General features: G+C 32.6%; 3 protein-coding genes across 3 annotated transcripts; 1 reads left to right on the top strand and 2 right to left on the bottom strand.

Annotated features, from left to right (window-relative positions):
• Positions 1–48,662: 48,662 nt before the first annotated feature.
• On the bottom strand, positions 48,663–49,670 carry LOC135950684 (putative uncharacterized protein DDB_G0283431). The gene is made up of 2 exons (XM_065500216.1): positions 49,530–49,670; positions 48,663–48,998 (listed from the first exon to the last, which is right to left on the bottom strand). The coding sequence occupies exons 1-2, from the start codon at positions 49,668–49,670 to the stop codon at positions 48,663–48,665; spliced, it is 477 nt and encodes a 158-aa protein (XP_065356288.1).
• Positions 49,671–78,660: 28,990 nt separating this feature from the next.
• Caper (RNA-binding protein 39-like protein Caper) lies at positions 78,661–134,061 on the top strand. The gene is made up of 6 exons (XM_065499401.1): positions 78,661–78,798; positions 78,859–78,921; positions 125,561–125,688; positions 125,749–126,141; positions 132,575–133,127; positions 133,195–134,061. Exons 2-6 carry the CDS (start codon positions 78,868–78,870, stop codon positions 133,828–133,830), a joined length of 1,764 nt encoding a protein of 587 aa, XP_065355473.1. The 5' UTR covers positions 78,661–78,798; positions 78,859–78,867; the 3' UTR covers positions 133,831–134,061.
• Positions 87,747–89,582, bottom strand: LOC135951492 (uncharacterized). The gene is made up of 2 exons (XM_065501149.1): positions 88,021–89,582; positions 87,747–87,956 (listed from the first exon to the last, which is right to left on the bottom strand). The coding sequence occupies exon 1, from the start codon at positions 89,550–89,552 to the stop codon at positions 88,161–88,163; it is 1,392 nt and encodes a 463-aa protein (XP_065357221.1). The 5' UTR covers positions 89,553–89,582; the 3' UTR covers positions 87,747–87,956; positions 88,021–88,160.
• Positions 134,062–144,179: the final 10,118 nt, after the last annotated feature.

Raw genomic sequence — 144,179 nt, 5'->3', positions numbered from 1 at the left:
TGCAAAGATCTCTGCTCGCTTTTTGCTGTAGTTTTCTAAACGCTGCTCGTATGAAAGATTCGGATTAATCCCTCCTTTTTAATGATTTTTAAGATCTACCTTGTCTTTTTCAAATTCCTTATCCACTATGACAGTTACCACGTTGTTGTTTCTGTTAGCTGTCTCACTTTTATTGATTCTATCATTTTCGAAATTGACTTTGTTTAAATTAGGTCGGAATAATTGTTGTTTTACTGGGTGAGGTTCTGGCCTGAACATGCTGCCCCTAGGACATGTAGTAACGTCCTCGAACCCACACCTATAACAAAATATACTGCGTTGAACCACTGGACATTCGATAAATGAATGACATGGAGTCCTGCAGTTCCAACAAATTAGCTGATTGGCAGGGAATTTTTCTTTTTGTAGAGCTTTTACCTGGTTAGATTGCTCATTCTCTTCATTTGCCTCTAGTTCATAGATCTTTCTATGGTTTGGCAGGGGCATTCGGTGAGAGGATCTCTTGGCTATATTTCTCTCAGCCCTCTTGCATTCTTCTAACAGATTATCTAAATTTTCTATCCTGATTGGGAAAAGTAGTAGGTACAGGCCATCTTTTAAGTTGTCTTTGACTATCTTGACTCACTTTCATCCATATGGACACGCATTTGGTTTTTGAGTCTTACTATGTCCGATATGAAAGAATCTGCCGACTCGTTTGGAGCTTGCCTACGCTCCATTATTTTCCTCGGAATTTCAAAGTCACTCTCAAAATTGCGGAACTTTTTGAGGATGTGGTATTTAAATGTGTGCCAGTCACACGTGGGATGTTTCATACGAAACGACCAGAACCACGTGCTGGCTGTTCCGGTCACTAAATAGTGAAAACCTTTCATCAAAATGTCCCTTGGACAGATGTAATCGTTCCGACGTGCTTCTATTCTAAAGACAAAGTCTTCAACCGTCAACGATTTGCTTGTACCGTCAAACTTTATGCGCCATTTTTCCAACTGATTTGGGGTTATGGGTTTATAATGGTACTGTTGAGGTTGATGGTCAAATTCTGGGTTGGACAAGTTCTGTGAGTCGTTATTAAATAGCTGTTGCGGAACAAAACGTGGCTGTTGTTGTGCCATCTGAGGATATTGAGGTTGTTGTTGCCCTCTATTATTAAAATTAAATGGAGTCTGCTGGGAGTTGTTTGGAAAATAAGACCTATTTTGGTTATCGAAAGAATTACCGCGTTCCGAACGTAATGACTCCATAATTACCCGAGGTAACATCAACTGCATATTTTGCATCTCACGCATGATAGCTGCTTGAGCAGACTCTATTGAGGCACTCCCATATTACCTAACCTATTCGTTAACGTTTGGGTTAACTTCCACATTAACTGTGGGTAAATTCCGATTTGTTTGATTCATGTTATCTGAGTTACGTCTTACTGTACTACGCCCTTGACCACTTATTTCCCTGGCTGTTAAACTACTATATGTAGGGGTAGTAATGGTACTCTCACTCTCCGGTGATGAATGAGTTCGCGGTCCAGTTCCTTGCGAAAAACCTAACAAATTAAAATACTGTTCGTTGATACCTGCGCGGGTACTGTGTTTTGAGTTCTAGACGATGTTGTCGGTGTTGTCGTAGTTTCCCAAATGTTAATATTTCTATTTACCGGATTTTTACCTGACCTAAGTTGCCTTTGACTCATAATCGAAGCAAAATCACACAATATTATAAGGAACCTGAACTAGTTGAGATTGCTACGGTTATGAGTCTGGATACGTTATATGTTTTTTTTCAGTTTCTTTTTTCTTTATTGAATCTTTCTTATTATAAATTTACAAATAAGTATTGAAATCTTAACCTAAACTAAAACTAAAGTTGTTATTGCCGCTGCAATATCCAACATGAGTGCTCGTTAAATGATTATCTGGCCAGATCCAGTGTTTCCAATCGCCTCAGTCGTCTATGACCCTCAAATGACAGGAACTCCCTGGCGAGGGGGTTTGGATGATCCATTAGTTTTGAAATGTATTTTAGACTGGAGAGTTTGATCTCCTCGCGTATTATGGGGACATTGAGATCCCTATGGATATTACTATTGCGAATGTACCATGGGGCACCTGTTATTGTCCTTAACAGTGCTGACTGCTTTCTTTGCAATTTTTCAACGTTAGATGAGGAGGCTGTTACCCATAGCTGAATGCCGTATAGCCATATCGGTTTTATAATTGTTTTGTACAAAAGCACTTTGTATTCCAAGTCTAGAGCAGACCGTGGGCCAATTAACCAGTACAGTTGGACTGACTTTAATTTTATTTGCGTAACCTTGGCTTCAATATGGTGGGACCATGTTAAACGGCGATCAAGATGGATACCGAGATATCGCACATGGCTCTGTTCTGGGATTTTGATATTATTTATCTGTATGGAAGGGCAACTTTCTCGTCTTAAAGTAAATGTAACGTGAATACATTTTGTTGCATTGACCTTAATTTTCCATTTGTCCAGCCATTTTTCCAAATCGCCGATGTGAGACTGGAGTTGTTCAGAAGCTATTACGGGGTGTTCATGTGTACTTAAAAAAGCGGTATCATCCGCAAATGTAGATGTGTGAGTCAGTGCGCTCGTGGGCATATCTGCAGTATATAAAATATATAGGAACGGCCCTAGAATACTTCCCTGTGGTACACCAGCGGATATTTTTCGACGTGTTGAGATCACATCTTTTGATCTGATTTGGAAAGATCTTTCTTGTATGTAATTTTTAAGCAGTTTATGTACGTTCGCAGGTAGTAATCTTGTAATTTTGAGTATTAGTCCATCGTGCCAGACTTTATCGAAGGCTTGAATATGTCAATAAATAATGCGGAACAATACTGCTTGCTCTCGAAGGTTTTCCGAATAAGTATAGTTATCCGATGTACCTGTTCGATAGTACTATGTTTCCTTCTGAAACCAAATTGATGGTCAGGAATAATGCAATTTTCGTCAAGGTGCACTATATCTCTCAAGTAACAACTTTTCAAAAAGTTTTGAGAATATTGACAATAGGCTAATGGGACGGTATGATGCCACTTGAGTGACATCTTTTCCCGGCTTCGGTATCATAACTATATCAGATATTTTCCATGAGGATGGGAAATATCCAATACGTAGTATTGAGTTAAATATGAACAAAATAATTCTCAGTGCTGAGTTGGGCAGATTACTTATCATCGTGGTAGTAATTTTATCTATACCAGGTGATTCTCCAGCCTTAAGACCTTTGACCGTCGTCCTCACGGCTGAGAACCGGAATTTTAGTGGGGCTGGCACCACATTATTTATGGCATTATCTCTAATATATGAATTTGTATCATTTGGGGTAAATACATTCTCCAAGTGATTGGCAAATGCTTCGATTTTTTCTGAAGTATTTTTTGCCCATTCTCCGTTCTGAAGGCGTATGGGCGACTCATATACAATAGGGCATTGCATATTATTCACAGCTTTCCAGAGACTATATTCTGTGTTCTTAGTAGGGTCTAAGTTTCTAAGATAATTTCTCAGGTTAGATTCTTTATTAATCTTTAAGGCGACGTGAAGTCTTCTTTGGCACTGATTAAGTTTAGCCTTTACGTTCGGAGATCGCGATTGTTGCCATTGACGTCTGAGTGTTCTCTTTTCTTTGATAAGAGACTCAATGTTTTTAGGACATTTTGAATGTCTGTAATTCCCCAGGGTGACTGGGGGCGTGGACACTTTAACGGCGTTTGTTAAAATGTCTGTAAATATATCGACAGCGGATTGTATCTCATACTCATTTTTCAATGAGATGTTTTGTGGCAAGTGTGAGCTAACATACATTTTATACTTTAACCAGTTCGTTTTCTTGTCAGGGAAACAAGAGTAAGAGTTTTCCAATTTACTTGGAACTGCTAATAACGTTAAAACTGTAGGCGAGTGGTCTGACGAGAGGTCCAGCGAAGGGATCACTGAAATAAATTCTCGTTTTATATTCTTGATTACAGCGAAGTCAATTAGATCGGGAATCTTATTGAGGTCTGTAGGCCAATAAGTAGGTTGGCCACTAGATATGGCATCTAGTCTGTTAGACGATATTGCTTCTAACAGTTGCCTCCCTCTAGGAGTAATAAGGCCCCAAAATGTATGTTTTGCATTGTAATCACCAGCTGCTATAAATCTTGGACCTAGAGTCCTAAAATATTCGAGAAACTGCTCTCGATTAATATTATACCTAGGAGGACAGTATATTGAAGATATTGTAACTCTACCATCAGGTATATTTATAGATGTGGCCTGGATGTGATCCGTTTTATATTCTGGCATTGGGAAATGCCTAATATCCTTTCTCACTAATATAGCTGTTCCACCACAAGCTCTACCACTTGGATGTTTTGTATCATAAGTATAGTATCCGTTAATTCTGAAACAGTTCTTTATGGTAAAGTGTGTTTCAGAAACGAGTAGTACTTCAATTTCCTGAAGGTGGAGAAATTGTTGTACTTCATTCTTATGTTGGCTAAGGCCGTTAGCATTCCAAAAACAAATTCTTAGAGAATTCATTTTTTATTTAACAGGATCTGCATGAGCATGCTTTGATTCTGCATAAATTTTTGAAAACTATTTTGCATGTTCGTCATGAAACTGTTCATGGTTTGAATTAGATACTCAATAGAGCTTTGAGAGTTAGTGTCGGGTACTGGTACACCCTCTTTTAATGCATGTGCATATGAAAATAATGGGGTATTATTTCCATTGCTTCTTTTCATTTGGGTAACTGAACCTCATTTGTCGTATTGGCATACGATTTGTTTTGATAATTATCATTTATGATGCCTCTATATTGAGCACTAGAAGCACCAGTGTTTGTTTTCATTTGGGTAACTGAACCCTCATTTGTCGTATGGGCATACGATTTGTTTTGATTATTGTTTTTTATGATACTTCTATATTGAGCACTAGAAGCATCAGGAAGGCTTGGAAAGTTAGAAGCCGTATATTGAGCATATAAAGGTCTTCTTGCCTTCGTTGATTCCTGTATGCGTAGGAATACTGGGCATCCACGGTAGTTTGCGGTGTGATTTTGACGACAGTTACTACATTTTCATATATTATCTGTTTTTGAGTGGGGGCATTCTTGACTTTTATGAATATCTCCACATCTTACACATACAGAAGGTAATTTGCAGAATGTTCGGGTGTGACCGAACTCTTGGCAATTAAAGCACTGAGGTGGACCTTTGCGCTTAATTGGTTCTTCAACAATTATTTTACGATTAAGAAGATATCTTAAACCGTATATTTGATGAGTGTCACCCTTTTTCTTTAATTGAGAAGAGTTGAAAGTGATTTCAACTCTAAAAATTGGTTGAGGAATTTTATTCTTATTTATTATGTTGTGAATGGACTTCACTTCAAAGCCTTCAGACTCTAGCGCCCTTTTAATATCATCAGTTGGCTCAGAACTATCTATACCTTTGATGACTACTGTCAAACCTTTTGCACTTTTCAGTTGATATGTATAATAGTTTCTTTTCTCGGAATCGAAATTATCAACAATCATTCTGAAATTGTTTTCTTGAATATTTCCATTACGTAGAGAGACCACGTGGAAATTCTCCTTACCTACAAGTTGGGACAATTTGTTTACCAAAACATTTGTAGTAGGTTCGCGCAAATACAGAGGAGGTGGCTTATAGTCTTTTACAGGCTTTGCGGGTTTTTCCTTACTTTCTTGATTGTCAAGAATTGGAAAACGATTTTGACTTACCGGATTTTTCTTCGCCTGTTTTGGATTTGGTTCCAATTTTGATGTAACGGTCCATTCCTGTTAGGATTTTTCCCGTATTTTTCACTATACTTCGAGTATTTTTTGGTATGGCACCAGTATGTTTTAATGTAAAACTCGATTGATTTTGCTTATCATTACCGGTTTTTATAAAGTTAATAATTTCATTACTACTATTTGTGACATTAATCACAGTAGCATTACTATTTTCAGCAACCATTTGAGTTGTTGTTTGTTTTTCTATAATTTCTTTTATGTTGTCTTCTACACAATTGTTTTGTTTTGGCGCACTAGAGAGTGGAGATCTCTCGTTTGTTGTTGTTCTTACACTTAAATAATTTTTGTGATCTTTTGGATCATATGTATTATTATTGTTGTATGGAGAGCTCACAACAATGTATGCATTATTTCCATTGCTGCTGAGCCTCCTTTCACTTGTTGGAGAGTAAGAGAAACTCATACACAAACACACAAACACTACACTCTTTATTTAGGGTTTTATTTATGTTGTTGTTTTTTTTTATTACTTTTGCTTTGTTTTTTTTCTGATTGTTATTTATATATATTTGCATTAACAAACTGTTTTTTTATTTTTTTTGGCTGTTTAAATCAATATTTAAATATATTTATAAGTATTTAATAAGCGTCCATTCGCTGTTACTTATCTTTGTATATATTTTTTTTTTGTATTTATCTTCACAATTATTTTATTTATTTGTGAGAGCGATGTAAAACACGTCTATCCACTGTAAACGGCAGAAAAATTTGTTGCCTTGATAAATTTAAATTTATGGACCTAATATACAAAAAAAGAGCAACTAAATGCGAGAATGTCTCATAAAAAACTAGTATTCCTATTTTTATATTATATGTATATTAAACTGCAATAACTCTATATCTATGTTTCAAAAATTATGTAATTCTGAAAAAAAATATAAATATTGTAAACAGTATTTATGCATATACTTACGCACTATCTTTTTTCGAAAAAAACAAAAACTAAACGAAAGACTTAGAACACAATCGTGAAATAATTGTTCTACAGACAAGAACAATTTGAATAAAAATTATTCTTTAATGTATTATGAAAGTATATTTTAATTATTAAATTATTTTTTTAATGGGAAAATGTAAATAAAACGGTAATTGAAATAATAAATATTTTCTAGAAAAACAAAATACAAAAACATATAGATCTCATATTTTATATAGGAAATTTTATGAAGAAATTTAGTAAGAAGTTTTTTTTAACTTTTTTATTAATAAATTTCAACAATTTCAAACCTAAATTGTCAACAATTATTTTCTAATTTCTACAGAACACTTCGTATAACAATATATTAGTTAGTTTTACTTTTTTACTTTTTTTGGTTTTATTAGTTTTTTGTTTTGTTATTATAAATAATATTAAATAAAGTTAATTGTTAATATTTATAGTTTTTGCTAATTTTTTTTTCGATTTCAGATATGGCTGGTTGATCATTGAATTTGATTATGTGTCAGTTTGTACATGGTGACTCTAAATCCTATTCTTTGATGTTTGGCAGTTATAAATATTATAATTTCAAAGTAATTTACAATTAAATTTCTTACCTTTTATTGAATATTAATTAATTGAGTTCGGATTATATGATAATAATATTATTTCTAACTTATCAATACAGTTGTATTGTACTTTAAGTTTTTTATAACACCAACCAATTTAAACAGATTATAGAAAAATGTCTTAATGATTTGAATGATCATTAACAACCACGCACTTTACTAGTTAATCGGACAATGATTAACATGATCTTAAACATGCATGTTGAGGTTAATTTGAACAATCGTGCCCATCAACACCCCTCGGGTTTTTTTCACAATTTTTTGCATTTACAAGAGCACTGTAAGGTCATTCTATATTTTGTTTACAGTGTTCTTTATTGTGAATGAGCCTTTTACTATGAGAACGTCATTACCAACAGCACGTTATTATAATAAAACGTCATTATCTTAATACCCATATGACGGTACTCAGAAAAAAAATGTAAACAAACAATAAAAGAACGCAAGCAAGATGGGCAAACATTTTAATTTTAAAAATAATTTAATTAAATAAAGTAGTGCATTTAACTAAGAGTAATGAGTAACCTAGTGAAGATGATGCTGTCGTAAGTACGTATGTGTACTCTTCCGTAACATTGGGTTCCTGACTGAATGTTTTTCGTCATGAAAATTTAGGCGATTTGTTGTGGGCTGTTGCTAACAATAACGTACCCGTCACAAGTATTTAAATATTCTTTCAAAAAATTTAAGAAGCTTTTCTTCGCTTAATAAATTTAATCAGTTCTAGTTCAGTTCGGACGTGTTTATTTTTACTCCGAGTTAACTCGTTATTTTAATGTATCTATCGGGAAATAAATATAAATATCACCTGTTTATTATTTACGCGAAAGGACGCTTTTATTTTAATAATATTATTAAATAAAAAAATCAAAACAACAACTAAAAGACAAATAAGTAAAAAAATTCTTTATATTTTTTTCTTTTTTTGAACCTTTTTTGTGCATTGACTATTAAATAAAGATCAAGCAAGAGTGTTAACGAAAGTAATTACAAATACTCTTAAATGAGTCTCTTCAACGAAAACAGTGAGCGAAGGTTAAGTGTAAACGGCAGAAATGCATACGTTACAGTTAATGTAGACGAAAAAAATATAAACAAAACAAACAGAAGAATAGATGAAAACTTGTTTTTAATCGCCAAACCTGTTAACCGCGCTCGTTCTTGTTCCCCCGCATTGACAACAACTAATGATTGTCAAACAAAAGAAAATTCAATCAGAAAATAAAAATATTTTATCTATGCCTGAAAGTATGCTAGCTATATCAGCTTCAGATACGAAATCCACCACACTAACTACAAATAAAATTAACCCATTAACGCGCGCTATACCCAAGATTAGTCAACCATTAAATAATGATAATAAATCCCAAATACAGGTTGGAATGGACCGGTATATTACAGGATTAAAACGGGCACGAAGTCCCAAGTCCTCGAAAGCGGCACCCTTGGCCAAATTATATAAGGATAGTGAACCTCATAGACTAAACAATAAAAATCGTTTTTCTATTCTGGAATGTGAAACTAATGAACCAGTAAATAAAATCCATTCTACAAAACCACCCCCCATTTACTTGAGAGAAAATAATTCGAATGCACTGGTTCAGAGCCTGATCTCATTAATAGGAGAGACCTCTTTTTACGTAATCCCAATCAAGAAAGGCACGATTCATGAAACTAAAATACAGGTCAATAGTGAAAACGATTATAGAAAGGTTGTAACATATTTTGAAACTCAAAAGAAAAGTTTTTACACTTATCAGCTGAAAGGAAGCAAGGGTCTACAATATTGACTGTAATGTTGAACCACTCGAAATAAAGCAAAGCTTAGAAGACAAAAAATGTGATAAATATTAGAAATCGCGAAAAAAAAAATACCCCAACCACTCTTCCGTGTTGAACTTGAACCCGGTGACATAAACCTGAAAAAAATGAAACAAACAACCAAACTCAGCCGCAAGTCCGTCAACTCCAAAACGAAAATATGAACCCAGAGGTAAGAGAGCAAACGCCAATTTTCAATTTTACCCGACTTGAATCTACAATAGAAACTCTTGTGCAATCGGTAAATAACTTTACAAACTCAATGAGTAACATGATGCAAGAAATGCTTAAGATGCAATCAATGTTATTGCAGGCTGTGCTTAACAGACCATGAACTGCCTAAGAATATGTTTTTGGAATGCAAATGGCATACGCCAACACAAAAACGAACTCGAATATTTTTTAAGAAACCAACAAATTGATGTAATGCTGGTTTCTGAAACTCATTTGACGTCCAGAAGTTCCTTTCGAATAAATGGATATGTAATATATGACACCAAAGATCCCAGAGGTAGAGCATGCGGAGGCTCGGCAATTTTAATAAAAGCTCGAATAAAACACTACTTAATGTGTGATTTTTGCGAAGATTATCTTCAAGCTACTACAATCTGTCTTGAAGATTTTCATCGAAACTTAGTGATTTCATCGATATACTCACCCCCAAGATTCTCAATTACAGAAAGTCAATATAATAAATTTTTTAAATCACTAGGCCCCCGTTTCCTGGCTGCTGGCGATTATAATGCTAAGCACACATTCTGGGGATCACGACTGATTACCCCTAAAGGTCGTGTTTTGTTCGACTCAATTTCTAAAATGGGTTTGCATGTGCTTTCGAGCGGCCAACCTATTTACTGGCCTACTGACCCACGAAAAATACCGGATGTTATTGATTTTAGCGTGATGAAAAATATCGAATCCTCGCTGGAACTATCTTCAGATCACTCACCCACTATTATTACTTTATTTAGCCCCCTAGAAATTGTATACCCGACTGGTAATTTAGCGATGGCAGGCACAAGAATAAATTGGCTCAAATATAAAAAATACCTCAGTACACATTGCTCGGAAAACATACCGCTAAGAACACCAGAAAACATCGATCACTCTCTTATCAATTTCGATAAAAATCTCAAACTGGCTGCTGAACATGCTACCCAAACCCCCCGACAATTCAGATATAATAGAATTAATTCTGCAGATGTCGAAAATAAGATTTCGAAGATAGTGGCAATTGCACAGATCCCCCCAACTAAAATCGAAGCTTAAAGATTGTATAAAAAGACTTAAAAAGCTCTTGGAATTTCGAAAAATGCAATCATTGAATAAATATATATAAACATTATGGCGAGCAACAAAAAATCTTAAAAGACCCGTTATATGTAAGTCCCCCTGCGAAATTCAAGTGGTGGTTGGGCAAGAAATGATACTGAAAAAGGGAATCTGTTTGTTAATCATTTAAAAAAAGTATTTACACCGAACACACCAAACGAAGCAATTGAGTTGCCACCTGTTGCACCCTATTTTGGAGTAGCCGTACCCCTACGTTTTGAGATTCGAGAGATCGAAAATGCTATTGCTGATTTAAATCCCAAGAAAGCATCTGGTATGGACAAGATCAGCAACAAGATGCTTATGGAGCTACCCCGGATAGCAATAAAAATTATTCTTTTTATTTTTAATGCTATATTACGACTTGAATATTATCCTCCAGAATGGAAGGTTTCACTGGTTACCATGATACCCAAGCCGGGAAAAGATCACACAAAAGTAGAATCATACAGACCCATCAGCCATCAAAGCTATTTGAGAAGATACTTATGAACAAGTTGTACCCGATGTTAACTGAAAACAATTGTATTCCGAATCATCAATTTGGATTTAGACTTGTAAATATGGTGAGAAAAGCGTTTGAAGAAATGAAATACTGTTCTGCACTCTTCATCGACATCTCTCAAGCGTTTGATAAGGTATGGCATGCTGGATTAATATACAAATTGAGTCAAAATTTACCGGCAAACACACATAAGCTGTTGGAAACCTATTTAACTGGTCGAACATTTAAGGTTAAAGAGGGAAACTTTTTAAGTACTGCACAACCCATTGAAGCTGGAGTCCCCCAAGGCAGTATCCTGGGACCTTTTTTATATTTGATGTATTCGTCTGATATGCCAACTAACAATCGCACTCATACATCAACATTTGCTGATGATACTGCTATTCTAAGCATTCATAAAAACCCTCAAGAAGCGTCTCGTTACTTACAAAACCACATATTTGAATTAGAAAAATGGTTAAAACAATGAAAAATTAAAGTCAACGAGTAAAAATGTACACACATTACATTTACATTGCGTAGAGAATCATGCCCCCCTATTCATATCAATAACCAAACAATAATTCAACAATCGGAAGTGAAATACCTCGGAATACATCTCGATCGTCGCCTTACATGGAAAAGTCATATAGATGCAAAGTTGACTCAAATGAAATTGAAATCAATTAGTTTAGATTGTAAACTTCTACTTTATAACATGAAGATAAAACCATACAGTTATGGGGCACGGCCTCAGCGTCAAATGTAGAAAAGATCCAAAGACGCCAAAACAAGTTTCTAAGAATGATCACAGTTGCCCCCTGGTCGATTTTTTATATAAAAACTCAAAATATCAAAATTCTAATAACTTGGCCAATAATACATGTATTCTGTTGTTGCAAGACTTAGGTTTTTGACAACAAACTTAGGTTGTTTGTCTCTCCGTAGCGCTTCTATGTATATTTTATTCTATGCCCTATATGAATAAAAATTATCATTCAATAATACGTTTTTTTTTTCCTTTTTAACTATTTTTACCCTTTTCAAACCGTTTTCTCACAAATTCACAAATCGAACACAAGCATTTTTTTAACTTGGACAGGACAACGTCTGTAGGGTCAGCTAGTAAATTAATAAAATTTGTTAATAATCAGTCAATTGTGGTGGGGGACTCAAATATTGATCTAATTGAATTTGTACCATCAGAAGATATTATGAATTTATTTCATTGTTTTAGTTTACAAAATTGCCATACACTGTTACAAGGCCACAAAGCGGAACTTGCATTGATCATGTTTTTAGTAATCTAGCTAATCAAATTAATATTGACTCTGTTGAATGTAGTCTAACTGATCATAATCTTGTTTGTTGTAAATTAAGGTTAGAAATTGAAGAACAGAATTATGTTGAGAGCTTAAAGATTGTTTGTGATTATGATAAAGTAAAAAAGTACATAGAACAAAATCTTTTAAGCACTAACAACTCCCAACACGCATCAGATGCGACTGTATGCTTACTGAATGTGGTGAATGATGCTATTTTGATTAACACAAGTGAATCTATAGATAAAAAATCTATAAAACGAGATATTTCCCCATGGATTAATAAAAACTTATGGTCTCTGATTGAAATAAAAAAAAATCTGTTGAAAAAGAGGAGAAATAATTTGAATGATATAGTTATTAATGAAAGTCATAAGAGAATAAGCAACGTTATTAGAAAAGCAACGAGAGTTTCAATGAATAATTATTACGAGTATAATATTTTGTATTGTGGTGGCGATTTGAAGAAATGTTGGACATTTTTAAATGAAGTAGCCGGTCGCAAGCAGAATAAAACTATATATATTGCGGATGCAAACGGAATAAGTGTTGTAGATAATGAAATAAAATCTACACTCTTAAATAATTACTTTATTGATGCTGTAGACTCGTTAAGAGGAAGTATTGAAAAATATCCCAACGATAGTTGTAACTCATTGAGATAAAAGCTGTCACATCAAGTGAAGTAGAAAACATTATAATGAATTTAAAGAAATCTAATAGTTCTGGTAATGATAACATTTCTTCAAAACTGCTAATATACTGTTGTATAGTATTATCCCCACAATTAGCTAGAATTTTCAATGTCATGATTAGTACATCTGTTTATCCAGAAGTTCTTAAATTACATAAAGTCATTCCTATTCCGAAAGATTCACATGCAAATACGGTGGATAAATACCGTCCTATTGCGTTACTTTCTAGTATTGATAAAGTATTTGAAAAAACAATTCACTCTCAGTTGAAGGATTTTCTTGATAAGGAATCATTATTATACAAAAATCAATTTTGATTTGTACAGGGTAGTGGTATTGACGAGGCAGTGATAAGTGTTGTCAACGGTACCGTGAAATAGCTCCCAAATGAAATAAATCCCAATGAAATAATTCCAAAACTTGAAAAATGAAATAACTGCCAAAGGGTGAAATGAAATTATTCCCAATAATCGGCGGTTTCATAATTTTAAAAATATTAGTCCCAAAAAAGCGAAATAACTCCCAATGAAATAAATCCCAATAGAAATGAAATAATTCCCAATCTGAATCAATTTATTAGTGTAATCTAACTCCCAGTGAAATAAAGAACTACAAAAGTGAAATTATTCTTCGCTTACCAAACATTTTTTGCATAGCGTGCCTATGGCGTAGCGCAAAGTTTTCCTCCTCTGGGGTGTGTCAAAAACTGGCTTCGCATAGAAATTTTTTTGGCATTGCCGGCCTTTGGCCGGGCGCTAAGGTTTTCTCCTCTGGGTGTATCAAAAACTGGCTTCGCTCAGAAAAGATTTCTTTCATTGACAAAGGCCGACAATGTAAAAAGAATCTTTTCTGCAAGTTTTTGATACACCCCAGAGGAGGAACCCTTAGCGCCTGACCAAATGCTTTTGCAAAGTAGAACCTAACAAAAATGAAATAACTCCCTATACAGTGAAATAATTCCTAATTCTCATAATAAAATGAAATAAAACCCAACAAAAATTTCATTGGGAGTTGTTTCATTGGCAGTATTGCATTATGAAATAACTCCCAGCTAAAAATTATGAAATAACTCCCTATGCGTTAGGAGTTGTTTCATAATGAAATAATTCCCAAGTTGTATGAAAAATTTGTTGGGTGTTATTTCATTTTTTCGTGGGGACTTATTTCATTTGGGAGTTATTTCACGGTACCGTTGTCAACACTATATGTGAAGGTCTGGATAAAGGCTATAGTGGAGTTGCTGGTATATTTTACGATTTCAGTAAAGCGTTTGACCTGTTAGATCACAACATTTTAATCGAAAAACTTCATTATTTCGGTATTGTTGGTAATGAACTTAAATTAATTAAAAGTTTTTTTAACAAACAGAAAACAATATATTCATGTCTTAGGACAGAAAAGTTCTATTGCTTCTGTGAAGTGCGGAGTGTCACAGGGTAGTGTCTTAGGACCTCTTCTTTTTATGTTATATCTTAATGGTATCAATAATATTGGCCGTTTTGGTAAAATTGTTATATTTGCAGATGATGTTTCTATTTTTTATCCTTATAAATTTGACTTGGTACTCAAACACAAATGGAACGAGATTCATCATTATTATTTGAATTTGCAAGACTAAATCGGCTTGTACTTAATGCTCATTTTACAAAACGAAACGACAAACGTTAAACACATTTTGGGTCTAATTTTATAAAACGAAACGACAAACGTTAAACAAATTTTGTATGAAAAATATTCAAGTTTCAAACCCTTTTCCCAGTATTCTTCATACAAATTGCTTACGTTTCGGAACGTTTCGTTTTACAAAATGAGGCTCTAAAATTCTATGAAAAATATTCAACACTTTTCCCAGTAGTCTTCATACAAATTGCTTACGCTTCCAAACGTTTCGTTTTATAAAATGAGGCCCTTTGTATGGAAAATATTCAAGTTTCAAACCCTTTTACCAGTATTCTTCATACAAATTGCTTACGTTTACAAACGTTTCGTTTTATAAAATGAGGCTCTAAATTGTTACGTTTTTGACCTCACTCACAAGTTTTGAATAATAATTTTTGTATCTACGAAATGAAATATTTAGGTGTTATTTTGAAAAGCAGTTTGTCATGGGATACTTATATAGGATATTTGAAGTCTAAAATAGCTTCAGCTTCTGGAATGCTTTTTAAATTAAATACCATTCAATGTGTGATATTTGTGAAGATTATCTTCAAGCTACGACAATCTGTTTGGATGATTGCTACAGAAACCTATTAATTTCGTCATATATTCACCTCCAAGGTTTTCGATTACTGAAAACAAATATGAACATTTTTACGAATCACTAGGACCCCGATTCTAAGCATACTCACTGGGGATCAACGGAGCTTAGAAAATGTCGCAAACGCCTCAGTATGCTTCTTCACAAACGCAAAACTGACTCAATTAATAAATATCTGGAGAACTTAGATGCCACCCAGTACTCAAATTACTCTCTATGGCGAACTAGCTACAAAAAAATTAAAAAGGCCTGTTATGAGCAGACCTCCTCTACGTAATTCTAGTGGAGGCTGGGCGAGAAACGATACTGAAAAAGGAAACCTGTTTGTTAGTCATCTAAAGAATGTATTTTCCCCAAACGAATCAAACGACATAATACTTTACCCCATATTACTGCAGCTGAACCACTTCGTTTTGAGATTTCAGAGATTGTCAAGGCTATTGTTGATTTAAACTCCAAAAAAATCACCTGGTATTGATAAATTCAGTTACAAGATGCTCCTCGAGCTACCCCAAATTACATTAAGGATAATCCTATTTATTTTTAATGCTATATTACGCCTTGAATATTATCCACCAGAATGGAAGGTTTCTTTAGTTACAATGATACCTAAGCCGGGAAAAGATCACAGTAAAGTAGAATCATATAGACCCATTAGACCTAATAGCCTATTGTCAAATATATCATAGCTATTCGAAAAACTGTTAATGCACAAGTTAAAGCCGATAGTGAATCATTTTGATTGTATTCCAACTCATCAATTCGAATTTCGAGAAAAACATAACACCATAGAACAAACTCACAGGTTGGTAGAAATTATATCCAAGACATTTGAAGAAAAAAAATATAGTTCTGCACTCTTCATCGACGTTTCGCAAGCCTTCGACAAAGTATGGCATGAAGGATTATCGATAAAAATAAAACAATATTTACCAGGCACACAAGCTTCTAGAAAGTTATTTAAGTCATCGAAAGTTCGTTCTTAAAGAGGGAGACTTCATAAGTTCACCACAGCCTATTGAAGCAGGCGTACCCCAAGGAAGTATACTGGGTCCCTTCCTATATTTGCTATATACTTGTAATATGCCTACAAACAGTCGAACCCACATATCAACATTTGCTGATGACACAGCTATACTAGCCATTCATGAAAACCCCCAAGAAGAATCTGTACTTTTACAAGACCATATACTCGACATAGAAAGGTGGTTAAAACAATGGAGAATAAAAGTAAACGAGCACAAATGTATACATCTTACATTCACATTGCGTAGAGAATCGTGCCCTCCAATCCTAATAAATAATCATATAATACCTCAACAAACTGAAGTTAAATATCTAGGTCTGCATCTAGACCGACGTCTTACCTGGAAAACGCATATAGATATGAAATTGAATCAAATAAAGTTAAAATTACTACAAATTTACTGGCTAATTGGTAAAAACTCGAGATTGAGTTTAGATTGCAAATAATGGGGCACGGCCTCAGCTTCTAATATTGAAAAAATTCAAAGATTCCAAAATAAAATATTAGAATGATAACAGCAGCGCCTTGGTATGTGAGAAATATTAACATTCGTAAGGACCTAGCTGTCTCCCTGGTGAAAAATTAAATAAAAAAACAAGCGGAGTCATATTTGAAAAAGTTAGAAGTTCACCCAAACCCACTTCCACGAACATTAATGAGAAGTAATGGCTACATCCGACTAAGAAGAAGGAATCCAACATACCTGCGCTGATGATAGGATCTATAAATTAAACATAATCGTCCAACTGTGGTGGGACGTAAATAAAAAATAATATTTAGATTTAAGATTTGAACAAATTATTGATAGTTCACATTATTTTGTGAAGATAGAATAGTTGTTCACTAATTTTGTTCACTTTGTTCACTTATTCTTTTAAGTCAAATGACATTTGCCTAAATGATTTTAATAATGTTGCCAATTGAACAGTTGTTTTTTATAGTTGCCATTTACAATTCAGTTTTTAAGTATTAAAACCAGAATTGCCAATTTTTTTTTTTAATATAAAAATTTAGCATACAAATAAATAATTTTTTATTTAAGGGCCTCATTTTATAAAACGAAACGACAAACATTAAACAAATTTTGTATGGAAAATATTCAAGTTTCAAAACCTTTTCCCAGTATTCTTCATACAAATTGCTTACGTTTCTGAACGCTTCGTTTTACAAAATGAGGCCCTAAATATTCAAATTTAATAAGACCTAACTAATTAAATTATTACATATATAATAATAAATAATTTTTTATATCTACTAACATGCATTTAATATATTGGTAGCACATTTTTAATATTTGGCGGCACACTTTTCACCATTGTAAGGCGAAAAATCTTATTGTAATTTTTATACGTTATTTAAAGGCGAAAAATCTTATTGTGATTTTTAACGTTTTTTAAATTTTTCGCCGAATCATATTTTTTTTAAATTTTCACAAGCGAACAAATTTTAATTGTGTAAAAGTAAAGTGCTCACGTTTTAAAAAGGACATGTCATCAAAAAGAAAACATAGTTCTATATGGACACATTTTACAGAAGAAGAGGGCCAACGGGCAAAATACAAATATTGCAAAAACTCACTGAGTATGACAGGCAGTGATGGGATTTGAACATTTATATTTAGTGCCAAATTGATGTAAAAATTGTGCCAAAATGGGTTCAATATTGCCAATAAACAATTTGTTAAAAAGTAATGGTAATTCAATCGAAACATACTACGTCATTTGCTATTAGGCTCTTTGAATTCGTATTTGCAAATGGAATAATGTGATTATGATGGCCTCAGGCAGGGTTATGACTAGAAGATTGGAGATTAAATTAAGTTTAATCTTCGGATGTTTTGGGTTCCTCAAGATAAATATTATAATTTTGATCAAAATGTATCTGGTCGGATTGATACATTTTCGGAGCCTTTCATTCAATTAGTTTAAGTTAACTTTAGCAAATTTACTATGAATAAATTACGAAACGTTCTTAAGAAGAAATTTATAACCGGTTATGGGCAATAAGGCTAGGTTGTTGAAAAAAAATAAAAAAACGTGTGGTGAAAAAAGCCCCCAAGAGAAATCCAAATTCTTCATCACCACCACAGATATCGTCTTCGGACAATGAAAGAAATTGGCCCATAATCATAGGTAAACAAAGTATATTTTAAGAGAATTAACCTTCGCTTTACCAATACCAAGACCACTTCGTTTTTATTGGTTTAATTTTGTTTCGATTTAAATGAAATTTAAGGCAGAATTACCCAACCGCAACGTACTGTAACCGTAAGAAAACGTGTCAGCTGATCGTTTTTGATTAAGGGAAAACAATACAAATGGTTACCGAAATTAAATGTAACGTAGCTGTAACGTCCCAACCTGTATAAAATAGAATTTCTTTACGTTCTTACGTGACATTTTTATTTGTTTTTTTATTTATTAATTGTTGATTTCTGGATTTTAAAAATTATAATTTATAATTTATTTTAAAATATTGGCAATTGTTCTAAAAATTCTAATAAATATTGAAAATGGACGATGAAAAATTAATATTATTAGTGCAGGCAAATGAATGTCTCTACAATAAATATTCCCCAGGCTACAAACTTTGTGAAAAAAAGAAAAATGTTTGGAATCAAATTTCCAAGGAGATGCAGATTCCAGGTAAGTTTGATACTTGTGTTATCATGTATATACATATCTTTATAAACATAATTATTTTATTTGGGCAGATGAAATGTGTATTAAAAGATGGGCTTGTCTGCGATACCGATATGCCCACTCATGCATACGATGGATTTTATAGCACCTCATATAATTCCTAGAGCGTATGTAAAAAAAAATAGTTGCTAAACTTTTGCATTTACAAATTTTATTGTTTCAGAACGCGTTGTCCAAAATCTTTGTTGATGAAATTGAGTATCTCAACACAGAGAACATATCTTTCCATCAGTATACAGTGTCTCCAGTTCAAATTTCATCTCCATTTCTTGATGAATCTCAATCCTCAACATCACAATCATCAACATCACAATCATCAACATCTCAATCGTCTGCATCTCAGTTTTCTCCAATTACTCCAACAGTTCCGAAACGGAAGCGAAATAATCCGGGAACAGACGATGAAATCAGTTTTACCGGAGACATTGAGTTTTTTAAAAAACTTTGTGAAAAAAAAAAATAGTAGAAAAAGTTATGTAATCTTTGTTTATGTGCTGAACACCCCATTTTCTAACGCGGCTTTTTTTGCATCTTCTTTTTTTGCACATTTGAATTAGTTTTAAATAGTTTAAACTAATAAAAAGATCTTCTAACTCCATTTTGCAACAATTCATTTTATTGTAATGAAATAAATTATTTGACAATTTCAAAATTTGAAGTTTATATTAAAAATACATGATACATTTTTAAATGTTCTATAACTGCACGGACGTGCTAACATTACGGTACGTTACAGTACGTTTGTTGTTTACCTTTTTTAATGTTTGACTATGATTATGGGAAATAAAATTGGAAATATTCTTAATCATTTCTACATTATTTTGTTTATATATATAAGTTTTCCATTTTAAATAAATTCCACTCAAATCGTCTTAAAATTGATTAGTAAATAACAACAATCTTTAACAAAAATATGAATTCAAAGAACCTACAACCTCTTCGTAAATTTTGTGACAATCATACATTTTTACTGAAAATCTAACATGTCTAACTAATTCTGATAAATCGGCAAGAAACCAACCAATTGTAGTAAGGAAATGTAAGAAAAGATAAAAAGTGTGTTCGCGTACTTTCCAGTAAAAATTATCCAGTAACATTTACTCTCAATCTAAAAAAATATCCAAAAAAGTACGCGAACAACTATTTGTAAAAATAAGTTGTATTTTATTATAAATCAATTTCAAGTTTTTTGTTTTGTTTACATTTGCAACATATGTTTAAAGATATTTTTTATGTTGATATTTTTTACTGGACAAAAAATGTCCACAAAACAAACGTTCTCTATCTACGAACTGACACCTTTAACACTCTCTTGCTCTCTCGTTACAAGTTTTTAAAAGTAAACGAACGGAATCCCGTAACTTCCAGTGATAATTTGTACAAATTATTACAAATTATCAAGTACGCGAACACAACTAAAATCACGGTTTATTGTTGGTGTTTTGTCTAAGCTTTGATATTTTTACAAATAAAGCTTGAGTGTCTGTAATACTCAAACACTCTATAGTTTTATTTGTATAATATCTTCAGTTTTTCTAAAGCCTTTTGGGAAAAGATTTCCTGATGATCTGGCCTAAGCAACCAGTGAAATGCGCATAGGAACTAGCTTATCCCCCAACAATAAATTTCAGTGAATTTATCAAATTAAAAATTGGGAATTTAGCATAAAACAATTTTACTAAAATCTGATACATTTTAGTTTTTCAGGCAAATATTTAATAATAATCGTACTTCAGTACAGATTTTTAATTTAATGACTCAATTTGAAGAAGAAATTCTATTTTGTATTGCAAAAAATGCAGGTATCGGTCAAAGCTTCGTTATTTTTAAAATAATAAAATAAAACTTGAAATCTATTTCCGAAATTAATTCAAAAAAACTATTTTTATTTTAGTTTATTTTGAAAAGTATAGAAAGTGCCAAAATAGTATCGAGTGTGCCATTGTGCCACTCAAAACGTAATAGTGCCAAAAATAGCACAATTGTCCCACAAATCCCATCACTGATGACAGGTGGCTCTCAAAGCAATTTAACTCGTCATTTAAAAAGCAAGCACCATTGAAAGGCAAGAACCAGCAACTGTTACTACGTTTATACGCACGACTTATTCGCAAATAAAAATATTGCAATTAGAAAAAAATGCCGCATAAACAGTGAATTATTTTTTTATTTGCGAATAGCTAACTCACGAAAACAATTCCTGATTAACGACACTATATGCAAATAAGATTTTAAGCATTACCATATGTTTTAACGCTTTTGGTTTATTAAGACGTTTTTTAAATATTTCATTGCGTTTTTGAATTATTTGGATAGCAAGACGGACAAGAATTTTGGATTCTATAATTTTTACATTTAAAAAAATAAAAAATGTATCATATTTTATTCAATAAAAGAGCTACCAAATAATTAAATTTTACCATTCCGGTAAATGGGATTTTTTTTGTTTTTTTGGCTGTAATATCCATAATAGGGGCGGGGTTATCGGAACCCTTTACAAGATAATTAAGAACTTATTGGGCCATCTAAAATAGGTTACTATATTTTGATATCGAGTATGCTATTTGAGAATTTTTGCCCTAAAGTTGAATTTTACATAAAAAATAGGCATTTTTTGAATGGACGTGATTCCGTCGGTATCAAAAATTATAAATGTTTTTTTTTCATTTAAAATATTTGGCGTAAAGTTAGCTTTTCAAAAAGTACTAATTCATTATACCTGTGGTCACAAGCAATAACCGCCTAATTCAAAAAACATGTTTTTGAGAAAAAGCAATTTATAGTTATAAAAGCGTTTCTGCGAAAAATAAAAGAATGCATTAGAAAAAATAGAATGCAGAATCAAAGCTTCTTACCCTTACAATGCTAAAATGAAAAAATATAACAAAAGCTTTATTTATTAGAGAAATATTTAATAAAAACAAATATCATCGCTTAATGCAACTCAGAAATACTAAATTGAAAGTGCTAATGTCTGATTAGGCGTTTGTTGAAAACAAGTGTTTTGATTGTTGCTTGGCATATGTTGAGTTAAGCTCAAGGCGAATTTATACAAGGTGGAGTCAGTCAAACAGCTGATAATTTTTTTTTTCGCTTTTTGGTTTTAACAGTTGTCAAAGTTTGTTTTTATATTTAAATATCTACATATTCTAATCGTATTAACAAAATATTTATTTTTTACATAAATAAGTAAAGCCCTCACTATACAATTATCTACACTACATTAAGTTTTAATACATATTTGTTTATTTTTTAATTTTTGTTTTTTGACATTTGTTAAGACCAATTGTTGTATTTGTAGAACTGATAGCACCTTGTATAAATTCACCTTGGTTAAGCTATTGTTACATATTTAAATATTGACATGTCAAGTAATTAAGCCAATTTGCAATAATCGCTTATCTTTAGTTTGGCTATTATAATAGCACTTTTATTTATGAAAATTTATTTTGTGAAAAATAACAATAACAACTAAAGTCTTTATAAGCTATTTAAACAAAATAAAATATAATTGAATGTTTTCTTAAGTATATTTTGGCGTTTATTGTAAATGCAATAGTCTTCCTTAGGACTTAAGCCAATATGTTTCTAATTAATAACTTTTTAAATAACAAAGTTAGGAAGGTAGGGATTTCACGTATACATACAGTTCTATGAACAGTATAATGTAGCATATATAACTCAAATCTTTCTTAAGTCGACTTAGGTGGTTATTGCTTATGACCACAGATACATCCTCTTAGAAAATTTTTAGATAACTTAAAAAGAATAAAAGTACTTTTTTCCCAAAAAAAATTGCGAAAAATCGCATTTTTTAATTTTTTTATATTCAAATGCATGTAACTTTGGACTCAGTCATGATTTTTGAACACTTCTTTCTTTATTTGATATATAGATCTATTTTTAATCCTGTAAAAGGAAAATGGATAAAATCGGAGAATATTTGGAACCGCGGTCACCAAAAAAACTTGTGTAGGGTGGGTAAAAATGTTGAAAATTAAATTTTCAAATGCGAATATCTCCTAAGCTATAAGAGATAATTGATAGCTACAACGAGGAGATTCTGTATGTGTAATTTTTTTTAAATCGGAACACAAACGAAGAAATAGGATCATTTTAAAAATTGAACATACCCGAGGTGTCCTACTTTGGGAACCCCTGGTCCCGCTCCAAATTCAAAACTTCCTCTTTGCGCCGATTTGAATGAATGTGAAATTTCATTCAAATCGGCGTTAGGGTTTAGAAGTTACAAATTTATTTCGCTCTTTTTTATTCTCATACCACTGTGCGCTGTACAAATTTTAAGAACTAAAATTTATAATGTTAGAATACCAAATACCGATGAAATTATCGAAGGAATATCATCTGAACAGAGTTCCACCACCAAATAAATGTCTACCATATGGAACGAATATGACCTAGATTTCAATAAAACCGTAAGACCTGATAACGTATGTATTAGGGAATTGGATAAATACTTACATGAGCAGTACTTGGACAGAAAAAAGGATCCACTTGAATGTTGGAAAGAAAGAAAATCCTTGTACCCTCGTGTGTATTTATACGCAATGAAACGTCATTGCATATTAGCCATGTCGGTTCCCTGTGAAAGAATTTTTTAAAATTAATCATCATAAATATGATTGTCGCAAACATATACTTGTTTACTGTATCCATATATATGGTTGATACAATCATGTGAATCAAAAATTAACCACATTATGGTTACCACAATCATGTAAATAGTTACTGTGACTATAATATTGTTAAAAATCTTGTAACACTATTTAAATGGTTACAGTAAACATGCCCAATTATATTTTTTCTATCGTGTACATCCATATTTATTATTTTTAAGTTCCTATTAGTTTTTAACTCGAAGTCTGAATTGTTTACCTTTTTTTCTATACATAAATACATATGTATGTACATATGTTTATTATTTCATAATGTTCTGTATTTTTAATTTTTTTATTAATTTATTTATTTCAAAACATGTACATAATATTATTTACTTTAAAAATATATTTTCAATTTCTAATAACTAAATTTTGTTTAACTAAATGTTGTATTGTCTCATGTTCATAAACAATAGTCAGATGTTCCTTTTTTGTATATTGTTCATTGACTGTATAGCAAAAACAGTCTCACGACTTAATCGTTCAGTCTGACAGCTCAGAATTAAAATGAACAACTGAACAAAAAGAACGAACTTGTTCTTTTATTTGTTCTGAACAAAAATGAACAATCACTCAAATGAACGATTATGTCCAACTCTAGTTTGTACGTAAAACAACTTTTGTATTGCGTATACAAATCTATCAACAACATTGGTCATCGTTCAGTTAAACTTACTATTAATCAAAATCAATTTAACACAAGAAATTCTGAAAATCATAGAATAACACGGTGCAGATTGGAGAAAACCAAGCAAATAATAGAATATTCGGGTAGTTTAAAATATAATGATTTGCCAGAAAGTTTAAAAACTTGTGATCTGTTATCTATTTTTAAAAATAATGTGAAGAAATATCTTTTTGAAAGAATAGAAATGCTTCTTGTAGACTTGCCAACCGTCCCGTTTTCGACGGGACAGACCAGTTTTAGAGTCGAATGTCCCGTGTCCCGGCGATACTCTGAACGGGACGCCATTTGCCCCGTTTAAAAAAAAACATAACTTTTTCATTAATTACCACAAAAAATATAAAAAAATCAAAAATTGGAAATACCGATAAACAAGGATGCTTTATTTTCTGAAATATAGTATTTTCTAAAAACTGAATATCACTATTTAACAATATACATAGGTACTTAGTGCATTAACTTCTATGAGTTTCAATAAACTCATTAGTAAACATTATTTAACTTTCATGAAAAATAAATGGCACGATACTCGCTCTAGGATGCTTGTACCTTTAGTTAAAGGTGAGTTGTTGGTCCATTGAAATGGACTGAGTTTGTTGAATTTATTACTTCAAATAATAATAAAAAAGATGATAAAAGCGATTAAAAATATAAATTTTAAATTATGGACTGAAATAGGTAAACTTTATTAAATAACCCCCTGCGCTTCGTTACTCCTACGTAGTAAAATAAAATTTTTTTAAAGATTTTATACACTATTTTTTTAATGAGGTAAATTAGGTAAAAATATAAAAAAAAAAATTTTCAGACAAAGTTTGAAGAATCTCGCAATTTTAATTATACAGATATTCAAAATTTACTATGTACTTTGAATGGAAAGTTTCACACTCATTGTTCCGATCTAGACCATTTTAGCTAAACTCTGTACAGTGATAAGAATTTGATTCATACAAAATTTAAATACTCCAGATATTCGAAATTAACTATATACTTTGTATGGGGGTGTCACTCCCACTAATCCAATCCCTACCATTTTACAGCCAAACTATGTAAAATGATAAGTGGGCTATCGGACAAGTTTGAGAATCTCGCAATTATAGTTCTGAAAATATTTATTTTCCTTTGTGTGGTAGGTGACTTAAACCTTGTTCCGATTCTTCCCAATTTGGTTAAACTTCATGTCGTGATATGAAATTGATTCATATAAAGTTTGAAGAATTTCACAATTATAGTACTCCAGATATTTGAAAATAACTATTTACTTTAAAAAATTTAGTCTCGCCAATTTTCAGCTAATCTCCGTATAGTGACAAGAATTTGATTCATACAAAGTTTAAATACTTCACAATTATAGTACTCCAGATATTCGAAATTAACTATTTACTTTGTATGAGAGATGCCACGCCCACTAACACAATAACATTTTCACCCAAAAAATTTAGATATTAGGGCAAAATTTTAAGACTTCCACAATTATAGTTCTCCAGATATTCGAAAATAACTATTTACTCCTGTATAAAGTTCAAAGACTTTCACAGTAATAGTTCTCCAGATTTCACACAATTAAAATTAATGTGTTATTGTTGATTTTAATAAATAAAATACATAGGATAATAACACTGCTTCAAAATAACACTTTTTGTCAGAACTTGAAAAGCGACCTAATGGAGGTTGTATGCCTAGGTGAGGATATGCTAAAACCGTTTTCAAAGATTTTGAACACCCTCAAAATTTTGAGTTATTTTGAAACAAGTGTTTTAGGGTAGGTAGTACTTCAATACCTCTAACTCAGACATATTAAACCCGATTTCAAAATTTTAAAAAATAATCTAAGAAATTGTTTAAGTTATTAAAAAAGTAAAATTTTTTTTTTTTTCGTAATTTTTCAAATTCAACAATAGTTATTTTAATTTTTTTCTATGAAAACCAAATTTTTTTTGCACAGTGCTTTAAAGACAATTTTATATAGACAAAAAGGATATATTACTTATTAAAATCGGTTTATATATTTGCAAAAGTTATTAAACTTTTTCGAAAAAAGTTTTTTTTACATTTATATGCGCTGGGGGAGAAATACTCAAAAAGGTATTAATGAAAAGTTGAATAACTTTTACAGTTTTCATCCGATTTGAAAAATTAAAACCATGTTTTATTAAAAACTTTTCTTTATACATTGATATAAATTTTTATAAGCTTTCACTTATAACTTACAAATGTATCAATAAATGCATGTCATTTTGAAGCGTAATAAGTTTTCTTTCCCAACACGTTAAAAAAATAAAAATTGAACAAAAACTGACTGAGTTACAGATCGATAAGTTGAAAAACATCACTGTAAACGATTTTTTCAGAATAACTTCTGAATTTGAAGGTGTTTCTGAAATTTTTTGACACAATTTGTAATGTACTCAGCAAGTCCTATAACCCACGCTAGGTCATTTTCCATGTTTTTCCATCGTTCTCTGATCATTTAGTGGTGTCCCGTTTTGGAAATTTCAAAAGGTGGCAAGTCTAGCTTCTTGAATAATTTTGTTTTATTTTATAAAAGATGTAAATATAATATATGCAATATTATAAAACTCGTCTCACGAAGCCATTTTTTGGCGCGAGACAACTATGATTATGAATTTTAATGTGAAATAATTTTTTTTTTTTACAAAAAAAAAAAAAGAAAGGCACCAAGCAAATTTCTTGTATTCAGTTTTGGCTATTCCGTTTATTTATGGATATCCCTGAAAAATTCTCTGATATTTCTGGTCGTTGTGATGCTAATGAATGGTATAAAGCTATAAATGAAGAATTGAAGTCAATGGAAACAAATCAAGTTTGGAAAATTGTTAAACGTCTTGATAATACTAAATTACTAAAATCAAAGTGGATTTTTAAAATTAAATATGATGAAAATGGACATCCGACACGCTATAAAGCACGACTTGTTGTAAAAGGTTTTCTTCAGAAGAAAGGAATAGATTACAGTGAAACATACGCACCTATGGTAAAGTTCTATATGATGGACTGTAACTCAGTAAAGACGCCGATGGATAAAGGATTTCAATTAAGCCTGAACAAAAATCAACAACCAATTGCTAAGCCCTACAGTAGTATAAATATAGGGATTATGGCGTGCCTAAACTGGCAGAAAAGAGGAATATTGAACATTTTTATGAGGTATGTATATTGAAGAGCATTTTCTGAAATTAAGGCTACGACAATTTGATGACGAGGAATTTTTTGGCAGAGAAAAGGCAGCGACAATTTGTAAATTTTTGTTTTTTTGCTCCAGGTAATTTGAGTAAAGTAGAAAAAAAGCTTTGTGTGTTGTATTGTGTGCAATTGATCTTGGTTTTTTATTTCATTAGTTCTGTTGTACTATTGCGTAGAGGCTTTTAATGCAGTTTTAATAGGAGTGTTTATTTTCTTTTAATTAGTCTACATTAGGGTATACAATTTTAATTATAGAGAAGATTAATTTTCGTGTGACTTGTAAATTTGCAAGATGATTTTTTTCAAGAATTTGTGAGAGAAAATTTAGTTTTGAGTTTCATATTTTTTTTGTAAATTGTGTTTGGTTTGTTTTCCTCTTTTTGAGTGTGAGTTATTTTAATGTATTATGTGCTGTTTTTCTATAGCGAACGAGTACTTTGAGTGGAAATTTAACATGTGTTTTGTTATTGTAACAAAAACAAAATACATGTAAAACGTCCACTCCTCCTTGAGTGTTTTTTCAAATTAAATATAGTTTGGAAAATATTTGAGTAGAAATCATCACTTAAAAATATAAATATACAGTTCAAATATATAAATGTAATCATTCATTCTAAAAACTCCACGAATATGAGCATTGCAAAAGTTACAAATGCCGAGATTATTGCAGCTTTTAATAAATTGAAGACAAAACCATATACAGTGGTGGCCACCAATTTAATACAAGTACTTGAATTTTTTTCATCAACTGAATTTTAAGTGCGATAGAGCCAAAATAAAAGGACCTCTAAGGGTATGAAATTTCTTATTAATGTTTCTAGTTTCTGAAAAATGTTTGGAAAAATCGGTAAAACATATATGGACAAAGATATGTGGAAATACGTTGACCCACCTCAGCGAACATCCGCTGTTAATAACATGATATGACCGAAACTAATGGAACTAAAAATACGAAATTTGGTCCGAATATTTTATAATAATAAAATTATAATGATATAAATGTGAGAAAATATGTTTATTTAAAACAAAATTTTTTGGTCAAGTTGTAGAAAAATTTTATGTGTTTATGGTGAATATGTATGAATTGACACAGTCGAATAAAACACACTTGTGTGTTAAAACAGTCCTCATGCATACATATTTGTGGAAATATTTGAAAAAATAATTGACAATTACATGGAATTTAGCAAACAATTTTTGTCTTAAATTCCTGGCCACCACTGTACATCCACTAAATATTTACAGTCATCAAAACCACATAAGGTTTTATCATTGTTTCTCCATAGGACCAAATATGGAAACGTTGTAATTGCAGAACTTGAAGATGCATTTTTATATCTCCCAAAACAATACAACAATTTAAATGATAGCGTGCTTGAAGGAGATAATTTTTTACATATATTTACACCTAGTATATTTGTATTTAATGTAACAACAAATTTATATAAATATTCAATTTAAATAAAAAATTTGTTCATTCAATCTAAAAATATTGTAGTAGTTAGTCCAATTCAAAAAAATTTTTAAAAAAATTCTTATATTTTTAAATGATTTTGATGATTATATTTTTTCTGAACATTAAAAATTGTTAGATGACTTTATAATTTTGGATAAAAGACGGTGTTAATGTTGAACCTCCCTAATACAGAATTAACATTAACCCTGAAAATGTGCTTCACTAAAGCTTAATGTTTTATATTTTATAGCAAAAATTAACTATAATTATCGCTCTAACGAAAATTATCCCTAAGAAACTTTCAAATAGTAAAATAAAATGGATCAGCTACTTGTTTCCACTAAAACATAAAAATAACCTACCTATTGTAAACAGAACTTCATACTGGTAAGAACTTCTTCCTCCAGAATAATAAACAATAAATTCCATTTCTTAATTCCATTTGTTGTTTCTTTTCTTTTCAGTTTGTTGGAACCTTCTGTTTTGGTTCAATGAGTTAATTTCCAATTCTCCAGATTCCATCATCTCCAAAATCATCAACATTTGAGCTAAACATTTTGATCCATCGAGCCAATTATGTACTGGAAGTATTACACTCATTAGTTAGTATGTACTTTTTTGCTCTATGGTTTTATTTTGATTTACTAGTGCATTGCTATCATACGAAATTTTACTCATAAATATTATAAAAAAGGAAAAAAGCTAAAGAAGCAAAATAATAAGCAGTGATATAATAAAATAAAATAGACAAAACTAGACAATTTGAAGGAACGAGTATTGTGATTGAAATAAAAGAAGAAAAATAAGGAAAATCTGTACACTACCCAATCAAAAGGAGATGAAAGGTATTTAAGATATTTACATTCTATCTTCATGCGTTAAGTGCTTTAACGATACATATATGCATTATTCATGGTACTAAGTGTAGCGTGCAGGAATTAAGTTTTTTTTTATATATTTTTGACTCATGGTAAATTCTGCTTCAAATATTCTTATTTTTCGTTTGCCTACACATAAATATACATATATGGGTACGTAAATACATTGATCCCGTTTATTATCATAATACAAAAAAATACAAGGTATATAAGACCAGCTCATGTACATATGTATTACAATTTTAATCCCCTTTTTCAGCATTAATTGATCCCCTCTGTGTATTTACATTATTCTGTAAATGTCCATAGTAATTTAAATTCATTACATTGCTTACTCCTTCAGTAGGTCTCTTGTTACAAGAGTCTTTTTACACTCTTGCTTATTCATAACATTCTTGAATATAGGTAAGTTACATTTGATCTCGTAACTTACAGCTAAAGCAGTAATGCGCAGCCCATAGCACAATTGTGCAGAATCAAATCACACGTATTCTTATGCTCTTACATTTTAGTAGTCGTTGTCCACTCAACGAGACAACTAGGAATACGCATGAGCATTGGTGTATGACTTCTTTATTTTTCAGTTTTTGTATTTGTGTGTTTGCAAGTGCACTGAATAAAATAAAGAATTGAATGTGTTGGTGAGAGGATTTATTTTTGCAAACCTCTGAGCTAAAGCTTTTTAAGATTTACATGCATAACTGCCAGATTTGACGATTTATCGTCATTTTGACGATTTTTGGTTTCAAAAATAGCAATTTGACGATTTCTTTCTCGAAAATGACGATTTTCTGCATTATGAAAATATGGTACTATTTTATGAAATAGTTAAAGAATTTTTTCATTTTGTTGGTGAATATTTATATTTTGAACTTTATCAATTAAAATTTTTAGATTTTAAATCAATTTTTGTAAATAAATTACTGAAATATAACGTAAAAATTCTAAAGCACCTTTTTCTATTTTGACAAAATTTATTCAGAATATAATAACATCAATTGAAGCCGCCAAGCATGAATTTATGCTTTAATCTCAGGCATTATTACCTTCCAAATGGACCAAATGCTATATTTTAATGAAATTATATTTAAAAAGTAATGTCAGATATTGTTCATTCGGGTCATAATAAAGATTATAGACATTAAATTCTATTTTGTGTTTTATTTCAAATTAAAAAAACTTCTGAATAAAACCTTATATTATAATTAAATTGAGCTTTACTTTTTTATTTTAGTGATCCCTTATTTATAAACTTCAATTTTAAGAAATGTTTTTTGATAAATGTGATGTTTTCGTTCACTTTTTAAATAGAAATTTAAAATTCCTGTTAGAATTCTTTACCTTTTTAATATTCCGATTTTTTTGACGATTTTTAAAATTCGAAATGACGATTTTTGTAATTTTTATCGGGATATTGACGATTTTTTCCCAAATTCATCTGGCAGCCCTGTTTACATGCATTCATTCTTTCAATCTACTTACATACAAAATAGCTATTCCTTGAGTTTATTTACATACTCTTTACTTCGTTGTTTATTTTACACTCATTTGAACGAAGAGAGAAAAAAATCTGGTAACTCCTGTAATGAGAAGACATATTTTTTTAAGCGGAAAAATTTTAAAGGAAGATAAATAGAGGAAAATAAATATTTGTCAACCCAATTTGACTCGAATTAATTCGGTTGCAATTGGAGGAGTCTTAGGCATATGGGCCCTATGGAGTGTGATGGTGAAAAGGACGATGCAGCAACGGCTGTTAATAATATTGAAAATGACAACAACAACCTTTCTAAGAGAATGCGAACTGATGGATCGCCTACGAGGTTGGATGTATCCTCGTTGAATTCTGGAGCTATATCAATCCCCTCGACAAATTCCCATAACAGATTTGCTATACTTGGGGACTTAATGATTGAGGGTGATGACGGTGACGGCAGTCGTAACAATAACAGGCGTAGTAATAACAGCAACAACAATATTGGCAGCAACACTGGTAGATTGGCAAGGAATTCGTTTTGCCCTCCAATTATTTTGTACGACGTGAACGTGAAGACCTTAGTGGATCAATTGGAGGCAAAAACACCGAAAATACTTTTTAAAATAAAGAATATTAATAGGCATAAGACCAAACTTTTTATTTCAGACATTAATGTGTATACTGAGATGATGGCCCTCTTGAAAGAAGGCAAAATAAACTCCTATTCTTTTACACCAAAAGAATTACGACAACTGTCTTTTGTAGTACGTGGTCTTTACTACAAAACGGAAACCGATGAAATAAAAGCAGCTTTAGATGCAGCAGTGCCAAATGTGATTGCAAAAGTCACAAAGTTCCAAACAAAACATTCATATAAAAATAAAACTGAAACGGGACTGTTTCTAGTTTCATTAAAACCTGGAAAGGGATTAAATGACATTACACACGTAAGATATGTACTGAGCCAAAAAATCGTTTGGGAGAAACCCAAGCGAAATGAAAATGAAATTCAATGCCGTAGATGTCAACTATGGGGACATATGGCCAAAAATTGTAATCGAGCTTTTAACTGCGTCAAATGTGATAAAGACCATGAACCTGGAAAGTGTACCAAAGATAAAGAAACAGTAGCTGATCCCATATGTGTCAATTGCGGACAATCAGGCCACCCGGCAAATTGGAGGGGGTGCCCAGCATATCAAAAATACATTGCGAATAAAAAATCGAAGATTAAAGAGGCACGCGATAGGAAAGATGCAGCCGCTAATAATGTAGGTAGGCTCATTCAATCTTCAACAATACCTGGCAGATCATATGCCAGCCACTTCCATCAATGTTTGAATCCGGTATCGGACCCTAGTCAAACAAGCAATAGGCCGCCAATCATAATGCAGTTTTTGGAGCTTGCCAAGGTTTTTCTGGAATCTGAAAAGAAGACATTGGAACAAGAGATTCAAGAGTTTCTTGAAAATTATTCGAAAATGTCAATGGATGTAGCCAGGTCGGAATTTAAGAGGCTACTAACAAAAGTACAGAAGTCTTATGACCAGTAGAAGTCTCAATTTTTTAACATTTAATGTTCGCTCGCTTGTTGATACAAGTCGACGCATAGATTTTCAGAATACACTTTTTTACAATAAAATTGATATAGCCTTTGTACAAGAATGCCATCTTCGGCGTAGGACTAACATAAAACTTAATGGCTACAATTTTATCTACGACCACTCCCCAATTGGCGTGGCAGTTGCAATAAAAGAATCAATTTCATATAGTCAATTTATCATAAAAGATATGGATTTTTACTGTTCCTTAATTCAAATTGAAATTATTGTAGATGGTACTCCAAGAAAAATTCTAGTGGGCTCAGTATATATTCCATGCAATTTAAGTGGCTCAAAAATTATAAAATTCTGTCTAAAATTTTAAATGCGTCAAGGAGATTTGATGGCTTGTTGCTAGGAGGAGATCTAAATGCAAAAAACCAATTATGGGGCGACCATACGCATAATAGCAATGGAAGATTGCTATATAATTGGCTCCAAGACCACAGCGTCGATGTAGTACGTCTGACAGACACAACACCATCTTTTCCAAATGGTTCTTCGTACCTAGATCATTTTTTAATTAGTGCGAATATGGTCAACCAAAACATTCCTAATTATAAAATCTCCAGCCTTGCCACGTTTTCGGATCATTTCCCCATCATGTTGGAACTAAAGTTTAATGAGCTAGACTTTGTTTTGAGGTCTCCAAAATATTTTACGTCCTTCCAAAAAACCAACTGGCAGCATTTTCGACGTGATTTGGGAATTGCTACGGTCAGCATAATGCCACCAGAAAACCGTAATCTACAAAATAATGAAATTGATAAATTGATAGAAGAATTTACGTCATGTTGCAATACTGTCACAAACCTACATTCAGAAAAAATTGCGCTTGGAAAACATAAAATTTATATTTCAGAAAAAATAAAGAATTTCTTTCGAATAAAGTATAGATGGCAGAAAGACTTAAAGAAAATGTATCACAGAGCTGGTAATAGACTGGGGACAAATTATATCCTACTCTCAAAACAAATTCAACTAATAAAAATATTAATAAAGGAACTTGTTAATATGGAACAGGCTGACAGATTCAACCATCGACTGGAGAAGATTAAACCAGGCCCATCAGCATTCAGAGAAGTCTACAGTATCATTCGTAATAAGAAATCCACATTTTGTGAGAAACTTTGTGTGGATAATAGAACGATTGTGAACGACAATGAAAAATGTGAGCTGTTTCGTCAACATTATTCAGTTATGTACACCGAAAAACTTCCCGTGAACCCTGTTTCTGATCTTGAGGAGCGTGTTTCTTCATGTGTCTCTGATGTACCTGGGTCTATTTATTCATTCGACAATGTTTTCAATTCAATCGAGAATGAGGATACCTTTCATTTTGTAAAGCTTAATACCGTTAAGGAAATCGTAAAACGCATAAATAACAAGAAATCAAGTGGTATTGATGGCATCTCAAACTTCATAATAAAGAAATTGCCTGAGGTTTCACTCAGTCTGTTAACAATAATATTTAACAATTGCCTAAACAATGGATATTTCCCATTGCATTGGAAAATTGGAAAAATAATACCACTAAAGAAAAAAGCAGATAGTGAAAGGGTAGATGATTTTCGTCCTATCTCTCTCTTGTCAAATCTGGGAAAACTATATGAACATATTTTAAAACAGAAACTTGAAAATGAGTTGACAATTGATCCAGTATCCTGCTTCCAATTTGGCTTTAGACAAGGTCATTCAACTCAGCACGCCCTGTTAAAGTTCCATGGAGATGTGACCCGCAGTCTGAGAAACCAAAAATGCACCGTTGCTGTTTCGCTGGATATTCAGAAGGCTTTTGATACAGCTTGTCACAAAGGCATTGTATATAAACTGGTTGATTTGGGAATAGATCCGTACTTAGTAAAGTTATTCATCAGCTACTTTTCTGAACGTAAATTTTTTATCCAACTGAATGAGTCATCATCGGAGCTTGGCAACGTGGACAGCGGTGTTCCACAGGGCAGCGTTTTGGCACCATTTTTTTTTAATCTATACTTACACGATTTTCCACACGAAATAGGCGATTCAAAGGCCATTTTATACGCAGATGATTGCCTTATTTTCACCCACGATGTATCTCCCATCACAGCCCTCAATAAATCCTCAAACCATCTTAAGGCGATCCATGAGTTTTATTATAAATGGGGTATCCAGATTAATACCACTAAATCGGAAGCCATATGTATAAGAAATGCCTCTGGCAAGTGTCCAAGGTATGTTGTTCCAGAGAGTAAGCGGATACGACTCTTCCTTAATTGAAATGAAATACCATTTAAGCAAAGTATAAAATACCTCGGCATTACCTTTGATAAACTTCTGAAATTCAATAATCACGTAAGAGCAGTATTGACTAAATGCCGAAGAATAGTAGGCATGCTTTCTAGGCTAATGAACAGCCGTTATCTACCACAAAACACAAAGCTTCTTATATACAAAGTGGCCATCAGATCCGTCTTGATGTATGGTTTCCCGATTTGGTTTACGATTTCCCCAATAGTGGCCAAGGAGCTGGAAGTTTTTGAGCGTGGGGTTCTGAGGAGATGTGTTAATAGGAATTTTGAAACATACACCAAATGCTATTCCAATAATTACATATATAACAAATCTGCAGTTGTGCCATTTTGCCAATATGCCTTCTCACTACAGAAAAACTTCATTGAAAAATTAGATTCCCACGATAATGTTTTGATGAAGGAAATATTTGAATTAGAGAATGACAGAAGCTGGTTACAAACCAATTACCTTTCCCCTGTTGGTATCCTAATGGAGCGAGATATACCTGATCTACAGGCAATGCAGTTACCAGATTTTTATCAAAAATCCACACCGGAAACACATAGGGGATGAGTTCCAGTTTTGGAAAAGGATAGATTGAAATATTTTAAATTACGAATGATGGAATTTAAATTACAAGTAACGAATTGATTGAAGATTTTAGGCATATTTTGATTAATATATATATAACTTTCACGCAATGTGATTTCGACTTTAAAATCAAATATAAATATTTAACTGTCTGTGATAGAATGTTATGTTTTTAATTGTTATACATTGTTCAACATTGTATGTAAATTAGTATAAAGTGTTATTTAGTTTTAGTCTCTTTTTTAACAGATTTACTCTGTAAGATACTGTTAATGTCGAGAGCAAACATTATTTATAAACTTACCCAAGAGTACAAATAGTACAATCGATACAAATTAATTTTTTATTTTGCAAGTTGCATTTCCTTTTAAAAAAAATGTTAGAGTAAGACGAATATAGCTCTAAGAATATCATATGTTTTTGACAATTGTGCCTAATTTATTGTTTTCGAAAGTCTCAATAAAAAAAATATTAATTAAAATTGAACGAAGAGAGTACAAAATTTATTTCCATTTGTTTTTTTGTGCACATTCTCTTTCATTCCATTTAATGATGTATGTAAGCGAAATGCAAACTCACACCACTACAGTTTTTAGATATTGTATTTGTATGAGTTGAGAATTATTCTCTGGCAAAAACAAAAACAACTAGCTGAAATAATGAAATAAACAAGCATAAAAGCGTAACACAACCTTCTTCTATCAATGCTCATGCGAGACTGACTGTTTTTATACAATGTGTGTGCTTGCGTACATGTGAAAATAAAAACAAGAGAGCTCATTTGAGAGCTCATTGCATTTCGCTGATGTAAGTAGATGTTCCAGAATATTTGTTTAATCCTTTTCGGACTGCTGCTTCCTTAATGTCAACCATATGTTTGGTTTGAACATTTGCTTTAAATAATGTATTGTAAAATTTATTTTTGGAACATTGTAACGACGGAATTTCTCCTCAACACTGGGGTAGCTCAACGTTGTCCAGGGTCGTTATCAGAATCTATAAAATAATAACACAATATATTTTTCATATTACGTTATAAAACTTTTATTAAATACATTTTCTCTAAAACCGTACGCGGGGTAGGGAACAACACTAATTAATCCATTTAGCAAAAAGGCAGGCCATACAAACTGTACCCAATTGTTTTATTATAGGTAATAGTAAAACAAACATATTACCTAGCGATCAGCAGATTTTTTTTACCTCCATCGCCAAAAGCTAAACGAAAAATCGCCAAAATATTTTTTTTGGAATTCTACATACATATTTGGTTGGTAAAATTAACATGTTTAGAACGGCCAATGCTAAGCCTTTAACAATTCCAGCTGCATCGCATCTAAGTTTAATTGATATATGCTAATTTTGAACATTACAATTCATATTCCCCTGCAGATACTTTTGGATTTAAATAAAGTTAATGAATTTTGAACTACCGAAAATTTCCAAAATGTCTGAGTTTGAGTATTAAATGAAATAAATACACAAAAACATTCATTCACTCCCAGATTTCAGTTTGCTTTTAACAATTCCAGCTGCATCGCAATAATTGTAAACTTGTGGCCAAAAATCTAACAAATTTGTTGAAATTTCACCTTTAAAGATCTAAGTTTAATTGATATATGCTTATTTTGACCATTACAATTCATATTCCTCTGCAGATAATTTTGGATTTAAATAAAGTTAATGAATGAATTTTGAACTACCGAAAATTTCCACATTTTAATATTGAAAATTCATTATATACTTTAAAAAGAGTTATATTTTCTGGAAACTGTTTAAGCATTTCTTTTAAAAGTTTTTTAAGTACAAAAAACCATTTTCTTTTAAAATTTCTACATCATATTCCTCCATTTTTATATTTTGTAATTCCGTTCCAAATTCTGTGCCAAAATCGATAGATTCCAATGGCAGAAAAGAATCCGGCGAACCAATAGGCAATTTTAATGTGCATATTAAGTTATTAAGACGGCTTAAATATTTTAGAAGAAAAAATTAATATTGTTCAAACTATTTGATCGTGTATGCTACCTGCATCCATATGATCAGATAATACGTGATTAATTTTAATTATTGGGTTAATAAATATCAAAGAAATGAAATTATTTCAAGAAAAACAAATAATTTGTTAAAAATCGCCAACTAGTCTGTAAATCGCCAATTGGAAATTTTGGTCGCCAAAGGCAATAAAAATCGCCACGTTTGGCGAGAAATCGCCACATCTGACAGCCCTGGCGATCAGCCCAAAACCAACTGATCTTGTTCTGTGGTTTGTGCCTGTCTTTTATACACATAATACGATTACACGGACACACACATACATAGACATACACACTGTTGATACTAGCCACAGTTGACTACTAGTACTGTTTTATACAACTCTGTTGGTAGAGTTGTAGTTAATAAATAATACATCGACATATAGATGGCGTAACAAATAAATTTAAATTAACGGATAATTAAATTGTAATTTAGTATTTTAGCAAAAGAGAAGATAATAAATTAAAATAAGACTAAAATAAATAAATGTGTGGGCCAAAACAAATGTGTGACTTTGCGTCCTCCTCTCGTCGGTTGACGAATTTTATAATTATTCGGTTGGGGTGGATTTGTAGCCGGTATACGCTATTGGCTATGGTAAGCCCCGATGTACGTCGTGGTAAAATATAAATTGTTGTTTTCGTGCGTTATATTTATAGTTGTTGTTTGCTGATTAGTGTCTTTGTGCCAGACACTAATCAGCAAACGGTTTGTCGGACTGTGCACCGAAGAAATCTCTGTGTCCGTGGCAAGTATGGTACATTTCTAGAGATAGAGGGTTGATAATAACATAGCTTCTTCTCAAATTCTCGCGAGTTGTTTGGAATTTCTTCTCATCTGTCTATTTGTCCATTATTCTATTAATAAGATAAAACAATTGTTAGAACATTGTTATAAAAATATTTAAAAAATGTGATATATATGTTTAAAAGAAATTATATTAAATAAATTGTTTAATATCGCCTATATGGGTGGTTTTAATATCATTGTTTGTACGACCCTTAAGTCTCACAATAACTTTGGATGGCATTTCAATTATCTCATAAGGACCATCGATCTTGGGTGCAAGTTTAGCTGTGAATTGGTCTACAGCTTTCGAAAGCTGATGTTGACGGACCAATACTTGTTCTCCTATTTGCGGCTTCCATACACGACGTCTCAGGTTATAATGTCGTTTTTGATCCTGTGAAGCCTTGGCTAGATTACTTCTTACTATCCGGAAGATTTCTTTTTATTGTACTGCTCTCTCCTTTGGGTTTAGTGTTGGTGCACTTGGTAACCGAGGTTCTCGACCTTGTACAATGTATGCTGGTGAATAACCGGTTGATTCAGAACAGCTTGTATTTATGGCTAAGGTGATTTCAGGAAGAAGTTCATCCCAAATGGTGTGTTTGTTCTTCGATAGCTGCGATATCATCGTTTTTATCGTTCAGTTGACGCGTTCCGTAGGATTTTGTTGTGGTGTGTAGGGTACAGTTAATTGTTGCGTAACACCAATTTCTTCTAAGTATTTTTGAAACACTCTACTTGTGAATTGTGAGCCATTATCTGTGATAGCTATGTTGGGTACTCCGAACCTAGATAATACACGTTCTCTGAATGCTTTTATTAGGTTTTCCGATGTTGCTTTCCGTAGGGGTATGATTTCCGTCCATTTTGAAAATCGATCGATGATAACGAGTAACATGGTATTTCCATGTTTAGTACGCGGTAATGGTCCAACAAAATCGAGACAAATGGTAGCCCATGGTTCCTCTGGTATTCTGACTAACATTTCTCCTGCTGGCTTTTGTTGGCTGATTTTATATTTTTGACACGATGAACATTTTCTCACATAACGACTGATGTCTCTGAATAGGCCTGGCCAATAGTAGCGATTACAAACGCGATTAATTGTTTTCCGGATTCCGAGGTGGCCGGCTGTTGCATCGTCATGATTTTCCTTCAATACAAGTTCTCTGAGATTCGTTCCCACACAAAGTTTCCATGGATGACAATCTTCATCACAATGGTTTCTTGGAAAAGTCTGTAAAGAGAATTGTTTATTATTAAATAATCTGAATATTTTTCGGGATTCTCTTTGACATCTTTAATTTTTCGTTTTAACCACGGGCATTCTATTGATTGTTCACTGGTTACCATACGTTGAAAAGTTTCTAAAGGTTGTCGAGATAAAGCATCGGCAACCACATTTTGAGATCCTTTTCTATACTGGATTGTGAACTGATATTGCTGGAGTTCTAAAGCCCAGCGGGCTAATCTGCCGGTAGGTGATTCAATCGAGTTTAACCATTTTAACAACAAATGGTCGGTGATTACAACAAATGTATATCCTTCCAAATACATTTTCATTTTACGTATTCCCCATACGATGGCGAGGCATTCCTTCTCTGTAGTTGTATAGTTTTTCTCCGCTTGATTTAGGTGACGACTTCCGTAGGCAATTACTCGTTCCGACCCGTCTATCTCCTGGGTGAGTACTGCTCCAAGTCCGTAATCGCTGGCATCGGTTTGTAGTTGAAACGTTTTTGTGAAATCAGGGCATGCCAGTATAGGGGATTCGATGAGTTTGCATTTCAAGTCTCCGAAAGCTTTTTGTTGTTCCGGACCCCACTTAAAATGTCTTCCTTTTTTCAATAAAAATGTTAATGGCTGTGAATTTTTGCGAAGTCTGGAATAAAGCGTCTGTACCAGGAGGTGATTCCCAGAAATCTTCGTACATCCTTCACATTTTTCGGGGTTGGTATTTTGATGATAGCTGCAATTTTGTCGTGATCGGTTTTGATACCTTCTCCGCACACGACATGAACAAGGTATTTAATTTCCCTTTTGAAGAACTCACATTTTTCGGAATTTACTACCAATTTTTGCTCTTCTTAATCGATGAAATACTTCTTTTAGGTGTTGAATATGTTGGTTAAAGGTACGACTCGTAACGATGATGTCGTCCAAATACGCGAATGCATGAGGTTCCATCTCTGCTCCAATAACGTAATCAAGGGTTCGTTGAAATTTGGCTGGCGCTGAATGTAGTCCGAATGGCATCACTCTCCATTGGTAGAGACCACGGCCAGGTACGGTGAATGCTGCATATTTTCTGCTATTTTCAGCCATTGGTATCTGCCAATAACCGTTTTCCAAGTCGATACAGCTGATGTATTTTGCTTCTCTTAATCGGTCCAGAATATGATTAATACGCGGTAGAGGGTAAGCATTGGTGATCGAACGATTATTAAGTTGACGAAAATCCATACAAAGTCTCCATGAGCCATTCTTCTTCTTGGCTAGTGTTATGGGAAAACTATATGGACTGGTAGAGGGTTCTATATATCCTTTCGCGAGTAATTTATTGATTTCCGCATCAATTATTGACTGCATCGTCGGGTTGCGATTTGAGTATCTTATTTTTATGGGACGGTCATCCTTCATGACTATCTTATGCTCCGTTAGATTCGTAGGGCCGTGAATATCTCTAAATTTCTTCAATTCCTCTTCGATAAATGCATTAATTGTTTCATAATTTTCTGCGTCTTTGTCATTATTAGTAGTCCCGTCTGTCATTGAAATGGATACACTTACCGGATTAGGTACAACTTGTCGTTCATCATGTTGGGTATGTGTTATCTCAATTTCTTCTGTTGATGTTGGTGACGGATTTCCGGAACAACCAGGTTGGTTTTGTATAACCATACACGTTGGGTCGGCTCCAGATGAGGTATCATCCAAACATAGAGATTGGTTACTAAATGACATCGTAGTTTTGAAGATTTTAAGTAGGTTTAAACCGATGATCATCTCTTCAATGGCTATAGGCATAATCAGGAACATTATGTTGTGTAACTCCTGACCAATTTTTACAGGGCTCTCAATAGCACTTCATATTCGGTTGGTGGATCCATCGGCTAGTATGACCTCAAGGTTGGTGGTAATTTTTGGATAAGCTGCGAAAACAGTTTCAGCCATATTTTCATTAATATAACTGCTAGTGGCTCCAGTGTCAATGGTAGCGTTTATGGTTTTCACTCCAATTTTAATAATTACACTTATTCGTGGTGATGGGTGTTGGATCGCATTTTCTAGAATTTCCTCATTCCTAGAATTTTTGGCGATGTTGACCAGATTGATTTAAATTCCTTTCGATGGAATTAGAATTGTTGGGCGTTTGATTAGTCATCATCCGATGTTGTTGATATCGAGGGGGTTGGGGATTTATTGGTGGATTATTTGTAGTGGGTATACTTTCGTAATCATCGGCGAGGGATAGCAGTTCCTTCAAGTTGGTAAAATCCATTCGATGAATATATAACAAATAGTTGGGATGCGCATTACGATAAATCCGCTCCAATTTTTGTTCCTCTGTCATATCTGCATGCCTCATTAAATTCTGCAGCGCCAGTACATAATCCTTAAAAGTTTCCCGAGATCGTTGATATCTTCTTGGGATATCATCTTCCAGCTTTTCAAAATATCTAGAAGTAAGGAAAAATTTTAAAAAATCTGATTTGAAAGATTCCCATGTGTTCCAATGTTTGTTGTTATTTCGGAACCATATCGATGCCTTTTCCTTACATAACTCAGGCATGGTTTTTGGTAAGAAATTTTTATCGATACCGTATAGTTCCGACATTTTCTCTAAATTTTCAATGAATATTAGAGGATCCTTTCCTCCATCATAACGAACTAACTCAATCATGTTAATTAATTGAGTTTCCCTATTTTCCACTTTATGTGCGGTTGTATCCTATCCATCTGTTTTCCTGGCATTAATATTTGATGACGTGCCTGATTCCATTTTTAGTGGGCTCGATTCTCCGTTTATTAATAATCTGGGAGCTTTCGATGGTGACACTGTTGGATTTGGAGAGTTACCTGAGGAACTTTCATATTTTGCCTGCAATTCCATTAAACGATGTAATTGGTCAGGACAGTGTGGGCTACCAATAAATTGTGCAATCTGCCTTCTCATCTCGTCCACGCTGCCAGCCGGTTGAATTCCAAACTCGTTTAAGTAGGATACCAAGTCATCCTTGCGTAATGTGTAGGCCCAGGAAATTTTTAACATGATTCACAATTATTATTATTTTTTTTTCTTCTTTTAAACAAAACCTTTACGCGATGATAAATTTATATTTATTTTTATATTTTCCGACCCGATTAATTTTTTTCGATACGCGTTAAATATAAATTTATTTACATTTCTGACGAACACGACAAAAACATATATTTTTTTTCTATTATTTCGTAGAGATTTGTGAGTAAATGTTTAATGTGGAACGCGTATTACAGTGCATTTCCGCGATTATAAATTTATATTTATTTTTAAAATTTTCGACCCGATTAACTTTTTTTCCGAAACGCGTTAAATATAAATTTATTTATATTTATGACGAACACGACATAAATACAGTTGACGTAATACCATAAATATTGTCCGTATATTAGTTAATTTTTTTATTTCACTATAATCCATTTATTGAAGCCCGAATAACTATTATTTAATATTTATGAATCTTTTCTTTAGCAAAAGTTCCGTTTTTATTTCACACTTAGTAACACGCACAGTTTATATACAACATTATTTTTCACAATATGACTTTTTTTCAATTTCTTTTTGTAAAGATCATTTTTTTTAAGTCCCTGCTCGGGCGCCACTGTAACGACGGAATTTCTCCTCAACGCTGGGTTAGCTCAACGTTGTCCAGGGTCGTTTTCAGAATCAATAAAATAATAACACAATATATTTTTTTCATATTTCGTTATAAAACTTTTATTAAATTTAAATACACTTTCTCTAAAACCGTACGCGGGGTAGGGAACAACACTAATTAATCCATTTAGCAAAAAGGCAGGCCATACAAACTCTACCCAATTGTTTTATTATAGGTAATAGTCAAACAAACATATTACCTAGCGATCAGGCCAAAACCAACTGATCTTGTTCTGTGGTTTGTGCCTGTCTTTGTACTGTTTTATTCAACTCTGTTGGTAGAGTTGTAGTTAATAAATAATACATCGACATATAGATGGCGTAACAAATAAATTTAAATTAACGGATAATTAAATTGTAATTTATTATTTTCGCAAAAGAGAAGATAATAAAATAAAATAAGACTAAAATAAATAAATGTGTGGGCCAAAACAAATGTGTGACTTTGCGTCCTCACAACATTTTTCAATCTATTCTTTCAGCCTAATAAATACAATAATTATGTTTATAATTTATAAACATATTTGTTGAGCTACAGGTCAGATTTTTTTATTCTTTCATTTCTTTATTTAATGAATATTTCGTTACTTCAGTGAGAAGCTCTATAAATATATTGTTACGTTTATACCTTTTCAAAACGCTGGTTTATTTCCTTTAAATAAACCAGATACTTTTGATTGCAAATAAATGCCGTTTAGTAGTTTGAAAATTGTAACAACTCTTTATTTATTTAAAATGTACAACAGAAATTCGCAGAAATAAAGACACACTTTATAATGTACACGAATTCACTTGAAAAATACAGCACACTTTAAGGCACTCAGTTGATGTTTATTCAAATAGCGTCTCTGATAAACTGACTAACGACTGCAACCTCTGCCACTATTTATAACACTGCCATCTGCACTCTAGATTTCTCTTTAACTGTCTAGAGGTTTCTAATACATACGCCATCTGTGGTGTACTTTCTACAATGTTCTTTAACTGAATATTCGAATTCGAATATACAGCGTTGCCAACTTACGATCAATGGTCAACTGAAAGCTTTTATTTAATAATGCCCACAGATATGTTACAGGTTGCTATTACAGCATTGTTATTTGAAAGCATTATGCTACTTTTAAATCAGTCCTTAAAATCGTTATATTTGAATTTAAGTACATTTTCGTAACACTGCCCCCCGCTTAAGCCTGTTCGTCCGGAATAAGCATAGATTCACTTCACCCATAGACTTAATTGATTAAAACAAAAGTGTGATTTTCGAAATTATATGATATTTATTATTTAAAAATTGATGTTTACAATTCAAACGACACTTAAATTCTAAACTCTTGTTACAATATTTGGTTCTTTTATATAGTTTAAAAATAACGGTAAGACTGGTTTAAAATAATGAAAAATAACGATAATATAATTTAAAAGAAAATAGTTGATAATTTTGGATGATAGAAACTATTAACAATTAGAATTAAAGCAAAATAAGAATTATAGTAAGTAATAATAAATTAAGTAATAAGAAGAATTAAAGTTAAATTAAAGAATGTAAATATAAAGAGATAAAGAAAGTATTAGGGTAGTTCATAAACATGTAACTCCCCCACACTTTGAGTACACATTACTCCTGGAATGTGGAAATTTAGATTTACTTCTCAAGTATTTTAAATATTAACAATGGTTTTTAATTAAAAATATACATATAAATTCTTATAAACTAATTGTACATATTGTATATTACAGTATATTATATTGTGTCTGATAATTTAAATTCATTACTTTTTATTTTTCTTTAGATTTTTTCTTTTCTTTAGATTTTTTATTTAGTTTTCGAATAATTTCTGCCAGTGATTTTTCTGTCAAACTTTATATCTGGTATTTCATTTTGGTATTTAAAAATTCTTTTAACAATTTGTCTATCTCTTCTACAATTATTTTCATCAATAAAATGCGTGTTCTTTTTTTCTTTAACTTGTTTTATTATATATTTTGGTTTTTGCTTCAAATTCTGAAACCCAAGATTCTTTACTAATTCTCTCTCTATATATTCATGACAATCTTCTCTATTTTCATTAATTTTCCTAATTCTATCAATCTTTTGTTCATGAATTTTCTTATGCAACGTATCCCATACTGATTTATCCACTTTGTTGTGAAGTAAGTCATTTGGTTTATATCCCGTTGTGCTATGTATGGAATCATTATATATTTGTACAGATTTATATACAAGAGCTTTATCATCTAAGTCATTATCCTTTCGATCCAATTTAAACAATCTTATATGTTCATTCAATGTTAAATGGAACCGTTCTATATCCGAGTTCCCAGTATGTGTATTCGGAGATGTGAAGTGAATTTCGACATCTTCTGAATTCAAAAAATTTCTGATAAATGCTGTGTTGAATTCATTGTCAGCAATTATCTTACCTGGTTTTCCTAAAACAGAGAATCTTTCCCTTAGTTTTTCAACAATAGTTAAGGAATTTTTGTCGCTTATATAATGTACTGAAACATGTTTCGAAAGTTTATCAATACAAGTTAAAAAAGTTGTCTGCTTGTTCAAAAACCATATATCGACATGAATTATTTCATTTGATTGAATAGGTGTTTCCGTAACACAAAGCTTTGTCTTTATAGGCCTTCTATCAAATTTGCACATATTACATATAGTACAATTATTAATAAATTTATGAATTTCCCTTTTCAGATTAGGATAGTAAATTTTATCCTTCAACTCTAGATATGTTTCCTCTATCCCTCTATGATTCTTATCATTGTGATATCTTGCAATTATTTCCAAAAGATTCTCTATATCATATATATCTTTAATAAATTTGCAGCAACGTAAAAATTTAATTTCCGATAAATTTGAAAAATAATGAACTATTGTCCGTTGGAGATTCTTGTAAAGTTCAAAATTTTCACAAAAAATTGCCACTGTTCCTTTTATAGGAAAAATTTGTCTCAAAAAATCTAGTACTTTTTCCTCAAAATACTCCTTCAATGTTATTATATGTCTAGTTTTGCTATCGTATAAAGTAAGTTCCTCATAATTATACTTTTTTCCTAACATCACTACAATCTGATTTTTAAATATATTAATTGGAGATTCCGAAATAAGAATATGGTCGTTCAAGTTTTCCTTTCCACTGTGTATTGTAGCTCTGTCAGTATTTACATTTTCCTCATTTTCCATTAAGACATTAACATCTACACGACTAAGAAAGTCTGCAACCTGATTTGTTTTTCCCTTAATGTACTCAATTTCAAAGTCATATTCATTTAATAGAATTTTCCATCTTTGTAATTTCATATTAGGCTCCTTTAAAGAACTAAGCCACATAAGTGGTCGATGATCAGTTTGAACTTTAAATTTTCGTCCAAATAAATAGGGTCTGAAATATTTAATTGACCACACAATCGCTAACAATTCTTTTTCTATTGTGCTATAATTAAGCTCATGTTGGTTTAATGTCCTTGACGAAAAAGCGATTGGGTGTCCATCCTGCGATAATACCGCACCTAAGGCCTCATTACTGGCATCTGTTGTCAAAACAAACATTTTGTCAAAGTTTGGAAAAGACAAGACTGGAGTAGTACATAAAATTTTCTTTAATTTGTTAAAGGAATCAATGTAATTCTGATTATTCACATCTATATGTGAGCCTTTCTTTAAATATGAAATCATTGGTAATGCAATTTGGCTGTAATCTTTTATAAATTTCCTGTAGAAACCAGTTAAGCCTAGGAAGGATCTTATTTCCTTAATTGTTCTTGGAAGTGATATTTTCTTTATTACGGAAATCTTATCAGGATTTGGTTTAATCCCGCCAGGCGTTATAATATGGCCAAGATATTCTGACTCGTGTTTAAAGAAATTGCATTTGTCTACCTGTACTTTTAGGTTATAATCAGAGATTCTCTGAAAAATTTTCATCAATGACAACATATGCTCTTGAAGAGAAGTCGAGAATACTAAAATATCGTCTAAATAGACTACACATATATTATTAATGTAATCGTGCAAAACTTCGTTCATCATTCTCTGAAATGATGCTGGGGCATTTTTCAAGCCAAAAGGCATTCTTGTAAATTCATAGTGGCCAGTTGCAGTAGAAAATGCAGTCTTATGTCTGTCCTCTGGTAATATAGGGATCTGATGAAATCCTTTGGCCAAATCTATAGTGCTAAAATATTGAGAGTTTCCTAATTTTGAAAATAAGTCCTCCATATTAGGAATGGGAAATTTGTCCTCTATAGTTACGTCATTTAATTTTCTATAGTCTACTACTACTCTCCATTTTTCCTTTCCTGAATTATCAATTTTCTTGGGTACAACCCAAATTGGAGCATTGTATGGGCTACAAGATTTGGTTATTATTCCCGATTTTAACATTTCATCTACCTGTTTTTCAACCTCATCCTTGTGTATGTGTGGGAAACGATATGTTTTCGAATACACAGGAATATCATTAATTGTCGGTATCCTATGTCCGTATTTAATTACGGCAGATAAATTATCACCTTCCATATAAAAAACATTTTTAAAATTCCTAATTAATTTTGTTAATTCCTCAATCTCTTCATTATTCAAATTGTCTGTTTTTAATTTTTCCGTTAAATATTCCATTTTAGGTTCATTAAAATTAACATCTATTACTGTGGTCTCTAAATACGATTTATCATCTTCATTGTATTCTATAGAAGAGTTTTCATATACTAGTGGAATTTTAGCATTTGAAGTTATCAATAAATTCTCCTTTAAATCAATTTTCGCTCCTAATGGTTTTAAAATATTACATCCCAAAATACCATCGAAATCACTAAATATTTCCGTTTCTAACATTTAAATTTTTGCACTAGGAGAATTAAATTCTTTAAAAAGAGGAATTGTTATCTTTGAAGATGTCGCAGTTTTAGAGCAAATAGTGTTGAGTATAATAGGGATTTCAAGTTCTGTTCTAAAAGAACTATGAAATAAGCCTCTTCTTATCAGTGTAGTACCAGATCCTGTATCTAATAATAATTTAATTGGAATGGTTCTTGTTTGCACTATTATACAGGGTAAAGCTCTTCGGCCTGTAATTGAAAATTTGAAGCCTGAATATTGCTAACGTCCATTCTATTTGAACTATTAACACTAGATTGTTGAGACCTAACTGTGTCAAAGTTCACAGGGTTATTGCCACTATTGATATTATTATTATTATTATCATTAAAATTATGCGATATTCCATGATTTTGAAAATTTCCTGCGTTATTTTGTGCTTGTCGTGAACTTTGAAAATTATCATTGCAGTTAAATGTCCGATATTGATTTGAAAAATTAATTGGGTTATTGTTGCCTTGGCGAAAATTATTATCATTATTAGAAATGAATCTATTATTGTTCTGCACAAATTGATTGGAATTAGGATTATAAGATTGTGAATATGATTGAGAATTAGTCAATTTTCTATTACGATTATAATTAAAATTTCTATTTTTGTTATTGTCTGAATTATTTACATTTTGAAAATTAGATTTTTTTGTATAAAAATACTCAGTTTCTATTAGTATTTCCTTAGCTTTTAATAATGAATGTGGATTTCTGGAATTCAACACTAATTTTGGTTCATTAGACAATTTTGATATAAAAATTTTTAATACCATATTCTCATTATTTTTACAACTATACCATTGCTCGTTTTCTCTATCTATACTTGTTTTCAAATTTAATTTTGTTAATAATTTTAACATGTATTCGTAAAAATCACTGACATCATTTCTAAACTCTGCAACTTTTATTTTATTAATAATACTCTCTATACTTTCTGAAATGTTAAAATTAATTCTTAATAATACCTTAATCTCGTCCCATTTAGTTGGGTTATTGTTATTAATAAGAGCAATATTTGCCCTTGATACTATTTTGTTTCTTACTCTTAAATCAAATAAAACAAGTAGAGATGCATCAACAAATTTACGAATCTCCTCAACATGTTTCGTAAACATTTCCAAATCCTCTGTTCTCCCATCGAATTCGGGTACACCTTCCAAGAGATCAAACGCATTGAAAGCCATGATTGCAATATTGTGTTGTTGTTGTGATGAATTGTTATTGCTCTAGCTAGTTGTTGTTGTTGTTTTTATCAATGAGATGATTGTTGTTAATTCTGGAGCAAGTGTTACTTATTCCTGCTTTCTTTTTTTCTTCGTTTTTAATGTTTTGTTGTAATTTATTTTTAGTTTTTCTTTATGTTTATTAATTTTTTTGTTTAACCTTGAATGTTGTAAACTCGTTTGTTGCTAATTATCATTGATTTGTTGTTCTTATATTTGATTTGATGTACATATGTATATAAAAAAAAATTGTTTTACTTGTTTTGACTTTTATTTTGTATTTGTCATTGTTTTACAAAAAGTTCACCAATTTATCAATTTTATATTTAAGTCAAAATTTTTTTTTTAATCTTGTGTTTTCATAATTTTATTAGTTTTTAATGTTTGATAGAATATTCTTTTAGTTTTAAGTTCACAAAACTATATAGTTCATATATTTATTGTTTTAATTTTTGTGTTTGTTAATAATTTGTTTTTAAACTTTACAAATTTAGTTCCGATTTATTTTTCTTAATTTTTCGTTTGATGAAAATATATATTTAAATTTCACAAAATCTTTCCACACTTTTATTGTTTTAAACATTTATTTTTGATGACAATTTGTTTTTTTTAAATTGTCAATAGTTTTTATAAAGATCACTATATGAAGTTCTCTTTTTTAATAATATTCTTTTTTATTTAGACAAATGGTTTAAAATTTGCCAAAGAATATTTTATAAAATAGTTTATAGTTTAATTTATTTGCAGAAAAACTTTTAATAAACTTCACTTATGGAATTTTTGATTTTCTTAATAATTAAACTTGGTTCGTATACCGACTGCGCCACTTAATTGATTAAAACAAAAGTGTGATTTTCGAAATTATATGATATTTATTATTTAAAAATTGATGTTTACAATTCAAACGACACTTAAATTCTAAACTCTTGTTACAATATTTGGTTCTTTTATATAGTTTAAAAATAACGGTAAGACTGGTTTAAAATAATGAAAAATAACGATAATATAATTTAAAAGAAAATAGTTGATAATTTTGGATGATAGAAACTATTAACAATTAGAATTAAAGCAAAATAAGAATTATAGTAAGTAATAATAAATTAAGTAATAAGAAGAATTAAAGTTAAATTAAAGAATGTAAATATAAAGAGATAAAGAAAGTATTAGGGTAGTTCATAAACATGTAACTATAGGCGGCTAGTCGTTCTAGATGTACGACCTTCATTTTAGATCTCGGGCTCTTTTCTTTCTGTATTCTGTACACCACGTCGTTTAATTTCTTAATCAACTTGTATGGTCCATCCCAATGGGTTTGTAGTTTGGGAGACAGTCCTTTCTTGCGTTGTGGGTTATACAGCAGTACAAGTTGGCCTTCATTAAATCCCTAAGAATTCGCTGTTCGATCGTATCTGGCTTTCATTTTGTCGCTGGTCATTTTTATTCGTCTGCGTACAAATTCGTGAAGTTCGTTAAGGTCATCTTGCTCTTGGGAATTGTTTTCATTATTTGATGAGGGCTTAATACCGAATTCTAAATCGCCAGGCAACTTGAGTTCTGTCCCGAAGACAATTTTTGCAGGTGTTCGAGAGGTCGGGTCATGAACAGCTGACCTGTATGCCAATAGAAATTTTGGTATGTGTTCATCCCAGTCCTTCTGGTGTGCACTGACCACTTTTCTTAAATATTCCTCCAGGGTGCGATTGAATCTTTCGACCATGCCATCAGATTGAGGATGCAGTGGCGTTGTTCTGGTTTTTCTTATTCCGTATAAATCGCACATTTCCTTGAATACGGCGGATTCAAAATTTCTACCCTGATCCGAGTGCAACTCCAGTGGAACACCATAGCGTCACACCCAGTTGTTCACAAATACGCTTATAACCGTTTTAGCTTCCTGATTGGGTATTGCATATACCTCTGGCCATTTGCTGAAATAATCCATAACCACTAAAACATAACGGTTTCCAGCATCACTGACAGGGAAAGGGCCTGCTACATCCATTGCAATCCGCTCGAATGGCGCACCTGAGTTATACTGCTGAAGTTGTCCACGACTTCTTCTTACTGGGCCCTTCGCTGGTACCGTCATGAAACTCTTTCATTACTTCGTTTATTTTAGAGGATGGTACAACAATTAGATTTGTCACTGTTTTACCGTCAGCGCTTTCCCATATGCGGTATAAGCAGCCATTTAACAATTGTAGACTATTCCATAGGGCCCAATATGATTTCATCAGTGGACTTTCGGCAGATATTTCATTGCGGGCTGGCCTTCTTCTTTTGCCGATATTATTTTTGATAGTATGGGGTCATTTCTCTGCAATGCAGACCAATCTGCACTGGACTCTATATGCATTAGTCGAACGTCAATGACACATTCCTTTTCCTCGGCTTTTGCGCAATGCTTGCATTCCAGGTTGCAAGGCCGTCTTGAGAGCGCGTCCGCATTGCCATGTTTCAAACCCTTCCGGTGTTCGATGCTAAAGTCATAGCTCTGAAGCCGCTCAATCCAACGAGCAGTTGCCCTTCAGGTTGTTTAAATTGCAACAACCACCTGAGGGCAGAATGATCCGTTCTCAGTTGGAAGTGCTGACCATACAAATACTTGTGGAAATGCTTCACAGACTCTAATACTGCCAGGAGTTCACGTCGCGTTACGCAGTAATTTCTCTCAGGCTTGGAAAGTATTCGGCTGTAGTAGCCTATGACCTTTTCCGTCCCGTTGATCACCTGCGAAAGCACCGCCTATTCCGTATCCACTCGCATCGCTGTCTAACACAAACTTCGCCCCTGGGATGGGATATGCCAAAATTGGTGCTGTACACAACAATTCCTTTAACTGAAGGAATGCCTGTTCTTGAGATTCACTCCACAGGAACGCTCGCGACTTCTGCGTTAGCTCATGTAGGCTTGCGGCAACACTGGCAAAATTCGGTACAAATCGTCGGTAGTACGTGCAAAGGCCTAGAAAACTGCGCAATTCGTGAAGATTTCTCGGACGAGGCCAGTCCTTTACGGCTTGTATTTTATCCTCATCTGTTGATATGCCGTCTGCTGTTACACGATGCCCTAAATACTTAACTTCTTTCTGGAACAATGCACATTTCTTTACGCTAAGTTTTAGTCCAGCCGCAGCTATTCGTTTAAGGACTTCTTCAAGGTTTTTCAAGTGTTCATCGAAAGACTTCCACATGACAATTATGTCATCGAGGTAACCCAAGCATGTCTTCCAGTGAAGTCCTTTCAACACATGTTCCATTAAACGCTCGAATGTGGCTGGAGCATTGCAGAGTCCAAAGGGCATCACATTAAACTGCCATAATCCATCACTAGTACTAAACGCAGTTTTCTATTTGTCTTTTTCTGCAATCTCTACCTGCCAATAACCACTTTGCAAGTCCAATGTGGAGAACCATTTTGTACCAGCTAATGTGTCCAGGGTGTCGTCAATTCTTGGTAGCAGGTAGCTGTCTTTCTTGGTAACGTCGTTCAGTTTTCTATAATCGACGCAAAATCTAGTGCTGCCGTCTTTCTTTTTAACTAACACAACAGGCGAGCTCCAAGGACTTGAAGATGGTTCGATTACTCCATCCCGCTCCATTTCGTTAACCAGCTCCTTCACCTTACTTCGTTTTGCTAGAGGAATACTTCTTTGTTGCTTTACAATTGCCGTTCTACCTTGGGTTTGACATTTTAAGGCGAAGACCGAGGCATGTTTCTTCGGAAGCTGTTTGGCCTTATTTCTATCGGGCGGCGCTAATCCTCCTACCCATTTCCCCACATATTCCGCTAGTAGCTCGTGTTCCTTGGTGGATTTATTGGCATGTTCCGGGTTTTTCTCGCAATTGATTACTGCTTCTGCTCAAGTGCATCGACCTATTTCGACCTAAGCACTCTTACAGGAACTATTTTGTTGTTGCAGGGTTTAACGAGGGCTTTTGCTGTTATAAGATCACTTTTTATTTCTGCTGGTTCTACCACCTACAAACTGTTGTCCTCACGATCTCCCTCCATACAGGCCCATACTAAAGTTTCTGACTGTGGTGGTAGTCTCTGATGCTCGACGGTAACTAGCTTTCTTACTTGAGTCCTATTTTCATATCCGACGTCAAAGTGTATTTCCAAATTTCGCCAAATCATAACTTTTTGTCCCATATCCAAAGTAATGCCGTGAGTAATCATGAAATCAGCACCAATGATTACTTCGTCCACAATATCGGCAACAATAAATACATGATTGACGCTAACATTGGCAATGGTTAATTTCACATTTACTTTACCATAGACAGTGGCTGGCTCTCCAGTAGCTGTGCGCAGACTTACCCCACGTAATGGTTCAATTGTGTTTTTGACTAAATCGGGCTTGACGATAGACTGTGATGCCCCAGTGTCTATAGTAAAACGTGCTTCTGACCGTTTATGTACCCACAAGCAGTAAGGTTGCTATTTTTCTGCTGAATTACGGATATGGAGATTGTGGGGCTCTCAGATGTGGAAGCTAGTTCTTGCCCCATAGCGCTACCTCGTTTTAGTTTAAAGGTGACTCTTGTGATGAACCACGATTCGCCTGCTGCTCGTTTCTTGGTGGCGAAACAGATCTGGCTCGTTTTCTCGATGCTTTGGAGTTTCGCTGAATATGACCAGTTTTTCTGCAGTTATAGCATTTGATTTTAGCTTTACCTTGCTTCTCATTTAAAGCCTCTAAAACTGCATCTTTTATTTCACTGACTATATTTCTCTCATTTTCAGCTATAACCTCGATATTCCGTACCTTGCATATTTGCGGCTTAGACATTAATTTTGCTGTTTCTTGTGCCAACGCGAATGAAACGGTTTCCGCAAATGTTGACTTCCGTGTGGCATAAACCGCATGTTTCACATCAGGATCACGAAGCCCATTCACAAATGCCTCAATCTTGAAATGGTCCAATAACGGATGGTTTTCGTCTGGATATGTAAGCTGCATCAAACGTTCGATTTCGGCCGCAAAGTCTTGTAGCGTCTCATTAGGTTTTTGTACTCTACCACGCAATTCCATTCGGTATATTTCTTTCATGTGTTCTCCACCATACTTACGTTGTAGAGCATCCATTATGTCATCATAGCTATTTCTGTTACTTACTGATACGCTTTCATGAACTATTGCTGCGTTCCCTTTCAAGGCCAAAATAAATTCTATAGCTCTTTCTTCATTACTCCATACATTTCTCTTGGCAACTGTATCAAACTGGAACTTGAAAAAATTAAAAGGCCATCAAAACTAGGAGCCTTTATTCTACTCGATGTTTCTGAAATAATTCGCACCGGTCCGTCTTGGCATTGAAGATTATTAATTTTCATTTCCAGATCGAGAAATTTATTATCAACATCTTGGGATTGTTTTTCTAGGCCGCTCTCTAATTCGGACACCTTTTCGTCAATGACATCCACTCTGCTGTTAATAAGCTCAGACATTTCCTGAATTTTCTCATCTGTAGCTCGAGAGGATTCTTGAAGTTTCGCTTCCATTTCAGCTAAGTGTTTGATATTTTCTTCGACTTCAGCTTTAACCTCAGCACGAAGTTTCTCATTGTCGGCAAGAAGTTTCTCGTTGTTGACTCTAGAAATTTCTTGAAATTCTTCTTTGACTTCAGCTAGAAGTTCAGTTTTAGTTTCGTTCAATTTCTCTTCCAGGTTCTTGTTGGCGGTTTACATTTTTTCCATCATAGCCACGAATATTGTGCTTAAATCTAAGGTGCTTGTTGTTGAACGTGTGGAAACTTCCATTTCTTCCTTATACTCGAATTCGTAAGCACCGATGTCAATATCACGCCGTTTGAATTCGTCTATCAGCCTCTTTTGCCTCTTCTTGAGTTGTTCAACTTTCAGTTCCTCAAACTTCATGCTTATTAATTTGCAATCCCACTTCTGACACCAATTGTTACGTTTTAACATTTTCAAAACGCTGGTTTATTTCCTTTAAATAAACCGGATACCTTTGATTGCAAATAAAAGCCGTTTAGTAGTTTGAAAATTGTAACAACTCTTTATTTATTTAAAATGTACAACAACAGAATTAAATAGTCACTCAGTGTTTTTTATACACGTTTATAAATTCGCAGAAATAAAGACACACTTTATAATGTACACGAATTCACTTGAAAAATACAGCACACTTTAAGGCACTCAGTTGATGTTTATTCAAATAGCGTCTCTGCCATCTGCCATATTCACTGCCATCTGCACTCTAGATTTCTTTTTAACTGTCTAGAGGTTTCTAATACATACGCCATCTGTGGTGTACTTTCTACAATGTTCTTTAACTGAATATTCGAATTCGAATATACAGCGTTGCCAACTTACGATCAATGGTCAACTGAAAGCTTTTATTTAATAATACCCACAGATATGTTACAGGTTGCTATTACAGCACTGTTATTTGAAAGCATTATGCTACTTTTAAATCAGTCCTTAAAATCGTTATATTTGAATTCAAGTACAATTTCGTAACAATATATTTAAGAATTTGACCGCTTCTTCCCTGAATTAAGATATTTAGTAAATTTTTTAAAAGTATAATATTAAAATTATTTATTCATTATAAGCCCTAAAATCTTATCCTGAACTATTTTATAGAATTTTTCCACAAATTTCTTATTGTTTTTATTTGAAATTAACGCAAGTAACATTATTTAAATTTAATTTGAAATTTATAAAATTACTATTCATTGCTGATTTTTATTCAAAACGGAAATAGTTAAAGGTACTTTCAGTATTGAAATTTTTATATATATTCTTTCTTTTTTTTTTGTTCAATTACTTTAAGTATAAAATAACTCGGTGCTCAAGGGGTTAATTCATTAATTTGTTCTTCAGTCTTATTTGGGTTTGTTGCATCTATTATTCTTTGTTTACATTTTTTATTGCTTGAGAAGTAAATTGGAAGATATAAATATTTTCCATTATTGACATTCCATTTGAGTGTCATTGAACTCTAATCACTTTATGATTTATGAAACAAAGGATTGAATTCATTAATATTTTTTTTAACTATTTATTTGATTTCAACTATTTTTTGAATAGTTTTTTTGGTATTGAGATCGTTTGAGAACACGGATTAATTGAGTTCACATCATATTATTCGCTATTAAATTTTTTATTTTTGTTTGTCGATATCTGTCAAAATGTTTCTTGATCATTTTATACGTTTGGCAGATAGTATAGTAGAATTTGATTCAGACCTCTCTGAGAATCGTTATCCAATTGATTCAATCAATGCAGTCGAGGTTCATATGTATGAGCTTAAGTCAACTTGGAGTAGAATCAAGGCTGCGTATGAAAAATTCCTTTTCGATAATTATGTGTATGATTTATAATCTTTTAAGCTCAAATACAAGAGTACTTACATAACTTATTGTAAGTATTTAACGAAACTCTCCGATATTGTTGATACCCTACGATGCGATTCAGTGCCCAAAGACTTTCCAACTATTTCGGTGGAGCAGTTCATCTACCTCCCTGCGATCTTGAAGTTTTCGGTGGTGATTATATGTCATGGCCTACATTTCGTGACATGTTCACTGCAATGTATAAAATACTCGACTCAGTAAAGTTGAGAAATTATTTCATCTTACACAGAAAACTTCAGGTGAGGCGAGAGAGATTGTCAAAAAAAGCCCTTTGACTAACCAAGGTTTCGATTTTCAAATCTCTGTGATAGATTTGAAAATCGTAGAATCTTGGTGAATGGTCAGCTCAAGATTTTATTTGGTTTGCATACTATAAATTTCGAATCGGGTAAAGCCATTAAGCAGCTCCAACGTGAGATAAATTCATGTATATCCAATCTTAAACTGTATAATATTGATGTTCAAAGCTGGGATCCTATTGTTGTTTTTCTTTGCTCTAACGAACTTCCGTATTCGACACTCACATTATGGGAACAAGGGCTGAATGATAAGGCTTCTATCCCGAAATGGGCCGATTTTGATTCATTTTTAACCAATCGTTATAGAACGTTGGAATCAGTTTCTGAAATTCGGCATATACAAAATTCTAAGTCAGTTGATTCTAAAACTAAAGTGTCCACTAATCAGCCTCGGAAGGTACATGCATTCCAAAATAAGGTTTCGAGTCCAACTTGTCAGTTATGCCCGAAAATATCACACCCAATTCGCAACTGTCCTAAGTTTCTAAAAATGGCACAAGGACTTTGCTTAAATTGTTTTTCGAAAACTCATTCAGTTAAAAATTGTACTAGCAAAACAACACATTACTTTATGTGTTATGCGCCATAACACATTACACCATAAGGAATCTGATGTCTCGACTGTGTCAAACCCAAACACGCAGCCACTAGTTCCAATTTGAATCCACATTCCGCTCCCCTTTCTTCCGAATCTAAATCTGCTCCAATACAGTTCACATCGAGATCGGGAGCTGGATAAGTTCGAACTTTTTTTGCTACTAGTACTAGATAGGTGTTGTTGGGTACTGCTGTCGTAGATATATGTTGCTCTAATATAAGATATAAGGCCCGTGCATTAATAGATTCGGGTTCTGAAGGCACATTTATTTCTGAACGTTTGTTCTATCTACTGAAAAGGTCACACAATGTCATTAATGCAAAAGTTACAGGCTTGAATAATGCTGTTTCTGCAATTGTTCAGAAGGAATATTCATTCACATTGTGTTCTCCTTAAACAGTGATGTTCAGCTATCCGTTAAGGCATTAGTTGTCCCTCATCTATCTGGCAATCTCCCTTCTACCACTATTGATTCATCTTTCGATTAGCCCACTTGCGGATCCCAATTTTCATCGAAGTTCGAATATTGATATTCTAATCGGTGGAGATCTATTTCCATCGATTATGCTTAAAGGGGTGAAGCATGGGATTTGTGGTTCCCTAATGACACAGGAGACAATCTTTGGATGGATTTTAACTGGTCCTATTTCAAACAATTCATACCCATTAAGTTCTTCTCGTATTTCATTTGTCTGTGAAGTCTCACCGTACAAAGAGATTTCTCGTTTTTGGGAGGTGGAGGATCTTCCTCGGAATAAGGTTGCTTCCGCGTCCGATAAGTATTGCGAGGACTTAATTGTAAGGACCACTAGACGAAATAATGATGGCAGATACATTGTGTCACTTCCCTTTAAGGATGGTTATCCTCACCAATTTATGTTGGGCAAGTCTAGGATAAGGGCAATGGCTCAGTTCTTGAGGAATGAAGTCAAACTACTGCGAACGCCAAGTTTTAAGAACGAATATGATCGAGTCTTACATGAATATGTGGAAATGAATCATATGGTTGGAGTTTCCTCTCCAATTGATTCCGAAGAGACGAAACAGTTTTATCACAGAATATACAGAAGTGTCAAATTTGACGTTTAAAAAACGTCAAATCAGATGTTAGGGCAGTTCTCATAAAAAGAGATAGCAATATATTTTGTACTACAATATCAGTGATGTGTTAAAGCAAAACGCTATATACAACACGAATTTGGTAGACAAAGAAATGTGAACAAAACAAACAAATAAATTTGTAAGACAATTTTTTCGTAGTCTGTGGCACAAAATTTTTTAAAATGAAAAATTATAAAAATGTGTGTATTGTTTACGTGTAAATTTAAATGAAACAAAATTCTTGGTTGTTTTTTACATTTGCAAAATAAAACTCCACATGTACAATGGCAATTAAAAGTGAAATATTACAAAAATAAATGATTGCATCAAACTAAATCGGAAAGAAATTGAATTATTGCGGCAGAAAATTAAGACTAAAACAAAATAAAAAGGGCAGTTACTAAAAATGAAACAAATATAGAACTATATTATTTTCTGTCTCGTGACGCCTCTGTATACTTTGTGGTTTTATTTGCCACACCACGCTGTAGTAAAACCTGACAGTACCAAGATGTATTAACCAGGTGGCAGCGAAACTACAACAATTACAACATACAAGAACAACAGTAATTTTTACCTTCTAAACTGTCAAAAACAAAATTCACAAAAACACACTTTTTAAAATGAAATAGTTTTTTTTGGCACTTTAAAATATGTTGCGCACATAAAGCGGTGACAAAAACATAATTTTTTAAATATAATATAATCTTTTTACAAGTTTTTGACATTTCAGAAGGTAAACATGAGTAGAGCAAAAAACATTTAGCTGGCGCACAGTGGTATGAGAAAAAAGAGGGAAATAAATCTGTAACTTCTAAACGCTTAATCCGATTTGAATGAAATTCCACATGCGTAAAGAGGAAGTGTTGTCGAGTTTAATTTGGACCTCATGAGCACACCAGGAGCGTCAAATAATAGCTGCTGCATCAAGGCGAATTTATACAAGGTGGAGTCAGTCAATCAGCTGATTACTCTTTTTTCGCTTGTATGGTTCTAACACCTGTCAAAGCTTGTTTTTATAATTCAATATCTACATATTCTAAGCTAATTAACAAAATATTTATATTTTGCATAAATAAGTAAAGCCCTCACTATTCAATTATCTACACTATATTTAGTTTTAATACATATTTGTTTAATTTTTAATTTCTGTTTTCTGACATTTGTTAAGACCATTTGTTGTTTTTGTAGAATTACCACCACCTTAATTATTAAATATTTATTTATTAAATTATATTCAAATTTGTAGGTATAATTGTACTTAATAAACAATTTTGGAATTTTATTGTATTTGTTTTGGCTTTGTTTGGATTTGGAACTCAAAATGAAAAAGGAAATTCATAATTGAAATGATTTTTTTCATTAAATATTAATTATCGAACACGAGTTTTTCCAAACTTTATTCATTCAGAATAAGAACATGTTCACAAATATTATAAAATTTTACGGAAATGTTTATCTTTTTTACATAAATTTTTAAATAATTGCAATTCAATTATCTATTATCTAAAGATTTAGAATAACAATTTTTTTATGATAACAAAATCAAAAAATATTATTAGACATATTCTTCTTCTGCAGTAAAAAAAATTAAACAGATCATACTGTTTAAGAATTAATTTTTAATTGCAATCAAATCATACTATTTATGTAAGTATGTCTAAACTATTTTCTTTGATTTTAAATTCAATCTGTACAAATACATTAAATATTCAATACATTTGAGCAATTTTAAATTTTGTGAATAGAAAAAGAAAAAATCCATGTACTATGTATAAAAAATAATCAAACATCAGACTATGTGAAACGTATAAAAATATAAATCGCATAAAAATGCAAAAATCGCAACATAGACTTCATGTCTTCAATTAGTTTTTCTCCCAGTATGTCATTCTGGGCTGACTGACTTTTATATGAAGAAGAAGACTTCATTTATTGAAGCAATTTTTTTAATGAAAATAACTTAAATAACAAATGTTCAAGAAATATTGAATATGTATTTATGTTAAAAAAAAATAATGAAATTGTGTATATAATTTAGTGCCTAAAATACTTAAATATTCTCCTTTTATTTTTCATGCCATGCTGAGCAAATAATTCTTGTTTTCGCTCTATTTGATCAAACAATTATTTCATGAAAATATTTGATATAGTGTGACCACACGGCAAATATATTTAATGATTCTTTTACGCAGCAGTTTGGTCAAACGAAATGTGAAAAATTAAATTCAATATATGATAACAAAATTCAACAAAACTTTATTCAAATAATTGCTTTACAATTCGAAATAAGTACTTTAACCCTAAAAAGATTTGCAAGATCAAATTATATACTTTTTAGGTATTTATATTGCTAGTGGTCACAATATTGTTACGAAATTGTACTTGAATTCAAATATAACGATTTTAACGGCTGATTTAAAAGTAGCATAATGTTCTCAAGTAACAGTGCTGTAAAACTGTAACATATCTGTGGGCACTGTTAAATAAAAGCTTTCAGTTGATTTGATTGTAAGTTGGCAACGCTGTATTCGAGTCCGAATAATCAGTTAAAGAACATTGTAGAAAGTACACCACAGATGGCGTATGATCTAGAATATTCGAACTTTGACAGTTAAAGAGCTTTCTAGATATTAATGCAGTGTTATAAATAGTGGCAGAGGTTGCAGTCGTTAGTGAGTTGATCAGAGACGCTTTTCGAAGAAACATCATCTAAGTGCCTTAAAGTGTGTTGTGTTTTTTTTTCAAGTAAATTCGTGTACATTATAAATTGTGTCTGTAATTCTGAGAATTTATAAACGTGTATAAGAAAACATTGAGTGGCTATTTCATTCTGTTGTTGTTGTACATTTTGAATAAATAAAGAGTTGTTACAATTTTTAAACTACTAAACGGCTTTTATTTGCAATCAAAAGTATCCGGTTTATTTAAAGGAAATAAACCAGCGTTTTGAAAAGGTTAAAACGTAACAATTGGTGTCAGAAGTGGGATTGCAAATTAATAAGCATGAAGTTTGAGGAACTGAAAGTTGAACAACTCAAGAAGGAACTGAGTAAGTTGGAGCTACCAACAGCAGGTAACAAGGCAGAATTGCAAAAGAGGCTTATAGACGAATTCAAACGGCGTGATATTGACATCGGTGCTTACGAATTCAAGTATAAGGAAGAAATGGAAGTTTCTACACGTTCAACAACAAGCAGCATGGATTTAAGCACAATGTTCGCGGCTATGATGGAAAAAATGGAAACAGCCAACGAGAAACTTCTGTCTGAAGTTAAAGCAGAAGTTCAAGAAACTTCTAAAGTAAACAACGAGAAACTTCTGTCTGAAGTTAAAGCAGAAGTTCAAGAAACTTCTAAAGTAAACAACGAGAAACTTCTGTCTGAAGTTAAAGCAGAAGTTCAAGAAACTTCTAAAGTAAACAACGAGAAACTTCTTGCTGAAGTTAAAGAAGAAAATAAAATAATGGAAATGAAATTTCAAGAAACATCTAGAGTCAACAATGAGAAACTTCTTGCCGACAATGAGAAACTTCGTTCTGAGGTTAAAGCTGAAGTCAAAGAAACTATAAAACACTTAGCGGAAATGGAAGCGAAACTTCAAGAATCTTCTAGAGTAACAGATGAGAAAATTCAGGAAATGTCTGAGGTTATTAACTGCAGAGTGGATGTCATTGATAAAAAGGTTTCGGACTTAGAAACAAAAGTGAATAATGTTCAATGTCAAGAAGGAGCAGTTATTAACAACAGAATGGATGAAATTGACAAAAAGGTGTCCGACTTGGTAACAAAAGTGAATAGTCATCAGTATCAAGAAGGAGCGGTACGAATTATTCCAGAATCCTCTAGTAGAATAAAGGCCCCTAGTTTTGATGGCACTACACCATTTAATGTGTTCAAATTCCAGTTTGATACAGTTGCCATTAGAAACATGTGGAACAATGAAGAAAAAGCTATAGAATTGATTTTGGCCTTAAAAGGAAATGCAGCGGTAGTTCTTGAAAGCGTGCCAGTGAGCAACAGAAATTGTTATGATGACATAATGGAGGCGCTACAACGTAAGTACGGTGGCGAACATAAAAAAGAATTATACCGAATGGAATTGCGTGGTAGAGTGCAGAATGCCAATGAGACGCTACAAGATTTTGCGATGGAAATCGAGCGTTTGCTACAGCTCATTTATCCAGGGGAGAACCATCCGATTTTGGAGCATTTGAAGATAGAGGCATTTGTGAATGGTATTCGAGATCCAGATATAAAATACGCGGTATGTGCCACACCAAAGTCATCATTCTTTGAAACCGTCTCATTCGCGCTGGTACAAGAAACAGCAAAGATAATTTCAAAGCCCCGGGTGTGTAATGTGCGGAAGATCGAGGTTGTCGCTGAAAATGATAGAAGTATGGTCAACGAATTAAAGGAATTAATAGAGGCAGTTTTAAAGGCTTTAAGTAAGAGACAAACTAAAGCCAAAGTTACATGTTATAATTGTGGAAAAATGGGTCACATTCAGCGAAACTGCAGAGCACCAATAAAGCGAATCAGATATGTTTCAGCATTAAGAAATAACCAGATGGCGAATCATCAAGCATTACAGGAGCCACCTTTAAAGCGAGCTTGCACTGAGGGACAGGATCTGACACCCACACCTGATGGCCCTACCATCTCCATATCAGTACTGCAGCAGGAAAATAACAATCTTACTGCTAGTGGGTACATCAACGGTCGGAAGCACATCCTTACTATGGACACGGGAGCGTCGCAGTCTATCATCAGAACAGATTTAGTAAAGAAATCGATGGAACCAATTTGCAATGTAAGTCTACGCACCGCTACTGGAGAGCCTGCCACTGTCCATGGTAAAGTTAATGTGAAACTAACTATTGGTGGTATTAGCGTAAATCATGTCTTTGTTGTTGCCGATATTGTGGACGAAGTAATCATTGGTGCAGACTTCATGATTAATCACAGCATTACTTTGGATATGGGACAAAAAGTCATGAATTGGCGAAATGTTAAAATACCCCTTGACGTCGGATATGAGAGCAAGTCTCAAGTAAGAAAGTTAGTTTTCATTGAGCACAAAATGTTGCCATCGCAGTCAGAGGATTTGGTGTGGGCCCGTGAGAAAGTGGAAGATTGTATAGACAATGGTTTGTTGGTGTTGGAACCAGCTGATGTGAGAAGTGGCCATGTAACAATGGAGGCCCTCGTTGAACAGTGCAACGTCAGAATGGTTCCTGTTGGAGAGATAGGTCTGTCCCGCAGAGAAAAGATCATCAGGCCGGGTTCCAAGATGGGTGAAGGTGCTTCAGCAGAAAAAGAAATGCATGAACTCGTTCGGAGCCGAATTAAAATGATAAATTACCAAATGAAAACCAGATATAGCTCACAAAGTAATAAGGGTTTGTCAGCCAAATTAAGGAATCACTGCAAAGGACCACATAGGGCAGTTAAGAAATTGGACGACATGGTTTATAGAATACGGAAATGTGGAAGACTGATATCGGGAATTAAGGTCGTACATCCAGAACGACTAGCTGCATATGGGAGAAGTGAATTTATGCCTATTCGGGACGAACAGGCTTAAGCGGGGGGCAGTGTTACGAAATTGTACTTGAATTCAAATATAACGATTTTAACGGCTGATTTAAAAGTAGCATAATGTTCTCAAGTAACAGTGCTGTAAAACTGTAACATATCTGTGGGCACTGTTAAATAAAAGCTTTCAGTTGATTTAATTGTAAGTTGGCAACGCTGTATTCGAGTTCGAATAATCAGTTAAAGAACATTGTAGAAAGTACACCACAGATGGCGTATGATCTAGAATATTCGAACTTTGACAGTTAAAGAGCTGGCAGAGGTTGCAGTCGTTAGTGAGTTGATCAGAGACGCTTTTCGAAGAAACATCATCTAAGTGCCTTAAAGTGTGTTGTGTTTTTTTTTTCAAGTAAATTCGTGTACATTATAAATTGTGTCTGTAATTCTGAGAATTTATAAACGTGTATAAGAAAACATTGAGTGGCTATTTCATTCTGTTGTTGTTGTACATTTTGAATAAATAAAGAGTTGTTACAATTTTTAAACTACTAAACGGCTTTTATTTGCAATCAAAAGTATCCGGTTTATTTAAAGGAAATAAACCAGCGTTTTGAAAAGGTTAAAACGTAACAATATGTTCACATTAAGAAAATATTTAGTTTACCGACAAATAACTTTGTTTGTCTAAAATCATCTGTTTTGTTGTTTGCTCTAAATTTTATTTTTGGTCAGATTCTAGCAATGAAACATTTGACGAAAAACTTCAAATATTAGCTGTGTCTGACCGTACCTTTAAGAATTTATTTTAAATACAGTAGCCTAATAAAGTCTACATACAGGAATTCAAATTAAATTTTTTTCGTTGAAAGCTGTATTTGTAAGTTAAAAGTAATGAAATATATTTGATAAAAAAATAAATTCACACCAAAAAAAATTAAAACAGCATCACTTATGTCGGGTTTAGCAACATTTCCTATTAAGTCCAAAATTTCATCGTTATTAGAATTTTTGATTCTGAGTCAAATAACGAAATTTTTTTTAGGTTTTTTGGGCTTTAATGTTCAAAATATTACGAAACTTAATAGCCCCGCCCACCCAAAAGTAGGCGTGACCGAGAATAATTTTTTCGTTATTTTACTCAGAATCAATAACTCTAATAACGGTGAAATTTTGGGCGTTATTTGAATTTTTTTTTTTGCTATAATCGACATAAGCCATGTATTATTATATATCTCACAAAAAAAACTGCTTTAAATTAAAGTAACATAATAATTTTTACTGTATGTAGACTTTCTTGGGCTACTGTATGTTTTTCAATATGAATAATATTGGAAATCATCACAAATATTCGTGGTACCACATGAAGTGCACATAGTAATTGTAATTCATTTTGTTTATTGTACTTATTTTTCGTCTATTTACTTTTATCGGAACTCGTTTATTGTGTCTACATATTTGTTGTTATTCGACAAACGACTATACACTTCTCTTCACTATTTGCGCTCTAAAAGACAATACATGTATTTGCTTTACCCGAAGTCGAGTATTACACGTGCAGTAAAAAAAGTTATTCGATGCATACCTCTAATAGACAATCACTAATGGTAGTATGAATTCTATTTATAGATTCGCAATTTTCAGTCTTTGCTGCTGGTATATTAAATAGAATTTTCAATTGATTGTCTACTAATATACGTTTGTTTTCATATCGCGCTGATCTGATCTGAAAGTGTATATTTTGCGACAATACTACCTGATTCGCCCTTTGTTTTATTCCTAAGATGATATAATTTCTGAGCTTGAGTCAATCGAAGGTGATTACCATAAATGGCAGTAAACATATCGCGGAATGATGCCCATTCCTCATAACCCCCATTAATTTCCTGAGTATCACAAGGCGGAACTTTTATACAAATTTACGAACCATTAAATGTTGTATTAATGGGATACATATTATATATATTTTAAAGTGTGGAGTTAGCCGGGTAATCAGGCCTTGGACCTTGCAGATACTTTCATCTTCAATTGGTCCATTATGTTTGCCTTTGTACTGACCCGAATTTTACCTTTGCCGTACACTTTTCACTTTCAGGTATAATTTTCTCATTCGTTAAAATTACATCCTCAAAGGCTTTTCTAACTGATTGCCAGTCCTCCTCAAGGGATTGTAATTTTGTCTCGAGTAGTGACTCGGTTAAATTTTCCATTGGCGTAATGTCGAATTTTAAACACGATGTAACTAAATTATCGCATTCTAAAATAAACGTTGCACCTAATGTGGAGCCCATTGTTAGAAAACAAATTGGAAAATTTAAAAGACGAATGGAAAAAGTATCAAAACAAAATTCAAATCAATGAATATTAAATAACAAGGAGCACAATAAGTGATATGCGCTAATATTATATTTTACCGTAGATTGACTACTAATTATCAAAATTTTTTTTTTTATTTATTTATTTATTTATTTATATTTCAAAAATGCTAAATCAATTTAATTACATTAATAAAATTATTAATACAAATATTTATATGACTTACAAAATTATTGAAATAGAAGAAAGAAAAAAAGAATATGAAGAAATTCCCTAGTATTTGCACAAACTTAAATATTATTAAAAAAGAAAGATTGATAGCCCATGGTAAAACAAACAAATTAAAATTATAAAAAGAGCGTATTCAATTAAATACTTTTTAAACTCATTTTTAGAGCAATACAAAAGTGATGCGTTGTTAAATATTGACTCTTTTAATAGTTTTACCTGTTTGAATGTACCATAGTCAGCTTCGACTGGCAAAAATATCGATTCAAAATTCTTTCATAAATTAGATAGAAAAATTATTATGAAATTTGGCAAACTATGTGAAAATCTACGATCCTCATATGAAATCATTGTATTCCATAATCTAGATATAGTCACACAATACGAACGACTCACAACGAGTGAGAAGTGTCTAGGTATAATCATCGTGTGCGTTCTACTAGAACTACCAAAAACAAATTTTTGTAACAGGTATGATGGATTTCCATATTTAACTGTCTTATAGAAAAATAAAATTTTTCTCATATTTATAAATTGGTCAAATTTACATCCCAAAATTAGTTTTTGGTATTCCGAAACTTGTACCCGAATACTTAGACTGTAAATATATCGAATAACCCTATTGAGACATCTCCGTAGTCTTAAAATATTTGCGGCAGAAGTGCCCGAGTAAACCTCCAAACAATATAGAAAGTGTGGAAGACAAGTGGAAACAGCAACCCGAAGTCTCACAGCCAATGGCAAGTAACAAGCCACACTATAAAGGCCACGTAATGTTAAACAAACTCTATTAATGACAACATTATCGATCATTATTCTTAAGTTCAAATCCAAATTTCTCGAAAAAATCATTACTTTACATTTCACAGGGTTCAATTCAAAATAATTTTCCCTAGACCATTCCACTACATGTCCAAGATCCTCATTAATACGGTTTTGAAACATTTGCAAATCAGAAATTTGTGAAGTTGCCAAAAGTTGAAAATCATCAGGGTAAGTATAACAATTTAAAAAAGATAATTTCTGAAACAAGTCATTAATATACAACAAGAACAACAAAGGTCCCAATATAGAACCTTGTGGAATACCTCTATTAAGGCTCTTAGACTGTGAAGTTAAAGTCCCTACTTGCACAAATTGATTTCGGCCACATAAAAAAGAATAAATAAGTCTGCAACCACACGAGCTAAAACCATATTGATTAAAAAGTTTTCCTACCATAATATTATGATTGACAGAGTCAAATGCTCTCCGAAAATCAAGAAATATCAAAGCACTCACATTGCCATTATCCAAATTTATTCTAACGGTCTCAGTTATATCAAGTAACACTGCTGTAGTGTTATACCCTTTCCTAAATCCGGATTGATAGTCATTTATCCTTCTTGATGTATCCAAATAATCCAACATCTGCTGCCTCAAAATAACTTCCAAAACATTTTTTTTTGATTTACAATACCAGAAAAATATCTTAAAAAAATTCCGTATACAAATTTGAGAAAATATTTCTCAAAAAATATATATAAAAGAATTTCAGTCGATGTTATAATTAGTGTAGAACAAACACACAAATTGCAAAAACAACAATAATAATTGTATTGATTTTGTTTCCTTGTTCTCTACTTTCCTTTGTTATAGCTACGGTATAGCGTATAAAAAAAGAGTATTTATTTTGTTATTTTAAGAGATAAAATAAAACAAAAACCACCACTAAATTCACTTTAGTACTTAAATAATAATATTGTAAATATTAGTAAGTATGTATGTGCTATATTCAATAATGTTTTGATAAAAAAAACAAATATCACTAGTTCTTGCACTAAAAATAAATTAACTGTGTATCAACAATAATTAAGTATGTGAAGAATGGGAACTCTTGCGGCCATACTTATTATTAAACTATATTTAAATTAATTTTGCACTTTCACTGTGGTTCAAAAAAGGAAATTTTAAAAATTATCCTTTTTCTTCGTTTGTGTTCCGATCCAAATTAATTAGGGAAAACTTAACAACTCGCAGATAATTTACCTAGCACTGTTATTTACATTCATAAAAATGTTGTTATGTAGGCAACATGCTTTTTTATGAATTTCTATGTTAAGTATCTGCGAGTTGTTAAGTTTTCCCTAATTAATTTGCCACGTAAAAACATAAGGTAGACATGTTATATATCAACGGATAGAGGATTTTGTCTACTTTTCAATAATGTATATAACTTTTGACAATTAAAAAATTCATGGAATACTTTTTTGAAAAATATGACAAAAAATGCTTTTTATTGAGTTTTTGCATAGATAAAAATTTTTCAAATTGAAATAAAATTTTTATTTATGAAATTTTACACTTATATAGATTTTTTTATTTAAAATGGAAAAATAAAAACAAATTTTGAAATTTGTAATCAGGAATCCCGCAATTCCCAAAAAAGTATTGAAAAATTCCAAAAATGGGATATTTTCGTTTTTTGGCTATAATATCCATACCAGAGGCGGGGTTATCGGAACCCTTTACAAAACAATTAAGAACATATTGGGCCATCTAAAATGGGTTGCTATGTTTTGATATCGAGTATGCGATTTGAGAAATAGGCGATAGGAAAAATAGGCGTTTTTTGAATGGACCTGGTCCCTTCGGTATCAAAAATTATAAATTTTTTTTATTTGGAATGTTTGATGTAAAGTTAGCTTTTCAAAAAGTGAAAATTCATTATTCATCCTTTTAGAAATTTTTTAGGTAACTTAAAAGGACTAAAGTCGGGACTTAGTCATGATTTTTAAACCATTCATTCTTTATCTGATATATATATCTGTTGTTAATCCTATAAAGGAAAATCGGGAAATATTTGGACCGCGGTCATCAAAAAACTGGAGTAGGGTGGGTAAAAATGTTGAAAATTTAATTTTAAAACGCAAATATCTCCTAAGCTATAAGAGATAATTGATAGGTTTTATGTAGTGCTCGATGAGAAAATTCTACATATGTAATTTTTTTGAAATCGGAACACAAACGAAGAAATAGGATAATTTTTAAAATTGACCATACCCGAGGTGTCCCAGCTTCTGGTGGGCTCATGAGGTCCAGATTCAAAACTTAAACTCAACAACACTTCCCCTTTGCGCATGTGAAATTTCATTCAAATCGGACTAAGGGTTTAGAAGTTACAGATTTATTTCCCTCTTTTTTTCTCATACCACTGCGCAGCGTTGAACTTAGCACAAATAAAATTGGGAATTTTATTTACTACTTACTCACTTTAAGGTACGGTCAGACACAGCTAATAATAAAAAGTTTTTCGTCAAATATTTCATTGCTTAAATCTGACCACAAATAAAATTTAGAGCAAACAACAAAACAGATGATTTTAGTCAAACAAATTATTTGTCGGTAAACAAAATATTTTCTTAATGTGAACATAATGTGACCACTAGCAATATAAATACCTAAAAATATATAATTTGATCTTGCAAATCTTTTTAGGGTTAAAGTACTTATTTGGAATTGTAAAGCTATTATTTGAATAAAGTTTTATTGAATTTTGTTATCATATATTGAATTTAATTTTTCACATTTTGTTTGACCAAACTGCTGCGTAATAGGGTTCTATAGCTGAAACAAAAATTCGACTTTTCGACCTTTCGACTTTTGCCGTTTTTTAAAAAGTCGACTTTTCGAACTTTCGACTTTTTAGTTAATCGACTTTTTTCGACTTTCCGACTATTTTCGACTTTTTCAACTTTTACCATTTCTTGTAAAAACTACATGGTTGCTACATTTATTGATGCGCCTTTTGTAAAGTTTAGCAATAAAAATTAAATTTATCAAGGCAATAATAGTTAGAATAATGTTGTAAGAATTTTGTGTAGAAAAAAGCTTTATTTTATAAACATTTATTTATTTATTATTTACTTATATTAGCATACACTACAAAAAATGCAAGTGCAATATTTTTTTTAACAATCTAAAAGGTAGACTTTTATCGACTATTCGACTTTTATTGACTATTTTCGACTTTTATCGACTATTTTCGACTATTCGACTTTTGAGATAACATAATCGATTGTTCGACTTTTTTCCGACCAAAAAGTCGATTTCGACTTTTCGACTTTTTTCAGGAAATAGTCGATTGTTCGAACAATCGACTTATGCCATGTTTCCACGGCAGTCTAATTACTTAATTCGCGTTTTGAATTACGATTGCGAATCAACTTGTTTACACGACAACATTCGTAATTCAGTTTGGCATTTATTTATTTCTTCTTCTTGTTTTTTTCTTCTGTTTACATGTTTTGTTTTTTTGTTTATTTTGTTTGTTTGGTGCGAATTTTAAATTTGTAATTTGGCAATGGATAAAAAAGGTAAGTATAAACATAAAATTGTAGCATTATTAATTAAACAAATATAATTTAATTATTATTTTCATTATTAGAAAAAAGAAAAAGTGCAAGCAAGTGGGACCAGAGCAGCGAGCGGGCTTTATTAGAGGTGTGGGCTGAAAGAATGGCAGAGCTGCTACTTCTACAAATGAATTTAACTTTAATCAGACTTTTTATTTCTTTTAATTTATTTATTTAATACAAAAATCTTTTTCTTTATTTTGTTTTGACATTTTTGTTTGGACAGCTGATTTTGAAACATAAATAATCGATAAAAATTAGAGATGACAGTCATTCGTTCGTAATTCATAAGGTAATTCAAACTTAATTACGTACGAACAAGGTAATTCGCACTTGAAATTTTGTATGGCGAATCATGTAATTCAGTTCGTAGTTGGGGGTTGAATGACGAATGAGAGCGTGAATGACGAATAATGCCGTCGTGTGAACATGGTATTATAGAACCCTACTGCGTAAAAGAATCATTAAATATATTTGCCATGTTGTCACACTATATCAAATATTTTCATGAAATAATTGTTTGATCAAATAGAGCGAATACAAAAATTAATTGCTCAGCATGGCGGAAAAATAAAAGGAGAATATTTAAGTATTTTAGGCACTAAATTATATACACAATTTCATTATTTTTTAAACATAAATACATATTCAATATTTCTTGAACATTGAATATTTATTGTATTTGTACAGATTGAATTTAAAATCAAAGAAAATAGTTTAGACATACTTACATAAATAGTATGATTTGATTGCAATTAAAAATTAATTCTCAAACAGTATGATCTGTTTAATTTTTTTTACTGCAGAAGAAGAATATGTCTAATAATATTTTTTGATTTTGTTATCATAAAAAAATTGTTATTCTAAATCTTTAGATAATACAATTGAATTGCAATTATTTAAAAATTTATGTAAAAAAGATAAACATTTCCGTAAAATTTTATAATATTTGTGAACATGTTCTTATTCGGAAAAACTCGTGTTCGATAATTAATATTTAATGAAAAAAATCATTTCAATTATGAATTTCATTTTTAGTTCTAAATCCAAACAAAGCCAAAACAAATGCAATAAAATTCCAAAATTGTTTATTAAGTACAATTATACCTACAAATTTGAATATAATTTAATAAATAAATATTTAATAATTATATTATTAAATTATAAATAAACATTTAATAATTATATTATTAAATAGTTCAAACTTGAGTTCTTTTCGCGATTTGTTTTCATTATTTAGCGACTTTTAATTTAAGATATAGCAACACTACTTTTGCGATAACACATGATGCAGCAGCTATTATTTGACGCTGTTTGATCTTGCAAATGAATTGCAAGATCAAATAAAAAATTACACAAAATGGATGAAAATATTTGCTGTTTAGTGGTCACACATTGATCACATTACAAGAATGTTTTCTTATCGGCAAATAAATTTGTTTGACCAAATTCAGCTGTTTTCTTGTTTGCCTTGCAAACATATTTTATGTTCAAACTAGAAACATAAAATATTTGACGTTTAAATAAAAGTACTGAAATTTCACAATTCTTTTAATTGTAAGGCAAAATCTAGTAATATTTTAATTTCTAGAAATGTCTTCTTTATTGATGAAAGAAATTAAAGTTTTTTGCTGCTTTATTTAATAATTATTTAGAAAAAATATTACCATAAATGTGACCACAAGACAAATATTATCCCCTTCGTGTGTTTCATAGTATTTCGGTGTAGTTTGATTAAACAAATATGACAAATAAATTTGTACAGTGTGACCGCAAAATCAACCCATGAATTATTGGTTGTAGTTTTGATCAAACACATGAAACATCTTGTCTCAAATAATTTGAGTAGTCTGACCCAAGGCGAATTCATACAAGGTGCTATCAGTTCTACAAATACAACAATTGGTCCAAGGTGCATTTAATAAGGTGCCATCGGCAGCACAGCTGATTATAGAAATAGCACGCACAAATGTCAAACTACATATATAAAAAATATTCGCCCGTACGTCCGTATGTCAAACTCTATATATAAAAAATAAGTGAATTCGCCTGCATTTATTTCAATTCGCCACTGCTGTCACCTTGGTTTTGCTTTTGGATTTGTTGTATTTTTCGCCACAACAAACACAAGTGAATTGACAGTTCACTTGTCTACACAACTGAATAAAAAAAATAATCAGCTTTCTTCTGTCGTCACCTTCTATAGATTCGCCTTGATTGCAGCAGTTGCAAGGCGAATTCCAAGGCGTATTTAACAAGGTGACAGCAGTGGCGAATTGAAATAAATACAGGCGAATTCATGCATTTTTTATATATAGAGTTTGACATACGGACGTACGGGCGAATATTTTTTATATATGTAGTTTGACATTTGTACGTGCTATTTCTATAATCAGCTGTGCTGCCGATGGCACCTTATTAAATGCACCTTGGCGAATTCATACAAGGTGGTGTCAGTTCTACAAAAACAACGATTGGTCTTAACAAATGTCAAAAAACCAAAATTAAAAATTAAACAAATACGTATTTAAACTTAATGGCGCATATTCAGAAATAATAACTAAAGTCGGAACCAAGGTGCATTTAATAAGGTGCAATCGGCAGCACAGCTGATTATAGAAATAGTACGCACAAATGTCAAACTACATATATAAAAAATATTCGCCCGTACGCCCGTATGTCAAACTTTATATATAAAAAATAAGTGAATTCGCCTGTATTTATTTCAATTCGCCACTGCTGTCACCTTGTTAAATACGCCTTGGTCGGAACTATTAAAACAGAAACTAAAAAATAATTCATAGATAGTTGTAGATCTTATTCACAATTCATAACTAGCTTCAAAGTAAATTAATAAAGTAGACTCAGTAGAACAGCTGACTATTTTTTTTTACTTTGGTCTGAACTGTCAATTCACTTGTGGTTGTTGTGGCGAAAAATACAACAAGCCCAAAAGCAAAAACAACAACAGGCAACTTTGACAGCTCAGACCTTAAACCAAAAACAAAATTGCTTGTGGTTTTTGTAAATGTTGTATTTGTTGTAGTACAGTCGCTACTTTATTAATTTACTTTGGTTTTAGTTTTAATTTGTTTTTACTGTTAATAATTCTTTGCATGTATTGGCAGCCTTTGGCCGGACGCTCATCTTTAATACTTAAAAATTTCATTGAAATATATAGAAACTTGGATTATATATAGATTCTTTATTTATTGTACGGGTGTACGTACATTAGGGTGGCCCTTAATAAACGAATGTTGGATTTTGGCCATTCTCACCCCCCAGTTTGGTGAAAATTAGTAAAAAATCATCCTGAAAAATTTTTAGGTAAATCGGTTGGGGTTAAGACGTGCCGCAAACCCTCTGAGGTTTTGAGATGCATTTACAAGGGGAAAAAATGCATTTTTTTCAGTTTATGTAAAAATTTTGCCATTAAAAAATTACTTTTGTAATTTAATTTAAAAGAATCGAAATGTGTACGTAATTGTCGTTCTAATGAGACATAAAAAACTGAAATTGGTCAAAAAATTTTAAAGTTATTAAAAATTCGCCAGGCCATTAATGGTTCTCAGGCAACTAGAACAAGAAATGTAGGAACAAAATTAACATATTTTGATAAATATTAAAATAAAAGCTCATTTTTACTTAAAATATGTCGATATTTACTTGTATATGAATTTTTGTCTTCATAGGATACCGTTAACCTATTCGCAGGTATGAACAAAAAAATATAATTTTTTTAACGGCAGTTTCAAAACTCCATTTTCAAATTTTGAAAAATTTTGTTAAACAAATTTCAGAATTTTTTGATCATCTCATTGGGATTTATTAAGAATATAATAGGCAATAAAAATGTGAAAAAATTATGAAAATATCTCTTATAGTTTTTCTGTACCTGCGATTTAAATTTTGAAATTTTCGAGAAAAACCATTTTTTGGTTAATGTGCTCTATTTCATTACTCTTATGAATTTTAAGCAAAACTTATTCAGAATATTGTAGTCCAGATAATTCTAAATATACTCTGAAACTTTTACAAAAATCGGAAAACGTTAACCCTTAAATCGTGAAGGTCAAAGGTCAAATTTTTCAATATTTGGAATTTCTCTTGGAAATATTTCGAAATGTTCGAAATGTTGTATAGGTTTGGATCGATTTTGATGAAATTTAACAAAAATATAACATAAACTCTAGGGTTTATAATAACAGCACAAGAATGGAAATTAACGTTTAATGGCACTTGGGGTTAAAATGACCCCAAACTTTTAAAATCATATTTTTTTTTATGGTTTTAGAAGTTTGGGATCATTTTAACACCAAGTGCTATATAGGGTTAATTTTAATTTTTCTGCTGTTTTTGTAAATAATAGGCTTTGTGTTATATTTTTGTTAAATTTCATCAAAATCGGCCCAAAAATATACATTTCGAAATCTTTCCAAGAGAAATTCCAAATATTGAAAAAGTTGACCTTTGACCTTCATGCTTTAAGGGTTAACGTTTTCCGATTTTGGTAAAAGTTTCAGAGTATATTTAGAATTATCTGGACTATAATATTCTCAATAAAATAAAATTCATAAGAGTAAGGAAATAGAGCACATTGACCTAAAAATTGCCAAATAATTGTTTTTTCTCGAAAATTTCAAAATTTAAATCGCAGGTACGGAAAAACTATAAGAGATATTTTCATAATTTTTTCAAATTTTTATTCCCTATTATATTCTTAATAAATCCCAATGAGATGATCAAAAAATTCTGAAATTTGTTTAACAAAATTTTTAAAAATTTGAAAATGGAGTTTTGAAACTGCCGTTAAAAAATTTTTATTTTTTTGTTCATACCTAAGAATAGGTTAACGGTATCCTACGAAGACAAAAACTCATATACAAGTAAATATGGACATATTTTAAGTAAAAATGAGCTTTTATTTTAATATTTCTCAAAATATGTTAATTTTGTTCCTACATTTCTTGTTCTAGTGGCCAGAGACACGTTAATGGACTGACGAATTAGAACGACAATTACGTACATATTTCGATTCTTTTAAATTAAATTACAAAAGTATTTTTTTAATGGCAAAATTTTTACAAAAACTGAAAAAAATGCCTTTTTTTCCGCCTGTAAATGCATCTCAAAACTTCAGAGGGTTTGCGGCACGTCTTAACCCCAACCGATTTACCTACAATTTTTTCAGGATGATTTTTTTACTAATGTTCACCAAACTGGAGGGTGAGAATGGCCAAAATCCAACTTTCGTTTATTAAGGGCCACCCTAACATACATGCAAGAATTATAGGTATTTTTTTTCTACTTAAAACAACATCCAAATGTCGAAATTTTACAGCATCATGCGAATTATATGAAGTACAAGTTGTTCAAAGACCAATTCCAATTTAAACTTGATTTAATTCAAGGCGAATTTATAGAAGGTGACGACAGAACTACAACAAATACAACATATACAAAAACAACAGGTACTTTGTTTTTGTAAAAAGATAAGTGAACTGTCAAAGTTGCCTGTGGTTGTTTTTGCTTTTGGGTTTGTTGTATTTTTCGCCACAACCCAGCAAAAAAAGTGAGGAAGAAGATGCAGAATTTTCACAACAAATAGCATGCTTGATGTAATTCCAATTTTGGTGAAAAAGCTATGAATTTTACATTAGCTTGTCATTGGAGGGATGTTGTTCATTTTTGACAACTTTTTACTTAATAAATTCGATGCTTTCGATGCGATTAAATTTCGATTTTAAGGTGTTATTTTAATGTAGGTAGTGGATACCTATATATTTTGGCATCATGGATGGAAATATAAATAATAGAAAAAAATTTATGTAATTGAGCATTTATGAATTGATTTTAATGTAGTTATAAAATTTATGAAACAATGGTTGATTAATTTTAATGATTAAAAAATGTAAAAATTATTTGTATACCAATTTTTACAGGTTTTAATAAATTTTATAAAATTCAAAAAACGTAGGAAACAATTACATCAACGAGATATTTATAATTCAGTGTCAAATACCCATATTTAAAATTACATCTTCAGAGGTAGAAAAGATTCATTTGCAACTTTAGATGTGATTAAAATGTCATATGTAAAGATGCACTTCCATAATTTTTTGCTGGGAACAAACACAAGTGAATTGACAGTTCACTTGTCTAAACAACTGAATAAAAAAAATAATCAGCTGTTCTTCTGTCGTCACCTTCTATAGATTCGCCTTGATTTAATTCTTCAAAAAGCATGTTGTTTTTGCCTTGATGTATTTCAAGGTGCATTTAATAAGGTGCCATCGGCAGCACAGCTGATTATAGAAATAGCACGCACAAATGTCAAACTTCATATATAAAAAATATTCGCCCGTACGCCCGTATGTCAAACTCTATATATAAAAAAATAAGTCAATTCGCCTGTATTTATTTCAATTCGCCACTGCTGTCACCTTGTTAAATACGCCTTGATGTATTTGTTGCCGTGGCGCTGTCACCTTATTAGATTCGCCTTGGCAGTGGCTAATTGAAATAAATGCAGGCGAATTCACAAATTTTTTTATATGGAGTTTGACATAAATGCGTACCGGCGATTATTTTTTTATGTGTAGTTTGATCAAGGTGCATTTAATAAGGTGCCATCGGCAGCACAGCTGATTATAGAAATAGCACGCACAAATGTCAAACTAAATATATAAAAAATATTCGCCCGTACGTCCAACTCAATATATAAAAAATAAGTGAATTCGCCTGTATTTATTTCAATTCGCCACTGCTGTCACCTTGTTAAATACGCCTTGAGTTTGATCAAGGTGCATTTAATAAGGTGACATCGGCAGCACAGCTGATTATAGAAATAGCACGCACAAATGTCAAACTACATATATAAAAAATATCCTCCCGTACGCCCGTATGTCAAACTCTATATATAAAAAATAAGTGAATTCGCCTGTTTTTATTTCAATTCGCCACTGCTGTCACCTTGAGTTTGATATTATCGCATGTTATTTCTATAATCAGCTGTGCTCCCGATGACACCTTATTAAATGCAAATTGAAATTCGCCTTGTTTTCTTTACATGCATTATAGATTAGTATATGATTTTAATTAGAATTAAGTTGGTAACGCTGTAAAAATCTTTCTTAAGGTTTTCGATAAAAAAAATCAGAAAGTCACGCTGAAAATATTCTTTATCATAAAATAAATATATTAAAATTAATTAGACGTTGATACAAAAGTAAATATCAATTACAAATAATTTTCATTGCTTTCGCTGATGAACAAATTTTGATTACAGAAAAACAAAATGGCAGAGGATTTCGATGTGGAAGCCATGCTGGAAGCACCATACATTAAAAGTGTAAGTATTAAAAAAACGATACAGTCCTATACGCCTGTACATACGTGCACATGATTGATGAATTATTGAAAAACACGTACATTGTATTAAATTTAAGAAATGCTTATTAATACGTTTAAAATAATCTTGACAACTGGACTGTCAAAAATAAAAATAATTTTCCTTCGCAAATTTTACGAAATGTTTCTTGAGTGCCGTTTGCCAGGAAACTCTTGATCGAGATAATCGAAACTGAAGAGTTATATTTTAATAGTGGTAATTATTTTACTTTTGGTATCTCATTTAATTTTTTTTTTGTAATATTAACTAGTAATTAATATTGAACACTTGTTTTTTAACATACAATTTGTATGCTAAAAAATACTAAACATGTCCTCGGAATATATTTAAAATAAAGAAAAACTTTTTGATGTAGTAAATTTGCGCATTGCTGATGAAACGACCTGCAAATAGAAATCTAAAATAGTTAAGTCCCTCCGAATGGCGTCATTAACCAAAATCATCAAAACAGCTTGCATTTTAATATTTTTTTTTGGAGTTTATAGCTCTCATAATTATAAGCACAAATATGTTAAAATTTTTGCCTGCTGTCATATACAGTTTGTCAACTAATTGTTTTCAAAACAAAAATATTGTAAAGCATTTAATTTGAATGAAGACAAACACTAACAAATATTAAGTTTTTTTATTATTCATCTTAGTACGATTATTAATTTATTTATCTTAAGTATAAATATGCGAAAAAAATTAATTATTATCAAATCGAAGCTGTAAGAAAAAAGGATAAATAGGAAAAAACATCAATAATATGGTGTCAAACAATAGTTTTCAAATTTTTACACTGACAATTTTAATTAGAATTATTTTTCTTATTTGGACAATACTGATGACGCCAGTTGACATACATTAACTTTGAACTACAGCAATCAATATAACGAAGTTTTGTAACAAAAAAAGAAAATATAAAGATGCCAGGGAGCGAACCTTTTTGAAAATTATTCAAATAGAAATTATATTATAAGAAAAATCTCCTAAAAAACTTTAGAAAATGTTTTATTTGCAACTAAGAACTGTGTATAACATTATAAACTGTGCTGGGAAGGAAGAATAATTGGTATTGGTATTAAATAAATCAACTTGCAGAAAAAAGGCTCTTACAAAACGAACTGAAAGAAAATAACTATTGAAACAAATCCACAAACAGGCATGCAAAGGATCTTAAAAATTAATGTGGACTATCAGTTTCGTATGAAACAGTTCAAAAATTCTAAATAAAAACAAATGTTCATCGCGAGTAACTACAAAGATGCCGTTACTTTCGGGCAAAATGTAGATTAAAAACTACACTTTGCTATTGATCACATTTTTCTGTCAATAGAGTGTTAGGATGACGTTATTTATTGTGATGAAACAAAAATAATGCTCTACAGCCCCGGTGTTCCAAACATAGTTTGGAGAAAACCACTGACGATCATATAATACCCACGATCAAATTTAGAAAATTGTCTGTAATGGTGTGGGTTTGTATTTCAAGTAAACAAGTGGGATAAATTATAATTTTAGAAGACGTAATGACCATTTAAACTATACCATGACAACGAACAAAAACATAAATCATATTTATAACGACCGTGGTTTCTTTATAACTGGAAAAAGGTTACTGATACACCTCCCCCTATACCATGAGAACGAACAAAAACATAAATCATATTTATAACGACCGTGGTTTCTTTATAACTGGAAAAAGGTTACTGATACACCTCCCCCAAGTACAGATTTGAATCCCAAACATGAAATTTTCTGAATAAAATGGTGGCAAAAAAGCCCTTGGAATAAAAATTAGTTAATTAGATTTATTAATGAAGAATGGTTAAAAAATTTCCCTTGTATAAGAGATTCTAAAACTGATGCCGAGCAGATTGGCATCTGCGATTGATGGTAAAGGTGTACGCACAAAATATCAGAAGATTACGTTACCAAATCGCTAAAAATAGATGTATTATTCCATAGTACTTTATTTTGAAAACAATTATTTGACACTCTTGAATACTGTCTTATTTTCTTTTTTCCTACATTCTTCCTCACTATAATTAGAATTTTAGATTTTCTTTGTCTTACTACTTTAAAATAAAGAAGATAAATTGTGAGAAAAAATCTGCAAAAAATAAAAAAATATTCTTTTTATTTATCAATTAAATTATAAATATGTATGTTGAATATTTTCAGTTTTTAAAACAATTTATTGACAAACTGTATATAATAGTAAATTTCTCATGTACATATTAGGAAAATAATCTTATCATTATGGGTATCATTGAATAGTGCTTCAAAATACCTTTAATATGATATATAATATGAACTGTTTATTAATATTGTGAACCAAAAATTCCTTTTTAAATTTTTATGGCAGTACTTCAGAAATTTTTGATATACAGAAAAAGTGATTTTAGCGAAGCCAGAAAAAAAATTATAAAAATATAAATTGTTTCGAAGATCAACATATAGTAGTGGCATAAAGTTCATACTATTTCACCTTTCCATTTATGTTACAGTTCCCTAGTATACAACACTATCTGATTGTATAGTTTCAACAACGCTTCTAGAGCCCTCTTACCGCACCTCTAAACATCTTTAAATAATATTCCAAATTAACAAATTTTATTTTTGAAACTAGACTTGTTCCGGTATTTTTTTTTTTTCTTATTTTTTTTTTTTTTATTTCTTTATTCATTATTTAACCGAGCCCTAATGGGCCATATATAGTTAAAAGATAATATAATACAATGTGCAAAAATATGAAATTCATTACTATAATTTAATTACTTATAAGTAAGTATAATATATTTATAAGTATGTATATACATTTTTGTTTTATAATATTACTTTTTTACATATATGTACATATTTTAGTAATTCTCATTTAATAAGGAACAATATTAAAGTTGTTGTGTAGTAAAATGATCAATAAATATATTTTTTGCTTTATTTAAAGTAAAAGAAAAAGTTTTTAAATGTGCAGGAAGAGTATTCCAAATTCTAGAAATACGGATTTGGAAGGAATGTTCAAATACCGACAGACAAATCCTGGGTATAATGATTGTGGGAGAGCGGGTAGATCTTGAAAAAGCAAACATATCATATAAATTAGGTGGTGTTTTAGTTGATATTATTTTATAAAATAAATAAAGTAATCTAAACGAACATACATAGAAAATGAAAATCCAAAAAACAATTTAACATGTGATGAAATGTGATCATGTACTCTCAAGCCATATATGTATCTAATTATCCTATTCACAATTCTGCGTACATTCCCAAAGTTAGTTCTATTAGCAGCCGAATAAATCTCAATACCATAATTCAATAGTGACAAAAGAAATGCATTAGCAATAATAATCTTTACTCTTATGGGAAAATTGTATTTTAAACTGTATAATTTCCTTAATACGAAATTTACTTTAGAATTTAATAAATTTATATGTTTGTTAAAGGAAAATTTATTATCCAAAATAATACCTAAGCAACGCATATTTTCTACAATCTCAATTTGAATATTGTCAATTGTAATATTGAAGCGTGTTGTGTTCTTGATACCAAAGCACATTAACTTAGTTTTATCTATGTTAATCCGCAAGAAATTATTTCTCATCCATGAAACAACACATTGCATTTTAGAATTTATACGTGCATTTAAAATATCAATAGATTGTCTATCAGCAAAAAACACCATATGAATATCATCAGCATATAAATATATATCTGAAACAGGCAAATTTATAGAACGAATGAAATCATCCATATAGATCATAAATAACAGGGGACCCAAAATTGATCCTTGTGGGACCCCACTTTTGCAAGGCAAAATCATAGAATTCTTGTTATCACAAGAAACATATTGGCTTCGATCACAGAGATAAGATTGTATTAAATTACATGTCTCCTTTCTAAAATAAAAATTTGTGTATAATTTATTAATTAAATTGTTATGATTAATAGTGTCAAATGCTTTGGATAAATCCAGGGCAATAAGAACACTTACTGCATGATTATTGAGATTACACCTTATTCTGTCCGTTAGAGAAAGTAGAAGAGTCGTGGTGCTGAAACCTTTACGATAGCCTGAATGACAAACACTAAGTAATTTATTTTCATTTATGTAATCATTTATCTGTTTAGCAACAAGTTGTTCAAATACTTTAGAAAGGCAGGAAAGTATGCTAATAGGCCGAAAAGCATCATTACCCACTGATTTTCTAACCGGCACAACCCTAGCAATTTTCCATAGTGAAGGAAATTTTGCTGTCATTACGATGGTATTGAAAATATGTAAAATATGCTTCTCAATGGATGGATACAATATTTTTAAAAATCGTATAGGTAATTCATCAACTCCTAAAGAATTTGACTTAATATTGAAAAACGCTTCCTGTAGATCAGTTTCATTAAATCGACATAAGGAAAAAACACCTGTATCATTCATAGGAACTAATGTACATAAATCATTAGATTGATTAGATATAAATGTGCTATTTAAAGTATCGGGATTCTCACAAATAGGGATTTCATTGTTCATACTACATCCAATATCTTTGAGTAGCCTCCAAGTTGTGTCAGCATTACCTCTAACAAATTTTTCTCTACATTCCTTTGATTTCAACTTCCTCAGAACTTTTTTAACGCGATTTCTAAGTTTGCAATACGTAATCCAATTCGATACAGTCTTGTTTTCACAGTAGGCTCGGTAAGCAATATCGCGTAAATAACGAGCGCTTCTAACCTGTTCATTATTATAAAAACTATTAGCTCTACCATTTCTTTTGGTTCTTACAGGGACGCACGTAAAAAGGTGGATTAAGATGGAATTCAAATGATAAATTTGAAAATTAACATCAGTAGTTGTATATATAGCACTAAAATCAGTGTGAAGAACCATACGTTCAAGCAAGTTATAATCTATACCATTATAGTCTCTATATTCTTTAAAATTGTCACTATTGTTCTTAGGAAATTCCAAACTCATGCAGATAAAGGCATGTGCGGATAAACATGGTGATTGAAATTGGCCAGAGAAATTTAGTGATAATTTATTACTTAGAATGAAGTAATCAATGAGTGATACAGTGTTATCTCTCAAATTGAAATGTGTAAATATTATGTATATATTTTAAATTATTTCGGTTGCACAGATCTCTCATTATCATCGACTTCCCAGGATCAAATAAATTATAATTGAAGTCTCCCATCACTGCAACATGTTCATATTGACAAGTGATATCCCCCAAAATATTATCAAGTTGCCTAATACCAGCCATATTACCTTTAGGCAAATAGACAATTCCCAATAGAATGCTTACACTTTCTCCAATTACTTCTAAAAATAAACATTCAACACAGTCCGGGTTAGAAAATTCAAGCACTAATTTAGGTTAGGTTAGGTTTTCCAGGCAGCCACGAAATAAGGAAGATAGAAAGAGCAGCTCACATGGGTCCATCAATGGTCCTTTTGTGTTACCTGAAAGTAGAAGAAAGAAGAAGAAAGAGGGACAGATATAAGTGAAAAGGGAGAAGAAGAAGATTGAAGAAGTTAAGGAGGAGATGTAAGAAGAAAAAGAGAGGGAGGAGGGAGGAGATCTTGGAGAATTTACGTGCCAATGAGTCGGCGATCATTGGGTCACTCTAAAGTGATCCCCGTGTCTGGTCTTTTCAACCAATTACTTCTACCTATAAAGGCACTAATGCCCTCAAGCCTCATATTCGAGAGCTCAGAGAGACTATCAAGGGAACGATGCCCCAGAAACCTTAGGCGTAGATCTCCTAATGCCGGACAATGACAAAGAAGATGAAAAATAGTTTCATCCTCCTCCTCATTTTGACAACTTCTGCAGAAGTCGTGGTACGGCAAACCAAGTCTCCTAGCGTGGTTACCAAAGGTGCAGTGTCCAGTTATGACCGCCACTACACCACTCAATTGTGAGCGTGTAAAGCCAAGAAGATGAATTGTCCGTCCCCGATTTAGTCGGGGCCATATCGTCCTGGTCATAGTGCATGTGGGTTCACAGTCCCATCTTGCCTGAGCGAGCTCATAGTAGAAGTTACTAATTTGTAGCTTGCATTTGGATAACGGAATCCCACATAGGAAATCTATGTCTCCGTCAGGTAACATGGCGCCTTTTCTCGCCAGATCATCGGCAACACAGTTGCCCGTAATAGTAATATCCCCGTGTCCCCGTACCCACTTGAGTACGACTATTGAATGTCTCGCCATCCTGTTTAAGGATGCCCGGCATTCCTGGACTAAGTTAGATGTTGTGTATACACCTGTCAGGGATTTTATAGCTGCCTGACTGTCAGTATATATACAAATATCCCTGTCAGATATCTTGTTATAACTAAGCCAGTTAGCCGCCCTTTTGATGGCCGATAATTCAGCCTGAATAATGCTACATTCATTCGGAAGTCTGAAAGATAACCTAATATCGAGTTCCCGAATATAGACACCTACGCCAACTCGATCTCCCTTCACAGAACCGTCCGTATAGACTGAGAGACCCATTGTGTCATGTAAGGGCCCGTTCATTGCTTCCGTACCACACGGAATTGAGAAATCGAAATTCCTCGCTAAGAAGGGCCTAGAAATGCAGTAATCGATATTCTCCGGAAGAGTCTGAATACTACCTATTATGCTGGCGTGACCATATGGAGCGTGTTTCCACGCACCAATCGCGTTTAGCCTAAAGGCAGAAGTAAATGCCATTTTTCTTGCCATAAGATCCACAGGGATCCAGTTCAATATAGTAAAGAGCGACTTTGTTGCGGTCGTTCTTAAAGCTCCTGTTATCAGGATTGCCATTCTCCTTAACACTCTCTCGAATAGCATACACGTCGAGCCACTGTCTAGTGCCTTCCACCAGACAGAAACTCCATAAAATAGTGTCGGCTTAATGACCGCATCACATAGCCAGTTGACAAACTGGGGTCTAATACCCCATTGCGTACCTATCGCCCTCTTACAGACATACATAGCCGTCAAGGCTTTTGACGTCCTTGAAAGGGTATTGGGTTTCCAGGATAGTTTACTATCCAGAATAACTCCTAAGTATTTCGCACTGTCCGATAGTGTTAGTTCAACACCATTTAATCGGGGAAGCGAGAAATGAGGAATCTTGTACCTCCTTGTGAACAGTACAAGTTCAGTTTTGCCTGGGTTTACACTCAATCCACTGTCCGTACTCCACCGACTCAGTATACTGAGTGCATGTTCCAGGCGTTGTGATATCGTGTCCAAGTGGATCCCAGAGACTGCCACCGCGACGTCATCCGCGTAGGCGACAGTTTTATAACCTAAGAGATCCAATTTCCTGAGCAGACAATTTATGGCCAAATTCCACAGAAGTGGCGATAAGACACCTCCCTGAGGTGTACCCCTAGTGGCCATTCTCGTGATCACTGCCGTTCCCTTTTCGGAGCGAATGATCCTGTATCGTAGAAGGTTTGTGATGAACCTTACAGTTGATTGGTCTAAACCAAGATCCTGTAGAGCTGAAACGATAGTTGCAGATTCTACGTTATTGAAGGCTCCTTCTATATCCAGAAAGGCCACTAACGAGAAATTACCAAATTCAAGGGATTTCTCAATATATCCCACTAAGGAGTGAAGTGCTGTCTCAACGGATTTGCCTTTCATGTAGGCGTGTTGAGAGGGAGATACTGATCCTTGTTTCAAAGACACTCGTATGTGGATGTCGATGATTCTTTCAAGGGTTTTCAGCAAGAATGATGATAGACTTATCGGTCTGAAATCTTTTGCTTTGGTGTGTGACGCTTTCCCCCCTTTCGGAATGAATGTCACAGTGCATTCGGTCCACCGTTTTGGTATGTAGGACCATGCAAGACAGGCATGATAGATAGTTATCAGCCAAGGAGTGACTAGATCTATATTATTCTGTAGATCAGCGGGTATTATACCATCTGGGCCCGGAGACTTGTAAGAGTCAAAACTCCGTATGGCCCATTTTATCAAATGTTCGTCAAGTATAATTGACGAAGTTGTCCGATTGTTCGGTTGGGATGTACTAGCAATATCCGGAGGCAAGTTCCCCGGAAAATGAGTGTCCATGAGTACTTCTAGTGTCTCACGTCCATCAGTAGTCCACCTACCATCCTGTTTCTGAATATAACCTTGAACAGTTGGTGTTTTCGATAAGATCTTGCGCAGACGATTTGTCTCAGAGGAACTTTCGACGCCGCTGCAGAAATTCCTCCAGGACTTACGTTTCGCGCTCCTGACCATATTCTTAAATTTGTTCAACATAGACTTATACATTGACCAGTTGCCTGATCTTTTCGCCTCGTTGAATAGTTTACGACAATTACGCCTAGTGTTCGCTATGTCTAAAGACCACCATGGAGGTCTTACCTTTCCTCTGCGAGCAGAGGGAGTGCATGTACGTCTTGTGGCCTCACTGAGAGAAAGTGTGAGCTTTTCCACAGCGCTTTCAATGTCCCTAGTGTCACCTATGAGAGGGGGTGAGGGAAGTAAACCATCAAGGATCCGCCTGTGATCATCCCAATTGGTTTTCCTCCTATTTAGAAAAGGCTTTTCCTTCTCAACTTCCAATTCTATTAAGAATGTCAGATACCTGTGATCAGACAGAGAGCAATCATCTGAAACCTTCCAATTCCTTATGAGTTGCGAGTGGCTTGCACTGACAAGCGTAATGTCCAGAACTTCTTGCCTATTTGCTACCACAAAAGTAGGTTCTGAACCTCGATTGACAACTACCAGATTAAAGTCTAATATGAAGTCTAAAATGTACTCACCTCGTTCGTTTCTATCTGAGCTACCCCAGATTGTGTGGTGAGCATTTGCATCAGCTCCGATAATTACAGGAGTTCTGGCCCTATTTGCGGCACGCATCATATTAGATACCAGGTTATTCGGTGGTGGTTCAACCTGGTCGTGCGCCATATAGCTCGAGAGCAGCCACACCTTACCTGCACCTGTCTCCCAAGCAGCAGCTACTGTATCTTCATCGCTGTAATCAGGAAGAATGAAGATATTAAGATGGTTCTTAACCAAAATGCAAGATCTTATTTTACCTGTGCGTCTTATGTACAAAAGTTTGTACTTTTTGGCGTTGAGTCCACGAATTTCGCCATTGTGTATCCACGGCTCCTGGACCAACGCAATGTCCTCCCCATATTTAGCAATGTGGAGGAGCAGGGCAGCCGAAGCTGCCTTAGAGTGGTGAAGGTTCACTTGGATCGCCTTCACCATGGTCTGGATCATATATGACCGTAACGTCGATGTCTTCTGGGTCTGATTCCAGAAGAACATCTTCATCCTCCACATCACCCAGAGCGCAGAATAGGTCCCCAACCATACTGGAGTGTGATTGGGTCTCCATTTTGTCCTCAGAGCTTGCGGGGTCGTCCAGTTTAATTTTGCAGTCCATATCCTGCGGAGCTTCCAGTTTAACACCAGAAGTTTCGGGGTCGAGCTTGTCGTCACCACGGTAGATGCGCAGCTTGATACTATCGAAACCATAGTAAATCTTGCTTTGCCTCTCACGTAGTGGCGCCAAGGATTCCTTGTTAAGGACTACGACCACCTTTCTATGCGCACCTTCAGGAGCGGAAACCTTAACCACCTTCCAGTTATGGGTTGGTAGATCGGGATTACCGCTCTGAATGTATGCCAGAATCTCCTCAGGTTCATGTGGCTCCGCCGGAATAACTGTGACTGATCTCGGTCTACGAGGTATCTCGTTTACCGGGATCACGTCCAGTTTCGCGCCAGGCCACAATTCCCCTAGGGACGCAATTGCTAATTTTAGCAGTAGAGCTGAGCGGTCATTGGTACACGCTAGCAGTTTTACATGGCCTTGATACCAGCCAGCATCGTCGTTTTGCGGGGATGGACCGGGATTCTCCTTGAGAATCTTCCAGTATACCCCCAGCATACCCTGACGGATTTTCAGCCATTTCTCCTGGGAGATAGCTCCGTCATCAACACTCCTGTCGATAATAGCCCTTACAAGTGGATTGCGAGCAACTTCACTGTAAGGCCTTCTTATCACACGAGCCTCTTGCTTCGGACGTTTAGTCTTCGGCTGTGTGTTTTGCTGCTGGAGCAGCTCCTCCTCTGAGCGTTGCCGTTTGGGCCCAGCAGATGCGCCTTGGTTCGCTGCATCTGCGCTTGGAGGAGTGTTTGAGCTGTCCAGCTCAGCCAGTTGAGCCTTAGCCCAACTTAGTTTCGACAATTCGTCGATGTTAAGCGCATCGGCCGACTTGGATCCAAGCCGGTCGATAATGCGCATGGCGGCACGCCTTTGCACGAAAGCCCTCCTGGATGGTTCTTTGCGAATGGGGGCGTTCGGTTCTGCCGTAGTGGCGGGTGGGGCTACGGTGGTTGGACCCGACTTCTGGTTCGACGATCCAACCTGTAGCATTTTCGCAGGGACAACTGTCTTCTCGACAGTGTCCAATGCAGGGGCTGTTGCTGGTATATTACCAGCGAGGGCTAATGCAGCTTTTGAGGTGCTTGGCTTAAAGTCCAAGGCTACCTCGCTGCTTTTAGTCAAACTGTCACCAGAAGGTTGGACAGTCGACTGTTTGCAATCAGCCAGCATAGGTTTCCCCTGCTGGCCTTTTGCTGTTTGTTTTTTGTTATTGTTATTGTTTTGTATTGTGTTGTTCATTTTTGTTCCCACGAGTGAGCGCGTAAGGGGATGGACACTCCATGCAGGGACGGCGTACATGGATTAGGCGAAAACTGTATTACAACCGACCCGTGCCCTGGCGTCGGAGGGGAGCTGTTAGCGACTAGTTATCTTTAACCACTTACTAGCCATTCAGGTCTTCGGCACTGCTACCATCACCTTGACCTTACAAGTGGGGGGGAAAGAAAGAGTAGAGAGAGAAAGAACAGTTTTGGTCCGCGGGTAGTAACACTAGAAGAGAGAGAGAATGTGTTAGCACTAGGTAACCATTTGTCAAAAATGTATCACCAGTAATAACAGTATCCTAACACCAATTACATCCTACTGTGACCATTTGTTATAAAATGCATCACAGTATTATGATAGTCGGCTGACACATTTCCGTTTACCGACCTAGCTATGTCAAGAGGTTCAGACCATTTGTTAAAAATGCATCTTAAGATATTGACATCGCTTGAGCATTTGTCAAGGCTAGTGACCTGTTGTCAAAACAGTATCACTAGACTAGGCAGTTGCTCCCCCTATCCGCCACCTGGGACGCGTCCGATGGGAGACTGAGAACTCCACACGGACTGAGAACTCCACAGCACTAATTTAGCCTTCAGTCTTTCACTCACATAAATTGCCACTCCTCCTGCTCTAATATCATCACTTCTATCAACCCTAAATAACTTGTAACCTGGTACATGAATAGCTCTGCTGTCAACCCACGACTTAAGCCACGTCTCAGTGACTCCAATAATGTCAAGAAAATTTCCATCCAATATATTCAAGAACTCTTCAAATTTAGAGGTGCGTGTTGTTGGTTTGATACTTTGAACATTAATGTGACCTATGTTGAAATATTGTCCCCTATTAGAAAAATTTCTAAAAATATAATCATTATTACTTGTGATATAACCCAAATTATTTCCAGAATTCATTTTGAAATAATAAATCTATGTGTAATAGTAATAAATATATGTATAAATGTAGTTATAATTTAAATTTGTATATATGTATAGATCAATAATAAAATTTAGAAAAATATAGCTTTTTAATATAATGTATGTATGTATTAATTTAAATAATAATTGACAAAATGTTTTTAATATATGGGGGATTTCATGTCAAGTGAACCAACTTTTGAAATCGATGTCTTCCGATCGGGATGAAATTTGCACCAAGGTTAGCTCTATTGGATAGTAACTCAGACACAATTTTTCAACAACATCGGTCGAGAACTCTCTGAGTTATAGGGGGTAAAATTTTGACAATTTGGTCAAACAGGGGTTTTTTCTTATCCATGTAACTTATTACCTATTGTTCTTAGCAAAATGTGTTCCAAATAGTATAGATAGCTATTTCTTCGATCTTTCGAAAAAAAATATTTAAAAAAAAAAATAAAAAATTTTTAATATTTTTTTTCCGAAATCAAAAACTTTTTTGACTTTTTTTTAAAATACGCTATTTTTTTTTATTTTTTTTTTTTCTTAAAATAAAGTTTAGATATTTTCCTTGAACACCTACTTGGTCGCTTAGTGGGATGCGAGTGGGATATCTATCAAAATAAATATTTTGTAACTCAAAACATAAAATTTTTGACTTTTTTTGCAAAATCAAAAACTTTGTTGACTTTTTTTTTCAAAATGGAGCCTTTTTTAATCTTTTTTTTTAGGTCAAACAAAAGCTTAGATATTATCCTTGAAGACCCTTTTGGTCGCTTAGTGGGATGCGAGTGGGATATCTATCAAAATAAATATTTTTTAACTCAAGACTTACAATTTTTGACTTTTTTTTTTGCAAATACGATTTTTTTTTCCAAATGGGCCCTTTTTTTAAAATTTTTTTTGTAGTCAAAAGAAAGCTTAGGTCCATTCCTTTAAGATATTTTTAGTCCCTTAGTGGGATGCGAGTGGGATATCTATCAAAATAAATATTTTGTAACGCAAGACATACAATTTTTTAATTTTTTTTTGCAAAATCAAAATTTTTTTCCAATATGGGCCCTTTTTTAATTTTTTTTTTTGCTCAAAAGAAAGCCTAGGTCCATTCCTTTAAGATATTTTTAGTCCCTTAGTGGGATGCGAGTGGGATATCTATCAAAATAAATATTTTGTAACGCAAGACATACAATTTTTTAATTTTTTTTTGCAAAATCGAAATTTTTTTCCAATATGGGAGTTTTTTTTAAAAATTTTTTTTGCTCAAAAGAAAGCTTAGGTCTTTTCCTTTAAGACCTATTTTGTCACTTAGGAAGATGTGAGTAGGATATCTATTAAAATAAAAATGTTGTAACTCAAGATATTCAATTATTGACTTTTTTTTTGCAAATTCGATTTTTTTTTCAAAATGGGCCCTTTTTTAAAAATTTTTTTTTAGTCAAAAGAAAGCTTAGGTCCATTCCTTTAAGATATTTTAGGTCCCTTAGTGGGATACGAGTGGGATATCTATCAAAATAAATATTTTGTAACTCAAGATATACAATTTTTAATTTTTTGGCAAAATCAAAAACTTTTTTGACTTTTTTTTAAAATGGGCCCTTTTTGTAATTTTTTTTTTTGCTATAAAGAAAGCTTAGGCCTATTCCTTTAAGATGGTTTTGATCGCTTAGTGGGATGCGAGTGGGATATATATCAAAATAAATGTTTTGTAACTCAAGACATACAATTTTTGTGTTAAAACATTTATTTTGATAGATATCCCACTCGCATCCCACTAAGGGACTAAAAATATCTTAAAGGAATGGACCTAGGCTTTCTTTTGAGCAAAAAAAAAAATTAAAAAAGGGCCCATATTGGAAAAAAATTTTGATTTTGCAAAAAAAAATTAAAAAATTGTATGTCTTGCGTTACAAAATATTTATTTTGATAGATATCCTACTCGCATCCCACTAAGGGACTAAAAATATCTTAAAGGAATGGACCTAAGCTTTCTTTTGACTACAAAAAAAATTTTAAAAAAAGGGCCCATTTGGAAAAAAAAATCGTATTTGCAAAAAAAAAAAGTCAAAAATTGTAAGTCTTGAGTTAAAAAATATTTATTTTGATAGATATCCCACTCGCATCCCACTAAGCGACCAAAAGGGTCTTCAAGGATAATATCTAAGCTTTTGTTTGACCTAAAAAAAAAGATTAAAAAAGGGTCCATTTTGAAAAAAAAAAGTCAACAAAGTTTTTGATTTTGCAAAAAAAGTCAAAAATTTTATGTTTTGAGTTACAAAATATTTATTTTGATAGATATCCCACTCGCATCCCACTAAGCGACCAAGTAGGTGTTCAAGGAAAATATCTAAACTTTATTTTAAGAAAAAAAAAAAATAAAAAAAAATAGCGTATTTTAAAAAAAAGTCAAAAAAGTTTTTGATTTCGGAAAAAAAATATTAAAAATTTTTTATTTTTTTTTTAAATATTTTTTTTCGAAAGATCGAAGAAATAGCTATCTATACTATTTGGAACACATTTTGCTAAGAACAATAGGTAATAAGTTACATGGATAAGAAAAAACCCCTGTTTGACCAAATTGTCAAAATTTTACCCCCTATAACTCAGAGAGTTCTCGACCGATGTTGTTGAAAAATTGTGTCTGAGTTACTATCCAATAGAGCTAACCTTGGTGCAAATTTCATCCCGATCGGAAGACATCGATTTCAAAAGTTGGTTCACTTGACATGAAATCCCCCATATATAATTCTTTTTTTTATGTTTAAGTATATAATATATCATTAGCTTAAATGAAGGCTGCATGACCAATTCAACCAAAAATAAAATCAACTTGATATATTAAAGGCCTTATTCATAATCAATTTTTAAATTTATTACAGGTTTATAAAACAGATTTTGTATGGAAAATCTGTTTTATAAACCTTTTATAAAATTAAAAACCGATTATGAATAAGGGGGTAAATATTTATTATATTTGTGACATATCTAATATATTGAATGCGTTATTCATAATCAAGCCCTAAATTTATCAAAGGTTCATAAAACAGATTTTTTTATGGGAAATTTAGCTTTATAAACCTTTTATAAATTAGAAATTGATTATAAATAAGACTTCAAAATCGAAAATGACTATTGTTAATGAAATGAAATTAATGAAAATGACTCTAGTTAATAAAAAATTAATGTTTTACTTTTGTTTGTTTTGGTTTTTGCTGTGTATATAATTTATGTGCTGTTTTTCTATTGCAAACGAGTGCTTTGAGTGGAAACCCCACATGTATTTTATTTTTGTTACAATAACAAAACACTTGTTAAATTTCAACTCAAATTACTCGTTTGGATTAGAAAAAAAAAAGTATATTAGTTATGAAAATAAAAGTTATGTAAACTAGAAATTGAACTAACAATACATGTTAGACTATTTGGTATACAAAATTATGGAATGAAAATGAATATAATAATTTGTGTGTGTAATTAAGTTATGAAAAATAAATGTTATTTAAGCTAGCGATTAAGCTAACAATACTTGTTAGACAATTTGTATAAAAAATTATGGAATGAAAATGAAAAAATACGGATTAATTAAAGTAGTGAAGATATAACCTTACTGGCAGTAGATATTTCAATTTTGTTGAACCTGTTCACCAAATTCTTCATAGCATTCCCAAAATGTCAGGTATTTATTTGATCCATTGGGCATAACAATTTTTACTTTGGGAGTATCATTATGTAGTAGTTGGAATTTTGATATCTTATTAGTCCTCTTCAATTTACGACAAAAATAGGATAATTTACGTTCCATAGGTGTAAGGTTGTCATTAAGATAGACCCTAGCATTTATATCACATATGTTGCGCCTTTGTTTGCGATTTTCATTTTGGGCTTGGCTATCATTTACACTACTCTCATCAGGAACATCCAAATTTTTACCAGCATCATTGATTAATTCATCATCATCCTTTACAAAATCAGATAGCTTAAGTTTTCCGTATTTAAAATATTTTTCCATGAGCAAATCTTTTTTTTGTACAGAATTAAACTTTATTAAAATTTTTTCCTTTTTGTTCACAAAGCAGCACTGTTGGATGTCATAATCAGATATAGTGACATCTAAGAACTCTCCAAGACTTCTTGCTGTCTCAATTATGTTGTTTGAATGGGACATACCCGTAGCAATAATATCACATCGATTTAGTCTTTTGTGTAGCACATTGTTATCAATTTCAAGTTGTGAAACTTTAGACGCTGTAACTTTGTTGTTCTTATGGCAAAAATCTATGTCACTTCTGAGTTCAGAAATCTTTAGGGAAAAAGCAGCATTCATTTGTTCCATCATGTTTTTAAAATTTTTATTAGTTTCTTCAAATCCTGATTTGACTTCATTACGAAGGGCTTTAATTTCACTATTATTGCTTGTGGGAGAAGATACGTTGTCATCCTGGCAATTACCACAAAAGAAACCAAGCATACTGTTGTTCATAATTAGTTTCATTTCATCTTTATTGATATTTGCACATTTAAGATGGCGCCAGTTATCACATATTGTACATTGAATAGCTCCACTTTTTTTTGATATATTAATATTGCATCCAGAGCAAATACATTGATGGTCAACAGACATGTTAATATTTATCGTTAGTGTTCCAATTATTTTAATAAATTGTCTTCGCAATAATTAATAAATATTAAAAATATTTTGCCAATTGTAAAACACGTTTACTTGCACATTCTAGCGTTGCTTTTTTTCTTCCATTTTATTGGTATTATATTTGGTATTTTACTCCATAGATAAATTATAAAGAATAATCAACATACGATAAATATTTACTAAAAAATGGCGTATTTCTATTTTAGAAAAAGTTTATTCTTACACCGCTTTGTTAGAGATAAGCATTAAATGAAATAAAACTAAACTAAATATCTACTCATATATACTGGATTTGCCCTAAGGCGATTTTCACCATAAGTAGTCTCTCATCAATGTTGAACAAAATTCATTTCGAAAAAAGGATTTTAAAAGTACGGCCAGACTTAAGAAATACCATTTTAGCACATTAAAACTAAATCTCACTAAAACGTAAATTTTATATTCCCAAAAATAACTTGAAAACTGCTTAGATTTCTTTATCCACAAATTTGAATTGTTAAAATAACAAGAAGAAATGAAACTCGAGAAATATTCTGAGAAATTAAAACTGTTTTTAAGTCAATCTACTTCTCAGCATACCAACACGTTTTATATGAATGTACAATCCACACAAGGCACAGCCAACACTACATTGGGATTTAGTAGCTTTGTTTTTGAAGGAACACACGTACTGAGCTTTATTTTGTTTTACCTTGAATTTATATTAACAATTTCGTATAAACAGCAACTAGAAAATTAATTATTTCTCGATGTTTACAATGTTATTGATATAGAAAACAACAGCAGCAATGGTATAAAGCAACACAGAATTATTTATTTGTTTATAAAATAAACATCAATAAAAAAATCCATACGTTTATTTAAATATAGGATGAAATTAATTCATAACTATGTATATCAATATGGTAAATTTCAGATATAGAACAATTATTTTGAATATAACAAAATTAATTTAGGCTAATTCACTTTCGTTTATAGACTATAGTATTAGGATGCTCATTCCTTATTTGCGGCGACTTTAGCTAACTTAATGTGTGCTGGGGCATACGCAGGAAAGTGATACTGTTTTGGAATTCATAGAGGATTGGAATCCGGTTTTTGGTAGGTCAACTTCGTCTAATCGTCCGTTATTTGTTATGAGAAGACGGACATTATGATTATTCCCAGGTATATTGATAAATGTTTTCTTAATAGGAAATTATCTAATAATCTGGATGCCAATCTGGAAGCTCTGGCTATTTACGAGGCATCGCTCATACTGGAGCTGCAGGAGTCTGGGAAGTTTGTAATTATTTCCGACTGCATGTCAGTTTTACGGGCTATTTAATCGTTTCCTAACAACAGATTTAGTCCCCTGAATTATAAGATTTACGTGTCCCAAACGATAGTATTTGTGGAATAAATTGTACCGTTTCTTATATCATAATTTCCAAAAGAAACGATAGTAAAATCGCCATACAACAGATTTTATTTTAAATGCTCTTGTATTTAATACCAAAAATTATATTTTTATCTTTTATTCTATATATATCGTTAAAATTAGACAAAAACTTGAAAAAGAAACAACAAATCACATTTTCCATCACGTCCATATTTTGTTGCAAATATTTGAAAGTTTTAAATTTTACATACAGGTCAATTACTCACAATTAAAATTACTTAATATCATTTTAATTTTTATATTTTCTATTTGAAGTTTTTTATTTATTTTATTATAACCAACATATTATGATAATCAGAGACCGAAAAAACGGGTTCACTTTCATTTCAATGGTAAATTCTCATTCGCAGCCATTTAAAAATAATTTTTTGTGATATATCACTGAGAGAGTGATTTATTCGAGAACATTTTAGGTTCTCGTAGTAGACCTTCCCTTGTGCCTTCCTTAGCGGCCCCAAAGAGTCCTTATCTCCGGGCTAGATGGCTCAGCTGGTATTTTAGCTATTGATCTAGGCTTTCGGGGTATCTCACTCACAGATACCACCTCAAGCCACCCAGAAGAGTGAAGCTTGTTGCTCCGTAGAGAGATCCTCGACTTTTTTAGAGCGAAGTGCCTCAATAAAGCGATATGCGGAGTGCCTGGTGGTAGCAGCCCTTCTTGCAGGGATTTTATGCCTGGCGTTAAATACAGAGCCGGAGTTGGCCAGGGGTGATGCGTCTTCAGGAGGATTCCATCACTAGACCTGGACGCACAATTTAGTCGCTTCCCCCTTGGAGGTACCCGAGACAGTGGGTTTAGCCACCTTGGCGACTTGGGCTTTAGCGGCTTTGGAGGTACTTGGAGATAAGTATTGCTATTGCCTATTGCTTTGTATTTTTTACAATCAGCCAACCTGGGTGTACCAGATTGACCTCTTGCGACACCATTAGCATGCAGACTAGTCTGTCCCGGTATTCACCTGGGAGGTTACTCTCTATTGCGATGCGAAAGCAATTTCGATACGAAAGGTAAATGCGATAAGAATACAATTTGGTACTCTGTGTCGTCTACGCAAACGCTTTCGCATAAAGAAGCAACACAGGCACCACAAAATAAACAATACCGAAGAATGACAAAATGAAATGTCAAAAGTTATAAATAAAAACATTTTAAACTAATTTTTTGTGCGATGCGAAAACGCAATAAAGGGTACCAATTGTACCATTTTTCTTTCGCATCGCAATAGAGAGTAACCCCCCTGAATAGCCTGAGTTGCAGTAGCATTCGACTCACCACAGCCCGAAACAATCGCTGTGGGGGTAGGGTCCCCGGAGATTATGAAGCCCCCGACCGGGTACATGGGGCATGCCTCTTGACCTTCCATGTGTCCTAATTAGGGTTGCCAGATTCAGATTTGCAAAAAGCTGGACATTGGGGTCTAAAAAGCTGGACAAATCAAAAAAAAACTGGACATTAAAAAAATTACTGAGAAAATGTTAATTTTGGTTTTGTGTAAATAATTTTTATTAAAATATATTTTTGCTACATTGAGAAAAAACTTGGAAAAAGACAAAGCGTGGGTTATATGTCTTGTTGAGTACATTACAAATTGTGTCAAAAACTTTTTCGAACTTTTTGAAAAAGTTTATAAACTTTTGCAAATTTAAACCGATTTTAACAAGTAATGTCACGTTTTTTTCTATATACAATTTTCTTAAAAACATTGTACATCAAAATAACTTAAAATTTTGAGGGTGTTTCAAAATCTTTGAAAACGGGGGTCTACAACCCCCACCTGGTCGCTTTTCAAGTTTTTACAAAAAGTTTTTTTTAAATAAATTTAATAAAATATTTTCATTTCATTCCTTAAAATTTATTTAACTATGCTTTTTTAGAAGTTTTTGCGGAAGTTTTTGTAAATCTACCCAAGAAAATATATTTTTTTTAAAGTCTTCTACTTCAGTCTTAAAGTATTTGCGAAATTTTTTTCAAAATGCTGTTAACTTTGGTGCCAACAAATTTTTAATTTTTTCTACTTTTGAGGCTATTTATAAGTACGGTCATTATATCGAGCAACTCTAAAACTGTACAAGAGTCATTCTCAAGAGCTAAAATAGTTGTATGAAAATTCTGCAGTATGTTTTGGTTTACATAAAATATAAAAATGCTTCTGATAATCCTTAATTCATCATTCATAAATTCCATATGACACGTATTCCCCTAAAACTTTTTGGCATTAATTTTTTCATTTCTTCTTATTAGTAAGTAAATTTGAAGTAATAAATAATATAGATATAATTTAGCTGGACAAATGAAATTTTAGCTTGAAACTGGACAGGCATGAAAAAAGCTGGACAATCCAGCCAAGTCCAGCCAGGCTGGCAACCCTAGTCCTAATGGACAATTTGTGAGTGCATTTAATACCTGCATTAAGAACAAGAACAAATGAATTGTTTATCTCACACCAAACCATTAAAAAGCAACAAAAACGAATAAAGGTCATACCAAACCATTTAATTAAAAATCATTTTATAACTGTTATTTTCAGTGATTTATTTTTATCACAAAAATATAAATCACAATTTGGGTTTTTTGGTATATGGACGAGTTATTTTCTATCTCTGATGATAATATATTTTTCAATAATGAAACATGATATCATAATCGCCTCCATCGTTTTCGGATTTATTATATCGTTTTAAATTTTATTATAAAAAACACAAGTATTTTAACACTATTTGAAGTTTTAATTTAGTTAAAAATAATAAAATAATAAATTTCAAAATTTGCATAATTTTTTACTTTGTTAATTTTTTTACACTTTTATTAATTTTGTCGCTTTCTAATGTTATCAAACATAGCCACATATAACTAACGATTCATATGCGCTAAACAGTACACCTTATTGAATATACACTGCGTGTCACACCTATAAACGCTCTATGAGTATATCATATATTTAAATTTAATAAAAATAAATTTCCAATAAAACACAATAAGTTGTATGTAGATCAAAAATACTTTAAATTAAAATACTAGATTTATTGAACAAGGTCTTTTTAGGAAGTGCTACTAGAAGGCCTACTTTACAAGGGCTTCTAGAAGGCCTAATTGGGAAGGGCTATTAGAAGGTCTACTTTGGAAGGGCTATTCGAAGGGCTACTATATGAACTTATGTACAAAAATCTGTTATTACTGATCTAGAAAGGTAGGACTACTGTAAAGCCTGCAAAATCTTATGGATTTTGCCTAATAAAGTGCCTAAAAGAGAAAAAAGCATTAGAATAAGGCATCAAAGGACGGCTTATGAAAAGTTGTGCATTTTCAAGTTTTATAGAACGTCTACCATGGAAGACCTATTTAAAGTCTTATTAGAAGATCTAAAATAAAAATAAGAATTAAAATGAAGTTGTTTGTTTAATTTTTTGAAACATACTTAAAAAAACAACAAAAATAAATAAGAAGCCACATCAAGCTATTTATTGTTGTAAATTTTGTAAAGAGATGCAGAGTATTTTATTTTTTGATGTTGACTATTTTTATTTAACCACTTGTTATTAGAAGGGGATTCATAGGCCTTCTTGAACACCTTCTAAGAGCATCCAGAGTGGAATGAGTATCGGATATTTTAGAATGTGTAAGTATGCCTTTTATAAGGCCTACAAACTGAAGTCCTATAATTTTTTCCCGCTGGGACAATACTGGGTACTAATATTTGTCAAAAACTTGTACATATCGCACTCGTTCAACAATACTGTATTAACTCAAAATTTTTAAAAATTCACTATTTGCAAGAAATCAACTAACAACATCAATATACACATCTGCTCAAAATAATAGATACACCAAAATTTATTTTTTAAAAACGAAAAAAAATAATGGTATATTGTAAAATTATAAAAAAAATTCAGTCGATTTTTATTTATAGTTAAAAGGAGAGTAAAAAACAAAAACAAAATATTTCATAATTAATAATAAATATTATAAAGTAAATTAAATTTCTTAAATTTCGAAAAATTTGGTGCTCATAATAATAGATACATTTTTAAAAATTCTTATTAAACAAAAGCTAATAAATTTTATCTTAAAAAAATTAGTTTATTATTAAAGTAAAGCTAGTATCCAGTATATCCACCTTTGTTTTGTAAAACTTTCTCCACTCTTCTGGGCATACTGGATATCAAGTTCTGACACTTCTCCAATGGAATCTCGTACCATATTTTTTGCGTTTTCTCCCATAAATCGTCTTTATTTTTGAAAACTTCCTTCGAAAGCCTTATCTTTAATTCACTCCACAAGTTTTCTATTGGGTTTAAATCAGGGGATTGGCTGGGCCAGCTTAAAACAGGTACGTTATTCTCCAAGAACCAGTTTTTAACTAATCTTGAACTATGTTTTGGGTTGTTGTCCTGCTGGAATGTCCATATTAATGGCATATTTTCCGATGCATATGGAAGCATTACGTTTTCCAATATGTCTCTATACCCACTAGCATTCATGGTATCTTCTATTCGGAATATCGGACCAACACCATTCCATGAAAAGCAACCCCAAACCATTATGTTTCCCCCGCCATGTTTTACCGTCTTTTTTGTAAATTTAACGTGGAATTCTTTTCCTTTTGGTCGGCGTACATTTCTTTGGCAGTCGTTTCCAAACAAATTTATTTTTGTTTCGTCGCTCCATAAAATATTTCTCCATTTTTTTTTCGCCTTCACACCCGGACCATTGTAAGTGCTCTTTAGCAAATTCTAATCTTGTCTTGATATTTTTTTGGCGCATTAGTGGCACTTTTCTGGCAATTCTTCCCGGCAATTTAGCTTGTAAAAGACGACGACGAACTGTTTGTGGACTGATTTCGTTACATAGCTCCGCAGAAATAGCTTTCGATGATATGAAAGGGTCTTTTTTAACCATAAGGACGATCCGCCTATCTGTTTCTGGACTGGTTTTCTTTGGTCTACCGCGAGTTTATCTTTTTTGTTTTTTAGATAAAGCATTTTGGACAAAATGTAAAGATCTTCCTATGCTCTTTGCTATTTCCCGTAATGATTTTCCTTGATTTCTCATCGTTTGAACAATTTTTTTCTCATCTTCGGTACAATGATGATTTCGTCCCATTTTCTTCAAAAGAGTCCTATTTTTTATAAAATTGTTGCTAAAATTTAAATTATACTTACTGTTTCACGTAAATAGGAACAAAAAATTGCACAAAAAAAAAATTGTATATAAACAAATTACAAAATTGTATCTATTTTTATGAGCAAATAATTTTTTGTAATTCAAATAAATTCGTTTTTAAAAATCAACATGAAAGCAAATAGTTGCCAGATTTTTAACTGACATGACATTGCCAGATAGAAAATTTAATAATATGATGTATTCTTAACGCTTGCGAGGAAATTTTCAATGTTACCGCCATTTAAATTTTTTCCAATTAGGTGTATCTATTATTTTGAGCAGATGTGTATATCTACTGTAAAAATTTCAACGTGTTCTGATTACTCTTTCATCTCGAAAACTACATTTGAGACCATTTTCGTGATAATTAGTGACTACATTTGTATCAACAAAAAGGTATTATTTTGAGTAAATATAAAAATTTAAATAGAAATACATCGTATATTTTCATAAAAAAAATTTATTATTTTGAATTGAGCCTTTATTCAAGTTAAAAATAATCAAATTGATTTATTTAAATTTGGTTGTATTTTGAGTTGATACGGTTTTGTTGATAAAATAATACAAACAAATATCGAGAAGTTTCAGAAAAATTGTATTAACTCAAAAAATAGATTTATTTTGCAAAAATTCTAAATAAAAACAATGGCCCATAATCATAGTCAAACACTAAGGTCGGTTCTTTTTAAGAACAACTTTAAAATAAAAACCTGCTTTTTATTAATTTGCAACCATAGTCAAAATTAAAGTATGTTTTAAATTGAACCGACTTTAACTGGGTGCCACCGCAAATGTAGAAAATGTTGTCATACAATATACAACAAAAAACAGACAAGTGGCAACGCTGAACAGCTGACATACGAAATTAAAAAAAATCCAAAAAACATAAACAATAAAAGTATCCGGGACATCTAAAGAAAGAAGGTTGTTTGTTGTTGAAAAATGGAAAAGATAAGATTAATATCATAATTACGATATTTTGGTACTAATTTTATTGATAACTGTTCAATAATTGCAAAATCTCTACCAATATCTTGTAACTTAAACATTTTTTACTTTGTGACTTACTTTTTTACTCGGCGAGAACAGCTGACGCTGTTGTTAAACTAGTTAAAAACAACTTCAGCTAGTTTTATATTTAGAGTCGACTTCAGCGTCAGAAGTATACTTTAACTTGTCTATGATAGACCTAAAGTCCACTCTTAAGTAAAGTCGAGTTTAATTCTCTTAAAATGTACTTTATTTTTGACTGTTGATGTTTTCTTTTCTGACACAAAATGTTGCCTATATATTGTGTACCATTTATTAAATGTTACCCTCATAATGTGTTGCATTTTTAACGATCACAATAGAACAAAATCATTACCATTTATGCAATTTTCTTTTATGTAGCTTCTAAATATTAAAAAACTATACTTTTTGCTTACATAAAAAGTGGTGCATTTCTAACCCTTTGATAAAATTGAGGGTGAAACATGTAGCATATATTCAGGGTTTTAGGGTAACATTATTAGAAAAGAACACGACCAAACAACATTTTTTTCAGAAAAGAACACAAAGAAGGGTAAAAGGCAGAATAAATGCATCATTATGCCAGAAATGAAAACACCATATGATTATGGGCCAATGTAATTATATTTTCAAATGGAATTTGCTTAATATGATGTATTTGGATTTTCAAATTCTCTTAAAATGTAATCACAAACAGTTTTTGCCCTCAACTGAACATTTTAAAATTTTGAGTTAATACGGTATTGTGGAACGAGTGCGATATGTACAGTATTGTTCGAAACCTAAGCAACTTTTTCTTATGAAATAATCAAAGTCTTATAAATTATTTTTAAATTGATTTATTAAATATAAAACATTTAATTTTTATTATGTACCTGCTTTATAATAGTAACAACAGTTTAATTATATTTTCTTCGACGAAATAAAAAACGAAATCAAAATGAACTCTATATGTTAGCAGTGTTTAAAAAACTAGACTACAAGTAGCAGTAGCTACGAAAAAACACAAGTAGTCTAGTTCAAAAATTAATAAAAACTTGGAGTCTATCAATTACTACTACTGCTACCTTCACATATTGGTAGCATTAGTTGTAGTAATTCCAATTGCTACCTTAAAAAAGAAAAAGTTTTGATGTAGCAGAGTCATTTGTTTTTTATTAATTCTGCTACTTTTAAAATTTAGTAGTAATAGAAGTAGCAGTTGGGGTAGCAGAAGAAGTAACTGTTAAGTAGTAGTTGAAGTAGCAGTTGAGGTAGCAATAAAAATCTTCAGCCAAAAAAGTACATTGTGTGTTGTTGTTGTGAATGTATATTTGTGTAAGTTGGTCTTGTTGTAAACAAAAGTTCGGCTTTTTTGTTATACACACAGAAAACACGATCTTTCTGTTAGCAACACGAACATCTGAGACGAATAAAAACGAATAATTCTTTCAAACACTCAAAACAAAAACAACACACAGTGTTTTATTCTGTCAATTTTGGTGTTATGACTGAAGATTTTATTTTTTGACTACTTCTATTGCTACCTCAACTGATGCTTCAACTGCTACTTAACTGCTACTTCTAAATAATAAAAATTAAAACTCGATATAGAGCAGTAGCAATGATTTGTATTTTTATGCTACTGCTCCATTTACAATTCATGTTTTATTACTACTGCTCTATTTAGAGCAGAGTTCGAAAATAAACCGTACCTTATTCGTTCTTTTTGGGGTACATTTTTAAGGAAGATTTTAGCGAACACGTAGTGAACTTTTAAGGGTACATGTAGCGAAGATTTTTTTTTGTTTGTCAGTTTCATTTACTTGCATTGTCTATTAGAAATATTTGTACAGTGGTGGCCAGGAATTTAAGACAAAAATTGTTTGCTAAATTCCATGTAATTGTCAATTATTTTTTTCGAATATTTCCACAAATATGTATGCATGAGGACTGTTTGGCATCAATCCAAGTTTTCCAAAATTGGTATAAAAATAAAACAAACAAATTTCAAGTTTAAATTAGAGACGAAGATCTCTTTTTATTGTTAATAAATATTACCTCGTAGAAGGAATATATTGCTTTTTTAGTAAAATGCACGTAGTGCTTATGTCGAAGACAATTTGACAAGTGTTTTTTAATGCTAAAATAACAAGCATAATTTGGTGGCAAACAATATTTAAGGACCCGTTAACGGTTTACTCGCTAGAATCTAGTGAAATACTTCCAGCAAAGTTGCATAAAAAAGGAAGCAACAATAAATTCTAACGTTGTTAAAAATAGTATAATACGTTTAATGTAGTTATTACCAAAAGGATGCAACCTAAACATTGCCGGCCACCTTGCAACACTAATGTATGTTGTAATGTTAATAGCATAGGTATGGTTTTTAGACAGATCCATAAACTGAATGGTTTTTAGACAGATCCATCAACTGAATGGTTTTTAGACAGATCCATCAACTGACCCTTGCGGGCAATGGTTTTTAGACAGATCCATCAACTGAATGGTTTTTAGACAGATCCATCAACTGACCATTAAAGGCATTGTTTTTATAAAGAATATAGTAAAATAATACACACTAGAGTAAATCGTAAATATATTTCAATGAGCTTTTTTAATGATAATGTAAATATACAATTCGAATGTTAGTTAAAATTTTTAAGGAAGATTTTAGCGAACACGTAGTGAACTTTTAAGGGTACATGTAGCGAAGATTTTTTTTTGTTTGTCAGTTTCATTTACTTGCATTGTCTATTAGAAATATTTGTACAGTGGTGGCCAGGAATTTAAGACAAAAATTGTTTGCTAAATTCCATGTAATTGTCAATTATTTTTTTCGAATATTTCCACAAATATGTATGCATGAGGACTGTTTGGCATCAATCCAAGTTTTCCAAAATTGGTATAAAAATAAAACAAACAAATTTCAAGTTTAAATTAGAGACGAAGATCTCTTTTTATTGTTAATAAATATTACCTCGTAGAAGGAATATATTGCTTTTTTAGTAAAATGCACGTAGTGCTTATGTCGAAGACAATTTGACAAGTGTTTTTTAATGCTAAAATAACAAGCATAATTTGGTGGCAAACAATATTTAAGGACCCGTTAACGGTTTACTCGCTAGAATCTAGTGAAATACTTCCAGCAAAGTTGCATAAAAAAGGAAGCAACAATAAATTCTAACGTTGTTAAAAATAGTATAATACGTTTAATGTAGTTATTACCAAAAGGATGCAACCTAAACATTGCCGGCCACCTTGCAACACTAATGTATGTTGTAATGTTAATAGCATAGGTATGGTTTTTAGACAGATCCATAAACTGAATGGTTTTTAGACAGATCCATCAACTGAATGGTTTTTAGACAGATCCATCAACTGACCATTAAAGGCATTGTTTTTGTAAAGAATATAGTAAAATAATACACACTAGAGTAAATCGTAAATATATTTCAATGAGCTTTTTTAATGATAATGTAAATATACAATTCGAATGTTAGTTAAAATGTTGAATTCATTTGTGTTTAATTCATAGATGTAGATCCATAGTAATAAAAAGAGGAATAATCAAATGACAGCATTAGGTCTTTTAGAAAATCCCGAGTTAGTGAAATACCATTAACTGATAATTATATAGAATTAACTGGACCTGTCAGTATCCAGCCAAAAATTGTTCTCTGAGCCAATAATGACCCTAATACGTCTCGTCGAATTTCCGGTAACATAATTTGCGGATATAAATCAGCCCCAATAAGAATATCAACAGGCCGGCTATGGAAAGGATTGGAATCTGCCAAATGAAGATTTGGCAATAATCCTTTAATGTCGGCGTTTACAGAAATCGAAGGCAAATTCTCCGATATATCTGCTAAAGCAAAGGCCGTTGTATTCAGTACTACAGAAGAATCCAAATCAGAGCCGATCTTCAGAGAACAAGCCTTTCTCGAAACTACAGAAACCGCATTATTTACGCCAGAAACTTTAGCATTTGCAGAATGCGTGGGAAGTTTAAACCTTTTTCGTAATCGATTACTAACAAATGAATCAATAAGAGCTCTGACCTGATACCTATTGCCATTATGTATGATATCTACTGATGCAGTTCCTAAGATAACAGATTGATTTTGACGTGTATGAAATACTTGTCGAGTTTGCGTAACATTAGTAGAAGTAGAAGGTCGTTGATAAGTCGGTGACGAGTTAGTGGGTCGAAGAACCTCAGCAGAACTCTGACCGGAAGAAGTCGTAGGCCATTCCACGTTTGAATTTTCTATTGGCTCTTGATGAAGCATAGTATGGTGTCGATTATCGCAAATTAAACAATTATTATTGCTTTTACAATTGCTGACATGGTGTGTCCTTGAAAGACAATTAGAACAACAGTTATTTTCGTTCACAGCTAAAATTCGGTCAGTTATTGGAAGACTTTTAAATCGTCGACAAGTGCGTAAAAAGTGAGATTGGTTTGGACATAAAATACAAGAAATATTCGAAGAAGTAACATCGTCAGAAGGTACGGAATATTTCACGTGATTTGACTTTGTTTCCAAAACGTTACCCTTAAGATTGTTAAGACAGTCCAATGTCAGAATTCTTTCCGTCAGAAAGTTATCCAAATCTTGCCAAAGGGAGAGAGCCGTCTTGTTCTTTACACTGTGTTCCCAAAGATAAACTGTCGATGAAGGCAGTCTTTGAATGCATATAAAGACGATAATTGGGTCCCAATTATCCGTAGACACTTTATAAATAGAAAGGGATGTAAGACAACTATTAATTCCGCGTTTTAAGGTCTTAAGTCCAGCACTAGTTTCCTTGTCAAAGGAAGGAAGGCTAAATAGAAGTTTCAGTTGGTTGTTAACCAACATACGAGGATTCTCATACGCCATCTTAAGATCCCGCCAGGCTATATCAAAGCCCTCATTACTCAAAGGACTTTTCAAAACAATTTCCTTAGCTTCTCCTTCGGTCTTACGTATTAAATGGCAAAGACGTTCCACATTACTAAGGCGCGAGTTAATATAAATCGCCGTAAATAAATCCCTAAAGGCCGGCCAAGAATCATAATCCCCTCCAAATGCGTCGACATCGCAAGGGGGTAGTGTCAAAGTATGCCCAGAATTAGAATTAACCGCTGGCGAATCAACTGCGTTCGGTACCGATTTAAATTTGCGCACCTTCTCATTAATCGCACCTAAACATTTAATATAGGCTACATATGTGACCTGATATTTAGACGCAGCTACATCTACATCACTAGGCTCTATATCAGAATTCTCCAAAAAATCTAAACAGGCCTCATATGTTGTCTTAACTTTCTCCCATAACACTTTTATTTCAGCGCTCTGAACCTCCAAGGTATAAATATTATGAATGTCCTCAGGAAAATCATTAAAATTTGCCTCAAAAGCAATAAGAGCATCCGATGCTCTAATGAATCTATTTAGTGGAGTGATCGGCATTTTCCTTATTCAATTATCGATAATAAATAGAATTAAATTTCTATTTAGTTACAAAAATATGTAAAATTCAACAAAAATATTTCCCAAAACTATGTTTAGTCAAACTGACCAACCGTAGGGTGACCAATACAATTGAAGAACAAGAATTAACCGTATATGTATATTTGTTATTGTAATGTACAGATGTAAATCTGTAAACAAAAAATGTACAAAAGAAAATGTAAGAAATACTAATTTTTATTTATTGTCCGTATAAATTAAGTTTTAAACAAATGAAATAGTGTCACTTTTTTCCTTTTTTTTGTTAAACCCAAGAATTTAATGAAATAAAACACAAATGAAATGTGTATGTGCGTCGCGTTAATATCAAACGAATTTTAATCACTTCACTTTAGCTCACAATTGAAATATATTTACGTACCTTATTTTATGAAAAATAAATAATAAATATGTATATTGCCGGTGGACTGTATTATTGCCAGGGGATGATGGAGTCAATGATGCCCAAAGATCCAGTACTCGTTTAAAAATCCGGTTCGCTAGGACCAAATGTTTGGCATCAATCCAAGTTTTCCAAAATTGGTATAAAAATAAAACAAACAAATTTCAAGTTTAAATTAGAGACGAAGATCTCTTTTTATTGTTAATAAATATTACCTCGTAGAAGGAATATATTGCTTTTTTAGTAAAATGCACGTAGTGCTTATGTCGAAGACAATTTGACAAGTGTTTTTTAATGCTAAAATAACAAGCATAATTTGGTGGCAAACAATATTTAAGGACCCGTTAACGGTTTACTCGCTAGAATCTAGTGAAATACTTCCAGCAAAGTTGCATAAAAAAGGAAGCAACAATAAATTCTAACGTTGTTAAAAATAGTATAATACGTTTAATGTAGTTATTACCAAAAGGATGCAACCTAAACAAGGACTGTTTTAACACACAAGTGTGTTTTATTCGACTGTGTCAATTCATACATATTCACCATGAACACATAAAATTTTTCGACAATTTGACCAACATTTTTTTTAAATAAACATATTTTCTCATATTTATATCATTATAATTTTAGTATTATAAAATATTCGGACCAAATTTCGTATTTTTAGTTCCATTAGTTTCGGTCATATCATGTTATTAACAGTGGATGTTCGCTGAGGTGGGTCAACGTATTTCCACATATCTTTGTCCATATATGTTTTACCGATTTTTCCAAACATTTTTCAGAAACTAGAAACATTAATAATAAATTTCATACCCTTAGAGATCCTTTTATTTTGGCTCTATCGCATTTAAAATTCAGTTGATGAAAAAAATTCAAGTATTTGTCTTAAATTGGTGGCCACCACTGTATGTCGTTGTTAAATTTGTCATTATTTATGTGAGTAAATATTTTTTTTTTCAATTTTATTTTTTATTTATTGTATCTTCATTCATGAACTAACAACAAGTACTTCAAATCTTATATCTAATATTTATAATTTAATTAGTCCAGCCAGTGCCGGACGAAAAATTGTTTATTCATATAGCTTTTATTAAATTGGCATTCTTCCTTCTATTATTTGGATTAGGTCTGCTGTGTCCCTCCTTCTTAACCGAGTGTGGCCACGGTTATTTAATATGTTGCGGGCCAGTGGGTTTGGGTGAATTTCAAGTTTTTTTAAATATTTTTCTGCATTTTTCGTGATCTCAGTTTTTACAAGGGGCACGTTTAGATCTTTGTGTATATTCGCGTTTTTGATATACCAGGGGGCAACTGTGATCATTCTTAAAAACTTGTTTTGGCGTCTTTGGATCTTTTCAACATTTGACGCTGAGGCCGTGCCCCATAGCTGTATGCCATAACACCATATCGGTTTTATGATCATGTTGTAAAGTAGAAGTTTACAATCTAAACTAAGCGTAGAGTTTCTACCAATAAGCCAATTAATTTGAATTGATTTCAATTTCATTTGAATCAACTTTGCATCTATATGACTTTTCCAAGTAAGGCGACGATCGAGATGTATTCCGAGGTATTTCACTTCCGATTGTTGAATTATTGTTTGGTTATTGATATGAATAGGGGGGCATGATTCTCTACGCAATGTAAATGTTATATGGGTACATTTTTGCTCATTGACTTTAATTTTCCATTGTTTTAACCATTTTTCTAATTCAAATATGTGATTTTGTAAGTAACGAGATGCTTCTTGAGGGTTTTCATGAATGCTTAGAATAGCAGTATCATCAGCAAATGTTGATGTATGAGTACGATTGTTAGTTGGCATATCATACGAATATATCAAATATAAAAAGGGTCCCAGGATACTGCCTTGGGGGACTCCAGCTTCAATGGGTTGGGGACTACTTAAAAAGTCTCCTTCTTTAACCTTAAATGTTCGACCAGTTAAATAGCTTTCCAATAGCTTATGTGTGTTTGCGGGTAAATTTTGACTCAGTTTGTATATTAAACCATCATGCGATACTTTATCAAACGCTTGAGAAATGTCAATAAAGAGAGCGGAACAATATTTCTTTTCCTCAAACGCTTTTCTTTTAATATTTACAAGTCTATGGGTTTGTTCGATAGTACTGTGTTTTCTTCTAAAACCAAATTGATGATTCGGAATACAATTGTTTTCAATTAACATCGGGTACAACTTGTTCATAAGTATCTTCTCAAATAGCTTTGATATATTGGACAATAGGCTTATTGGTCTGTATGATTCTACTTTTGTGTGATCTTTTCCCGGCTTAGGTATCATGGTAACCAGTGAAACCTTCCATTCTGGAGGATAATATTCAAGGCGTAATATAGCATTAAAAATAAAAAGAATTATTTTTATTGCTATCCGGGGTAGCTCCATAAGCATCTTGTTACTGATTTTATTAATACCAGGTGCTTTCTTGGAGTTTAAATCAACAATAGCCTTTTCGATCTCTCGAATCTCAAAACGTAGGGGTACGACTGCTCCAAAATGGGGTACAACAGGTGGCAACTCAATTGCTTCGTTTGATGTGTTCGGTGTAAATACGTTTTTCAAATGATTAACAAACAGATTCCCTTTTTCAGTATCATTTCTTGCCCAACCACCACTTGAATTTCGCAAGGGGGGCTTACATATGACAGGCCTTTTAAGACTTTTTGTTGCTCGCCATAATGAGTAATCCGATTGCGGGGTTGCGTCCAGGCTTTCTAAATATTTATTCAATGATTCCATTTTTCGAAATTCCAAGAGCTTTTTAAGTCTTTTTATACAATCTTTAAGCTTCGATTTGAGTTGGGGGGATCTGTGCAATTGCCACTCTCTTCGAACTCTTCTTTTTTCATTTAAGAGCCGTTCGACATCTGCAGAATAAATTCTATTATATCTGATTTGTCGGGGGGTTTGGGTAGCATGTTGAGCAGCCAGTTTGAGATTTTTATCGAAATTGATAAGAGAGTGATCGATGTTTTCTGGTGTTCTTAGCGGTATGTTTTCCGAGCAATGTGTACTGAGGTATTTTTTATATGTGAGTAAATATGGATGAGTAAATAATTTGTTTTTAATTAATTTCTCCATTTCAATAATTTGTTGGTCTATTTTAGTTCATGATTTTTAGATATAAAATGATGGCTTGAATAAAATATTTTTTAAAAAAATTCAACTGATGACATGAGAGCATTGTTGGGAAAAATTAAATTTTATTATTCTACCTGATTCAATCAATCCATTATTTTGTAACCATTTCAAAAGGTGTTTATGGTACTTGTAAAAATTCCCAATGCAAATTTGATGGAAAGTGTTTTTCAATATATGTATGTACATAATTTATGATACAGACAGGTATAATAAAGAATTTTTAGCTGTAATAATGTGTGGAAAACCCCAAACATGAAGAATGGTATTGATTTATTGCCTTTGTCAAACAACACTCGTATATATATTTTTTTTGTGTTTTTTTAGTTTCCGCTCTATGTACAGTTCTCTATAAAAATTCAAAATATAAATTATTTTTGATAAAAATTATTTATAATTATCTAAAAAATAAAAATCTTTAAATGATTTTCGATAATTCATTCCCATATTTTATTCAAGTCCTATTCAAAAGTAAAAATCTACAAACATATCCTAAAAAATTATAAAATTTTTCGCAACATAAAAATACGAAATGAATTTACAATTAAACGCATTTATAAATACATATCTTTCGATTTTCTTACTTCTCCGACATTATTTTTGTATTAAATATATCAATTTCTGCCTTCATCAATACTCCACATGTTCAACAAAATCTTCGCTAAATGTACTCTAAAAAATACACTAAACGTAGTGAATGTGTACAATGTACCGTACCTTATTCGTAGTGTTTGCGAACATCATCTCACAATCGTAGTGTACGGTATATTGTATATGTACATGTTCGCAAACTATAAATTTTTTTAAGGTATTTCGTACATTTTGTAGCGAATGTGTATGTGTTCTGTACATGAAAATGTACAGTAAAATACACTAACGTACTGTATGTTAGTGTTTTTTTTCGAACTCTGGTTTAGAGTATTATATTTTGAAGTAAACGTGGATTTTTTACGATAACTAACTGTTGTGCTTTTACGTTGAATAAAAGACTCTTGGTTAATTAATAATAAAACATAAACTTTAATTTCATTTCTTGAGGTGTGCCTGAGTTGGCTTGCTACAACTAACTGTAAAAACGGTTATATGAATTGTACATAAAAAAGACTTAAAGATAATGATGCATGCAGCGTCGTATTTCATAGTGATGCCACATTGACATGTTAATGTTGCATCATAGGGTTACCCCCTAACATCTCCCTCCTTAAGACAACTGGGGTGATCTGGAAACAGGTTCCACAGGATGTCTTCGGCTGGTTATACGCATTGGAGTGCGGTCAGGTGAAGCTGTAGGGGTTGCAAAAGTTTCCTCTTGGCATGGTGGAGTTATTTCGAATTCTGCAAGCAATATGTCCAATGGAAGATTTGATGTTCCTGATGCAGTAGTGTTAGTTTCTTCGTATCTTGGTCGAAGTTGGTCTGTGTGTGCTCTTACGAGTATTTTCCTGTTACCGACGTCGATCAGGGTGTTGTAAATTACATTACCAATCTTCTCGATGATTTCGCCAGGGACCCAGTATTGCTTGTTTCCCTTGAAGTTCAATGCGTAGACTTGATCGCCATGGAAGAATGTTCTATTACGTGTACCATGTTTGGTGTTGTATTGTTTCTCCATTTGCTGATTAGTTTTGCGATCGGTGACGTTTGGTTTTGTAATGATGTCGAAGACTGTTCTCATTTTTCGTCCTATGAACGATTCCGCTGGAGTCTTGCCATTTGGTGAGTTTGGATTGGGTGTTGATCTATAGACTTCCAAGAATGTTTGAAGTGCTGCGGTAGGCGTATCTTCCCCTTCTGCTTTTTTGAGAGCGCGCTTAAGTGTATCCACGAATCTTTCTGCCTGACCGTTGGAGCTGGGGTGGAAACGTACTGTCCTGGTGTGTTCTATGGCTCTTTCCTTGCACCAGTTTTGGAATTGTTCCGAGCAAAACTGTGTCCCGTTGTCCGAAACTATTTGTTCAGGATTTCCAAATTGTGCGCAATATTCGTTCATAATTTTCATTGTCGCAAATGAAGTCATTGTCTGCGTTTCGTAAATTGCAGGGTATTTAGAAAATGAATCTATAACAACTAGATAATATTTGTTCTTCAGTGGTCCAGCGTAGTCAATATGAATCCGTTCAAGTGGTCGGGATGTTATTGGCCAAGAGCAAAGGTTGGTTCTCACAGGATTCTTTGCGGCTTGTTGACAGTTCCGACATTTTCTGACGTAGTCCTCAATTTGCTTGTCAATACAAGGCCAATAAAAGAAACTTCGAGCAATTGACTTACATCTTTCTGCTGATAGATGTCCTCTGTGAAGTTGTTTGAGAATCTTTTGACGATACGGATCTGGTACCACAATGCGATTGTTAAACATCACGCAACCGTCTGCGGTCGATAATGATTCCTTTCGATTAAAGTATGGTAGAATAGAAGGATGGATATTCTTACTACTTTCTGGCCAACCGGTGTTCATATGCTGAATAATAGTCTGTAGAGTTTCATTATTCTTAGTAGATTTAACTATCATCTTGAAAGTTACTGGTAGTGTAGATACTGCTTCTTCGAGATCGTTGCGAATGTCCTCTTCGAGTGATACAGAAGCCACAATATACTCGTCGGATGGTTTCTCGTGATCACTGATGAGTCTAGATAACACATCTGCGTGACCGAAATCCTTAGTGTTCGTGTATCTAATTTCGAAGTCATAGGTCAATAGTATCAAAGCCCAGCGTTGTAAACGGTTGGCTGTGTAAACCGGTATCCCCTTTTTTGAGCCGAAAATTGCGAGCAATGGTTTGTGATCGGTGTGCAACGTAAATTTGCGTCCAAACAGCATCCTGTGGAAGCGTTGTACTGCAAAAATTAGTGCTAAGCCCTCCTTCTCAATTTGGCTATAGTTGCGTTCTGCTGGTGTGAGAGATCTCGATATGTGATGTATAGCTTTCATGCTATTGTCAGGATATGTGTGATAGATTACTGCACCTACACCATGCGATGATGCGTCAGCAGCAACGTGTATCGGTAAATCCGGATTGTAGTGCGTAAGTAGCATATCTGAAGTTAAAATTTGTTTAAATTTATCCAATGATTCCTGACATTCTGAAGTCCAGTTAAATGTATTCTCTTTTCTCAATAGGTCATCTAGAGGCTTCCTGAGATTCCTCATGTTGCTTACAAATTTGCCGTAATGATTAATTGAACCCAGAAGAGAACGTACTTCCGAAATGTTTTGTGGTATTTTCAAATTTTGAATAGCAGTGATTTTTGTTGGATCGGGTCGAATACCATTGTTACTTATAATCTGCCCAAGATATTTAATTTCCGCTTTGTAAAATTGGCATTTTTCAAATTTGAGCCGGAATCCAAAATCTTGAATTTTCTGTAAGAGCAGATTGAGATTCGATTTATGTTCAACAATTGACTTACTTGCGAGCATGATGTCGTCAATATAAGCTTTGGCACCATATATACCAGAGCATAGTTGGTCCATAATCCTTTGAAAAGCTCCTGGTGCGGATTTTATGCCAGGTGTCAAACGATTAAATTTGAATAAACCTCTGTGAGTGTTTATCGTGAGTAATTCCTTACTGTCATCATCCACTTCGACCTGAAGGTAAGCATCAGATAAATCCAGATGGCTTAAAGATGATACAGTTGTTGCAATCGGAAAGAATTTCCTCTGGTGTGGGCAATGGATATTGATTCGATTCAACCATCGAATTTAGTCCCGTAGAGTAATCTGCGCAAATGCGAATTTTGCCATTTCTCTTGCTGACTACGATTGGTGCGGCATACTTTGAAGTATCCACAGGAGAAATTATTTTCGCATTTTCTAGTCTTTGTAATTCCGCTTCGATTTCTAGTCTTGCTGCGTAAGGAACTGGGCGTTTAGGAACGAAAATTTCCTTTGCGTCTGGTAGCAGTTGAATATGTACTTTGGTTTTAGTACAGAGTCCGGGGCTACTATTATCAAAAACAGTTTGATAAGTTTCCTTGAGCTTAATAACATCGTCATCGAATGAAATTTGTCTACACCAAGTAGTTATAGGTTTATCCCAGAGACCAAAAGTTTGGATCCAGTCAATTCCCATAATGTTTAGTTGTTCTATATCTGTGATATAGCAGTTGACTGTTGCTGTGACGTCATTCATCGTAACTTCGCATTCAAACATGGCTAGTAAATTAATTCTGTTCGTATTTGCATCACTTGCGCCATCTTCCGTTTCATAGGCAGTAGGTTTGCCAATGGTTTCCCATGTTGCAACAGAAATAATTGAAATGTCCGATGCGGTATCTATCTGTAGTCGAATAGAGTTATTATTGATCGTCACAGTTGTATACTTACGAAGTTCCTTGAATTGAAGCTTTTTCGTTGTAAACACGGCGTTAGTACGAAAATTTGATTTTCTTCTGAACGTGTTTTTGTTGTCGCTTTGTGCAGGTTTCGTAGTATCAACAGTTTTAGAGCTGGAGCAATAGTTGTCCTTATGTCCAATTTGTTGACATTTGGTGCATTTGTGTTTGACGTAGGGACAAAATTTGACGTAGTGTAAGTCCCCACAAAGCCAGCATGGTGTCCTTGGAAGTTTGTAACTCTGATTTTTGCTTTCCATTTTGTTAACGGAACAGACTGCTTTCGGTTGATGTTCAATCATTGTGTTGTCAGATTTCAAATCCATTATACGCTGTGTCTCGTCTACCAGTTTATCCAGATTTGTGGTCTCTGAAAACTCATCTAACATCTTTAGTAAACGTACTCGAATATCTGTGTCTCTACTTGATTTAAGACCCAATACGAAAATCAGACATTTGAACTGGTCTATTCTCAAATCAGTCATTTTGAAGAGTTCACATTGTAGATTCACTCGGCTAGCGTATTCCTTAAAATCTTCACCGTCTGTCTTTGCAAGTTGAAGGCATTTGTAGCGTTGTGAAACTTGTGTTTCAACTTTGCCGAAAAGTTTATTTAATTTTTCAACAGTGTCTTTCAACGTCATATCGACTGGTTTCGTTGGCAGAATGTAGTTTGAAAATCGTTCATGAACTTGGTTGGACATTTTTCGCCAAAGTACTGCGACTTTGTCATGGTCCTCTAGAGTATTCGCCTCCTTTTCGAAAACATGTACATACCTGTTGTACCAAGCTTGAAAAATTAAACCACTTTCTGGTTCATACACAAAGTCTGTCATTGAGTGTGCCAATGATTCCATAAGTGCAGCTTTTGATGTACTCGTTGCTGGATTACTTGTTGAAGCAATTCCTTGAGCCTGTAATAGCTGTGCCATTTGCTGTAGCAAGAGTGTTTGTTGGTGCATAGCGTTTTGCTGATCTTCCAACAGTTGTAGAACTTTGTCGTCGGACATAGTCGTTTGCGGCATTTTGCAATTAAAATTGTATAATTTTTATTTCACCGTCCTCGTCGCCACTTTTGTTGTGCTTTTACGTTGAATAAAAGACTCTTGGTTAATTAATAATAAAACATAAACTTTAATTTCATTTCTTGAGGTGTGCCTGAGTTGGCTTGCTACAACTAACTGTAAAAACGGTTATATGAATTGTACATAAAAAAGACTTAAAGATAATGATGCATGCAGCGTCGTATTTCATAGTGATGCCACATTGACATGTTAATGTTGCACACTAACAAATTTTTAACCATTGCTACAACTACTGCTTCAAAAAAGTGTATGTAGCGGTAGCATTTGTCTTTTTTTTTTTTTTTTAAAAAAACTACTGCTACCGCTACATACACTTTTTTGAAGCAGTAGTTGTAGCAATGGTTAAAAATTTGTTAGTTATCGTAAACACTGTATATTAGTTCGAAACTTAAGCAACTATTTTATTGTTGTGATTTTTTACAACATTACACATAGGGGCAAAGATATGTTAAAAGGGGCGATAAATCAACCACTGGGTTTTGATGTAAGTTATTGGTATCATTGAAAAGGTAATTTTCTCTAGATTTCAAATATGTAAAAATATTATAACCCACCGAACAAAATAAAGTGAAATATACTGAAATCAAAGAAAAATGGATTTTTTTTTTAATTTTTCTAATTATTTTATTAGTCATTTTAAATACATTTACCTTTATGTCAACAGCAGAACTGCTTTACGCACGTCAACATTAACATACCTGGGTATGTTCACACGTTTTGTATTGTGAATGGCTGATGTTAGCAAAAAAAATGCTAATATCTAACTCGTTTGTTGGAATATCTGCATTATTTTTTTTATTTTGTTAGAAATAGACAAAAGCATGGGGTAACATAGAGACGAGACGGAATTGTCAAAAAGCTAAGTCTCTTGTCAAAAACCTATCTCTTGCAACAACAAAATACATGCTAGACAATGTATTTTGTTGTTGTATCAGAAATATTATTTGTTGTATTTTTGTTTGACAAATCGGAGTGTCTCGTCTCTATGTATAATTCTCTATGGATTCTTACATTTAGTCATTGTTTTTTGAAAAAAGTGGTTGTGTAGGTATGACAAAAAATGCTTTCCATTGAGTTTTTGCAAAGATACAAATTTTTTATTACTCAATAGTTTTTAATGATATTTTACAGTTATATAGACTTTCTATTAGATATAGAAAAATAAAACAGGAATCAAATCAAAAAAAGTTTTGAAAAATCCCAAAAATGGGATTTTTTAGTTTTTATGGTTATAATATCCACACCAGGAGCTGAATCCTTTACAAAATAATTAAGAACATATTTGGCCATCTAAAAAAGGTTACCTTATTTTGATATCGACTATGCGATTTGAGAATTTTTGCCCTAAATTTGAATTTTACATAAAAAATAGGCGTTATTTGAATGGACTTGGTCCCCCCGTATCAAGAATTTTTAAATTTATTTTCATTTAAAATATTTAGTGTAAAGTTAGCTTTTCAAAAAGTATAAATTCCTAATACATAATTTTTGAAATTTTTTAGATAACTTGAAAATAAAAAAAGCATTTTTTTCCCAAAAACTTGAGAAAAATAGCCTTTTTAAATTTTTTTTAAATTCAAATACATATAACATTGGAGTGAGTCACGATTTTTAAATAACTCTTTTTTTTTGTTTGACATATACATTTGTTGTTAGTCCAATAAAGGTTAGGTTATGAAGGCAGCTAGTTATCAGCCAGCTCACTTGGGTCCATGAAATTGGTCCCTTTGTGTTACCCTAAAGATCATGCTCAGGACCTCAAGAGATCCTTCACATGTCAGAACTGGGTTCAATGCCGAACCAACCTGACCAATAAAAGAAAAATGGAAAAAATCGGGATATATTTGGAACCGTTGTTATGAAAAATGTGGAGTAGGGTGGATAAAAACGTTGAAACAATACTATACTTTTAAATTTTATCATTATATTTGCATGCGTTTTACTATGGATACCCATGGATATCATGGATCGTTTTGTTAACAGCATTTTAAAGCACAGGATCAGAATTCGCCGTTTTATAAATAAGCAGAAGCTGATAAAATACTTAAAATCAGAGTGGGAATCAATACCAACCACATTACTAACAAATCTTAGAACCAATGCCAAAACGATGTGCAGATGTCATAAGAAATGATGGGTATCATAGGAAGTACTGAAAGTTGCTTAAGTTTCGAACAGTAATATATTGAGTTAATTTTGTTTTGGTTTTATTATTGCTTTCGATGAAATGGAATTCAACTTTTGTTCTTATTATTAGAATGTAGGTACATTATACAATATAAATTAAATTTCTTATTTTAATAAAACAATTTAAAAATAATACATACGACTTTGATTGTTTTATACGGAAAAGTTTCTAACGTTTCGAACAATACTGTATATCATAATACAAATTCATCGTCTAAACAAAAATTGTATTCGATTTTCAAATTCATAAGTATTTAAAAGAATTAATAGTTTTTTATTTTCATATGTACCCGGTATGTATTTATATGTAAATACAAATAAGGCAAATAATATAAATGTTAAGAAAAAATAAAAATTATTAAAATTTTCAGATAAACATCGTGTAAACCATGTAAACAAAATATTTATTTATCAATATGATTTCTTGACAAACCGGATGGATTTAATAATATTTTAAATTTGAAAAGTAATGGTTGACTCAGTAAGAATGTATTTTAGTTTTAATTAATTTAGTGCATTTATAGTTATACCACTGAAAATAATCTAGTTATGGCTCCATACTACGTTTCCCAAAAGTACATTTCAACAACATTACAAAATGGCTTCATACCACCTGACTCTTTTCTTTTCCTTGATAGAAATGGTTTTATCCAAAATCAAGTTGACATTCCTATAATTTATCATATTTATAGACTATCCAATATAAAATCAATAAATTGTAATGTACTTACACCTGAAAATTCTCGTTTTGATACAAGCATTTATTCGAATGTAACATTGGATGAGAGTTTAAATTTTGGACAGCATATATCTGAGATTTCGGCTAAAGTGTGTTATAAACTGCGAACTTTGTACAATTTAGGATGCTACCTACCGCTCAGGGTAAGGATAAACTTGGCGCATTCACTTTTGATGCCGCATATTCGGTACTGTTTAGAGATACAGTCAGCGTCTAAAGAAAGTGTACAACTTGTTTTTACATTTAAAACATTTTATTTACATATTAAAAAACTATTTGTTCTCCAGTTCTAGTATATTTAACAAAACATTTAATTGTTCTCTTGCAATATATAAACAAAAAACTAAACTAGTTCAACTGCAACAAAAACAGTAACAACAAAACCAAAAATACTCCATTTTTAACGCGTCAAAAGAAAGTGTACAGTTTAGGGAAATTAGAAGAAAAAACGTGTTTAGTATTTTATTTGACATCTTTTGGGTTTTAAAACAGTTTCAAGCATCCTTGGCATTGTCTGTCCAGATGCTACCACAGATGTTCAATGGGATTAATGTTCGGTGACTGTGGGGGTTGTTCCAGTTGTTTCGGTGTATGATACAACAACCATTATTTAACAAGTTAGGAAGTATGCTTCGGATAGTTGTCCTGTTGGAAGATCCAGGTTCGGTCTAGATTTAATTTTAATTTTCTAATGATGGGTTCCATATTTTCTATAAGAATGTTTAGGTAATCGGTTTTGCTCATCAAACTATCAATAAATATGAGTTTTCCCATGCCACTTGCCGCCATACACCCCCACACCATCACCTAACCACCACCATGCTTTACGGTGGATAGTACATTTTTTGGTCGAACTCTTGATTTTTGCTTCTCCAAATTTTACTCCTTTTTTTACTTCCGAAAATCTCAAACTTGCTTTCGTCCGTAAACAGCACATTATTCCAAAACAATTTTCTTGGTTTTTATACCTGTTTGCGAATTCTCGAAGTTTCTCTTTATTTCGTTTGGAAATGTGGGGTTATTCTCTCGGAACTCCACCATATAGAGCATTTGGGTGTAGCGCTCGCCGAACCGTACTGTTACTAACTCTCACTCCAGACGAATCTGTTAATTCTTCGCATAATTTTACTGCACTTACTGTGAATACTTTCTTCACTGCTCTCACAATCGATCGTATTTCAAGGTTGTTAAGGCGTTTTGGTGTTCCGGCACGTTGCTGATCTTCTAAAATTCTAAATTTTTTTGTTTGTCTATAATTTTTTTTACAGTATTATGGCTTCTTCCTATTATAGAGGAGATTTCACGTGACGATTTGCCTTCATTTTTAAATTTTATGACTTACTTTCTTGTATCAATTGCAGTTTGTTTTCCCATTTTGGTTTTAATGTTCTCGCGATCAAACAAGAAAAGCTACTATCTTAAAATCTCTTGAGACTAGCAGCAAGATCCACAAAAAATTATAATCTAGGCAAAAATAAAGAATAACAATATATTTGTTTATGTAGCTAGAAAAATCTTATTGCAATTCTAAATGTGTACACTTTTTTCTGACGCGTTAAAAATGGAGTCTTTTTGGTTTTGTTGTTACTGTTTTTGTTGCAGTTGAAATAGTTTAGTTTTTTGTTTATATATTGCAAGAGAACAATTAAGTGTTTTGTTAAATATACTAGAACTGGAGAAAAAATTGTTTTTTAATATGTAAATAAAACGTTTTAAATGTAAAAACAAGTTGTACACTTTCTTTTGACGCTGACTGTATACTGCGGAACAACGGGGAATCAACTAAGGCGGTTACGTTTAGTATTCAACAGAATAATCAGATATGTGTTTAATGTAAATTTCAGGGATCATGTATCCGGATACTAATTGCAGTTTTTATCTTGTTCTTTTCGAGATTTCATAAGTGTTCATAATTTGATTGTTATGTATCGTATAATGAGGACTGAATCACCAACATGTATTTTCAATTTATTTAGGTTATCTCATTCTACTCGGAATCCTTGTTTAATGCTGCCCAGGATATCTAATTCGACATTTGAGAGATCATTTTTAATAAGGACGTGCAGATTATGGAACTCACTTCCAATTGAATTGAGAAATTTCAGTTTTACTATTTCAGTCATTAAACGAACATTTTTGGATAATTTTAAGCAATGAGCTATTTTTTCCACAATAGATTTATTATATACATAGTTACAAAATAGTATTATATTTTTAATTTATTGGTATTTACATGAATATTGCAATTTATACTATATTAATCATATTTGGGCTCGATTAAATAAAAATAAATGAAATGAATGATAAAAATATTAAACCTAATTTGAACCTTAAGAAATATTGGTGGCTTACTCATTAATAAGGATTAGACCCAATATTTTTTATTCTTGCCTTTATAAAAGTAAGATTTTTGGTATTCTTACAACTAATTTAATATTAACATTTTGCAGTATTTATGTTTATAATTAAGTAACAGAAAAATTAAATTATATTAACCCTTTCGCTACATTGTATCCATATGGATACATTCGACATTTATGAATATTTTTAAAAAATTGTTTTTGAGTCTATTTTTGGAATATGTTTAGTAGGATGTTTACAATTTATTTCATTGAATTATTGCTATTCGTGTTCAATAGAACAATAGCAATTTGAAAATGTGTGAAAATAGATTTTTGAATCCAAATTTTTTTCTTTTAAAAAGTGCCTTCGATTTTTTGCATATACAATATGTAAAAACTATAATTTTGTAATAAAAATGTTTTAGAATGCTTAGAAACATATTAGGGAAATACAAAAATAAAAAATATTTTAAAAAAATCATTGGGGGCTTCAGGATAAGCTTTAATTTGGTATAACGAATAAACCAGGACACGTAGGACCTTAATATTATTATCAGTCAATATTGATATCAATACCAACCATATGATATACTTAAAACATATATTAACATATCCAGTTAAAACTTGTAGCGAAAGGGTTAATTAGAATTCATACTTGAGAGCTCTTTAAAAAGGGACTTTGTATATAAATTAATTAACTTTTTGTTTATTTCAAGTTTATAATCATACTCTACATTTTAAGAAATATAATAAATGAAAAAAATGCGTTTATAGTTATGTTATTCCGGCTGTTTGTCCCTACTAAAAAAACATTACGTTTTTTATAAAGAACTTTTATATGATATTAAAACTTAGGGTGTAAATGAATTGCGAATGAAAATATCATACAGTTTTTAAGTAACAATATGCAATTGTTCAAATTATACATTCCGACAACTTTATATTTTTTGCGAGGCTTTGTAAAAAAAACTTGAATGTTACGCCCATATGATTTTGGGGGGTTTTTAGTTCAAACTTTGAACAATTTTCATATTTTATGAATTCCAAAAGATAAATTATGTTGTCTTCTATAAATAGAAGGTTGATTGCGATGGTCTTAAGTCAAAAATAAAAAAAAATTGACCATCGCAAGTTCACAAATGTGATACATTTTTCGTTTACTTTTATTTAATGAAATGTATATTTTTTAAAGATGTTATACAATATTTAGTTTAACGTTAGAAATATTCACAATAATGGACAATACTAATTTGCAGGACTATTGGAGGACGAAGTGGGGCTAGAAACTGTCATGACCGAGGTTGAAATGTCACAGAACTAAATGCCTGAGTCGACAATTCCATGATGGATTAGAGGATATCGGTGGTTGTAACCCAGAGGATATCTTCTGACTCATCACGAGAATAATGTGGCTTAATGGTAGATAGATACTTATGGAAGGGTACATACATATTCTCTAGAACATTTTTAAAGAGATGTACATTAGGGAAAAAAAGCATTGTATGCTGCTGACGAGCCCTTTCAAATTACACCCCATATTATATGTATTGTTTTGGGAGAAAATGCTAATATTTTCAAATAACTAAAAAAATGGACCAAAATCGCGAACTTTTATCACTAGATCGCAAAAATTTAGGGAGATATCATAAAACATATTTTGAGGGGTGTAACAAAATCACTTTTTTCTGTGAATCGTCTAGTTCACCATTATGAAAAATCGTCTAAATATAAAAATAATGTTTATTCTCATTTTATTCAAGCGGTCTTATGGACGTAATGGTTGGGAGAGGGAATTTTATATAACTTAATTATTTTTCAACTGATTTTTGGTTTTTATATCTTCTGAGGAAGATAATTCAGTTTACTATTCTTTTTTAATTTTATTAAAATCAAATGTTCAACTACTCAAATTTTGTCAAAAGTTAAAAAAAAAAATTTAAAGAGAAGTCTACTTTTTTTGTAAGTTCCGAGTTAAATTTTATCATACAACAGCTTGATTTTTGTTAAGAAACATTAAATTTTCAATTACGTTATAAAATATAGAATAATTTTCAAGGGTGAAATGTCTTTGCAGAAAATCTTAAATCCCAATTTGTTGCTAGAGATTGATTCATTTTGGTCATTCTAAAATATCTAAAGCTGGAGACCAATTGGTAAGTTTTGAATGTGCCAGAAAAAATGCCTAAAACTATATATAAATACTTTGTACTAAAGCATTTCTATATAAGCAAATATATTGATTTTTTTCTTTATCTGATATTTGATTCGTTAAACAAAAAAATACAACATTTAAATACATTCAAACTGAACCTGAACTAAATTTCAGATAAATGCACAAATATGCGTCTGGGCAGCACTAATGTCTAATGCAGGATATAAAAAGGCAAAAAAAAAATTCAGAATATCTACTACTACTTCTACTACTACCCCACTCGCCTACCTCTCCATCAACTGTCTACAGTTAAAATGTCAAAGAAAAAGGCAAAAGCAAACAAACAAATAAATAAATATCCTAGATAATTAATGAAAAAACATTCGCCACAACTCGAACGAACGAGAGAAGGCGAAGATTTAATTACATATTTATGTATATTCAAGTAATATTTAACAGAAAGTGTTGAGTAAATACACGTGTAAAAGTAATGTAGAATAATGCAACAAAACAAACTCAAATAAAACAGATCGCCAATAATGATGATGGTGCTGTGATGTCTGACTTGATTAACATTGGGCTATCACGCACTACCATTGTTGTAATTAAGAATTGATGATTGATTAATAAATTGCATACTTTCAAAGAAATAACTAATTACTTTGATTTACTTTCTCTTGTTTAATCAACTTTTTTTACTACTACAACCATCAACAACAATACATACCCAATACGATAAATCAATTCAAATTTAAATGAACGTATACAATGTGTGACGTCGTGATGTCTGACGACGTTATTATTTGTACGTGAATACCTTGTTGTTGTATCTTCTTACGACCTCCTAACAGAATTCTACTATTGGCAGTAGCAGCACCAGTGGTGGTGGACACGTCCACGATGACGCATCTCATAAATATGGAAAATCTGAAAGACGGAACATAGTATCGGAATCTAATGGCCGGAGATATAGATCCAGGTAATTTAGTCATACATATGTTTTATGCCATAGTCTATGATTACAATTTATTTTATTCAGAAGTCGATCAGGATCACGAGGGGAAGATGAAAGGAAAAATACCAAGTCCTCAAATTCGGAACGAGACAAAGGCGGCAGAATAAAAGATGGCAATCGGCCAAAAGATCGTGAGCGTGAGCGGGAAAAAGACCGTAAGAGATCATCACGTGATAGAGACCGTGATCGTGAACACCGTACGAGAGATCACCGTATAAGGAGTCGCTCACGTGAAAATCACCGCAGTAAATCGAGAGAACGTAAGAGAAGTAATTCCCGATCTGTTCGCAAAAGCAGCCGTACACGTGATTTCAGGCGTAGTCGTTCTAAAGAACGCCGTTCTAGAGATTGTCTAAGTCCCATAAAAGAGCGAGGCACCAGTCGATCATTCAGACAATCGCGTTCCAGTGAGAGAAGGTTAGTAAGTTATTTTTACACTTAATGGTTTTATATACGGTGGTGGCCATATAATTAAAACATTCATAGTATCAATAAATAACTCATTTTAAATTTCAATTTAAGAAAAGGAAAGATAACTATTTTTAAGTTTTATAAATCTAAAGCTTATAACCAAAGTATGTGCACTAGAGCGTACCACCTTACATGCAAAAAAAAAGTGCGCCGTAACCACCTAATATAATGTATTTTTGCAAGGCAGTTACGAAATAATTTTTTTATTTTTTTTTGCCGAACTCCTTTTTACATTTTGCGTTATATCTTTGGCAGTTAAAGTCGGATCTTAATATGATATAACAATGTTTTTGTTTCGAGAAGACCAATGTTTTGCTCTATTGGGCATTGACCTGAAGTATCCCGTTTCCACCAGATCTGTGTTCCTACCTCCCTAATGTACCACCTTAATGTCATTGAACTTTTGCTAAGGAATTAATTCGATAGCTCCAGCAGAAACACTTTAAAGTTTATTTATACCAAAAGAATAGCAACAAGTACGAAATTATAGTCGGTTAAGCCCGACCATATGACTAATTATGGACCGATCGTTATAAAATTATGGGAAATGACTCTTGAATATATATGTATAACTTATTTGTATTAAATTTTATGCTAGTTAAAGTGATTTTCGGAAGTGGGCCTTATATGAGAGCTATGACTATTTATGGACCGATCGTCAAAAAATTTGTTATAATATTTTACTTTTGAATTTATTCGCTTTTCTTATCACATTATCTATGAATTTTATATTAATCATTTTTATAAAAAAATTAATAAAAAATAATCACTCTGAAATTGAAAGTAAATTGTTTCACATGGCGCAGTCGTAAAAAAGGATACATTTACCTAATTGCAAAATAAATATGCTGTTGTTTATTTCAAAATAATAAAATTATTTCCTTTGCTTGGAGGTCGTTATCGAACGCAGAAAAACAATATGCTAAAATAGAAAAAGAGTTTTTGGCCATCGTATTCTCGTGTAGAAAATTTCATCAATTTATATATGGAAAAAAAATTGTTACATATTCACCCTTATCGTGGTTGGCGTAAACGTCATACGCCTACGACAGTTTCGTACTAGATTAAAGAAACAGTTTGCATTTTATCTTTAATCTAGTACCAAACAGTCGTAGGCGTAAGACGTTTACGCCAACCACGATAAGGGTGATTATTTCAGATCATAAACCTTTAGAAACAATTTTTAAAAAAGATATTGAGGGTATTCATTTCAAAAAAATGGAAAATTACACTCTGATTTTTTTACACTTTTAAAAAACAAAAAAAAAATTTTTTTTTTGTGGAATTTTGTTCAAGTTTTTGTTGTATAAAAGTGTAAAAAAATCAGATTGTAATTTTAAATTTTTTTGAAATGAATAACCTTATTAATAAAATAGGATTTTCAAGATTACAAAGATTAAGGTTGAAAATGTTTCCATATAATGTAGAATGCTGCAGATTACCCAATGCTGCAGATTATTTTTCTAGAAATTTTATTAATACTTGTGATATCGAACATCAAAGTGGTGTAACAGAAATGATACACAATATACTATAAATGTAACAGATAATACTTTAGAAAAAATTGGAGATGCTTCTCAGTCTTGAAAATGCTATAAATAAATGCTATATATAAAAGATATTTGCACATTTTTTTTAAAATTACTATCGCCGATCGTGACATTCAACATGTTTGGTATATGAACAAAAAAGAATCTTTGGTGGTAAAATTTGGAAATGTTATGTTTCAAGACCTAGTTCATATGATTAATGAATAATTTTGTAGTTTTATTTTCCTATATTGATCTCTTTATTTAATAATTTTGTTAAAGGCGCTTATACGTTATTTCACTATTTGTTAATTTAATTAAATGAGATTGTCAAAAAATATGATTGAAAATATTGTACAATTTACATTTACTTTCTACATTATCGTATATGGCATACAAATTGAAATGGAAATTCTAATAAGTAATTAATTAATAATAAAAAATGTTCTATTTTAAATTTTATTTATTCTAGGTTTAATAATGTTATCTCGCATTTTTTGACATGTCCCAATAAGCATTTTTGCTGGAATTCAAGTTGAAAGCAAATGTAATTCAAGCTTTAAAATAGAGTCAAGCTAATTAATTATAGTATTATTACACTTTATAATCCCTATTCATAATAATTTTTTAAATTTATTACATGTTTATAAAACAAATTTTGTATGGAAATTCTGTTTTATAAACCTTTTATAAAATTAAAAATTTATTATGAATAAGAGGATATATTTATATAGCATTATCAAGTAAAAGGAAACAAAAATTCGAGCCATATGTTTTTTGTTTAAAAAATGTTTAATGCATTCAAGTTTAATTCCAACAAAATGTTAATGTGCTTAAATTTTTAGTGCTGGTGCTTATTGGGGTTTTACTTTGTGAGGCAATGATAGAGTACCGCTATTGAATATTATATATTGTTATTTTTATGAGCTACATATTTAATAGTTAAAAGAAAAATGAAATCTATTACTTTCAATTTTTATATTTGGTCAATTTACAAGGTTTCTTATCAGTCATATTGTCATAATGTCCTAATATATCACGACTCGGCGGCTCGGCTTAACCGACTCTTAGGCATTCGGCGCAGGTCTCTGCTTGTTGGATACTATAACACAATAAACTTAGCATACAAAGTAGTATTATTTTAGGACAATTTTTGCTTGAAAAACAATAAAAACATTGTGAAATATTAGGACATTATAACAATATGACATGACAAGAGACCTTGTGAATTGACCAATTAATTTTGTAATTACTGTAATTTTTATGTACTATTGATTGTTATAAAATGATTGATTGCAATATTGGTCTGATTGTTAGCGACAATACTGTAGCCTTAACTCACGTCTAAAAAACTTGAACATTGGTCACGATAACTGTCCATCAAATGGTCCGAAATTGAATGAATTACGCCATGTGATGGAGGGTCGCTATTTGGATGTTTTGGGAGTAACAAAAACATGGCTTAATCCATATATTTCTACGAAGGCTGTATCTATTGCTGGATATACAGTATATAGGAATGATCGTCCTCTTTATCAGGGCAGATGTGATGGCGTTGACGTTTATGTATCCGATAAATTGAGAAAGAGAGTGGTTTTTTAGATCGACTGGGTATAATGTTTGTGAGTCCATATTTGTTGAAGTCTATATAGGGAATAAGAGAATGCTTGTTGGGGTGGTGTATTTACCTAATGATGACTTCAACAATTTTAATGTGTTTGAGGAATTGCATGGTGATCTTTTTTATGAATATAATGATCTAGTGATTGTGGGTGATTTTAATCCTAATCTTTTTAATTCAGCTAAGGCTTGTTTTGGTAGAACTTTTTGTGGTCGTAATGGATTTACCCTTCACCATAACATGATTCCTACACATTTCAATATTGGTCATCGCTCATCTTCTTTAATATATTATTTTATGACAAGTTGTGATACTATTATAAATATGTCTGTCCATTTTTAAATTCTGAACATGTTTTTATTTCAATAACCTTGAAAGAAAGTGTGGATGAAGAACAATTCGAGTTTAGGGATTTTAATAATATTGACATGGTTGGATTAGAATATTTTTACAATTCATATTATTTTTCTTCAATTTACTGCACAAATGATGTAGATTATCAGGTCAATTTATTAGACACTTTCCTCGAGTCTGCTTTTTCGTTTGTTCCCATTGTTCGTCGTCTGCACAGAATTGGTGTTGAGTCTTGGATGAGTTCTAGGGAAATTGTACATGCAGTGTCTCTAAGAGATACCGCATACAAAGACTTTCGTGAAACTCATACAGATGAGCAAAGAATATTATTCGAAAGTTTAAGTGGCGTGGCGTGATGGTGTTGAGAAATTTAAAAGATATGCTAATATATGGAAAACATTGAGGATCGCTGGATGCCATCAACGTGAATCAACTTTCTTTGATCTGGATGCTAATGAGGTGAATAATTATTTTGTTGGTAATTCTGAATTTACTGCAGAAGAAATTGATTTTAATTATTTGGATGATCGCCCATGCTTTACATTAAAAAATGTTTCTGAGTTGGAACTTTTTGATGCTTTTAATAAATTGAAATCTAATGCTGTTGGCGCAGATGGAATTCCGTTGTAAGATTAATCACCCTTATCGTGGTTGGCGTAAACGTCATATGCCTACGACTGTTTCGTACTAGATTAAAGATGAAATTTAAACTGTTTCTTTAATCTAGTACGAAACTGTCGTAGGCGTATGACGTTTACGCCAACCACGATAAGGGTGAATATTTCCAGCCATTAGTGGACACATTTTGCATATAGTTAATACCATATTAACTACGTCCGTTTATCTATCTTCTTGGAAGCTCTCAAGGGTTGTTCCGATTCCTAAATCTGGTCAAGGTCTGTCTATGGCAAATTTGCGGAATATTAGTATAGTTCCGGTTATATCCAAAATTATTGAACATCTGCTAAAGACTGAAATGTTAGAATACCTGGATAGGGAAAATTTGATTTGTGATGGTCAGTATGCTTATAGAAAGGGATATGCAACTTCGTTTCTTTTAGTTGAAATGACTGATGTGATTAGAAGAAATTTAGATCAAGGTAGATTTAACTTATTGATGTCACTTCTAAAGCATTTGACAGAATTTATCATTGTGATCTTGTATCGAAACATCAAATTTTCAAGGTCGGCTTGTTCAATTTTTCAAGGTCGGCTTGTTCACAATTTGTTGATGTTGGAGGTAACTTAAGTGCTATTCGTGATATAGCTTATGGTGTTCCACAAGGATCAGTTTTATGCTTAAATGATTTGGTTGTTGATCTTAGGAATTCTCATGTAGTCCTTTTATTTTTGCGGATGATGACCAATTATTTTTTAGCAATGATAGGCAATTCATGGATGTTTTAGAAGCTTTGTCTTAGTAATGTTTCATCTTGGATGTCTAATAATCGCCTTAGTATTAATTTGGAGAAGACAAAGTGCATATTTTGTTGGAAATCCCCATGATTATGGTTTTGATATACATGTTGATGGTAGGAGATTGCAAATTGTGGATGATATGAGATGCTTGGGAGTCATTATTGATAAGAAAATTAAATTTGATAGGCATATTGATGCCCTGGCTAAAAAGATTATTTGTATCATGCGCCGATTATTTTCGTATTCGGCGTAGTGTGACTCTGGCGCTTTTATCATCGCACTTGTATTATTGCATTGAAGTGACACCTGGTACTATTACTACATGTTTTTCAAGATTGGAGAAAATCCTCAACATGATTGTCCGTTTTGTTTTTAATGTGGGGTTAAGAGAACATATAACACCATTTTTTTGCCAAGAAATTTAAGAAATTTTGCCGATTCAAGTAATGTTTTTAAAAAAAACTTTTTTTTGCATATTTGTGAAAATGTTTAGTTTCTAAGTATTTTCATAAATAATATAATTATTTCTTTTGAATTGACTTATACAATTTTTTTTCGCTAACAAGGACCCTTTTTATCTGAATAGTTTATATTAATATATCTTTTATATCTCTTTTTTGGCTGGGGGCAATAGTTTTTAATTTAAGTATGTTTTTAATCTGTAATATTTACTATTAGTATTAATATTATTGGCCAAATGTGGCTTTCAAATATTACAATAAATGAAATGAAAATTTGTTTTAAACGCATAAGGAACTTCAGCCAATTCCGCCATTTCTGCTTCCAAATCTGACTCTGTATCTGGGAACTAACAATCATTGTCCTGATTTTCACATTGTACTCCCTGAAATGTTCCCTTCCGGTTGATATGTTAATTAGACGGTAGCAGATTCGCAACATCTTCCAGCGAGGTGAGTGTCAACTGTTTAAGTCTGCCCCACTAGTCTTCCCTACCTTCTGCTCCCAATCTCCAATTCTTCTAGGCGGTCAAGGGAATTTAACTCATTTTTAGTAACTCCATTCCGTTTTCATTTAATATTTCCTCTGCTAAATTCATTCCATTTCATTCTTTATTTAAATAATCGAGCCCATTGGGCCATATACGATTAATACAATATTTTAACAATTAAATAATGAATAAAAGTAATAATAGTAAAACTAAAACTTAAAAATAAGCCTTTATTAGAAAACAAAAGGAAATAAATTCAGCAACTAATATTATAAAAAGAAGATAGTTATTTGAGCAAATACTTCACTTGCGAGCAAAAAGTTTGTCGGGAAATCTCTTACAAATACACATGACAGAGTGTAAAGGAGTTTTCAAACTCTACGTCCTTTTTCATTTTGACTTCATTGGCACTTTAAGATTATTTAATAATACATATAAAATATATTATTTAGGTAAATTTGACGTGATTACATTTAATATTTTCACAAATTGTGTGTATACTTACAGCAAGCGACGTCCTAGTGGATCTCCAAGGCCTTTTAGACGTGGCAGAACTCCACCAAATGGATTGGGCCCCGATCGTTCCCCTCAAACTGAACTTAGTCCGGAGGAACGCGATGCACGTACCGTGTTTTGTATGCAACTTTCACAGCGTGTTCGCGCTCGTGATCTTGAAGAGTTCTTTTCTAGTGTTGGAAAAGTACGAGACGTTCGTTTAATAACATGCAATAAAACTAAGCGTTTTAAGGGAATTGCGTATATAGAATTCCAAGATCCGGAATCAGTGGCTCTCGCATTAGGTCTGTCAGGACAGAGGCTACTTGGAATACCGATTGTCGTTCAACATACTCAGGCTGAAAAGAATAGGATTGGAAATACGGTGCCGACGTTTTCTCCGAAAAATCACATTGGTCCGATGAGACTTTATGTTGGATCTTTACATTTTAATATAACTGAAGATATGTTGCGAGGTATATTTGAACCATTTGGAAAGATTGACTCTATTCAACTAATAATGGATAGTGAGACTGGACGTTCGAAGGGTTATGGATTTATAACGGTAAGTTAAATTTCTGATAACACTAATTATTTAATAAATCTAATACAAATATTGTTCTTTGATACAGTATCACAATGCCGAAGATGCCAAAAAAGCATTAGAACAGTTAAATGGATTCGAATTAGCAGGTCGTGCAATGAAAGTTGGTAACGTTACGGAGAGATTAGACATGAACACAACATCACTTGATACTGATGAAATGGATCGAAGTGGCATTGATTTAGGGGCCACAGGTCGTCTACAATTAATGTTTAAATTAGCAGAAGGCGCAGGCTTGGCAGTGCCACAAGCAGCTGCTAATGCTTTACTTGCAACGGCTCCGCAGCCAGCACCTGTACAAACCCAAGCACAAAATCCACCCATTGCTACGCAATGCTTTATGTTATCAAACATGTTTGACCCACGTACAGAAACAAATCCAACCTGGGATCAGGAGATACGCGATGATGTTATTGATGAATGCTCTAAACATGGTGGTCTGCTGCATATATTCGTAGATAAAGTTTCACCGTCTGGTAATGTTTATGTCAAATGTCCAAGCATTACAACAGCTGTTTTAGCTGTAAATGCCTTGCACGGAAGGTGGTTTGCGGGACGTGTAATTGCTGCAGCCTATGTCCCACTTCTAAACTACCACTCTATGTTTCCAGATGCAATTACTGCAGTTAATGTCCTCAATTCTAATAGAAAGGCAAATGAATAAATAAATACAACAAATGAAACAATGAAATACACCCTATATAACTCCCATATATTCTTTATCATTTGGTACTGGGCATTCATTAAACATGTTCCCATTCCTGCTTCTTTTTTTTATTAAATTAAGAATTCTTTATATTATCGTGAACATCAAAGACATGACTTTTTGTTTTATAATGTTATTTTCGATATATTCTAAAAATATATGTAATATTTCAAATAACAATAAAATAAACTCACTGTTTTACTTACATATACATATCTACCTGGAAAATACGGACAACAGTAAGCTAAACATTCACTTCTTAAAATTTAGAGCTAGTTTTCTGTTAAGTTAAACCAGAAATAATCTTAGGCTGACTTTAACCAATGATTGTGTTTAAGTTTAGGCATCTGCGTTGTGTTGTGTCATTTCATTTACTAACAGTTTTTTTAAAAATTAACTTTTTTATTTTGCAATCAGATGATATCAACCAAAGTATAACAAGTAGTCCGACTCTTTGACAGCAGTACCTAACTATAAGCATGAGTTAGTACCTAACTCTATACATGTATTAGTAACAAAATTACACATGTGTTGGTATCATGGATGGGCACTTTGCAGTACCAGTAAAAATAGATTTTTACTGATTACTGAAAAAATTTTCAGTATTCAGTAAAGTTTTACTGATTAATGAAAAAAAAATCAGTAATCAGTAGTGTTTATAAACCGGTTAACCGAAAAACCGGTTTTTCTTCGAAATCTCGGTTTTTTGCGAACCGGTTAATTTAAAATGTTGATTTTCGGTTAACCGGTTTTTAAAATTAAGAAATCTCATGGTTTTGTACATTTTTGATATTCTTTGTACACACATTATTGGTCTAATTTGAAACCTAAACTGCTTATTTACAATACAAACTATTTAGATTGATATTTTTAAGAATTACAATGATTCTAAATAGTAGAGGACGATGGGTTTACTTAAAAACTTTTAATCAATTTGACTTCAGTAGTGTGTTTTGTTCTTAAAATTTTAGTATATTAATCATTTCGTTAGCTTTGTGTACAAAGTTCTTTTCTGAGATATTACAGGAGAGACAAAAAACTTTCTAAAATCCATGATTTGAAATATTTTTGAAATCTGATAATGGAGTTTTATTACTTACATATTTGGTATGATTTATAATGACAAAATAATCACAGCTAAGAAGAAGTGCGTTTGCATCTTATAGGTTCTTTTTTGCGACTTGTAACATTTTCTGTTTCATATCAGAAAGTCGAGGTGATAATAAATTTCAAAATGATCAAACATTTAATTAAAAAGTTGATTTACATTTTTTGGTTGAAATTTAATGAATAAACCAATAATTAAAACAAGTATTATATAGTTAGTAACATATGTATACTCAATTCCATTTGACTGAGGTAATAATTTTGCAATTTTTACAAAATAAAATGGACTTAACACTTTTGTATATTCATAGTTATTTAATATTAACCATTCCTGACTACTAAAAACTACAAATTTTAAAGCTGCATATAGTTAGCTTAGTACGCAAAAGCGCCAAGTCCCATTTTTTGAATTTTACAGGAGAGAAAAAAACGTTCTATCTTTTTTTGCTTTCAATATTCTTTAGATCTGTAAACGCAATACTACTCTCCTATGATCTGTTGGCTTTAATTATCAGTTGCAAAAATAACTGAAATGACTTTAGAAACTGAAGCCATTTTTAGGGACTTAGCTCTTTTGATTTTTATGATTTAGTGTTTTTTGGCTGGACTTAGCATATTTTCTTACAATAAATTTTAATTTCTCGGAACCATGTTTATTAAAAAATATTGTTCATACTTATCCACAAAAGCCTTTGTTACATTTTTTCCTTTATTAAAAGGTACAAATAAACCACAAACAACACAAAATTTGTTTTTATTAGGACATTCCATATTACTTTTTAAAAATTACAACTTATTAAAAATTATTTATAAGAATTTTGACGTGTCAATTCAAAACTACTAGATGCTTGATGTTACATAAGATATTTAACTTTTTATATACAATGTATCCTGATAAATAAAATTAGTAGGAAAATTATCTGGGACATGAAAGAAAAAATGTTTAAAGGATTTTCCTTGAAATTTGTTGTCCTGAAAAATTAAAAAAATATTGTTTCCATTTCTGGTGACCGTCTTCTTTTATTTGACAAACATTTATAAAAATATTTATTTATTTTTTTATAAATTTGTACATCCTTGAAACTTTGAAGTCCTTTAAAAAGAAGAAAGGATCAGAAAATTAAAAACTGAGAACGCAGATTTACTATATACGATCTCCAGTTTCATGTGTATGTGGACTTGTTCAAGTCCAAAAAGTACTATCTAATATTTTTGTAATCTTAATTGCTGTGTCGATAAAAGTATTTTTTTTAATGAACTTAATATGTAATATGTTTTTTTCTGTTTAGGCTTTACTTATAAAGCTATAAGAACGAAATTTAAGCATGTGTTAAAGTATGGTTTCAACATATATTTTTTTTAGAAAAATATATTGGAAATTCTCAAGGATATAAAAGGATACATTTTTCAAAGGACATTTTTTACAACTTTTCGTCCTGAAAAGTAAAAATAAAAAAAATTATCTACTTCTAGAAATTGTCCCCTTTCATTTGATATCCATATAAAGAAAAACTAATTAGCAGAACTTAAATAAATTTTAAGAAATTTCTATATCCTTAAAACTTTGAAGTCCTTTAAAAGGGAGAAAAGATCACAAACTGAAAACGCAGTTCTACTATATATGATCTCAGGTTTCATATGTGTATAGTGTCGTTCAAGTCCAACAAAAAAAATGTAAAATTGTATCACGGTGTTATTATTTCCTCAAAATTTATTTTTTTTTTATTTTACATTGAGTTGTATAACCACACTATAGTGATTACATCGAAAAAAGTTAATCTTGAAAAAGTAGTTTTAAATAGCATATTCAATGTTTTTGCTGGACTTAGCACGTTTTCTTATTATTATTAATATTTTTTTTTGTGGACTTAGCACTGAAAAATCATCAGTTAGAAACTAAATAACGAAATTTTTTTATTGCAAAATATGTATCTTATGTTTTACTATCTTTCTGCATCAAAATCTTAATTTCAATCAAAAGTGGACTTGTGACGTTTGCGTACTAAGCTAACGATATACTTTATTGGACGTTTTATGTTTTCTACACATATATGACGGTTAACCGGTTTAACAGGTTTTTTCGATGTCGGTTAACCGAAAAACCGGTTTTCTAAAAAAGGCCAAATTTCGGTTAACCGACAAACCGGTTTTTTAAAAAGTCGGTTTTTTATAAACACTAGTAATCAGTAAATTTTTACTGATTACTGAAAAAAAAACAGTATTCAGAAAATTTTTACTGAATACTGAAAAAATAGTATCAGTAAATTGAAATCCATTATGCAATTACCGGTAAAATTTTATTAATTATATGTTAGTAGAATCATTACGGAAAAAATTGTCAACACTTTTTAATAGATACAGTGGTGGTCAAAACATATGCGACTAGCAACAGAATTTTACAAAAGTTGTATAAATTAGTTTTAAAGGTAAACAAAAATATTCATTTGCTCATAATATTTATTTATTAATGCTTTAAAAATAAGAATATGAAATTTAATTCAGAATTTTTTGCATTGAAAAGAAAAAAAATTAAAAAAACTACGTATGGGTTGATATTTCATTGGCCAAAACATATGCAACTAATTGCTTCGAAAACATTTATGTCTATACAATTTAATATTTGGTGGCAAATCCTATATTTTCAATGACGGCATTACATCGGCAAAGCAGTGAAGCTGTCAAATTGGCAATAAAATTTGCAGGAATAGCGTTCCAGCATCTACCAATCCTTGAAACATAATATCTGAATTAGTGCAATTTTCGGGATAGATTCTTTGATTAACAATTTCCCAGAGGTTCTCAATGGGGTTTAAAAATAAGAATATGAAATTTAATTCAGAATTTTTTGCATTGAAAAGAAAAAAAATTAAAAAAACTACGTATGCTTCGAAAACATTTATGTCTATAAAATTTAATATTTGGTGGCAAATCCTATATTTTCAATGACGGCATTACATCGGCAAAGCAGTGAAGCTGTCAAATTGGCAATAAAATTTGCAGGAATAGCGTTCCAGCATCTACCAATCCTTGAAACATAATATCTGAATTAGTGCAATTTTCGGGATAGATTCTTTGATTAACAATTTCCCAGAGGTTCTCAATGGGGTTTAGATCTGGTAATTGTGGTGGCCATTCATTCCATTACCGAAACTCTTGTGCTAACCACGATTTAACATGTGAAGAGTGCTTGGGGTAGTTATCGTACTGAATGGGCCATACAAATGCTCCAGGGGCGTCGATATGGGGTCTCAAAGTAGGGTACCTTCGACATGTAAAATTTTTAAACACATGGCATTTTTTGTTTCCCATCCGATTTCAAAGATTTTAAACGGCTAGGTCTTCAAAAAACATGCTTGCGAGTGCTATTTATCTCTTCTAAATTTCGAGTTATAGGCATTTAAAAATTTAAAATTTGGCAATACCTTGGCCCGCTATTTTAAAAATATAGGACGTAATTTTGGACCGAATGGACTTGAAATTTTGTTAGTTAGACAACTAAATTAGCAATAACATACAAACGATTTGAGGTCAATATCTATTATGGATCCAAAAATAAACGATTTTCAATTTAAATATTAAAAAAATAGTAGATTTTTGCTGTTTTTTGGGAGAAAAGGTGACTTTTTAAAAAACATATAACAATTTTATGTTTTTCTGTAAGGTATCTTTACGGAGAACATTTTGGTATAGGTTAGGTTAGGTTTTCCAGGCAGCCACGAAATAAGGAAGATAGAAAGAGCAGCTCACATGGGTCCATCAATGGTCCTTTTGTGTTACCTGAAAGTAGAAGAAAGAAGAAGAAAGAGGGACAGATATAAGTGAAAAGGGAGAAGAAGAAGATTGAAGAAGTTAAGGAGGAGATGTAAGAAGAAAAGGAGAGGGAGGAGGGAGGAGATCTTGGAGAATTTACGTGCCAATGAGTCGGCGATCATTGGGTCACTCTAAAGTGATCCCCGTGTCTGGTCTTTTCAACCAATTACTTCTACCTATAAAGGCACTAATGCCCTCAAGCCTCATATTCGAGAGCTCAGAGAGACTATCAAGGGAACGATGCCCCAGAAACCTTAGGCGTAGATCTCCTAATGCCGGACAATGACAAAGAAGATGAAAAATAGTTTCATCCTCCTCCTCATTTTGACAACTTCTGCAGAAGTCGTGGTACGGCAAACCAAGTCTCCTAGCGTGGTTACCAAAGGTGCAGTGTCCAGTTATGACCGCCACTACACCACTCAATTGTGAGCGTGTAAAGCCAAGAAGATGAATTGTCCGTCCCCGATTTAGTCGGGGCCATATCGTCCTGGTCATAGTGCATGTGGGTTCACAGTCCCATCTTGCCTGAGCGAGCTCATAGTAGAAGTTACTAATTTGTAGCTTGCATTTGGATAACGGAATCCCACATAGGAAATCTATGTCTCCGTCAGGTAACATGGCGCCTTTTCTCGCCAGATCATCGGCAACACAGTTGCCCGTAATAGTAATATCCCCGTGTCCCCGTACCCACTTGAGTACGACTATTGAATGTCTCGCCATCCTGTTTAAGGATGCCCGGCATTCCTGGACTAAGTTAGATGTTGTGTATACACCTGTCAGGGATTTTATAGCTGCCTGACTGTCAGTATATATACAAATATCCCTGTCAGATATCTTGTTATAACTAAGCCAGTTAGCCGCCCTTTTGATGGCCGATAATTCAGCCTGAATAATGCTACATTCATTCGGAAGTCTGAAAGATAACCTAATATCGAGTTCCCGAATATAGACACCTACGCCAACTCGATCTCCCTTCACAGAACCGTCCGTATAGACTGAGAGACCCATTGTGTCATGTAAGGGCCCGTTCATTGCTTCCGTACCACACGGAATTGAGAAATCGAAATTCCTCGCTAAGAAGGGCCTAGAAATGCAGTAATCGATATTCTCCGGAAGAGTCTGAATACTACCTATTATGCTGGCGTGACCATATGGAGCGTGTTTCCACGCACCAATCGCGTTTAGCCTAAAGGCAGAAGTAAATGCCATTTTTCTTGCCATAAGATCCACAGGGATCCAGTTCAATATAGTAAAGAGCGACTTTGTTGCGGTCGTTCTTAAAGCTCCTGTTATCAGGATTGCCATTCTCCTTAACACTCTCTCGAATAGCATACACGTCGAGCCACTGTCTAGTGCCTTCCACCAGACAGAAACTCCATAAAATAGTGTCGGCTTAATGACCGCATCACATAGCCAGTTGGCAAACTGGGGTCTAATACCCCATTGCGTACCTATCGCCCTCTTACAGACATACATAGCCGTCAAGGCTTTTGACGTCCTTGAAAGGGTATTGGGTTTCCAGGATAGTTTACTATCCAGAATAACTCCTAAGTATTTCGCACTGTCCGATAGTGTTAGTTCAACACCATTTAATCGGGGAAGCGAGAAATGAGGAATCTTGTACCTCCTTGTGAACAGTACAAGTTCAGTTTTGCCTGGGTTTACACTCAATCCACTGTCCGTACTCCACCGACTCAGTATACTGAGTGCATGTTCCAGGCGTTGTGATATCGTGTCCAAGTGGATCCCAGAGACTGCCACCGCGACGTCATCCGCGTAGGCGACAGTTTCATAACCTAAGAGATCCAATTTCCTGAGCAGACAATTTATGGCCAAATTCCACAGAAGTGGCGATAAGACACCTCCCTGAGGTGTACCCCTAGTGGCCATTCTCGTGATCACTGCCGTTCCCTTTTCGGAGCGAATGATCCTGTATCGTAGAAGGTTTGTGATGAACCTTACAGTTGATTGGTCTAAACCAAGATCCTGTAGAGCTGAAACGATAGTTGCAGATTCTACGTTATTGAAGGCTCCTTCTATATCCAGAAAGGCCACTAACGAGAAATTACCAAATTCAAGGGATTTCTCTATATATCCCACTAAGGAGTGAAGTGCTGTCTCAACGGATTTGCCTTTCATGTAGGCGTGTTGAGAGGGAGATACTGATCCTTGTTTCAAAGACACTCGTATGTGGATGTCGATGATTCTTTCAAGGGTTTTCAGCAAGAATGATGATAGACTTATCGGTCTGAAATCTTTTGCTTTGGTGTGTGACGCTTTCCCCCCTTTCGGAATGAATGTCACAGTGCATTCGGTCCACCGTTTTGGTATGTAGGACCATGCAAGACAGGCATGATAGATAGTTATCAGCCAAGGAGTGACTAGATCTATATTATTCTGTAGATCAGCGGGTATTATACCATCTGGGCCCGGAGACTTGTAAGAGTCAAAACTCCGTATGGCCCATTTTATCAAATGTTCGTCAAGTATAATTGACGAAGTTGTCCGATTGTTCGGTTGGGATGCACTAGCAATATCCGGAGGCAAGTTCCCCGGAAAATGAGTGTCCATGAGTACTTCTAGTGTCTCACGTCCATCAGTAGTCCACCTACCATCCTGTTTCTGAATATAACCCTGAACAGTTGGTGTTTTCGATAAGATCTTGCGCAGACGATTTGTCTCAGAGGAACTTTCGACGCCGCTGCAGAAATTCCTCCAGGACTTACGTTTCGCGCTCCTGACCATATTCTTAAATTTGTTCAACATAGACTTATACATTGACCAGTTGCCTGATCTTTTCGCCTCGTTGAATAGTTTACGACAATTACGCCTAGTGTTCGCTATGTCTAAAGACCACCATGGAGGTCTTACCTTTCCTCTGCGAGCAGAGGGAGTGCATGTACGTCTTGTGGCCTCACTGAGAGAAAGTGTGAGCTTTTCCACAGCGCTTTCAATGTCCCTAGTGTCACCTATGAGAGGGGGTGAGGGAAGTAAACCATCAAGGATCCGCCTGTGATCATCCCAATTGGTTTTCCTCCTATTTAGAAAAGGCTTTTCCTTCTCAACTTCCAATTCTATTAAGAATGTCAGATACCTGTGATCAGACAGAGAGCAATCATCTGAAACCTTCCAATTCCTTATGAGTTGCGAGTGGCTTGCACTGACAAGCGTAATGTCCAGAACTTCTTGCCTATTTGCTACCACAAAAGTAGGTTCTGAACCTCGATTGACAACTACCAGATTAAAGTCTAATATGAAGTCTAGAATGTACTCACCTCGTTCGTTTCTATCTGAGCTACCCCAGATTGTGTGGTGAGCATTTGCATCAGCTCCGATAATTACAGGAGTTCTGGCCCTATTTGCGGCACGCATCATATTAGATACCAGGTTATTCGGTGGTGGTTCAACCTGGTCGTGCGCCATATAGCTCGAGAGCAGCCACACCTTTTGGTATAAAAAACATGTAAAATTTTTCAAATATGTCGCCCCTACGCCCCACAGAGGGATTTTGGTGTCAAAAAGTCAATTTTTCAAACACTCAATTTTAAAAATCAAATGATGCAGTTTTGTAGAGAAATGTTTAAAGATGAAATGTACACTTATAGTCCATATAATTCTCGGTGCCAAATTTCAATGCTCTACGACCATTCCTTATAATTTTTATACAAAAATGTATTGCATGGGCGGTATGCGGTGGGCATGGAACAATTGTTTTGTTTCAGAAAATATATGTACCAAATTTCTGGACTTTTACTTGGATAGGAAAAATTTTATGCGAAAAAATCCATTTGGACTGTATGGGCAGTGGGCGTGGTCGATTTTGATAAAATTTTATTTTTTTCTTAGTTTGGTCCATATAATTCTCTGTGCCAAATTTCAGCGCTCTGCGACCACTCCTTATAATTTTTGCCAAAAAATGTATGAAGCCATCCCTGTGCGCCCTTCGGAATTTGACCTATTTTTATACCATTCACCATGAGTGGCAAGGGTATATATAAGTTTTTCATTCCGTTTGTAATTTCTACATTTTTCATAAGTATATATGTATATTCTGAATCGTTATAGATAGCGCAGTCGATATAGCCATGTCCGTCTGTCCGTCTGTGTGTTGAAATCAACTTTCTGTTGATTTCCAAATAACTTACATACTCGAATGATACATCAATATCTCCGAAATTCTTCCGGCTCGGTTGCTATTTAAAATCGAGAAAATCGGTCCACAAATCGCTGAGATATAAGGAAAAAACCAGGACAACCTCGATTTTTTACCTATTTTTGACCCATATCTGGATTACTAAATCATTAATATAGACAATATGGATATCTAATGATAGATATTTCAAAGACCTGTGCAACGACGTATATAAGACCATAGTAAGTTGGACCTACAATGGGTCAAAATCGGAAAATTTTGAACCCGAACTTTTTTTTCACCAAAATTTGTTATCACTAAATATTAAAAAAAAAAGAATTTAAAAACTAAAAAAAAATTTTTAAATTAAAAAAAAAAATTTTAAATTTAAAAAAAAAATTTTGAAAAACAATTTCGAAAAAACAACTGGAAAAAAAATTAAATTTTGTTTACCTAAAAATATTTAAAATTTTTATATTTTGTATATTTTGGTGAAGGGTATATAAGATTCGGCACAGCCGAATATAGCTCTCTTACTTGTTTTTTTATCAAAAATTCAACTTTGGGCCACATGATCTAAAATCCCAAAGCTGGGATCAGAAAACAAAAAGCAGCTTTGGAAACCTTGATGTGTTCCCTATTTATCACCAAAGTATTTTCCCAGCCCCGAAAGAAATATGGACCCTATCACAGTCCGGCCAAAAGGTACTAAAATGGTACAAAATTTTTTTTCAAAATGGACGACCTAATATGGCGTCATTTCATACAAACAAATTTCGCTCAATCACATCAATTTTGTTTAACAAATTAAAAATAAACAAGAAAGAGTGCTATATTCGGCTGTGCCGAATCTTATATACCCTTCACCAAATTATACTTCAAAATAAAAATTTTAAATATTTTTAGGTAAACAAAATTTATTTTTTTTCCAAAGTTGTTTTTTCATTTTTTGAAAAAAAAAAATTTTAATTGTTATTTTAATTTTTTTAAAATTTTTTTTTTGTTTTTTCATTTTTTTTTTTTTGGTGAAAAAAAAGTTCGGGTTCAAAAATTTTTTTCCGATTTTGACCCATTGTAGGTCCAACTTACTATGGTCTTATATACGTCGTTGCAAATGACTTCGAAATATCTATCATTAGATATCCATATTGTCTATGTTAATGTCTTAGTAATCCAGATATATGTAGGTAAAAAATAGGTCAAAACTCGAGGTTGTCCTGGTTTTTTCCTCATATCTCAGCCATTTGTGGACCGATTT

This window comes from Calliphora vicina, chromosome 2 (genome assembly GCF_958450345.1).
Source record: "Calliphora vicina chromosome 2, idCalVici1.1, whole genome shotgun sequence".
Taxonomy (NCBI): Eukaryota; Metazoa; Arthropoda; class Insecta; order Diptera; family Calliphoridae; genus Calliphora; species Calliphora vicina.
This window is presented reverse-complemented; position numbering and strand designations above follow the sequence as displayed.

Bases quoted from the DNA above. Each gene is read 5' to 3' on its own strand.
- LOC135951492 (XM_065501149.1), bottom strand. From the start codon at position 89,552: ATGCTGGCTGATTGCAAACAGTCGACTGTCCAACCTTCTGGTGACAGT.
- LOC135950684 (XM_065500216.1), bottom strand. From the start codon at position 49,670: ATGGCTTTCAATGCGTTTGATCTCTTGGAAGGTGTACCCGAATTCGAT. The intron at 48,999-49,529 runs GTAAGAAACAAA...CAATTTGTGCAG, and splicing joins TTGTTTTATTTGATTTAAGA to AACAATAATAGATTCATTTC.
- Caper (XM_065499401.1), top strand. From the start codon at position 78,868: ATGGCAGAGGATTTCGATGTGGAAGCCATGCTGGAAGCACCATACATT. The intron at 78,922-125,560 runs GTAAGTATTAAA...ACCTCCTAACAG, and splicing joins AAGCACCATACATTAAAAGT to AATTCTACTATTGGCAGTAG. The intron at 126,142-132,574 runs GTTAGTAAGTTA...GTATACTTACAG, and splicing joins TCGCGTTCCAGTGAGAGAAG to CAAGCGACGTCCTAGTGGAT.